At 35.6% G+C, this 102,098-nt stretch overlaps 1 protein-coding gene across 3 annotated transcripts; it reads right to left on the reverse strand.

The window, feature by feature from the left end:
- Window positions 1-7,965: 7,965 nt before the first annotated feature.
- TFEC (transcription factor EC) lies at window positions 7,966-84,720 on the reverse strand. Of its 3 annotated transcripts, XM_029233763.1 has the most exons (8): window positions 84,589-84,720; window positions 59,715-59,966; window positions 41,375-41,461; window positions 21,476-21,590; window positions 19,445-19,501; window positions 15,812-15,887; window positions 9,834-9,981; window positions 7,999-8,950 (listed from the first exon to the last, which is right to left on the reverse strand). In XM_029233763.1, exons 2-8 carry the CDS (start codon window positions 59,892-59,894, stop codon window positions 8,570-8,572), a joined length of 1,044 nt encoding a protein of 347 aa, XP_029089596.1. In that variant the 5' UTR covers window positions 59,895-59,966; window positions 84,589-84,720; the 3' UTR covers window positions 7,999-8,569. The 3 variants fall into 3 exon arrangements, with proteins under 3 accessions (XP_029089597.1, XP_029089596.1, XP_029089598.1); XM_029233764.1 differs by lacking the exon at window positions 41,375-41,461 and having other exon boundaries at window positions 7,966-8,950; window positions 84,589-84,714; XM_029233765.1 differs by lacking the exons at window positions 41,375-41,461; window positions 59,715-59,966; window positions 84,589-84,720 and adding an exon at window positions 32,346-32,556 and having other exon boundaries at window positions 8,059-8,950.
- Between the last annotated feature and the right edge of the window lie 17,378 nt (window positions 84,721-102,098).

Raw genomic sequence — 102,098 nt, forward strand, 5'->3', positions numbered from 1 at the left:
ACACACACACACACACACACACACACACACACACACACACACACACACAAGTACTTTCTTACTCTGGGCCTAGGAGAAGGGACACAAAGGTCCTCTGACCTAGTACCTGAATAACTTGGGTCTTATGTGATAAAGAATTGAGAAGATTTTAAGGCTAATTACTCCAAAAACGTCTAAATTTTCTGACCCCAAAGAGTTACATTCCCTATACCAAAAGCACTCATGAGCCTCCTGAATTAGTCATAGTAATCTGATTGTCTCTATTTAAGGAACCCTTCCCCTTCTCTTTCTCACCTCCCCTTCTTGAAACAGGCTAGCCCTCATATTGCCTTTAGGTCTCAGTTTCCCTGAGATTGGTCCAGATGCCCTGACCTGTGCTTCCCTAGCACACTTAATCATGCCAGCATAGCACATACTACACTTTACTGAAATATCATCTTTTATATTCCCCTCATCAACAATCACTGTTCTTTGGGGGATGCTTATTAAAGAAACAGTGAATGAATTAAAGGATGAATTCTAGAGTAGAAGATTTCTCTATATCCATTGTTGCAGCATTTAGATATTATTTTCACTTCGGACCTCACCTTTTAGATAAACCAAAAGAAGACACAAATGCTTATCTCACTGCAATTGAAAGAACTGACAAAGAGAGACTGGAAGAGATTCATTTCAATGAATGGTCACAGCCTTGAGTGATCACCATTTCATTATCTGAAGAATCTTACACTTGCACACTTCCCTCACCTATAATTAACAATCACTTAATCATTTATTAATAAAATAGCATGTTAAGCAAGACACTGTGTTAAATAATGTGAGATATAGAGAAAGCTAATTTTTGCTTCCAGTGCTCATCCATCTACTGAAGGTATGCATGGCTATGAAAAACAGCAATACAAAGATAGATTTTAAGTGGCAGCTAGCTGCTATAGCCATAAAGGACCATGACAATGATAACCGTTGATTAAGGTAGTGAGAAAAATCCTCAAAGTTGGAAAATCTTTAAGTGGTCTTAGATTAAAGAACAGAAGGCCAGACTAGAATGGAAGCTGGAAGAACTATCTTTATTGATTTGAGGACCTAGGTAGAAAAGGTGACTCATCTATTCAATAAAAAAAATTTTTTAAAGAAAAGGTAATTCATCTATATCCGAAACCTACTTTTTATATTTACCAATGAATAAATAGAAATTTAATGTCAGAATAAAGTCTCAGGGATCCCCTCTTCCTGTCCTTAGGAATATTACAATGGGTTTTATACAACTACATACTGCTTCTAACATAGTTAGAGTGATTTTAAAGTCTTGAAGGACTTAGAAACCTACTTGTTCTATGTAATTACATGAAATAAGTATTTTTGAAGAGACAACCATATAACTCAAACACTTTTTCTCCACGGAAACACACAGCATCACCTTTCACTTGTGTAAGCAAATAAATTATAATCTTGACTACGGTATTGTTTGCAGCAATTTAATTTTTTCTGAACATAGCTCTTATTCTATTATAATGCTTGAATGATTCACATGCAATGTTTCCAATCTACTTTTCTTGGCTTGTGAAACTTTTTAACAAAATGTTAGCATTTGCAGGCACCAGATGTTTTGACACAAGGAGAAGCAAAATGTAAATTTTAATCCATGCTAGGAACAATAGGCTGCAGGCACCTTTTTCTTATTACATGAATTATATTTAACCACATTGTGGTCAGTCCTATCAAAATCATCACCATCTAGAATGCTGTACTCTTGTCTTATGGTTGCCAACTAATGAAATTGATATATATTTAACATGATGGGTATCCAGTCCTTAACCCATAAACCTTATTGTGTTTTACCACTTAACCACCCCACAGCTAGAACTCTGCAGGCGATAATAATAATAACAATTTTTTAGGTGGGTTTCAATATTCCTTTTGGTGGTCAATAAAATCAATGTTTGTAATATATTTAAAAGGTTTATAGCTGCAAACATCACTTGTTTTAACAAAAACATTAAAACTTGTTACAACTTTCTTCATTTTTTCCATCTTTTTGACTCAACTCAGAGTAAGGGGTGTGTGTATGTGTGTGTGTGTGTGTGTGAGTGTGTGTGTGTTTCTAGCAGAAGGGATTTGCGGATAGCTTCAAATGTTGCCTACATGTAGGTTCCAATAAAAAAATAACATAAGAATAGCATATTCTTATATGTGGAGTCTTTCCTAGTATCAAGAGATTAGAAGACTTTTTTATAAGCTCCCACATAGGCAGACATGTGTCTGTATCCAAATACACCACATATGTACATACACATACAATAAACAATCAAGTATAGAACCCATTCAGTCATCCTTTTTTCAGTCTATGTAGTGTCAAGAAAATCATCCTGACTTACCTGTACCTTATTAGAGTGGTTATTCCTTTCTACACAGAAATTATTGTATTGATCAGTATTTTGGCATTGATAATGCATTAAGAAAAAAATTTATCTGATATAACATTTTTTTAAAATCAATGAACCTATATTTGAACACAGAATAGCATCTTTTTATAGTCAACTCAGAGCCATCCTTTTTATTATTTCTGAGGCAGGTGTGTAGAAAAAAATTCACAAACATGGTATTAAATATTAGAAAGTCTTAACATTTAACTGAAATTCTTATTAATTTCATTATCAAGGGATAGGTCTAGTCAATACCAATTAGCAGCTTTAAAATGTTTTACATATTAAAATACAGTATTCTGTTTATCCTAGATTGTCTGGGGACTATCTAGTATATTAAAAGATTTTGCAGAGTTTCTTAGTGATTTCATTGCTACAAGAATGCCTGTTAGCAATTTTGCAACATTTTGATGAACATTTTCCATAAATCAAAATCATAACAGCTTAAGAAGCAGATGGCAGGAGACTATATTTTAAAATGTAACAATTACTTTCATTAATAAGGAAATACTGGATTACTGTTTTCAGCATGGACTATGAAGTAAGCAGTTGTCAGTTGTGAAGTCTCATGGCTGTTAAGTATCCTTTCAGATGATTAACCCACATTCTATATTTTCCAGTGCAATCTATACACAAAGGCAGAACAAAAAGTATGTTAAAGCATTTAATGATTCTATGCTTTCATTTTATACATATGCAAAGAAAATTTTGGTACATTTTTTAAGTATGTGTATAAGCATTCATTTATGTGTTAGAGAACACCAGTGCTCTCTATTTTCTTAGAAAATAGACATGACTTTGTTATTAAAAATGAAAAATAGCAATAGTTACAAATTCTACAGTCTTATTATACTAACAATGTTTTCTTGATCTAACCAATGTTAGATTAAAATTATAGGAATATTACTTCAGCTATTCATATATATAAAATGCTATTAAAGTCAAAGATTTTTAACTACATTGTTGTTATTAAGATTAAATAGCTGAATTAATTGTAGCCTTGTATGCCATAAGCAACTGCAGTGCTTTTAGATGAGATCCTTGAATTTAGTTAGCTTTTATACTTCAGTAGTCATGTAGTAAAGAATAATATAATATGTAACTTCCTGATTGCATATAATTCTTTCAGCATATTTCCTATTTTGTTTGTTATATATAATCACCAACTTTAAACGATATACAAATAAAATTTATTTCTGTGGCAAAAGCAAAGTTGAAAATACAGAACTTTTGAAATAAAATGGTAGTGCAGGAATAGGAGAGGTAGAATTGGAAACACAAAAGTCTTTGACTTTATTCTTGAAGCATGTTGGATAAATGTAGGACAAAAGATATATTATTGAAGATTTCATCAGTAGAAAACACAATAGAAATCATTTGGATATGTAGAAATACATACACAGATCCCTTTACAAGAAAAAGATTAAAAGTTCCCTTTTATGTATAAAGCAGCAGATAGCAGTATTTCATCATTAAATTGGTTGAATCCAGTGGGAGGTGTTTTTAATCAAAATAATTATTTTCTGATGATCTCCTATATACTAAAATTCTCTATGACTCTCACAGAAAACAAATGTAGCACAGAAAAATTTTAAGAAAACTATTTTTATCATTTTGAATACTTTGTTTACAAATTAGAAATCATACAAATGATAAGATATTGGTGTACACAATGAATAATGATTACAGAAAGGTCATAAGATGCATTAGATCAGCAACACTCTAAATGTATTAAGTATTTATTAAGTAAATGAAATGAAATCTCTGTATATGTAACTTACACTAACTCAAATTGACATCTTGTATTTATCAACAAGCAGGGCACCAGAAGGGCAAAGGATGTAATTCCATGTAGCAGATATAGGCTGTGCCATTATCAATACTGAAGCAAAATTCAATCCTTCAGGTATTTTCAAGAAACCCAGATGGTTGATCTAGTGTTGATAACATAGCAAAAGATTAATTGATTCCAGTTTTCATCTACATCTTAGATATTATAAGGTCGATAAATATCAGCCTAGAGATATTGTAAAAACATTGGAACATTTAGTTATGCCATTTATTTAAATATCAAAATTCCATGATACCAGAGCAGCAAAAAATATTTTCATGATACTTTGAAGTATAAGAAAATTCAAGCATGGCTCAATCTATCAAAACAAAGAAAAAAATAAATTCTTTTTTACCTTGTGTAATCTAACTTCTCCCCTGACAATGAAGGTAAATGAGCACACCAATCAAGAAACTCATTATGTCTATTTTTTTTTTAAGTAAGAGCTATTAACTATTTTATTTACAGTCATATGAGTGGAAAAGAATGAGTTTAAAAAGGAGGAGAAAGGCTATTTCTCAATGTCCCCAGCTCATCGGGCTATTTATTATTTAGAGCTCTTGTACCCACATCTAGAAAAATATAGTCACTGACTTCACATCTGTAAACTGAGAAAATATGATCTGTACATATATTCTCCAGTTATGGGGAAAATTCAATAAGAAAGGACACTAAGAAGAAAAAAATATGAAAAGCTACATCTACTCGTAAGAGGCCCTTGTTATTTTAAGACAACTGGGATTTGGAAAGGTTGTTTAGTGTGAGTCCACGAAAAGGAAGCCAATATTGTAGAGAAAAAAGAGTGCATGCGACCTTATCTTGAAAAGATAACTAAAAATAATTTTTAAATTGTTTTATTTAATTTTTAACAAAGTTTTTATTATTATAGAAATTATGTAATAATTATTTGAATGAACAAGGCTCGGTTAATTGTGTATTAATAGTTCAGTGGTAGCTGATATTTTCTGTGACAAAATTATTTGGTAAACAATATGCCTCTTTTACTGTTGTAAGTCTCATTTCTGAAAACATATTGTAGGCATCAATTTTCCCAAGGATCACTCTTGATTCTTAGATATTCAAATAATTTGCCTGTGAATTTACATTATTTCTACATATATATATATATATATATATAAAGTTATATAGATATATAAAGTTATATATATCTATATAACTTTAAAATGTTATTGTCAGATGGTTACAACATCTATGTATCATAGAGAAACTGACCCATAAATGTATAAGCATATAACAGAGGCATATATATAACAGGGGATGTTAGAAAGGGGCTACTTTATAAGTGAACAACTTCTTTAGTGAATAGTTTAGTGTTTGGTACACTTTCACTGACCTATGCAACCTTATCATTTCTGGGGCTGGGATAATGATATTCAGATAACTAGGGCTCCCTCCTCCATCATTACATATGACATTAACTGTACACTTAGCTCTTGATAGATACACAGCTACTATGCTATCAATTGAGCAACAGACCTGATGTGGGAGTTCTTCATCTGTGATCCAAGGAGATATTCAGGAGATCCCCCACACCTCTTAACACATACAAATTTTGGGCTATATATATATATATATATATATATATATATATATATATATACACATATATTCCGTATTTTTCCAGGGAGAAAGTCTATAACTTTCAATAGATTATCAAGGCCTTAAAAGTTAAGAACTAATGACTAAAATTAATTTTTTAATCTACTTCAGTTGACTGTGACACAACACTACTCTTCACTGTGTCTTTAAAAATCCATTACCTGTTTTACAATCCGCTGATAGTTATTATAATCTGTAAGTAGTAGCAAATATTATTACCCTTTCCAGATCTCCTTCATCCAGACTCTACCATCCTGTGTCAAACCATTCACTAGCTAAGATTATGAGAAATGGCTTTCAAGGCTGAGTAGTAGTATTTGAGCAGAATGGAAAATGATGACAGAGTAAAGAAATCCTCAGTGTAAGTTTTCTCAGAATATGAAGAAATTAGAATAATGTATAAAATGAGAACAGAAATTAGCCTCTATCTAGAATGATGTGTTTTCCATTGACTTCAAGATATATTCCTTCTCTATGATTTGCAATGTTAACTTATCAACTCGGATAATAAAGTGGAATTTTGTCATAAAGTATAAAATGTTCTCTTGAAAATTCTTGAGGAAATGTATCTTATGGCTCTCTTCCACGTGATCTATTTCAGATGAATTTATCTATCTGGCTTTGACAACTATTCCTATAAATTAAGAGTTTTTTCATGTCAAAAAATGAAAATTATTTTAATTCTCCAAACTCTGAGCTAATTGTAAGCTAAGCCTGAGATAATAAGCACACCATAAAGATCTAATATTTTCCACTTTCATTAGCATTAAAATCTCAAATTTTGTGATGACGTATTTTTCATGTAATACCTGAAGCACCCTTTCAAAAGTTTATCCCAAAGTTAATATTCATGAAAGATTACATGTCAATCACATTAGTAACATACAGTAGCATTTTAGTTTTTAGGCTTCTTCCTCTTAATAAAAAAATCTATTCCTGCTACATCATTTCATCTTGGTTTTCAAGGGCTTTCATAACTTGTTGCCAGTATTTTTCAGGACTCCGAACAGACGTCTTCTAGGGTGGTCAGATCTTTCTAATGAATGTATCATGAAGACACTTCCCCAACTTATTCTTGCTTTTATCATTTGGTTGATATTATTCACCTGTATAGCCTCCCCTCCACCAAATGTATGCTTTTTAAAAGAAGTTAAATTCTGCTATGCCCACACATTTTTGTGATTCTCCAATCTTCATTTTTAGTTTTTCTGACCTCCTGTATTTGCAGCTTATGCTGCACCATGTAGGCTTTAATTTTAAATGTCTTCTATCTTTTGTTGTGGTTTCTCATGCAGACATTTTAACTCCCTGAGGAATAAGACCATATTTTGCTCATCTGTTCTATATTTTCACAGAACTTACTGCCATTTTGAGTATCCCTCCATAAATACTCATTGATCAGATGATCATTCATGCAGGTCTAGCACAGAGTAACATCCTTGGTAAGTCAATTCCCAATGCTTTGAAGAAGCTCAAGAGAGAATAATTTGAGTGAAGCACCATAGATATAAATAATAAATGCTAACAAGGCTAACAGAGATCGTAGGGTACTCTAAGTACTCACAGGAATAGAACTTTATCCTCTGCTCAGAGCTGAATGTAATAAGAAAGATTTTTTGTTTTACTAATTATTTTGTCAGTTGGCAATACAGTTTTCAGTATTTCATCAATTTGGAGAAAAATTGTATCAACTAATTAATTTAAATCCAATTTTGGAAACAGTGATAAGTTTTATTTAACAAATTAACAAATTGTCCTAGTAGGGGGGCTTTCGAGATTTTATTTGCTGAAACTGATTATCCAATATCTCTTCTTGATAAAGTAAAAAGGATTTGGAGTGTAATTTCAGATGCTGATTAGAAAATCAGAAGAATGAAGGGGGAAAAAAAGAACATGTATTATCTGCATTGTGTACCTGTTTGGGGGGGCGGTGGGTATGCTTGTGTGAAGCGATAACCATTCTAGCCAGTATTCTTGAGGACAGCATTCAATGTGTTCTTTTTCTGAACTGAGCATGTCTCCATAAATATGCAAAGATGCTTTTAGAGTTAGTGTGATTGAACTGACCAAGGGAATTAGAGTCTAATTTTAGAATCCTAAGTTTTTATAAATTTTCTGTATTTTATTGTGGAAAATTCTAATGTTTATTGTAGATTCACTTTTCAATTATAAGTGGTAGATAATCTATTTTTTAATTAGTTCCCCTATAAGGCTTGAACTTTAGACAACTATCCCCCAGACAGTGGAAAAAAGGCAATGAACAACCAGATCTGTCGATCTTGATTCTTGAAAATTAACATTGTCAGAGCTGAACAGGAAGGAGATGGAAGTAAGAAAATGTATATTTCAGAAGGTCTATTCTTTGCAGTCTGTTAGTTCCAATAGTACACCACCAAGTCACTACTTTTAAAATATCAGTAGAGAGCTTTTTCTTATGTTGTGCCTCTTTCCAGGAAAACAAAATTTAAGTAGATTTGGACTCAAAGAGAAAAAAAATCTTTTTTGCTCTTAATAATTCTTCGACACTGTGCTTCTTCTTCCTGTGAATTCTGTTGTTTCTAACCAATCAGTTTTTCATGAACAATATATTCCTTTCAGAAAAATTGAGCCAAAGCAATATATGAAACACAGAACTTCATTGCATAGCACCAGCATAGAATTGATTCCCAGTTGATGAATTGAGCCTGTTTATTTCTTATAAGTCATTACCATCATCTGAGCTAAAGCTACTTCTCCTACTGCTCTCTTTGGAAACTGCAGGGGAAGTGGCAGATAGCAGAGGATCTGTTCCAAATGGAGATATTGTGTCATCCAGTAGCATGTCATCCAATCTTTGTTCCTCCTTCAAAGCCGCACTAAATGATAAATCTGTGAAGTGTGACAAAGGATCAGAGAAGGCCATAGCTTGATCACAGAGCTCAGGGCTTGTCCCCTGAGACAGAACCAATTGTTGGCAATAGTCTACTGAATTCTGCTCAAGATGGGCCTGTTGCTTGGTGATGTGAGCACCTAAATCAACTGTGCCAAGTGAAGCCAGGGTTGGCAGACCATGAGCACGAGCCTGTATTTCTAGTTCCTGCAATTTCAAACAAGAATAATTAAATAACGACTTTGAAAGTAAACTCAACTCTATAGAATAAGCCACAAATAGATTTAAAATATTAACAAGCACTCAAAATGAAGACTAATACATATTATAAATATTCTTTGCAAATAACAGAGTGTGGTATATTTCTAATGCCTGAAAAATAACCCTGAGGAAAATACTCAGATTTTTAAAAACTACTCAGATTGTTCGTTAAAGGAATACATGACATATAATGGTCCCATAGTGGCTTAGGCTACAGTACAACTATTTGGAGATAGTGGAAATCTTCCAGTCATTCTTCCTGATTAATTTCTCTCTATAGGTCCATTTCATGGAAACAGGAGTGTTTTACCTGGCAGTAAGCTTGCTCACATATTAAAGAAAAAATCTTGAGGCTTATGAAAACCTATATTCTGAGATTTTGTGTCACATGAACAGATGAGGAGTAACAATATAAACTGGCATAATATGCCTTAAGGCAATGAAATCCATAGCAATGTTACTATAGAAATAAAAGGGGGAGAGGAGAACTTAATGTCCAATATTATCCAGAGAAACAAAGGTTCTGCTTATTATTATTTTTTGACTGGGATAATATTTGTGTGTTTATAAAATTGATTCTATTTTCTGCATTTTTGCAATTAGTTATTGTCATTCATTATATACTTTTAAAGCCAACTTGATCCTAGATTTCTAATCAAAACCTAATTGAATCAATCTAATTCATGAACTTCTAAAAGGCAATAAAATTATCCTTGGGAAGAAAAAATAATTGTTAATGAGAAAAAAATAAATGAGACCAATGAATAAAACTGATGATGGATAAGTCATATGTAAGCTACATGGTTCATGGCAACGTTCTTATAAAAACCTGAATCCGGAGTAGAAGGCGCCTGTTAGCCTGCTCTAATTTCTTCTGTCTGTGTTCTAATTCTCGAGCTCTCTGTTGTTCTTTTTGTAGCCACTTGATGTACTCCACTGATGCTTTTAGAATGGTTCCTTTGTTCCAGCGCATATCACTGTAGAAAGGAGAGATAACCTTTTCACAATTGTGCATGTCAGCAGAATTCATAAGAACTTACAAAATCTTTCACATTAATATGAAATAATGATTTACATGACTATTATTCACTCTTAGATATTATTGCTTCTGAATAGAAATTTTAATAGAATAGTTAAGAAGCCCTTATATAGTAAAATTAATCCCAGAATGAAAATAAGTGTCAAAAGAAAGTAATAAAGTGACTTTTTGTGGGAGAGCTAAATGCAATATCATGATTCTACCATTACAGTTTTTATATTTTTAGTGAAAATTGCTTTTATTATTAACTCTGAGATTAAAATCTATGTGCAGTATTTCTGCATTAATGAACGAGGAAATGTACATTACTGAGGACTTAAGCCTAAATTTTTTAAGATCATTCCAAATGCACCAATCTTTTAACCTACTTTCTATAAGGTTGCTTTTATGCTTCTAGGAAAAGAAAAATAAAGTCCCTCCTGAATGGTGATCCTGAGTAATTGTGAAACAAATTGGAGTTTGGCAACATCACTTTATGCAATAGAGCAAAACTTTCTAGAATCATTAGGCAAATTTTTCTGCACAAAAAGCATCAACATTTTTTTTAAAAAGCTGGATATCTATTTTTAACTATACAATAAGTTAATACAGTTGAACATTGCCAATAATCTTCAGACTGTAGCATAGAAAAAATATTTTATTAAAACTTATTTTTAGACAGGAGAGATGATAAATTTGGAACTACAGGCAGGCTACTGAGTTTAATATCTAAAAACATACATCAATATATTTAATACTATCTGACAATTCATAATATGTATGGAGAATAGGGCCAAACTGATTGCTAAAAGTTAATCAGAGCTGTTGAAAAATCTGGATGTATTTTCCATTTAGAATCATGAGATTTCTTTTAATACAACAGAAAGTAAACTTGTAGGGAAAATTTTAAAAGACATTACACTGCCTGTATTTTTGGTTTACGTGATCTACATGAAATACATGGAACTTAATATGTATTTATTAAATGTTCAGAAGTGGGAAAATGTAGTTTATGAACCTGACTGGCATGTGCCTCATTGGAAGTTCAGGTTAGACGACAATTCCATTAGCTGTAACAAATTAAAGGAAGAGACATTATTCTACCACAGGTGAAAATGCTTATTAGGTGAGAATGCTGGAATAAGCCATCTTCTACTGAAAAGCACCAAACCATTGCCACGTCTGTCTCAAGCTTGAAAATGCTTTGTCAGTTCTCTGGGGCCACTACAGCTGTTAATATCTTTCCAAGCACAGTGAATTATCTAGTGGTGGGAAGGGTAGGGGGAAAAGAGGCTACTTTTGTCATTAAACCAAGAAGTTATCTGTCACTGAAAAGTGTAGTGAACTCCTGAGTTAAAACTCTAAGCAGCAACAGGAGCCTAAAGGCCCTAATTTTGTTTTATTTCTTCTCATGGGAAGAAAAACTTGAAGGACAGAAGGAATAGGATGAAAACAATAACCCTAGTCAACTTTGAAGTTTAAGGTACTGTTTATTTAGATCTAAAATAAACCTTCAAAGTTGTGGTAGATCCATCCACCTCACTACAAATAACTCAATTTCATTTCTTTTCATGGCTGAGTAATATTCCATTGTATATATGTCCCACATCTTCTTTATCCATTCATCTGTCGATGGACACTTAGGTTGCTTCCATGTCCTGGCTATTGTAAATAGAGCTGCAATGAACATTGTGGTACATGACTCTTTTTGAAGTATGGTCTTTCTCATACAGAATGAAGTCAGTCAGAAAAAGAAAAACAAATACCATATGCTAACACGTATATATGGAACCTAAAAAAAAAAATGGTTCTGAAGAACCTCGGCCAGGACAGGAATAAAGACGTAGACATAGAGAATGGACTTGAGGACACGGGGAGGGGGAAGGGTAAGCCGGGACGAAGTGAGAGAGTGGCATGGACATATATACACTACCAAATGTAAAACTGATAGCTAGTGGGAAGCAGCCACATAGCACAGGGAGATCAGCTCAGTGCTTTGTGACCACCTAGAGGGGTGGGATAGCGAGGGTGGGAGGGAGACGCAAGAGGGAGGAGATATGGGGATATATATATATGTATGGCTGATTCACTTTGTTATAAAACAGAAACTAACACACCATTGTAGAGCAATTATACTCCAATAAAGATGTTAAAAAAAAAAGTTGTGGTAGAAAACACACAATGGGTTTTGCTACAATATCTACTTGATGTCATTTCACTAAATGTTTAAAAGTTCACTCTATTTAAAGCCATTTTAATATATGAGGTTTCTTCTGAAAATATTTCAAGTTTTCCAAATATATTAAAGAGATGTTTACCTCTCTCCCAAGATAATTTCATGCAGTTAGGCATTAAAAAACATTATATATGACATTATACTATAAACACTAACACATACAAAGACATACCTAAGGAGCGAATGTTGATACTGGCTTTTCATTTTCTACAAAATAATTTTCTTTGAAGAACTTACATCGTTGAGAAAGTTAAAAGCTTGAATGTATATAGGGCTAAAGCAGGTAACAGAAATATGTAAGTTGGAGTAAGAATGCTGCCAGGCAAAACTATGGAAAATGTACAATCTGTTGTCATCTTAGGAGTGCCCATTCACTTAGAAGCATTAAAAAAATAAAAAAGAAAGAAAACACCAAGACACGTCTGATTCTTCTGGCTTTGATCAACATTTTATAACTTCTGATTTAGAAAGTCTTGTTAGGTCTCATTTACTACCTCAACTGCCATTCTTACACAAAGGCCAGAGAAAGTTCTGACTGTAGAAGATAAAAAAAATCAATACAAAAATACCTTAATTTTATATATAAAAAAGTAGAAAGAAAAGAATAATTTGATAGCACAACTAGAATAATTCATGCTCTGTTGGCATTTTTATATCTACCAATATGATTTTTTTGTAAATATGATTAAAAGCACATATGAAGTAAATCACTACCACACGTCTGTAGAAATGCTTCACTTTTTGTATTTGCTAGTTTTGTTTGGTTTTATTTTTCACTGACGGTTAAGAGACTGTGTGCTTTCCATTTCATTTTCTCAACATACATACCTCAACAATAGCTCTTTACTATATTTTTTCCCTTCTGACCATACTATTTTGACCCAGCAAAGAAGAAAGAAGTACAAATTTCTGAATGTTTTTCATACACAAAAATGGCAACTTCATAGAATTCAAAATGCTTTCAGGTATTAGCTTTCATTTGCTAAGCCAAACCGTAAGTTTATTCTAGCCATGAGCTGGAAAGGTCCTCAGAGCCTTTTTATAACCAAAGCTTCAGAGTTCCTGCTACTTGCCCAAGAGCATGCGGTGTTTAGAAGATGAGTCCTAGGTCTCCTCTCTCAGTTCAGTGCTGTATCTGCAAATCTGTGGCTTTCCCACTTTTTCAAATGCATCTGCCATAAGAAATGTGTTTTCTATTGTGACCCAGTGCGCTCCTTGTACTTATAACAGCAACAAAGGTTTCATGAGGTATTACTATCCTTCTAACGTGTAATATGTAATACTCTGATGTTTTCAGTGCCTACATATAATATAATAGAATTAAAACAATTAATAATTCCTCTTTCTGAAATCCACAAAGAAGAGAAAGTCCCTTAAGAATACTTAAAATGAAGCTTTCCCAATTATGGTCCCTTTCAGATGTGATTCTGTGATAAATTGATTTTCCATATTCTAGATCAGGGGTAGACAAACTATAGCCTGCAACCTGTTTTTGTCAATAAAGTTTCATTGGATGCAGTCATGCTCTTTCATATATATATTGTCTATGTCTGCTTTCATGCTACAATGGTGGAGTTGAATAATTTTGAGAGACTTTATGCTCACAAAGCTTGAAATAATTACTATCTGGCCCTTTAGAGGAAAAGTTTTCCATCCCCTGTTCTGGACAATGAATTAGAACCAGAAAGGAGCCATTTTATAACCAAAGCTTCTATAAAAATGTAGAGTAAGAATTATCCCTCACACAAGCTTTATAATTTTTAAGATATTCTCATACATATTACTTGATTTTATTTTTATAAAAACCCAGCCATATAGTTGGTGCTTTACAGGCATGGTGACATCTAAAGATGTTCAGTCAGGCTTCAGAGTCCAATTTTAGAGTCTCATCTGTTTTCTGCATATAACCTGGGCCTGGCACTACCTGGGTTAGCTCTACCGGTTACAAGGGAAGCTCTCTTAACTGACCTTATCTAATCACTTTCAGGATTAATTAATGTTCTCCATTCCCTTTGTGATACTCACTGACTGTTGACAGAACAAAGTAGACACTAGGCTACTCTCTGAGACACGCAGGTACTTCTGTTATCCTTGTGGTGACATGTGCTTACTGACAGGCTGTTAAATGAATGCCCATTGTACTTATTATTGTGATAGTATAATTAAATTATGTGTATGTTAACTAATGAAATACGAATGCAAAAGAAGAAAAAGCATTTATAAAGATAGCTATTGTTCTTAGGAAAAGTATATTAAAAGCTTTGGAAAAACTCAAGTAAAATGTCAGTAGAGATAGGTTGCTAAAAAATATGCTGTAAGAAATTAGAGTGCAAACATTAAAAAATATCCATCTACACTTAGGTGGTTGGCCCTTAGCTTTTGTTTTATCTTTAAGAAATTGAAATAGACTATACATTTTTGTGCAGTTTATGTAAGAAAGAAAAATTGAAACACATTCAAACTAAAAGGTCTTGGTCTTACATCAAATGTTTGGTGAATAAATGTGCATTTATATTTTAAGTGTTAAAAAAAGTCTTATCTGGAAAATGGATGTTCCCTTCTGCTAACAGAAAGAGTTGCATGCTTAGAGACTTCAAAAGATTTGAAAATTATTGGTAGGACCTACACCAAGATTGAGTTCTTCAGACTTTCTGTCCAGTGCTCTTTCTGCCATTCTACTGGAGATGCCTTCACTATCTACTATGCCCATAAGAATAAATATGGCATTCCCTTCTATTATAAATGGATGAATTGTCCAAGTGAACTAGCACATTTACATTTAGGGAAAGAATACTTTCAAATTTCACAAATATCACTTTATCAAACATCATCATTTCTGAATAATGGATTTTTGCCAGTATCTGGAGAGTCCAGTTCTCAGTCTGAACAAAACATTTTTTTCTAGTCATTATTAATGCTACAATGTTTTCATGTTTTTAGAGAAACACTTAACATGCTAAATTGATATTTTGTTTTATCAACTATTTCTTGAAATTTACAACCTCAATCATCTTGTTTAACTGACTTTGTGACTGTGTGACACCATAACCTAGCTGAAAATTTAATTGCAATAACCGATTATTGACTGGCATCAATAAGCCTGTTTTTACAATTCTATTTTTTCTGCTTGCATATCGCCAGAATTTTGGAACCTCTGAAAATTCAACATTCCAATTTTCACGTACACATAAATCTTAAATTGGAAGGAGTGCTATAATCATAAATTGAGGATGCCAGTCAGTATCATGAAAGCATTTGGTACTACCACTAAATTTGCAAATATTGGTGCCATACAGAAAAATCCACTAAATACTGAGAAGAAATAATTTACTTATTTCCTATAGCTCAATAGGACAAGTGTTAGAAACAACGTTGATGCTTAATAACCATCAGCCTTGAATAGATATTAAAAAATGAGACCAGCAGTAGCCTTATCTTTACCACAGCTGGTTAGTTTCCTAGTCTTTGGTTCTCCCCTCCCCCTCTCTCCCACCCATTTTTTTTGGGGGGGTGATTGAAACCATAACATTATTAAAATGATTGGTGAACTCACGGATCATTAGACTTTGGAATGAGAGTGCCAAGCTCCTTGATTCGGTAATTAATATTATACCTTCTTCTTCTTTCAACTATTAAAAAAGAAATATTATTGATTATTCTCATTAAAGCATAATTCATTTTTGGTCAGCTGTAAACTTTCTTAACAATCTTTGAAAAACAATGAGCAAAAAAGTTTCATTTAGTGAAAAGCGTACTTCTCAAAAATAAAAAATTCAAACACATTTTATTCTAAAAGTAAAAATAACAATATTAGAATTGTGAGTCTACTATTCACAATTATTTTAAAACATTTTCTCTCAAAAACAACATTTTTATCATTCTTTGAAATGCAATAATATTCACTCATACTGATATATATATATATATTTATATACTCTCCTTTCTCATACACGTCACTGAAAGGCTAACACAAAGTTTGCTACATGGTAGGTATGTGTGCCCAAATAGACTATGACCTCTTTGAGGGCAGGGGCCATTTCTTTTGTATCTCCAGAGGCCTTGGCATGTAAAAGGTGCTAAATAAATGTACGTTGATTAGACTATAAATATAGTTTTCTAATTTAACAACTTTCAATAATACATAGAGCAGTGATTCTTAAACTCTGGCATGCATCAGACACACCTGGAGGGACAGTTAAAATAAATTTGTACCCCGCACCTAGAGATTCTGATTTTAGTAGGACTGGGTTGGGACCCAAGAATTTGCATTTGTAACAAGTTCCCAGGTGATGCCGATGCTGCTTGTCTAGGGCTTACACTTTGAGAACTACTGATGTAGGTTTTTATTCAGAGACTGTTTTCTCTGTTTGCATTTCTATGCATCCATTGCTTATGGAAATTTTGTGCATCTAGTAAATGTTCAATAAATGTCAAATATACAAATAAGTAGAGTTTTCTATATTGACCCTTACCTAAGAACAGTCTTATAGAGCACAGAGTAGTCCTATATTCCCAGTGCTCTATATTTCCAGTATCAGGAACCACAACTTATGCATAATATTGTTTAAGTAGATAACATTTTTAAAGCTTTTTAGGGAAATGAAGGAAGTAAAATGTCATGAAGAAGAAGAAAACTATGTCAAAAACATTAAACCATACGTGCTTCAAAAATAAGATCTGCTACTAGAAACAAGGAAAGTCATGAAAAAAATATCAATTGTCTTGGTGAACCTACTCTACAAAGCAATTTACCATGAATGAACTTGACCTTCAAAAATAATACATTGGGATTCCTCTGAAATTAGGATATAATTGATTCTTGGGAGAGTTTATTTTCCCTCTTTACCAATCCTGTTTTCCTATGCATGTGATTCAAAAAACTGACACCATATAAAAAACTGAAAAGAAAATAAACAAAGATAATGCTGATAGAAATACATTTATATTTTACAGTGAGAATTTATTAGTAAGTCTATGTTCACACATACTCACTCCTATATTATAAAACAGACTTTTAAATATAAGATGAAGAGCAGCTAGGAAGGATGTTCACAGTTTTATCTCAAAATAGGAGACTGGTTTAGTCCTATAATGTTTTATCAAAATCTATTATTTAGATGCACCTTACGTAAAATATCAGAAATTCCTACCCAGCTCTTCTTAGATTGTGCCCAGTAAAACTTTTAATGGCTAATTATGATGAGAAGTTTGGTTCCTCAATGTTTTCATCTCCAGTACTAGTTGTCTGTAAAGGAGTCAAGTTTTAAGAAATTACTAAACTATTTCATGCTACACGTGATTTCACTCATCACCAAGTTTTTGATATATTCACTCATTCCTGTCCTTAGATCCAAGCAAAAGGGGCCTCTCTTCTCAGACCCCATACTGATGAGGAGCCCCCTTTGCCTTTTCTTACCACACCCATCCACACTGAGCAAGGCAGCCACAGGACAAAGAGATCCCCCTTCTAAACTACATTCCGGGTAATTTGCAACAGGAATATCTTCCCAAACACCCTGAGCCTGTTCAGGCTGCTTCCCAGGTCCATCCTCTTGAGGGAGGATCAGGACACCAAGGTGCTTACCCTAGTCCCAAGATGCAGACAAAGGGCAGCTGTTTGCAGAGATATGTATAGAACTTGAATATACAAAATGAGGGGTTCCCGCTCGTGTTTGAGGCCACTTGCAGCATAGAAATGCAAGTGGCCTCTAGGGGGTAGACAGAGAAGTGAGATGGGCTGCTGGCTAAAGGATGGCATTGCCCCACCCTGACATTCCTACTCAGAATTCCAAGGATCTGAGAATTCTTATTTCACACCTGGCCTTCCAATCTTCAGGAAGGATAGAACATACTTAATTTAGCATTTCTAGCTTGAGTTATAGCTTTTAAGTATTTAGACATCTGGTAAGTGGGACTTTATTTGTCCTCCAGCCATGATCCTCACAAATGTTAAGGGATATCCTAGATTCATATATAAAATGTGATATTAATTTTTTGTAACATTGATATCTCCAAAAAGGAAGATCCCTAAGTAAGAGAATCCAAATTAGAAAACTCTTTGATAATGGTCATACCAGGCACCTATCATACTTTACATTAAATGACCTGTTATTTAAAGTGCAAATATAGAGGAGAGAAGAAAGGAGCAAGGAAGGTAATAGTTAGCAGGCTTAAAACTAAGAGAGAAGCCTTTATCTCCTTGATGTATTATTAATTCCTTCTGGCAACAACTAGCTCTGTCTTTCAGGTTCTACTTGTCTCATAAACTGCACCAACACTTATCTGCTCTGCCACTAAGTGATCAGAATCAAATCATTTCCCTCTCCACAATTACTCCAAGGACCGTTATAACCACAGGTCAGCCCTCTCCTCACACAGTCAACCTACTCTGTGACGTAGGCAGATGCTTGATGAACAGATATATGCAGGTTTCACGGGTACATGTAGAATCAATTTCAACTAACCACATGTAAGGAAATTCCTGGTTTGTTTTAGGGCTTTAAAGTTTTTATTTAATTCTATTCTATTCTATTTTTTTCTCATTTTTTGATTTGGCTCCCAGAACAAAAAAGCTTCACACCCAATTAGTCAAGCTCACTTAAGACAGTTAAGCATTTGAGACATGACAAAGCACTCTAAAGCTCAACTTGCCCCTCAACAACTTCCCTGGACTGCATTTACCCATCTCATGTGACCCATTATCAGAGTCAAATTGACCCCCAGGAAGGCGTAAGAGGCCTTATCATTAGGAAGGGAGGAGCAGATTGACACAGAAAGATAAGAACCTGGAGTCACATTTCTTGCTATTTAAATGGTGTATATTTTCTAAAGTCACTTTTATCTCTTTAAACCTTGGAGTCATGAGTCACAACTGAGTTCAGACATAACTCAATGCTCACATGCAGTCTTCGAGAGAGAGAGAGAGAGAGAGAGAGAGAGAGAGAGAGAGAGGGAGAGAATGATCAAGGAGAGAACTTGAGGTGCTGAACTTCATAAAAATGTCTAGCTTTTCTGAGAGTTCGCATTGTTTAAATTTCCCAACATAGCTCTACCAGTGAGCATGTACACTTCTGGTCATCTGACCTCAAAATATTTATGGGGCAACAATAAAACATCACACATTTTAAATTCTGCATTTCCTCTTGCATTAATTAATTTTGTTTTGAAAAAAGGAAAATATACTCACTGAGGTTGTGGTTGTCCTTTTTTTGTCTCTCTTTTGCCAAAGCTCGAGTATCAGTTTCTGATCGAAAGGAAGACAATTGAAACAGTACTTATTTCTACTTTACAATCCTTCCAGTCAACATAATTCAGAAATACTAGTGAAAATACAATATTACTTGCTCCAAGTGGTAAAATATATATACATATTTTTTGCAAATATTCAGAAATTTGGAACAGAGTGCTCTTTAGTAAGAAGGCAGTGACAAAACCTATGCACTTTCAGCAGTAAAACCTGGATTTGTATTCTGGCCCTCCATTTAATAGCCTTGTGAACTGTTACCTAAGTTCTCTGTGTCTCAGGCTTCTTATCTGTAAAACTGATATAATATAATACCTGATAATCACTGTGATGATTAAAATGGGTACAGCACACAAAAAATATTAAACTGCTTAATCATTTTTATTAGTATTGTTCTCAGAATTTTAAGATTATTCAAAATTATTACAACCTAAATTTTTTATAAAAAATTATGATTTCTACATCCCAAGAATTGGAACTAAATACATTTCTCAGATATTCCTATTGGACAACTCCATACTTTCAGTAAGTGACACTTCATGTGCTATGTAGTTGTGAGCATTTGTGATAGTCAGTCTCCAATATGGCCCACGATGATTCTCACTCATGATATTCACACCTTTGTTAGTGCCCTTCCACACTGAATAAAGCTGACCCGTGAAACCAACAGAATTTTGTGGGAATGATTAGTGTGGCTTCCCAGACTACATCATAAAAGACATTTTCAGCTTCCCACTTTGGTGTCCCTTGAATTGCTAGTTGTCATGTCATGTGGACACCTGAGCAGTCCTGTGGAGAGGTCAATGTGGTAAAGAACCAAGGCCACTTGCCAACAAGCAGCGCCGACTTGGAACACCTGTGAGTGAACCACCTTGGGAGTGCATCCTCTCGCCCGTCAAGTGGCAAATGTCTGTACCTCTGGCCAACATCTTGACTGCAACCTTATGAGAGACTCTGAGCCAAAACCAGTTTTACAGGTCGCCCCCGGAATTTCCGAACCATAGGGATTGTATGAGATAATGTTTATTATTTCAAGCTGTTAAATTTTGAGTAATTTGTTATATAGCAATAGATAATTAATACAATGTTCTTTGAATTATTCTAGTTTTAAAATAGAAATACATTTATTTAAATTTAGTTAAGGCTACATTCATTAATTTTAGTCTAAATAATTTGAATGCATAGATATTTTTGAGTTATTGGTTAGACTCCAAGAATGGATATATTGCATTTATTAAAAATGTTTATATTAACTATATAAAAATATTTAAAGACCAGTGTTTGAGCTCAAAACTAAAAATTTGTTATAGAAATTTCGACTGAGTTTTATTTTATTCTTATGGAGAAACTAACACTGGTCTTGTAAGCCATGAAATCCTTATTTTGATCCACTTCTGCTTCTAATCAGCTGTATGACTTTGGGAAAATAACTCCTCTGACTCTTGATTCCCACATCAACATATTGGAGGAACTTGACAGTGCCCCTATAATTCCTTTGAGTTGTAACAATTTTGAGATTTACTATTGAAAACTGAGGGTTTTTTACCCACATGAGAAAGTTAAATGTGAATCATGAAATCCATAAAACAAGCTAAAAAGGGGAAAATCTAATTTTCCTTAATCTATTAATCTGTTCTTTTGCAATCATGTTAATAAATTACATCTATTCAATATCAAAATGAACCTATGTTAAGTGAAGAACTTAGTCAAACTGTCATATACATATGAATAGAAGCTATGTGTATATTCACCCAGTTCCTAAAATAATTAATTAATTCAATTGAACTGTAAGTTATGCTAACTTGCTGTTTGGTTGTCATAAAGGAAAAAAAGATGGATTTACTCTCTAAATGTCTTCCATTTTAACTAACTATTTTAATAATATTTTTAAAATCCTCTTTAGCTTGGAAATATGTCACTCATGTCTTATGTAGTTGATTTTTAAAAAGGATAAAACTATAAAAGCAATGTTACCTGTAATTTCTCTTTTCATTGGTAGACTATTTGGACAAGAAGCACTTGTAAGGCCCATATTAACTGGTGAAATTCCCTGCTCACCACTATACACATCCAAAATACTTCCAGAAAGCTTTAGAGGAAAAAGGAAGAAAAGATCAATCAAATCTTTATTGGATATTGACAAAGTATTTAGATGTTCATTTTAAATTTACCACTTTATTAATAGTAATTTGTAATATATAGCATTTTAATTTTAAACAAAAGTGAGTATGCCTTAACTTTGTAAAATCATTGTGGCATGCTTATGGATAAGTTATATTGAAAAAAGCTATTTGTATTTAAGCAAAAGGAGAAATTAGTTCACTCACGAAGAAAAATTTTGATTAATATTTACAAAGTTATGGGAATTTGATCCAGCACATTACCTGGTTATAAATGAAAAACATTGAAAATATCATTTTTGACAAAAATCAATATACATATTAGCAAAGCTGGAAAGTTCATTGCATATCATAAATTAGGTATAATGGTTGAACATTTTGGAAGCCGTCTTAATACCATCAGTGCTACCAGCAACTCACAGTCAAGAGGTGTTCTACACTGTTAATTAAGTGAAAATTTTTCTTTCCTTCCTGGAAGGCATACTTTTCTCAATGTACATTTAATGTTCTAGATTATTATAAATATCCTAGCTGGTAACCATAAGTAGTCTAAAACTGCTTTTACCTCTAGTGGATATAGGGTATGTCTAATTATAGCAACACTGCAATTCTTAAAGTGCTTCTTGGGAACAATTTTTCAGAAAGCTAAGATACTTTATACACAATTTAAAATCGTACCAATTTTTAGTTAAAATGTGCTTATTGATTTGATCTCCCAAGAAAAAAATTTAAATAATATTTGTAACTCAAGTTAATATTCATTATTCCAGAACAAGCTACATTTAAAATATAAGATTTGAATGTTTAAAATATTTCCATTCTAAGTATCTTTATTTCATTTCTGGGAAGTCAACCAAGAGCTGAATAAGCAGTATCTTTTTTCTTTCCTAAAGAACTAAAAATAATACAAGTAACCAAGCGAAGCTATAGCCAGATTATTATGGAGACTCTAACATCTTATTCCCACTTTTTGTAAAACTCCAGTTCAAACTGAGGGAAATTTTTTAATACTTATAAAATCAGACTGAAAATAAATGTGAAGAAAGACCAAAATTAGTTTCTGACATAATAATCTATTAAACTATATAATAATATTGTATATTTCTGAGGGAAAAAAATCATTGAAAATACAGTGGAAATCAGGCTAATATTTAAGTGTATGTGCATATCAATAAGGACATTATAGATTGCATATGGTATTCTGATGTATATTTTCATATATTGGTTCTTCTCATTATTTACTCTATTTGGACTCCTCATCTTTATTTTATATAAATTCATTGTTTTAAAATGTATTTTTGCTTCTGGGACCTTAGATGGGAGTGCCTTAAGTGGGATATTTATTCCCTCTCAATTTCCTCATCTGAAAAGTAGGGACAGGGACAAAGTTGACCAAATTGGATAGATGATGAGTATTAGTATCAGTACAACACAATTAGGAAGAAATCCTAAAGGCAGATATTTCCCTAACATGTGAGTCATTTAGTTATATTGGTAAAATTTAAAATTTTCCGAAATCTTTTTTTGAAAACCCTGTTGGTTATAAGCTGGGGCATCACCAACCTGAATTGTTCATTTCCACTGTGCCTTTGAGAAACATAATGGACATGCTGAACAAAAAGACAGGGAGTGAGGGAGAAGGAAGGGGGAAAGAACTAGGGAAAGGGCACTTTTCTCTGAAGAGTTTGAATTCCGATGGATTTCAATGCAGCAGTGGCAAATAGCAGAAATGTTTGAGAAGAAAAGGAGCCATATTACATATACACTGCAACAATAAAGTGATAGATTCCTAACTATAGCATCTCACTGGGTCCATATTACCTCGTCAGACGGTACCCAATGCATTTTTCCTTAGAAATGGGTCTGGAATTCTGAAAATGAATCTAATCCTGCTTAACTGTGGGTATATTACATCCTCTCCTGACCTTGGTTATTGTCAATTTATGCCCTGAAGCACAATGATTAATATCCTATTTAATTTTATGCTGTAGGTACTACTCTATTTCATGTAAATAGCTAATCACTTTTTGAATATCATTAAACAATTGGTTTCAATTTCAAAGTATGTAATACATCTCACATAATCTAAAGAGCCTTTTCTCCATTAAAAGATATAAGGGTACAGTGTTAGTGAAAATTTAAAGATTACATAGACATTGGAAAAGGCTTACAAAGCAAAATTATAACTACTTTTTTTAAAGGTATAAGTTACTTAGGTATTAAGGTCTAAGTCTTAGCTTTATTTTATAGAGTAGTAGGCAACAGGATAGATATTTTATGAAGAAGTATTTATTATTCTGGTTAAAACACAGGTTACTTTTTCAGAAAAGCAAAATCATTGACATAACAATAGGGAAATATTATTATTAGAAATAAACTCACAAATTTTAAAGACATCTAATAAAGAATTAATTATAAATATTTTCAACAAGGTAAAAAACATACTCCTCAAGACAATTCTTCTTTCCAGTAGAAAAAAGTGAACTCCTGATCTAAGAAGTTGCTTTGAAGTGAGAAGTGATTGGCAGTGGTTCCTGATGTCCAAGATTCTCTACCCTAGATTTTAGTCACATCTCATTACTAAGATCATAGAGACTTAAGTGGACTGAGCACTGGCCTTTCCACACATATGCTACCTTTCAGAGTAGCCAATATTCCCTAAAGAAAATTAGCTCACAGGTCAATATATCAAAACGTTAGAGGAAAATGACTATTTTAAAAGTTAAACAATATGGAGTGTTAGAAATAACATCAAAAGCAAAAATTTTAGAAATAAGAAGTAAAAGATCACATGAAACCAAGTTTTTAAAATTGACCTAGTGTACATTCTAAAAGAAATAAAGATATTTATAATATCTTTTTAATATAACTTGTAATAATTTATAATATAAAATAATAACAAGAAAGCATAAAATGGCTGAAGTGATGAAGCAGAAATAGGAGCCATGAAAATATAATACTTGAACAAAATAAAACTATGGGAAAACAGCATAATGCATATACTTAGAAAGAAATAAAGGAATTACCAAATTAAAGTAATCTCTCAGGAGGGTGATGAAAAGAACCAAGAAACAAAGCATATGAAAGAAAATCTAATTAGTATGTAGGATAGAATTATTAGAACTAAAATACAGACAGGTATTAGGACTCTCAGAGAAAAAGAATAAATAAAACTGGAAGGAAGAAAAAATTTTAAGAAATAATGGAGATGCATTTCCTAGAATTAACAATAAATAAAAGACCAAAAAGTCTTTTATTTTATCTCATCTTATTTTATCATTGTTTTATTTTGATTTAAAAATCAAAGGGCCTATAGAATATCAAAGAAGAAAAATGTACACCCAGACACATTATAGTGAAATTTAAGAGTATACAATGACAAAGAGAAAGATCGAAAAGCTTAAAGAGAAAAAGAGAAGATTATGCTCAAAGGAATAAGAATCTGATTAACATAAAAATTTTTCAATAGCAAAATGGATGAAAGAAGAAAGTGAATCAGTATTTTTCAAATGTTTAAAGAAAAGGACTTAAAATACAGAGTTTTATAACCAGCCCAAATATCATCCACATATGAGGTCATGATGAAAAATATTCTTAGAGGTATAAAATGCTTAAGAATATTTTCCCTCAAAGACTAACACTGAAAACAGTTTTGCATGAAGTAAATATGATAATAAAATATGTCATAAAAGATAATCAAATATCTTGGTAAAGTGGTTGTAGTCTAAAAAAGAAGAAGGGAATCAAAATCAAAGATAAAATGAAATGTATAGGGCTTCCCTGGTGGTGCAGTGGTTGGGAGTCTGCCTGCCGATGCAGGGGACACAGGTTCGTGCCCCGGTCCGGGAAGATCCCACATGCCGCGGAGTGGTTGGGCCTGTGAGCCATGGCCGCTGAGCCTGCACGTCTGGAGCCTGTGCTCCGCAACGGGAGAGGCCACAACAGTGAGAGGCCCACGTACCGCAAAAAAAAAATGAAATGTATAACCATATAAGTCAGTATTAAAGTCTAGATAATATCAGTATGATTGGATTGGAGTAGTAAAAAAGCCAATGGATGTGAAAGTGGTAAAAAAAAAAATTACTAAAGAAAAACATATTAAAATATAGGACTCACTTAAATAATAAAATAAGATGAGAGGAACAGATGAAAATATATCAATAAGAATAATCAATGTAAATAGGTCAAACTCCTCAGCTAAAAGGTTGACAGTTTGGTTAAAAAGACAGTATTTAGATCTATGTAGCTTACAAGAGACACCACTACATTGCAAAAGGACACAAAAGATTGAAAATTAAAAGATGGGAAAAGATATGTCCAGCAAATTATAACCATAGGAAACCAGTGAACTATATTAATATCAGAGAAAATAGGCTTTAAAATTAGAAAAATTAGGGCTAGAGAGAGTCACTATCTAATAATAAAGAATTCAATACTCCAAAAAGGCACAGCAATTATGAGCAGGCTTGTATCTAATAGAATAACCTCAAAATATGAAACAAAATGTTTGTAGCTACAAGGAGAAATTAATAAATCCATCAACATATTGGGAGATTTCAACACATTTCTCCCTGTTTTTTGAAAAGTCAAGTAGACAAAAATAATCAGTAATGTTCTAGATGTGAACAATAAAAGTAAAGTCTTGGCCTAATACATGTATATAGTTCTACATCTACAAATTAGAGGACACACAGTTTTCCAAGTACGTATGGAACGTACATAAATATTGATCATGTACTCAGAAAAAATACTAAAACCAACTCCTCCCCCCAAAAAAATTTCAAACATTTCATAGAGTCCTTGATTTCCTATATATTTAGAAATTCTTAAGTGACTCAAGAGTAAAGACCAAATCATACTGTAATTTAAAAATAAATGAAAGATACTGAAAACACACATAAAGAAACTTCTGGAATATGGCAAAATAATGCTTTGAAGGGAATTTATGCCCTTAAATATGAGAAAAATAGATAAAAATTTGAAATTTGATAAACTAAGTAAATTTCTCAAGAAGTTAGAAGAATAACCAAATAAACCCAAAGCAAGTAAAATAGATAGTAATATAAGATCATAAATCAGTGAAAAACAAAACAATGCAAAAGACAAGTTTTATTTTGTTTTTTCAATTAACAAACTTGACATGCCTCTTACAAGACTGATTAAAAAGAATGAAGACTAAACAAATGATATCTTAAATGAAAGGAGGATATAACCACAGTACAAGTTGAGATTTATAAGTTTTTTCCTCAAGGATCAGGAACAAAGGAGACTGGGACACCACCCACTTTCTTTCGCCACTTCTTTTTAACTTAGTGTTGGAAGTCCTAGCCAGAGCAATTAGGCATGGAAAAGAAAGTCATTCAAATTGGAAAAGAGTAAGTAAAATGATTTTGTTCACAGATGATATGATCCTATATTTAGAAAATCATGAGGCTACACACACACACACACACACACACACAAGTATGAAAGCTAATAACTGAATTCAAAGTTGCAGGATACAAAATCAACATGCAAAATATGTTGCATCTTTACACACTAACAAAGAACAATCTGAAAAGGATATTAAGAAGTCAACTCCATTCACAATAACATCAAAAAGAATAAAATATTTGGTAATAAATTTACCCAAGTAGGAAAAGACTTAGACACTGAAAACTAAAAAACATTGTTTAAAGAAATTAAAGAAGATATAAATAAATGGAAAGATATCCCATGTTTTTTGATGAGAAGACTTAATATTGTTAAGATGATAGTTCTACCCAGAGCAATCTACAGATGCAATCCAAACCCTATTAAAATCCTAACAGTGGTTTTTGCAGAAATAGAAAAACCCATATTAAAACTCATATGGAATCTCAAAGGACCCTGAATAGCAAAAACAATCTTGAAAGAGAACGAAGTTGGAGGACTCAAATTTCCATATTTCAAAGCTCACTACAAAGCAACAATAATCAAAACAGTGTGGTACTGACATGAAGACAGACATAGAGAGTGGAATAGAGAGCCCAGAAATTAGTCCTCAAATATATGGTCAAATGAGTTTTGACAAGAGTGCCAAGACCAAGACAGTTTTTTCAACAAACAATCTTGAGAAACTAGATAGCCATATGCAGAAGGTGAGGTTGGATTCTTACACCATAAACAAAAATTTCTCAAAATGGATCAATGACTTAAACATAAGAGTTAAGGCTATAACACTCCTAGAAGAAAAGATGAGGGAAAATCTTCATGATATTGGGTTTGGTGATGATTTTTTGGATATGATAGCAAAATTACAGGCAACAACAACAACCAAAACAGATAAATTGGACTTCATCAAAATTTAAAACTTTTGTACATCAAAGGACACTATCAAGTGAGTGAAAGGACAACTCACAAAATGGGAGAAATTACTTGCAAATCACATATCTGTTCAGAGATTAATATCTAGACTACATAAAATAAACTCATATGACTCACAAAAACAACAAAAACAATCCAACTTAAAAAATGAGCAAAGAACTTGAATAGACGTTTCTCTGAAAAAGATACACAAATGACCAATAAGGACATTGAAAGATACTCAACATCATTAGTCATTAGGGAAATATAAATCAATACCACAATGTTTTACAACTTCACACTCATTAAGATGACTATTATTAAAAGAAAGGAGGGCTTCCCTGGTGGCACAGTGGTTGAGAGTCTGCCTGCCGATGCAGGGGACACGGGTTCGTGCCCCGGTCCGGAAAGATCCCACATGCCGCGGAGCGGCTAGGCCCGTGAGCCATGACCGCTGAGCCTGCGCGTCCGGAGTCTTTGCTCCGCAAAGGGAGAGGTCACAACAGTGAGAGGCCCGCGTACCACAAAAAAAAAAAAAAAAGAAAGAAAGAAAGGAAAACATGTTGGTGAGGCTATGGAAAAAATATTACCCTTGTTCATTGCCACTGAGAATGTGAAATGATGCAGCCACTGTGGAAAACAGTATGACAGTTCTTCAAAAGTTAAACATAAAATTAGCATATGACCAACAATTTCTCACCTCTAGGTATATACCAGTAAGAGTTGAAAGCAAATACTCAAACAGATATTTGCACACCTATGTCCATAGAAGCATTAAAGAGCCAAAGGGTAGAAACAATCCAAATGCCCATCAATAGATGAATGGATAAATAAAACGTGGTATATACATATAATGGGATATTATTCAGCCATAAAAGGTAATGAAGTACGGATACATGTTACAACATGTATGAATGTTATGCTAAGTGAAATAAGCCGATAGAAAAGGATAAATATTGTATGATTCCACTTACATGAGGTACCTAGAATAGTCAAATTTATGCAGGAAGAAAGGAGAATAGAGGTTACTAAGGGCTGGAGGTAAGGGAAAATGGGGAGTTATTGTTTAATGGGTTCAGGGTTTCTGTTTGGAAGAATGAAAAAGCTCTGGGAATGTATAGCAGTAATGGTTGCACAACAATGTGAATTTATGTTATGCCACTGAATTGTACACTTTAAAATGTTTATAATAGCAAATTTTATGTTATACACGTTTTACCACAATAAAAAAGATAATAACAGAGATTACCTATAATAATTTTCCAATGACTGTGAATGCTTAGGAAAAATACATAAATTTCTAGAAAAGTATTATTTGGTAGAACTTACTACACAAATAATTAATAGTCTTGAATAGTCGTATGATTACTGAAGAAATCAAAACAAGCTTTAAACATATTACACAAGAAAATATCTGGACTAGACAGTTTTATGGGCAAAACTGTCACATTTTCAAGAAACATACCATCTCAATTTTGTACAAACATTTCCAGACAATAGAGACAAGAGAAAATATGTTCCAATTCATTGAGACTGAAACCATATGAAAACATTATGAGAAACAAATATTATAGACCCATTTCATTCATTCTATAAATCTTAAGCAAAATATTATTAGTAATTTTAATTCAAGAGAATATAAAAAAGGTAACTTACCATAATGAAGTTGGATTTCCCATAAATATATCTTATAACGTTAAAAAAGAAAAAGAAACTCTATGATCATCTCAATAGATTTTTTAAAAGTATCTGATAAAATTCAATCCCACTTATTATAAAATTCTTAGTTTGTGAGAGGACAATAACTTTCAATAATAGAAAATATAGCTTTGCCTGTGTTTAAAATCAGTGTTTCCCTATGAGAAAATAAAATCTGGGTCCAAAATTATTGTACAAATATTCATATAACCATTTACTCTCGGGCCAAATACAGTAAAGGGCAGCATGAATGATCTGACCTAAATTCCACATATGTATTTTTCTGTTTTGGCCTCTTCCCTCTCCATGTACTAGGTCCAATCTATTACCCAGTTATGACATTTTTTTCTTTTAAATCATTGGTCAGTTTAAATTTTCTTCCCTATCCTCGTATCTCAAGATCCTCAGGGCCTTCAGCCTAAGATATGTCCCTCCCTCCAGTAGTCCTCCATCCCTCTCAGTTAATTTCCAACTGCTCCTCTCAAACCAACTCATGTTTTAAAAAATACAACTTTCTTCTGATCTCTCTCAGCTCAAAAACCTAAAATTTAAACCTCTCCCCTTTAACTCATATATTAAGTTCAAACCCTTGTGTCCAGCTTTCAAAATCTCATTAAATGGCCCCACATTATCTGGTCAACATTATTTCCCACTACTCTCAAGTTCTGAAAGATTTCTCATCACCACATACACATATGTAGACTATGTCACAGCTTGTAAAAATAGATCTCCCACTCCAGTGGGAGGGAAGAGGCAAGAGGATAGAATGTTGCCAAACGGAACCTATGAATCCGCATATGGAGAATTTTTAAAAGATAATAAAATACAAGCAATATCATAATATATATATGCAACGTCATAGATAGTTGAGTATTTATTATACACCAGATATTCAGATAAGCATGTTTCATAGTAATAACAAAAAACAGCTTCTCAGGTAATCTATATAATAACTTTGTGAGTGAAGTCTCATAGTTCCCATTTTAAATATAAATAATTAAAACTCTGAAAACTTAAGTACTTATCTCCAGGTCATACAGTTGTAATAAATAAAAGACTTGAGATTAAAACCTAGGTCCGTCTAACACAGAGGCTGGATTCTTTACTACCTATCCTATTGTGGAAGGGCTCTTGCCTTAACACTTTTAATGGTAAGAAGTGTTTTGAAAACTCAAAAAAGTTGGAGCCCATTGGAGAATATTTTTCTCAGTTTTATTCTTTCCCACTGCTATTTTCTGCACCTCAAATGTCCTCACGCTTTCTTTAAGTATCAAACTACAACCTACTCTCTAAGGCTCAACATAAGGTCCAAACCATCTCCAACATTCTCCCTACAGCAACCTGGCTTAATTTTTTTCTTCACCAAAACGCTATAGTATGAGGAAACTTGACCACAAATTCAATAATTTAATTCATTTTTATTGTTTTACCGCTCTTCGTTTATATTCACTCAGCAAGAGAGAGGGTACTATAGTACCCAGGAACACTCATCATGTTTCTGAAAACTGATTATGTAAAACCCTGACAATTTCCTGGAGATACATGTGCATTTGTGTATATGCATACATACATATAATATGCATATATGTATGTTACATATGGGTGTGTGTGGTGTGTGTGTGATGTATCTATCCCCCAGATAATCTCATTATAAATACAAAAAAGGAAATAAAATCATATATATATATACATATATTTCCAGACAATTTTTCAGTATAGAGGCTAAATGAAGAAAAACTTCTAAACTCATACATAGATGTGTATGTGTGATATCTATATATCTATATCTATATCAAATATTTAGTGTGAGTTTCATGGGAAAGTGAGGGGATTTTGAGTTGTTTGGACCCTCTATTTTGCTTTTCTCTGAAGACATTTACTGTGAATGCAAAATGGCAAAATTGAGCTTGAGACTGTTAGATAGAATAATTGTAGGCATAGAAAGAAGATAAACTTCAGGAATAAAGAGTGAACACTGTAGGAGAGCATATATTGCACAATGTAAGCATATATAAAAACTGGCATTTAAGAGAATATTTTCTTTCCTTTTGTGTATTTATTCTTTCCTCTAGTTTACCTTTAAAAATAGTAAACTAGATTTTTCCAGTTTTAGGACATGTACAGTTGATCCCCCCCTAACTTTATTTTATTTGCTGAAGCAGGGCTATGAGGTTTGAATGATAAACATTGAAAAGAGAAATCCCACTGAGTTATTTTTTTTTCATTCTATTATAAGTGAATAAAAATAATCTGTTGGGCGGGAGTGGGAGATTCCTGTCCTTGACCAGCTGGTTCATAAAGCAAATAGAAAAGATAAAATACAAAACAGAGAATGGTAACATAATAAATGCTTTTGCATCATACACTTTATATATATATAATCTGTTTAGTACCAAATGTAAACGCTGCAACAAATAATTAGTAGAACCTTCACTTTTTGATAAAAAGGTCACAATATAACATTATTTTTAACAATTGTTTAACTAAATAGACTATAAAAATATTTTTACTGTAGCCAAAGCATTAAAAACTATCTTCTAAGTAAATAAGCTTGTCAGTACAGCAGATTATATGTTACACTTTTCAATGCTCAACTTCTACATACCTTATTTTATTGGCTATTAGTTTATAAAGTTTAAATTCAGTATTTAAGGTGGTTTCATCTCCAAACATTGAAAGAATTCCAAAATGCACTTGCTCACCAGTTTTAACTTTGAAGTGTCTATAACCTTCACAATAGCAATGGTTTTCTCTTTCTCCTTCATCATTTTCTTTTCCTTACACTTGCAAGCAATAACTGGGAGAGCTGTGCAGAAACTTCTAAGGTGAACTTTGGTTCTTCCTTGGACTTTAAGTCTAATCTGCTCTAGATTGTGATTGACAAAAGCTTGCTTGTTGGTGTTATGTAGTCCTTTCAAGTTCCAACCAAGCACAGGGGGTTGTTAATATTTACTCAGTCCTTGTCTCTGAAATAGTCTTGAACTATAACAGTATACTGAGATTGTCAAACGCCACCAGCATTTACAGACACTTGATTGAAAAATACTCATCTATGATAAAAGAAATGAGTTACTGTGCACAACCACATCTCTGAAAGGGAGAGGTGAAACTAAGACTAAAGGGTAGAAATTATAGGGAGACAGATTTAAACTCAGAGGCTAAACAATCCTTTGGCTGGAATGTGACAGAGGATCGGATCAGTCTAAGGTCCCTTCAGAGTCTAAGATTCTACAATTCTATGAAATGGCTTCCTTCTGAGGCTGCTAGCACAGCAGAGTGGGTAAGATTGTGCATTTGGTGTCATACAAGATTGGATTCAAACCCCTCTCTTGCCATTCACTAACTATATGAACTTGAGTGAGTTACTGAACTTCTCTAAGCCTCTTTCCTCATTTGTAAAATGATAATCCATAATAATAGTCTCTATCTCATGTTTCTTGTGGTGATTAAATTTTCATGAAAAGTGTTTTGCACAATCCTTGTCACATAGCAAGTACCCAAGGCATAGTAGCTATTATTATTGTTGTTATCCTTATTGCTGCTGATTTTTAGCCATTAAAAATTTTCCTAAATGGTAATGTATAATGGGAACAATTTTTTAAAATATTGTGTGTGAATTTTAAAGTATTTATTTCATATGCATTTGCTGAGCACCTATGATGTGTTAGACATTTGTGCTGGGTACTGAGAATAAAATAATGAACAGGTCACTCTTTTAGGCTTTAGGGACACAGCAGTGAACAAGACAGACAAGATTACCAGCTTCCAGGAGTTTACATTTTAAGGGTGGGAGCACACAATAAATAGGTAAATAAAATTAAAAAAACAAGATAATTTTTGTAACTCTAATCCTAAGTGTCCCAGGGAATTAAATAAGATATTGATTTAGGAAGTGTGGGATGGGGTCTTCCAAATAGGGTGATTGTGGAAGACCTCTCTGACAAGCTGATATGGAATAAAGATCTGAGGCATAAAGAGATAGTCATGCAAAGATTTGGGACAAAATCATTCCAAGCCCAAAAAAGGAAATTCCATGGTCCTAAAATGATAATATGCATGTCATATTCAAGGAGTAGGAAGAAGGCTATCAAGACCAGAGCCTAAAGTTAAAGGGAAGTGCTGACTATGGTAAAGGGTCCTGGTTATATTCTGAGGATTTTAGGAAGTTAACAGAATGCTCAGCAGTCAGAGAAACAGGATCTGAGTTTTGCTATGTGAAGATCATTCTGGCTGCTGTGTGATCAACAGCCGTAAGGGGGAAAGAAGTAGCAGAGAGCTTAGTTCTGAAGTTCAAGTGAGAGACGATCATAGCCTGGAAAAGGGTTTTAGTAGAGGAGCTGATAAGCTGTGAGATTCAGGAAATCTGGGATGCTGAGTAGGAGGGCATACTGATAAATGTGGTTGTGTGGAAGTAAGAGAGAGAAGAAGAATTACTTTTTTTGGAGGGTGTTGGTTCTAGATGGATAAGGAGGGGGACAAAAACTTCTTTTCAGTCAGATTAGGTTTGAGATGTCTGTTGGAAGCACAAAAGATGTTAGGGTAGCAGTAAGACATACGAATCTAGCATTAGGGGAGACAGCTAGGCTGGAGAAGGGTTGAGATCACCAACAGAATGTATAGATATGTGAGAAAAGAGGACTGAAGTCTAAGCCTGGGAGCACTTTAGCATGTAGATGTCTATTAGAAGAGAAAGAACCAGTAAGATGGGTGAAAAGCCAAAAACTGTGGCGCTACAGAATCCCAGATAATACTTCAAGAAGGAGGGAGTCGTCAACCATGGCTACTGCCACAGAGAAACCAAGCCTGGTGAGAATGGAGAATTTACCATTGGCTTCGGTATTAGTTGGTTTTAAGAGCTCTTTTAGAATTGTAAGGGCAACAGCTGTATTGGAGAGTAGAGGATGGGAGGTAAGGAAATGGAAGCATAGTGAGTTCTGAGGGGTAGGGAGTCAGGAAATGGTGTGGTAGCTGGAGAGGAACTGCATTCAAAGGGAGTTGTTTGATTTGGTTTTATTTGGGGGGAATCTTAGTAAAGACAAGTGTAATGCTGATATTTATAATTCAATACATCAGAATAGGCTGATGATATAGGAGGAGTTGCTATTTAGAGAGGGAAAGTGCTTGAGAAGATAAGAATTTGTGAGATCTAGGACACAAGTAGTTGGGCTGGCTTCAGATTATGAGCTGGGACAATTCTATTCTAACAGAAGGGATGGCAGAGAAAATCAAAACAGATGCAGGTGGTCTTATAGAATTTGTGATGCAAAGCTAACAAGTAAGTTCTAATCTGATTGCATATATTTTCTCTCTGAAGTATGTTGTGAAAGAGAAATCAGCTAGAAAATGGAGAATGGATAGGGAGTGGTGGAGATTTGAGAAGAGAAGAGAAAGTATAATGTTGTCTTAATTAATGAGAATTTTCACCAAGGAATAGCTGTAGTATTGTCTGGTAGTAGTGAAAGCCCCTATGAAATTTTGGTGATGTATTGGAGGTGAGTACTACGAGCAATGTGGTAAAATTTTATCCATTCAGCTACTCAGGTGAAGATGTGTAGTAAGATGAAAAATAAGTTTAATCAGGGTTGGGCTTTTGTTAGGAGAATAAAATGAAGAAAAATGGGTATATGCTAAGAGTGTTTGCAAGAGAAATGGTTATAGTACTTGACCAAGAATAGGTTAAGAAAGAAATTGTCAAAATGTCATGAGTGAGGGGCCGGGGCAGCCCACCCCACCCCCTGCCCCCACTGCCCACGAGGGCCAGCGTGGGCTCTGGGTGAGTGTGGCCATGGAGGGTTCTCCGGAATCAGGGCCCAGAGGTCCACGGGACCCAATCCCGGGCTTTGAAAAGAGCACAGCACAGCTGGCACTGACCTGGAGCACCACGCCACGCTTCCCCCAGGGTCAGCTGGAGGACCCAGAGTACAGCCAGTTGGAGTACAAAGGTGAGCAGGGTGGGGCTGTATGCTGGGCACCACAGGGTGACCCACAGAGGCTGGTATTCAGCCCGAACCAAAGGCTGGCCTCAGACAACCCATCTGGTGGACTGCAGTTTGCTAACACATAATGAAGAAAAGATTGGTTCAAAGAGGGAAAAGGCTGACGGGACTCCCAACCCCACATGACCACACCCCCGGCCACAGATGGTAGAGCAAATTACGCCCTGGATGGAGGGGCAGACGAACAGCGATCCATCTCATCAAGCTGAGCTCTATGCAACCCTGGCCTTGTCCTGCCCTTCCTGGAGGTCTCAGAGAGATAGAGACAGAGGAAGGAGAAGGGGGCCAGTTATTGCATACACTGCCACTTTCATTTTCCAAGGTGGAGGAAATCCTCACCATATTAATGGCATGGAAAAAAGAAAGAAGAGGTATCCAAAGGCAGAGGAAAGAGTCCAATGGACCTGATTCTCTGCACAGAGAATGCTGAAGGTGACCCCCTCCGCCCCCAAAAGAAAACAGAACAAAACAGAACAAAACTCGTCAGGAAACTCAGTTCGATTGCAGGATAGAAACTTCATCGACACTACAGAAATCGGTTGCCTTTCTGTACACTCACAACAAACTATCTGAATGAGGAAGGAAGAAGAGAACCCTGTGGACAATGACGGTAACAACACAAAAAAAATACCTAGGAGTCCATCTAACCCATGACCTACAAGACCCGTAACTCAGAAAACTGGACGACAGACATACCAATGAAAGAAAATGAAAACGATACACACAAAACATGGAAAGATAGGTGGTGCTCATGGATCGGAAAAGTCCGTCTTGTGGAAATGATTCCACACCCCCAAGGCAATCCAGAGATGTAATGCCATTCCTCTCAAAATACCCACGGATTTTCTCAGACAAGTACAACCAAGAATTCCAAAATGCGTCTGGAAACACAAAAGAACCTAGAGAGTGTCAATACTCTCTTCAGACAGCAGCACAGACTTCGGACTTCCCACACTGCCTGATTTCCAACTAGCCTGCCAACCTGCCATCATCAAGACATCATGGTATAGGCACACAAGACATCCACATAGATCCATGGAGGAGAAAGGAGAGCCCAGAAAGAAAGCCACGCTTGTGTGTCTATTCGTCTCTGACAAAGGAGGTGAGAAGGTCCCGTGGGGATATGATAGTCTGTGCAATGAATGGTGTTGGGGAGACAGGACCGCTCCATGCACAAGCATCACAATGGATTCCTTTCTCGTGCCACCTACAACAAGAAACTCACACCAAATCGACTACTGCAACGTAAAACCTGAAGCCAGGCCAGGCCTAGAAGAAACCCATAGGTACTGCGTTCTTGGACCTCAGTCTTAGAACCATGTCTGTGGATTGGTGTCCCCAAGCAAGGGAAAGAGAAGCACAATAAAGCCAGTTGGGGCTCCAGGTGACTGAAAAGGTTTTCAACAGCACAGGCAAGCGTATGCATGACGAAAGAGGCAGTGGACCGAATGTGAGAAAACACTGATTTGCAAATGTTGTATCTGAGAATGGCAATCATCTGGAAAACAGACTGAGAAGTCACACAACACAAGCCTGTGAGACACAAAAACCCTAACCTGACGCTTAACCCTAATAATGTGTGTGTGTAATTATTTGCACTGATAGTTATTTTATACTCAACATACCTAGATTATGTATAATAAACATATTCTATATCAAAAAAGATGTCATGAGTGAGAAATAATAGCTATTGAAAACAGTGGTAGAGTCAATTGATTTGGAGTCTCCACAAGCTTGAGCAATTGGTGAAGTAAGAACATTAGAGTAGGTGCACTGAAAAACAGAATGTAATGGTCAAAAAGTATGAAATAAAAATGTTATAGTATAGAGAAATACATAATAACAAGATCTAAGATATCATCATGTGAAGGGATGGCTGGATAGGAAGGAGAAAAATACCATTGACACCAAGGTGACTGAGAAACTGAGAGGTTAAGGTATTGATGAAAACACAGCTGATTTCACTGAATGTTTCTTGCACTTCGGGTCTTTTCAGTCCAATTTACAAAATTGTTGCAGTAAGAACGAATTGACAGTTGCCTAGTTCTCTTGGTCAAATAGAAATTGAGAGGTAACTTCTGCTCAATTATTCTGAGTCTAGTCACTAATCACTCAATATTCATTTCTGGGTCAGAAATACCTGGGCTAAATTGATCGGTGAAAACCTTGAACTATTCCACTCAACCTGGGGAAATGTGAAGGACCACCACAAGTGGTGCAAGCTACCCCTTAGCAGCTTCCAAGCTTTCCACCAACAGAAGTTAGAACATGATTTTTAATTAAGCCTATATGCAGTGGTCCTGGGATAAATCTACACTCAAGGTTTTCTGCTTAAGTCACAGCAAAAGAACCCCAAAGTGACTAACAGCACAATCAGTAGATTGCCCCTAAGACTTTGCAATTTCTGTGAGAACTAGAGAAAATATGTAAAATACTCAGCAACGTGCCTGTGACATAGTAGGTGAGACAGTAAGAAAAATTATTATTATTGATAAATATCCTCACTTTTGAAGCTTACCATTATGGGCATCTGTTGTTTTAGCCTCTCTAGAATTCATTTACATTTATTTTGGTAACAACTCCTGCTCTCCTGGTTCTCACTCTTAACCTAGATAATTTGTTTTGTGGAGCTGCTTGATTCACAGCTCTAGCATGGGCCCAAGACCCAGAAAAATTGGCTGACAGTTAGATATATGACAGAAATTGCTCCACAAGGAATTAGCCCAGAGATTGAACTGGAACTAAGCGGGAAAGGAAGCTCTCCTCTTAAGTTTTTAAGCTTGACTTAATGTATCCACCAGGATGCATTTGGTTATGACAATCAGAAAATCCTGACACAATTAGCTTATAAAATAAAAGAAAAAAATCTTACTTAATGTGTGAGATCCATAGGTAAAGAATTCTCCAGGGGCATATAAGCAGTATTTCTTTGCATTCCGCTTGGATTTTCCTCTCCCTTTGTTTCTTTAGTTTTTCCTCAGTTTATTTGCCTTCTGGGCAATAAAATGACTACATAAGTCACATTGTCTTACAACATCATGGAGAGGCAAAACCTTCTCTTTCTTGGGTCTCCTTTAAAGTTTGAAGTAAATTCTAGAAGACCCCAGGAACCTGCTCAACTTGCCAGAATTGCAACACAAGCCCATTCTTAAAACAATCTCTGGCCAGGGAAACGGGGCCACCAGGGTTGGCTTAAATTAATCAGAAACTTCCTCTTCCTTGTGAAGGAGTGGATGTCTGAAAAAAAAAACTGGGTTAGCAAGGAAGAATTGTGTGCATAGATAGGAATAAGCTGTGATAGTGTCTGCTCAACAGCTGAGAATAAGGCCAGTACAGAACAAAGGCAAACTTATGGAGGGATGTTCACATACAGTATTACTTAGGAATTTGTGGATGACATGAGCCAACAAATTCCTTTCATACTTAAGCCCCATATAAGCCAGGTTCTATCATCTACAACCAAAAGTTCACTAGCTAAAATGCTTACTCAAAGCATTCCTCTGAATCTAACAGGTCTTTATTTTTATCCACATGAACTATAAATATCCTTCAGAATTTCCTATCTCTGTTCTACCACCTATTCTTATACATTCTTTTTTTCTGACTTCTTGCCTTTTCTTATGTTGTTCTCTCAACTTGTTATACTTTGCTGCCTTCATGTCTACCTCTTAAAATCTTAACCTTCCTTTATAACTATATCTCAAATATCATCTTTTCCTAAAGCATTCCAAAAATATCTCAATTTCGCATGGTTTCTACTTTAGTCAAACTCCAGGGCAACTCTCTGACTAGCATTTAAAAAAATTATATATATATATATATATATATATATATATATATATATATATATATATGCCATCTACCAAGATTTAATATAAAAATAGCTTTGGCAATAAATATTTTCAATTATTCTCATAATGCAGAAGAAGAAAGTGAAATAAAGAGAAGTGACTTGCACAGTACCTAGCTGACAACTTGGGTTAATACCAAGATCCATATTCTTTCCCTCCCTGCCTCTCAGGTGTGCCTCACTGCACTGCCTCACTATCATGTTGCCTCTTGATATGTGAATTGTGTCTCACTCAACTTTTAGTTTCCTATAGTGCACGTATTGTGCTTTGCATATAATAACTATTGAATAAATATTTGGTCAGTTGAACTGCTTGGGGTTATATCTTGATCTTGATTTATCAATGATTGTTGATTGGCCAACAGCAGATACTTCTTTATATAAGTACAAATAGGCCAGTAGTATCTATCTTTTACATTCTGTATATCAAAAGCAAATTCCCAATAGTCACTGTCACCAGTTTGCATGGAATAAGCAATCTATGCAACCTCTACAAAACAAGTAAGATAATTTGACAAAGAGAATGTTTCAATATACAATTTCAATGAAATAAGTACCACATACAAGGAAGAGAAGATTGCAGGAAATTAATATCATTTCCTCAAACCCAGAAGTTGAATACTAGTTAAGAAAATAGTAACCTCATGCTGTGGAATTAGATGGGGAAACTTAGCATTAATAACATTTATATAGATAATTTGTTAGATTTCCTATAAATATGCTGCTTGAACCCTGAAGAGAGAAGAGGTAGAAAGAATTGTCACTTCATTCTAAAAAACGAACGAACAAACAGCCAAAAAACAAACAAAAAAATCCACCAAAAAAACCTTCAAAAAAAACCTATATTTTAAACCTCATTTGATCTTTGTCTAATAGTGGTATTAATGACTTGTTATAAAGTGGAGGTCCTTTGAACGAGAGAAAAGGAGGAAAGAGATAATTCTCCTTTTTGTAGTCTATTTGGGAATTAATAAAGAAAAGAGGGATGCTTTGTCTAATTTTTTTCTTAAAGTTTTAAATTTAAAATGTCCATTGTTAATATTAATACAACTTAGCCCACTGATTTACTGATGAACAGTATCTAGTCAGAATTCACTTTCTTTAAATGAAATGTTTAACAATTAAATCACAATCTTTCATATTTTTTCTCATGTTTTCTAAAAGGTCTAAAACCATAAACAAACCAACAACAACCCTTCAAACTGTATAGAAAGAGCTTGCACACCCTTTACAGATTCGTTTCTAGAGATTAATAAATGAACAATGAGAAGGCAACAGTAATCAAATAGGAGATAAGATAACTCTTCACTGCATATTATTCCAGGAATTTGTGATTTCAACACAGAAATCTGTCTACATGCCTTAAAGTAGTGTGAGGCTCTTCTACCTTTCTTCAGTTCATCTTTAACCTTTGGTTATTGGCTCAGAAGTAAAGTTATATTTTTGTTGTTATAATTTTTTTCTTTCCTCTATAAGGTGTAGAGCCTCTGAATCTGACAGCTGTTAGCCATGGTAAAATAGTTAAAATTTAGCCATGAACTTATGAGGGTATTATGATATGTTGTGCTTCAAAGGGAAATCTGAAGATTTCACAGAAAATGCTATAGCAGACTAGATATATAATTAGATGGTGTTTATAGAGATTAGGTAGGTAAGTAGATAGATAGATTGACAGAATAGTACATGTCCTATTATCTTCCTCAATAAAATTATGTATCTTTTTTCTGCCCCAATAAATATTTTTTTCATATTTATCTATCTTGTACCTGTTTCAAAAGTGCAGAAGAAAACACCACTTATTAATCAAATGAAATTTCTTGTTTTATCATCATATGCTATTATTGATTTTAATCTCATTGACCTCCTCAGGTCTGGAAACACTTACTGTTCTTTGCATTAGCAGAGGAGAGTCTGTTCCTTCCTCTTTAAAACTTGATTCCGTACCGATTATATCCTCAATAACGTCCTCCATCTAGCAAAATATAATATATTTAGAATATTGTGCATAATGATAAAAGTTGCACGTCAGTCTGAGTTCAGAGGGAAAAATTTTAGCAATCTTTAAAAGTTTTTTTAGAATATTTAGATTATATGTGTATCAAAACGCAGAATATTTTAGAACTTAAAATGAAGTAATCCTGACACTCTGATCTGTGTTGCTTTTCCTTGCATTAGCTTACGCCAGCTGGCAGGTGATGGCTGGGCAAATCACCCTGGGTTAGTCCTTTGGAAATTAGTATCTGCATAAATAGAGTGATTATCATGAATACCTTGAGCCAGAGCTCATATACTTAGCTTGTAGAGAGATGACTTCCTACAAATTTTATTTTTCTTTTAAAATGTTTTGATAGGGGGCTTCCCTGGTGGCGCAGTCATTGAGAGTCCGCCTGCCGATGCAGGGGACATGGGTTCGTGCCCCGGTCCGGGAAGATCCCACATGCCGTGGAGTGGCTGGGCCCATGAGCCATGGCCGCTGAGCCTGCGCGTCTGGAGCCTGTGCTCCACAACGGGAGAGGCCACAACAGTGGGAGGCCCGCGTACCACACACACACAAACACACACACACACACACACACATACACACACACGTGGCCATTGGGTACCATATTCCAGAGTGTGGCTCTAGGCCCTGTTCTGGGCTTTAGATGTTATTCCATGTGCACTGAGAGATCTCTAAAGGATCTAGGGAAATAAATATACTTGTTTTCTTTCTTTTGGTTAGTCCACTTTCTGAAAGTTTTCAAGTATATTATTGATTGTTACCAAACTCAAATTTTAATTTCATGACATTTTTCTTATTACTACTCCACCATTAAATGACAACAAATTTGTATTGAACAGATGTGAAGAAAACCTGAGGGAAGAAGGATGCTAAACACAATTCATGGTAAATGGTTTACTTTGGAGTATTTCTGATAGTTTCAATAAAAATTACACATGTCATTTGTCCCTTTTCTTTCTGGAAGCTTACATCATAAATTACTCAGTCTCCTGCATCTCTCATTTTTTCCTTTTACCTATAAACATACTCAGGTTTCTTCTATTCCAGAAGGAAACCCTTCTTTCCTACATGTCAAAGTTCATCCTCCTTGGAGACTCTACTTTTGCCTCTAACACTTCTATCCATAATTTCTGTCATCCACCTACATGACTATCTTTTCCCCTAATTTGTTGGAGTTGCTGTCTCTTCCATTATTCTAAATTGACTTTAAAATCTAAACCAAAACTTTGCTTCACAGCTTCCAGGAATCTTCATAATTAATCACCTTGGAATCCAGTTGCTACTTTAAGAAAGACAACAAACACATCATTTTATATCAGATGAAACAGAATGAACAGATTAGACAAAAGAAGAATTACAAATCAGCAGAATAAGTGTCCTCAAAGTGATAAATGAAGATGATGAAATACAAAGGAAGAACACAATATTTTGACTAAAATAAAAATGGAAATAAAAGTTATGGAAAGAATGAGGCTCAAGGACAAAGGAAAAGATTATAAGAAAAGGTCTACAAAAGACTAAGAATCAAGCTTTTCAACAACCCTGGGTGCAAGAAAACAATGGGATAACATTTGAAGTGTTAAAGGTAAAGAATTTTGAAACTAGACATTTATAACCAATAAAATATCCTTTAAGTATGTGCATGAAATAAAGCTTTTCTTAGACATAAAAACTCAGAAGTTTTAGAGCAAAAAGACCTTCGGAAAACACTCTTTCAGGAAATACACTAGTCAGATAATAAATAAAACTATGAAATCAATACAAAATAGAAGAATGAGGAAGTAACAGTAAAATGTTTGTGGTCTAAATAAGAAGAATATATGTGTGTGTATTCATTCTAAAAATATCAATTCAGAAAGATAGGTGAGAACAAGAAGGAGAAGACCATACTCAGATAGACTTTTACTTAAGGGTATGACATAGATATTGTTAAACAATGACATAGATAAAGAAGAAATATAGCTATGTGTCTTAAGTTAGGTGTAACCAAAAAGAGAGAGAGAGAAATTTAACCTATCCAATAGAGGATGGAAAAAAAGATGGCAAATAAGGAAACAGAAAGCATAGTAATTAAAAAAAAAACGTGAAAAAAGGTAAGTATTAAATCCTAATGGTAAAGTAATTACAAGAATGTAAATGAGTTAACATAGTGCTCAAGAAATTATCATTCAAATTGGATTTTTCAAAGGTATTGTAATACTTTGTCTATAAGGGACACATTTAAAATAAAACAATAGAGAAAGCAGAAAATAAAGTGCAAAGATGTACCACAAAAATGACCAAAAGGAAAGCAACAGTAGCAATGTTAATATTAGACCATATAAAATTCAAGATCAAATGTTAAAGGAAAAATAATTAAAAAATAATACCAAATGACCATGAAACCTAAAAAACCTAAAAAAAAAAAACCTAAAAACCTCTGTAGCAACAGCTGTCAGAAATCTATGAAAAATAAATTCAATTGTAGTTGAATATTTTAGCTCACCACTCTCAAAGTCATAAATCTGAATTTAGCCTTCTCTTCACCTATTCTCTAGGCCATGCCTGGGTCCTATCACCTTCTAGTCTATACCACTCCATTTCTGAAATTTTAAATTCAATTATCTCACTCATCAAATGCAATATTCCATTTAGATCCAATTTAGACCCCCTATGGCAAATCAACTGAACAATTTTCATTATGACTCTCTATGCTTTTACCCTATTATCTTTCTGCCCAACCACCCCTAACTCCCCAGGAGTTCTATCTCTCTACTTCCTGTTAACTCTGAATTCAAAGTAGAATGGTTCTTGCTCACCATCTTACTGAAATTCCTTTTGTTGCTATTTTCTTTGACTGCTTGACTGATAAATTCAATAGATATTTATCAGCCCTTATTTTACTAGACTCAGTCACTACATTTGAGTGTGTGGGTCATTTCCTCCTTCTTTAAACCGGTTCCTTCAGTGGCACCACACTAGTTATCTTTTTACTTTACCTTTACAGTCCTTTTCCTCTGACCACCCCTTAAATGTGGGTGATCTCCTCAATCCCACCCTTGGTTTCCTACTCTCCTCATTGTTTTCATGTTCTTCAGGAGCTTTCTTCCTCATTCAAATTTTCAAGTACTACCCATAGGCTGACAACTCTTAAATCTCTTCCTCCAGTCTAGATTACTCCTCCTCAAGACAAACTTGGATATCTAGCTGTCACCAGCATCTCCACGTGGTGGTCTCACAGATACCTCAGTTCTAACATGTTCTAATATAAGGCCTCATCATCTCTCATTGTACTACAGAAATAACCTCCCCACTGGTCGCTCCCTCCCTCCAGGTTTCTTCTTCTACATAGTTGACAGAGTGATATTAAAGTCAAATCTGATTATGTCACCCTAGCCCTTACATTTAAGCCTTTCAAGGATTTGAAATTACTTAACATGGAGCACCAGCCTTTCTGTGATTTGTCTATTACCTGCTTCTCTAGTGTGACCTTTTGTCATCACCTCATGCTGTTTCCTATTCTTTGCTCGTGTTATCTTACTTGGCTAAATTGCCCCACTAGCCATTTTCCTCTAAGTCTACTTGACATACTTCTGAAGCAGAACAGCACTTCTGCACTTCTACATATACCATAGCCTTTTCTACATAATAGTATAAGTATTTGCTTCCTTTTTTTTCTCTTCCCTTCAACTTAGAGTTCTTGTAGAGTACAGAGGATAAGAAAAACAAGACAAGGAATAATTAAAATATAGCATGTGCTGTAAAAATGCTATGATAAGAGCAATTTTTATCCACATGATATAGGTGTTACTATGAAAACTCAGAGAATAGGCACCTAATCCACACAGAATACCCCCAGGGAAAGAAGAAACCTGAGATGAATTTTGAAGAGTCAGTCAGAATTATCCAGATAAATGGAGATTGAATGAGTAGTTGGTAAAGAAAGGATATAAGGAAGAACCTGGCCACTGTGAAAATCACTAGTGAACCATATGGCTGAAGAACACAGTACCATGCAGATGTGTAATGATAAGTCTGGGTAGGGTAGCAAGGGTTAAGTGTGGAAGAGTCCTGCGTGCCATGAGTCCAAATTTGAATTTTATCTTGGAAAGACCCATGCTATAAAATGCTTATTTGACTTTATATCTGATTGTCTTGGAGCGCTTTAATCACCTAGTTACTCCTAATTCCAACCCCCAAACCCTAAATCTATGGATGCTCTCATAGATTTCTTCTGTGGTAGCTATGATTTCTGGGGTCTTTGAATTAATGAAATGTTCCGTGATGTCACAGGAGGACAAGCATAAAAGAAAGAAACACAAAAATATGGCAACAGCCACCAAATCCTGAGCAATCTCACTGCCCTTGTGTTAGAAACTTCAAAAAATGTAAGCATCAGAGTGACATCACCAAGATGGCAACATAGTTAGCTCCTGAATTCACTCACCATCATGAGAAGAACAATTAACACCTATTCAGAAACAAGACACCACTAAGAGAATCCTAGAGAACGGAGGTGAGGCTGAAATACCCACTGAACCTCAGAGATCAAGGCAGACTGCATCAGAAGGTGAGGGAAGCAGCTACACGTTGACCACATTGACCCTCCCCTGGGACAGTGCAACACTATGCAGAGAGGTCTTCTCTGAGCCACTGGTTCGTCCAGAGGGAAAAGAGAACCCAGGGCGGACAACCAATCTCCTTCAACATTGTGGGCTGCTCTGTGGGAGCCCCTACTTTGATCTCACACTATGGTAATTGCAGAGGAATCTATGGGGCCCAGCCACTGGGAATCTGTGACAGAGAAGCAGGGAGGGGCTTGCAACAATCAACACACAGATCTCGGCAGACAGTTCATATCTGCAGTGCCTGCGTAGTAAATCCAACCAGCGACATCGTTGGTCTGCAGAACCAAATCAGGGGTACACTTTGACCAGGTAACTTGGGGGGAGGGGGTCTGACTGATTCAGATCCTCAAGGAGTTTTATCAGCCCTAGATCCCATTTGTCCACACCCAGTCAAGGTGCTGAGTCATGGCCCCACCCACAGTGAAAAGTACTTTCCAGCCCCATCTGAACAGAAGAGCTAGTGACAACTCCTGGAAGTTGTGTGGCACAGTGGGGCTTGAGTCAAGAGGCAGGTGGACAGGCAGAGCAGATCACCCACAGAGCAAAGCCAGTACCGGTCATGGGGTCTTCCCATGCTATGCACAGGCAGGAAGATTAATTCATAGCGAAGGGTAGCTCTTGGCATCTCTCAAACTGAGAACCTCCTTGGAAAATTGAGAATAGTCTGGAAGGCTATTCCTCTGGCCCCAACTGATCAGAAGGGCTAGCAAAAATACCTGAAAGTTTTGCAGCACAGCAGCACTCAAGCTGAGCAAAGGGCAGACAGAACTGATAGTCTGGAGAGCAAAGCCAGCAGCCCTGTTCAGCCAAGGAACTTGGGTGTGGGTCAGCTTGAGTTAAGACAACAAAGAGCTTTACTTGTTTTAGAGCAGCTTCTGCAACTGTGTCTGGGCAGAAAATCTAATTCATAGTCTTGCTCATCATTGAATACAGCCGTCAGCCCATCCAACAAGGAAACCTAACCAGAACACATGGGAAGTTGCATAGCCCATTCAACAGTCCCACATACAGTGGCACTTGAACAGAGAGCACAGCCATGGCTTCCCCTATCTGCAGAGCAAAATCAGTGGCCTCATCTGACCAGGGTATTCAGTGCATACTCAGGCCTTATTCAGGCCTCCAAACAATGAACTGCACAGGCCCTGGGCCCTGACCTACTTCCCTGCTAGGACAGGGAAGCTAATTCATAGCCCCACCTGCTACATCCAGTCCCAACCATCTAGTAAGCCTGATCAGAGAATTCAGGCAACTGTGGAGCCCATTCTACAGCCTCACTTGAGTAAGAAACAAAGCCAACAGTCCTATCCAACTGCTCTCAGCTAGTGGCACAACCCCCAATCCCTGTCTTCAGAGTTCTAACAGTTGCCTCACCCAAATATATCATAATATCAGGCTCCACCTGCCCAAAGGCATTAGTGGCAGACACACCCAGAAACCCAAAATGAGCAGACTGATGAAGAACTGTATCTGACAAAGCAAACCTGTAAAGTCTGCAAGAGGAGCCCTATTACTCAAATGCACAGATACCAACATAAGGAATTAAGGATCATAAAAAATCAGGTAAATATGACACCACCAAAGGAAACTAATTAAACTCCAATAACTGACCCTAAAGAAATGGAGATCTATGAACTGTCAGATAAAGAATTCAGAATAATCTTTTTAATGAAGTTTAGTGACCTACATGAAAACATAGACAGATAACTAAACAAAATTAAGAAATAGAATAATCTATTATTAATAACCCAATATTAAAAAAAAGTATAAATTTTAACAGCAATAACCTAAAGTGTGATGGGGAGAAGAAGTAAAAGTGTAAAGAATACAAATTCTATTGAAGTTAACTTGCTATCAATTTAAAATAGGGTGTTATAAGTTTAAGTTATTTTATGTAAGCCTCATGATAACCACAGGAAAATCTTATAGTATTGTAATTACGCAAAAGAACTCAATAAAGAAGTCAAAGCATATTGATACCAAAAGGCAGAATACAAAAAATGATAGCAGGATAAGAAACAAGGAATGATGGAGCTACAAAATAACCAGAAAACAACTAAAAACATTTTATTGTAGTGAGCCCTTATCTATCAGTAATTACTTTAAATATAAATGAATTAAATTCTCCAATTCAAAGACACAGTATGGATGAATGGATTAAAAATAGAAGATCCAAAATGTGCTGTCTACAGGAGACTCACTTTCACCTTAAAGACACAAATAGACTGAGAGTGAAGGGATGGAAAAAGACATTTCAAGCAGTGGTAACCAAAAGAAAGCAGGGGTAGACAGCTTATATTGCTTACATCAGACAAAACAGACTAAACTAAAAATGGTAAAATGAGACAAAGAAGGTCATTATATAATGATACAGGGGTCAATGCATCAAAAAGATGTAACTATTTATGAGTCCAACATCACAGCACCTAAGTATATAAAGAAAAAACTAACAGAGCTAAAGAGAAAAATAAAGGGTATAGTTACTATAAACAATAATAGTTGAAGACTTTTTTACCCCACTCTCAACAATGGATAGATCATCCACACAAAGAATCAATAAGGAAACAGTGGATTTGATCAACACTATAGATTTCCTGTACCTAAAAGATACATAAAGAACATTCTATCCATTGACAGCAGAATACACATGTGTACTCTCAAGTATACATGTGACATTTTCTAGGATAGACCATATGTTAGACCACAAAACAAGTCTTAACAAATTCAAGAAGAATGGAATAATACTAAGTGTCTTTGCTAATCACAATGGCATGAAACTAGAAATCAATAAGAGGAAACTAGAAAATTCACAAACACATTGAAATTACACAACACTCTCCTGAACATTCAATGGATCAAAGAGGAAATTAAAAGGGAAATAAAAAAGTTTATTAAGACAAACAAAAATAGAGACACGACAAACCAGAACTTACGGGATACAGCAAAAGCAGGCCTTGAAGGCATTATGCTAAGTGAAGGAAGTCAGACAAAGAAAGACAAATACTGCATGATCTCACTTATATGTGGAAACTAAAGCAAAAACAAAAACAAAAAAAAACCTCGTAGAAAAAGAGATCAGAGGGGCTTCCTTGGTGGCGCAGTGGTTGAGAGTCCGCCTGCCAATGCAGGGGACGGGGGTTTGTGCCCTGGTCCGGGAAGATCCCACATGCCGCGGAGCAGCTAGGCCCGTGAGCCATGGCTGCTGAGCCTGCGCGTCCGGAGCCTGTGCTCCGCAACGGGAGAGGCCACAACAGTGAGAGGCCCGCATACCGCAAAAAAAAAAAGAGATCAGAGGACCTTCAAGATGGCGGAAGAGTAAGACTCGGAGATCACCTTCCCATAAATACATCAGAAATACATCTACACGTGGAAAAACTCCCACAGAACACCTACTGAACAATGGCAGAAGACCTCAGACCTCACAAAAGGCAAGAAACTCCCCACGTACCTGGGTAGGGCAAAAGAAAAAAGAAAAAACAGAGACAAAAGAACAGGGACGGGACCTGCACCGGGGGAGGGAGCTGTGAAGGAGGAAAGGTTTCCACACACTAGGAAGCCCCTTCACGGGCAGAGACTGCGGGGGGGCGGAGCGGGGAAGCTTCAGAGCCACGGAGGAGAGCGCAGCCACCGGGGTGCGGAGGGCAAAGTGGAGAGATTCCCGCACAGAGATCGGAGCCGACCAGCACTCACCAGCCCGAGAGGCTTGTCTGCGCATGAGACACTCAGGCTGCTGCTGCCGCCACCAAGAAGCCTGTGTGCAAGCACAGGTCACTATCCCCACCTCCCCTCCCGGGAACCTCTGCAGCCCGCCACTGCCAGGATCCAGTGATCCAGGGACAACTTCCCTGGGAGAACGTTCACACAGCGCGCCTCAGGCCGGTGCAACATCCTGCCGGCCTCTGCCGCCGCAGGCTCGCCCCGTACTCCGTACCCCTCCCTCCCCCCGGCTTGAGTGAGCCAGAGCCCCCGAATCAGCGGTTCCTTTAACCCCGTCCTGTCTGAGTGACGAACAGACGCCCTCAGGCGAAATACACGCAGAGGCAGGCCCAAATCCAAAGCTGAAACCTGGGAGCTGTGAGAACAAAGAAAAGAAAGGGAAATTTCACCCAGCAGCCTCAGAAGCAGTGGATTAAATCTCCACAATCAACTTGATGTACCCTGCATCTGTGGAATACATGAATAGACAACGAATCATCACAAATTGAGGAGGGGGACTTAGGGAGCAATGATATATATATATGTATATTTCCCTTTTTCTCTTTTTGTGAGTACGTCTGTGCTTTTGTGTGTGATTTTTTTCTGTATAGCTTTGCTTTTACCATTTGTCCTAGGGTTCTGTCTTGCCATTTTTTTTTTTTTTACTGCTTAAAAATTTTTTTCTCTAAATAATTATTTTTTATTTTAATACGTTTATTTTATTTTATTTTACTTTATCTTCTTCTTTCTTTCTTTCTTTCTTTTCTCCCTTTTATTCTGAGCCGTGTGGATGAAAGGCTCTTGGTGCTCCAAACAGGCATCAGGACTCTGCCACTGAGATGGGAGAGCCAAGTTCAGGACACTGGTCCACAACAGACCTCCCAGCTCCATGTAATATCAAACAGTGAAAATCTCCCAGAGATCCCCATCTCAATGCCAAGACCCAACTCCAGTCAACGACCAGCAAGCTGGAGTGCAGGACACCCTATGCCAAACAACTAGCAAGAAAGGAACACAACCCCACCCATTAGCACAGAGGCTGCCTAAAATCATAATAAGGCCACAGATACCCCAAAACACACCACCAGACATGGACCTGCCTACCAGAAAAACAAGATCCAGCCTCATCCCCCAGAACACAGGCATTAGTCCCCTCCACCACGAAGCCTACACAACCCACTGAACCAACCTTAGCCACTGGGGACAGATACCAAAAACAATGGAAACTACAAACATGCAGCCTGCGATAAGGAGACCCCAAACACAGTAAGTTAAGCCAAATGAGAAGACAGAGAAACACACAGCAGATGAAGGAGCAAGGCAAAAACCCACCAGACCGAAAAAATGAAGAGGAAATAGGCAGTCTACATGAAAAAGAATTCAGAATAATGATAGTAAAGATAATCCAAAATCTAGGAAATAGAATGTAGAAAATACAAGAAACGTTTAACAAGGAACTAGAAGAACTAAAGAGCAAACAAACAGTGATGAACGACACAATAAATGAAATTAAAAATTCTCTAGAAGGGATCAATACCAGAATAACTGAGGCAGAAGAACAGATAAGTGACCTGGAAGATAAAATAGTGGAAATAACTACTGTAGAGAGGAATAAAGAAAAAAGAATGAAAAGAATTGAAGACAGTCTCAGAGACCTCTGGGACAACATTAAACACACCAACATTCGAATTATAGGAGTCCCAGAAGAAGAAGAAAAAAAGAAAGGGACTGAGAAAATATTTGAAGAGATTATAGTTGAAAACTTCCTAATATGGAAAAGGAAATAGTTAATCAAGTCCAGGAAGCACAGAGAGTCCCATGCAGGATAAATCCAAGGAGAAACACGCCAAGACACATATTAATCAAACTATCAAAAATTAAATACAAAAAATAAATATTAAAACCAGCAGGGGAAAAACAACAAGTAACACATGAGGGAATCCCCATAAGGTTAACAGCTGATCTTTCAGCAGGAGCTCTGCAAGCCAGAAGGGACTGGCAGGTCATATTTAAAGTGATGAAAGAGAAAAACCTACAACCAAGATTACTCTACCCAGCAAGGGTCTCATTCAGATTTGATGGAGGAATTAAAAGCTTTACAGACAAGCAAAAGCTAAGAGAATTCAGCAGCACCAAATAAGCTCTACAACAAGTGCTAAAGGAACTTCTCTAAGTGGGAAACACAAGAGAAGAAAAGGACCTACAAAAAAACACCCCAAACAATTAAGAAAATGGTAATAGGAACATACATATCCATAATTACTGTAAACGTGAATGGATTAAATGTTCCAACAAAAGACACAGCCTTGCTGAATGGAAACAAAAACAAGACCCATATATATGCTGTCTACAAGAGACCCACTTCAGACCTAGGGACACATACAGACTGAAAGTGAGGGGATGGAAAAAGATATTCCATGCAAATGGAAATCAAAAGACAGCTGGAGTAGCAATTCTCATATCAGACAAAATAGACTTTAAAACAAAGACTATTACGAGAGGCAAAGAAGGACACTACATAATGATCAAGGGATCAATCCAAGAAGAAGATAAAACAATTGTAAATATTTATGCACCCAACAGAGGAGCACCTCAATACATAAGGAAATTACTAACAGCCTAAAAGGGGAAATTGACAGTAACACAATCATAGTAGGGGACTTTAACACCCCACTTTGACCAATGGACAGATCATCCAAAATGAAAATAAATAAGGAAACACAAGCTTTAAATGATACATCAAACAAGATGGACTTAATTGATATTTATAGGACATTCCATCCAAAAACAACAGAATACACATTCTTCTCAAGTGCTCATGGAACATTCTCCAGGATAGATCATATCATGGGTCACAAATAAAGCCTTGGTAAATTTAAGAAAATTGAAACCGTATCAAGTATCTTTTCTGACCACAACGCTATGAGACTAGATATCAATTACAGGAAAAAATTTGTAACAAATACAAACACATGGAGGGTAAACAACACACTACTTAATAACCAAGAGATCACTGAAGAAATCAAGAAGAAATGAAAAAATACCTAGAAGCAAATGACAATAAATAGAGGGAACTTAACTCAACATAACAAAGGCCATATATGACAAACGCACAGCTAACATTGTACTCAATGGTGAAAAACTGAAACCATTTCCAGTAAGATCAGGAACAAGACAAGGTTGCCTACTCTCACCACTATTATTCACCATAGTTTTTGAAGTTTTAGCCACAGCAATCAGAGAAGAAAAAGAAATAAAAGGAATCCAAATTGGAAAAGAAGAAGTAAAGCTGTCACTGTTTGCAAATGACATGATACTATACATAGAGAATCCTAAAGATGCGACCAGAAAACTACTAGAGCTAATCAATGAATTTGGTAAAGTAGCAGGATACACAATGAATGTACAGAAATCTCTTGCATGCCTCTACACTAATGATGAAAAATCTGAAAGAGAAATTAAGGAAATACTCCTATTTACCATTGCAACATGAAGAATAAAATACTTAAGAATAAACCTACTTAAGAAGACAAAAAACCTGTATGCAGAAAACTATAAGACACTGATGCAAGAAATTAAAGATGATACAAACGGATGGAGAGATATACCATGTTCTTGGATTGGAAGAATCAACATTGTGAAATGACTCTAGTACCCAAAGCAACCTACAGATTCATTGCAATCCCTATCAAACTACCACTGGCATTTTTCACAGAACTAGAACCAAAAATTTCACAATTTGTATGGAAACACAAAAGACCACGAGTAGCCAAAGCAATCCTGTGAAAGAAAAATGGAGCTGGAAGAATCAGGCTCCCTGGTTTCAGACTATACTACAAAGCTACAGTAATCAAGACAGTATGGTACTGGCACAAAAACAGAAAGATAGATCAATGGAACAGGATAGAAAGCCCAGAGATAAACCCACGCACATATGGTCACCTTATCTTTGATAAAGGAGGCAAGAATATATAGTGGATAAAAGACAGCCTCTTCAATAGGTGGTGCTGGGAAAACTGGACAGCTACATGTAATACAATGAAATTAGAACTCTCCCTAACACCATACACAAAATTAAACTCAAAATGGATTAAAGACCTAAATGTAAGGCCAGACACCATCAAACTCTTAGAGGAAAACATAGGCAGAACACTCTATGACATAAATCACAGCAAGATCCTTTTGACCCACCTCCTAGAGAAATGGAAATAAAAACAAAAATAAACAAATGGGACCTAATGAAACTTAAAGCTTTTGCACAGCAAAGGAAACCATAAACAATATGAATAGACAATGCTCAGAATGGGAGAAAATATTTGCAGATGAAGCAACTGACAAACGATTAATCTCTGAAACATACAAGCAACACATGCAGCTCAATATCAAAAAAACAAACAACCCAATCCAAAAAGCGGCAGAAGTCCTAAATAGACACTTCTCCAAAGAAGATATACAGATTGACAACAAACATGTGAAAGAATGCTCAACATCATTAATCATTAGAGAAATGCAAATCAAAACTACAATGAGATATCATCTCATACTGGTCAGAATGGACATCATCAAAAAATCTACAAACAATAAACGCTGGAGAGGGTGTGGAGAAAAGGGAACACTCTTGCACTGTTGGTGGGAATGTAATACAGCCACTATAGAGAACAGTATGGAGGTTCCTTAAGAAACTAAAAATAGAACTAGCATACGACCCAGCAATCCCACTACTGGGCATATACCCTGAGAAAACCATAATTCAAAAAGAGTCGTATACCAAAATGTTCATTGCAGTTCTATTTACAATAGCCAGGACATGGAAGCAACCTAAGTGTCCATCAACAGATGAATGGATAAAGAAGATGTGGCACATATATACAATGGAATATTACTCAGCCATAAAAAGGAATGAAACTGAGTTATTTGTAGTGAGGTGGATGGACCTAGAGACTGTCATACAGAGTGAAGTAAGTCAGAAAGAGAAAAACAAATACCATATGCTAACACATATATATGGAATCTAAAAGAAAAGAATAAAAGAAAAAACAATATTCAGAAGAACCTAGGGGCAAGACAGGAATAAAGATGCAGACCTACTAGAGAATGGACTTGAGGATACGGGGAGGGGGAAGGGTAAGCTGGGACAAAGTGAGAGAGTGACATGGACATATATACACTACCAAATGTAAAATAGATAGCTATTGGGAAGCAGCCGCATAGCACAGGGAGATCAGCTTGGTGCTTTGCGACCACCTAGAGGGGTGGGATAGGGAGGTTGGGAGGGAGGGAGATGCAAGAGGGAAGAGATATTGGGACATATGTATATGTATAACTGATACACTTTGTTATAGAGCAGAAACTAACACACCATTGTAAAGCAATTATACTCCAATAAAGATGTTAAAAAACAAACAAAAATAGAGACCAGACTTGTGGCTACCAGAAGTTGGCGGTCGGAGTGATGAGGAATTGGAGGAAGGTGGTGAAAAGGTACAAACTTCAGTACTAAGATAAATAAGTACCCTAGTACTTATATAAGTACTACAACTAGTACTTATATAATATAATGTACTACAATGTGATGACTATATTTAACAATGTTGTATGACATACAGGAAAGTTGTTAAGAGGAAATTTTTTTTCTTTTCTTCTTTCTGTTTTTTTTACTGTATCTATATGATAAGATGGATGTTAGCTGAACCTATTGTGGTAATCATGTCACAGTACGTGTAAATTAAATCATCATGCTGTATTCCTCAAACATATATAATGATTATGTCAATTATCTCACAATCAAGCTGAAAAAATAAAATAATGTTAAAATAATTATAAAAATAAAAGTTGACAGAAGCTCCCCCAGCCCACCTGGAAATGTAAGCATCAAAACAACTCTTCAAGGAATTCCTTGGTGGTGCAGTGGTTAGGAATCCGCCTGCCAATGTAGAGGACACAGGTTCGAGCCCTGGTCCAGGAAGATCCCCCATGTCGTGGAGCAACAAAGCTCGTGTGCCATAACTACTGAGCCTGCACTCTAGAGCCCGCGAGCCACAAGTACTGAGCCCACATACAACAACTACTGAAGCCCGTGTGCCTAGAGCCCGTGCTCCACAACAAGAGAAGCCACTGCAATGAGAAGCCCACACACCACAATGAAGAGTAGCCCCCACTTGCCGCAATGAAGACCCAACACAGTCAAAAATAAAATGTAAATAAATATATAAATTTATATATAAGACAACTCTTCAAACCATAGAAATGTTGGTGAGAGATTAAGGATTGGTTGGTTAAGGATTGAGACCACACAACAACTAAGTGGTGGTGCTAATCTCATGGTGCCTGACTCTGAAGACTCTGAAGACTCCAAACTTTCTGCTTTGTGACAATGACTCTTAGCACCAATCAAAGAATATTAGGATGTTGAGGCAAGTTCCCTCTATGCCTACTTTCTGGAGAGTTTTTTATCATAAATCGGTGTTGAATTTTGTCAAAAGCTTTTTCTGCATCTGTTGAGATGATTATATGGGTTTTATCCTTCCGTTTGTTAATATGGCGTATCACATTGATTGATTTGTGAATATTGAAGAATCCTTGTATTCCTGGGATAAACTCCACTTGATGGTGGTGTGTGATCCTTTTAATGTGCTGTTGGATTCTGTTTGCTAGTAGTTTGTTGAGGATTTTGCATCTATGTTTATCAGTGATATTGGTCTGTAGTTTTCTTTTTTTGTGACATCTTTGTCGGGTTTTGGTATCAGGGTGATGGTGGCCTCGTAGATTGAGTTTGGGAGTGTTCCTCCCTCTGCTATATTTTGGAAGAGTTTGAGAAGGATAGGTGTTAGCTCTTCTCTAAATGTTTGATAGAATTCGCCTGTGAAGCCATCTGGTCCTGGGCTTTGTTTGTTGGAAGATTTTTAATCACAGTTCAGATAAACAAGTGGGACCTAATGAAACTTAAAAGCTTTTGCACAGCAAAGGAAACCATAAACAAGATGAAAAGACAATGCTCAGAAAGGGAGAAAATATTTGCAAATGAAACAACCGACAAAGGATTAACCTCCAAAATATACAAGGAGCTCATGCAGCTCAATATCAAAAATACAAACAACCCAATCCAAAACTGGGCAGAAGATCTAAATAGACATTTCTCCAGAGAAGATATACAGATTGCCAACAAACATATGAAAGGATGCTCAACATCACAAATTATTAGAGAAATGCAAATCAAAGCTACAATGAGGTATCACCTTACACCAGACAGAATGGCCAGCATCAAAAAATCTACAAACAATAAATGCTGGAGAGGGGTGGAGAAAAGGGAACCCTCTTGCACTGTCGGTGGGAATGTGAATTGATACAGCCACTATGGAGAACAGTATGGAGATTCCCTAAAAAACTAAAACTAGAACTACCATATGACCCAGCAATCCCACTACTGGGCATATACCCTGAGAAAACCATAATTCAAAAAGAGTCATGTACCACATGTTCATTGCAGCATTATTCTCAATAGCTGGAACATGGAAGCAACCTAGGTGTCCACTCACAGATGAATGGATGAAGAAGATGTGGCACATATATACAATAGAATATTACTGACTCATAAAAAGAAACGAAACTGAGTTATTTGTATTGAGGTGGATGGACCTAGAGTCTGTCATACAGAGTGAAGTAAGTCAGAAAAAGAAAAACAAATACCGCATGCTAACACATATATATGGAGTCTAAAAAAAAAAAAAATGTTTCTGATGAACCTAGGGGAAGGACAGGAATAAAGACGCAGATGTAGAGCATTGACTTGAGGACACAGGGAGGGGGAAGGGTGAGCTGGGACGAAGTGAGAGAGTAGCATTGACATATATACACTACCAAATGTAAAATAGATAGCTAGTGGGAAGCAGCTGCATGGCACAGGGATGTCAGTTTGGTGCTTTGTGCCCACCTAGAGGGGTGGGATAGGGAGGGTGTGAGGGAGACGTAACAGGGAGGGGATATTGGGATATATGTATACATATAGCTGATTCACTTTGTTATACAGCAGAAACTAACGCAACATTGTAAAGCAATTATACTCCAATAAAGATGTTTGAAAAAAAAAAAGAATATTAGGAAATGGCAACAAGGTAGGATACATCTTAGCTACTAAAGATAGCAAGACTGGAATTGATGGCACTATGTGAAAATGTGTACACGATAAGTCAAATTCAAAGAAAACACACATTAAAACTATAACAGATGGAATAAAATTGTGATTGACATTAATGGTTGAAGAGACTTATATACACAGTTTAAAGAACAATGGTTAAAAAAATAGAAAGTGTTTGTCTGCAGCCAATGTGCATGTTGTCCCTAGACCACTGCACTTAATGAGGCTTTCAACCCTTCCCAGCCATGCAACTCCTTTTGACTGACACCACCTAAAGGTCCACTAAGATCAGGTAAATTTCTCTTATACAAACTTATTATAAAATAAAAGGTAATCTGTGTGCCTAAGGAATAAAAATGTTATCTAAGAAAAACCGAGAAGACTGATATATGTTACTTATCCTTTCTCATCTTTTAGAAGACATATTTCATAAGACACATAATAAGATCATTGTCTGGGTTTTGCCTAGAATTGACTGGCATATGCATATCCTTTGCGATTTGTTTTTTCCTTTGGGAATCACTCTTCCACACAAGGAAATGAACTTGGGAAGAAGGTGGTTGTAAGAAAAGTTGTATTGGGTGAGTTCTAATATTTACTGTACAGATGATTTTCAACCTACATATATTTTTATTATCTTCATAGAGTGAATAGAGAACCTAGTTCTACATTTTTTTTTGAAAATTCTTTGTATATCCACTACTGAAAAGTTTAAGTAAATATACATGTAGAGATCTATGTTTAGTTTTGGATTTCAACTAGTCCTGTTTTGTGGTTGTTTTATATTTTATTAAACAATCTACCAGGTCCTTATTCTTTTCTCTTTTCTAGATTAACATAAAATTTGCAAAAGAAAATCTTCCTCTATCATTTGGAATTCAAATAATGATATACTGAGCATCTATTTTGTACCTGGAGGCTACAGACTTAGCTAAAAAGCAGTGACCTGAAATCAGTAATAATCACCAGGAATGTAGATTGGGAGATTAAATCTGGGAGATCATAGAACCATGTCTCCATCTAAAAATCAAATGGAAAAAAAGAAAAAGAAAAGAATAGAAAGCTCAGTTACTGATGCAGTTTTTCTACATTGAGATATTAAAGGAACTCTTTTTCCCAGTTCTAGTTTTCTAGTTCTAGTTTTCTCCCACTTCTACTCATTCTTCAGTATTTTTTGAAGGTTCATTTACAAGCAAGTCACAATAATTATGAACTCCACGAAGCGAGACACTCATTAATTTTGTATCCTCAGCACCTCTAATTTCCTCTTATTTAGTAAATGGTAGGCAAGTATTTGTTGAAAATAGAAATGAATGGATAATCAATAGTAATAAATTCCGACATAATTCTACAAAATATTAAGTGCAAGAAGATTATTAGTCTCATTCTGATAAACATTTCTAGAGCACATGTTTACTGTTATTTATTCTTTTGCTTGTTTTATCTTAATGGGTACTTCAGATAATGTAACTGTTGATAAATGTTTTAACTAAAGTTATCAGAAAACCATTACAATTAAAGCTAAATCTTAACATATTACTATTAGAACCTGCTTTGACTCACATTGATACAAAACTGAAATGAGTGTTAAAAAATGAATTGTTATATTTTATGCATAACAATTCTTATGGGCATAACTAATTATTACAAATTAATAAATTAAGACATCCTTTTGTTAAATAAATTTGCATATGGAATGTTTACTATAAAAATTTGACTTCAATTTCTTGAGGTATTTTTTTTCCCAAGAAACTGATGATATATTTTCATAAGCAGCCATTAGACATACATGCCATTCCACATTGTCATCTTCTTTCCCAAGAGTTAGCAGCTTGGTGAGTGGATTTCCAGTGGGTCCAGTGTTACTCTCGGGAGACTGGTGTCCATGCTGTACCAGAAGTGCACTGCTTGGCGTTGGAGGGTGTGACCGTTTAAGAGTCTGGTGGACGATCTGGTGGTCAAGGGTCATGAAAGGTTTTACTTGCTGTCTCTGAACTTTCTGTAGCTGAGTCCTAGCAGAGCTTTCCAGGTGTGCTGGGACCTACCAAATAAAAACCAAACAAATGCAATGTGTAGCATCATCTGGTAAATGAGTTCCACTTTCAACAATTGGATTATGACAATAAACACTATAACATCTAGTTTGTTTCTAATTTATTTCTATGCTTCTGTCATAATTTACATAAGATATTAATGGACTATAGTTTTTGAGAAGTCATTTAAACTTTACTAAAATATTTTAAATGCTAACCAAGTGTTTAAGAATAGCTCTTAAAATAATATGCAACTGAAACCAACTTGGAATAAATATAAAAGCAGCAAAACTTTTTGAGGGTCTGAAAAAGAATGACTAAAATAATAAAAGGAAAACACAGTTGATCTACTATTATTAGTGATTTTTATATAACATATATCTCTTGTATTCCTTTATATTACATATAAATATTCCATTGGCTATAATCTCTATTTTTAATTAAAGATTTTAAAAAATTATCCATGAGGGAGCAGAGACTAGAAATATATATATTAAATATTGTCTGATACTTTATGGGTGGTGAAAATCTAGGTGATTTTTTTCAGTTTTCTGTATTTTCCAGTGTTTCTATACTGAGTTTATTTTAATTTTTTAAAAATATTAATTTTAAACTCTTCCATATTCTCACTTTATAATAACAATACTTTGGTAGAATCATTATGAATTGACAGAAAGAAGCATTCAGAGAAAAATCTAAACAGTGTCATGTGCCAACTAAGCAACTATCCAGTATATTGAAATCCCTTTTTCAAAACATAGACTTAAAATTCTGGGCATCTTCAGTGTAGCTATCATAGTTAATGATATACCATTATTTGTATAAGGACAATTTTAAGTATTTCAAGCTTTCCCTTTAAAAACCTCTGAAAATAGTATTGCCTGCCAGTTCCCTTTATATTTACTATGCTGAGATGTGACTTCTAATACATTTTCCTCAAGTGGCCTATATATAAACCTATTTAATATTTCCCTCGTGTTAAACAATAGTAAAGATTGCTGTACAGTGCTTATTTTTCCTTTTATTTCAGCTACACAAACTACTCCTTAAATCCCTTAACATGCATTAGCTCAGATAAATAGCCTTTACAAAGTATTTTGCATTTAAATTAGCTGGTTTGGGGTACAATATTGTAGTAGTTACTTTAGTTTAATTCTGTTATGCTGACATTTTTAGCATTATTTTAATTGTACTACCATAAAATAATTTTTCAGTCATATAAAAAAGATTAAGATTGGTAATAAAGATTACACATATTACTAATTATATTGCTGTGAGCTTTAAAGTTGTAAAACAACATTTCATTAAAATGCCTGTGGTAATTTTTGGGGAGTAGCTATTTAGATTATCCTACAGTTTTAAATTAATCCTTAATCCATATACATTTACAAAATATACACTATAAACAGCATTTTCAGATTCACAAATCTGAATGACTTTCACACAATGTAACTGAATGCTAAAGAACATTGTATATTATTTTAAGAAAAGTATGTTGAATCAGAATTTACAACATTCATTAACTAATTCATTTTTCACTTTTCATCTATGGATGCCAGAAGCATCATTATAGTACTTATTGTGTTTTGTGTTACATCAGGAGTCCAAGGGAAGTCATAAATGTGATCCTAGGGCTCTAGGAATTTACAATATACTTGGGCAATATTAATATCAACTACAGCAAAAATGATGATGATGATAAAAATAATAATATGCAGCAAGTATCAGGCACTGTGCCAAGCATTTTACACACATTGTTTCATTTAATCCTTGTTACAACCTTAGGAGATAGGTATCAATAGCACCCCCATTGCACCATATAATTGAAGCCACTGAGACTTAGAGAGGTTAAATGGTGTGGCTGTTATCACTCTGCTAGTAAGAGATGGAACTGGAATGCAGGGCCTGGCTTCCTAAACACTACATGATATTGGCTCCTGATTGAAATGACTGGAATACAAAGCAAAAGCTCAGTAATGTATACAATGAATTTAGAATGCCACAAGAAGCAGTGGTTTTAAAAAACTAATTGAAAGAGAAAATGGTTATAAATCAGGTGTTGAAAGGAGATGGTCCTGGGATAGGGGACAGAAAGAAGGAAAACTCAAATGTAAAAGATCAAAATGAAAGAAGAAAAGAAGTTGGGAGACAGTCACAAATATTAGTCATGAAAAGGAATTCACATGAATACTTTTCCTTTCTCAAAGCAAAACTACCATCTCATTAGATCACTCTATACAGAGACACAATAAAAAATATGAAATTCTAATTCTGCCTAAATTATTGGTTATTTATAGGGAATTACAAGGGTTTAGCAGGCAAAAGTGAAGACTCTCTTGGATCCTACATCTATATACAACATCTGTATACAACATCTATAAACTAAGCATGAGAATCTGAAAGATCAGTGGAGCCAGGGAAGATTAAATGGAATGCAATGAAATTACTCCCCAGTAAACCTCCGTCTTTTCCAAGCATGGACTGATATCAGAACAATGAGACAACTAACTGTAAAACATCAGTTAAACCATGTGCAGTCAATTTTAAAATACTTTTAAGTTGCCTGGGATCTGAAGACACAACTATAAAACTATCTATTGGATTGGTTTCACTGAAGGTCTTGGTAGTTGGTGAGATGAAGTAAATGAAACTATATGTTGCCATTGTTCATTTATTCATTTATTTAAGAAATATTTTTGAGTGTCAAGTGTGTGTGCACTGAGTCGTGCATTGAAGGTAAAAGGGGGATAACCACAGTATCTGCCTTCAAAGAGCTCGTAGTCTAGTCAGGGAAGAAAAATAAGAGATCTCCAAGGGCAAGGGCTGCATTTATCTTGCTGGCTGCTGGACTGCCATACTTCCTATACATAACCCAGAGAGGGGCACACAGCAGGCACTTAAAAATATGTGTTCACATGTGTTCAATGAGTGATTTTATGAATGAATCATTAAAGTACAGTGTGTGAATAACTATGGGTGACTGCAGAGAGCTTTGGGAACCCAATAGAGGAAGCAGGTAAACCATAATCAGAATACCAAGGTCTTCACCTAGAAGGCTAGAGCAGCTGTAGATTGTGATTTTGTTCTTTGGACTATCAAAGAGATTAAGACCACCCAGATGTAGGGAAGTTTTGCTATTGAGAGTAATAAGTAAAACATCATCTCCTAACTGTGAATTATGTCTCAGCATTATCTCTCTGGCATGCTGTTATTGCAAACTAAAAATAATGATGGTCAGCTTAAGTCCAAGGTTTTGTCTATGTGCAGAGATCTGTTTTATTTCAAATTAAAAGAATTTATTTACTTATATTCTCCCTCTTTTCCAAAACATTATAAATAAATATGAGGCATAAATGTGGTGAGAGGTATTTATACCAGAAAATGTAGGCTGAAGATTAATATTGCAATTGAGTACAAAATTTACCCATGAGCATCCTGACAGCCAAGGAAAAAGGAAAATTTTAAAAACATATTAGGTGGAGCCTTGTGAAATTGTAGATATTTGAAAATTTTTGATATACGAATTGTCCCTTCTGTATAGTTCAACCTAATATATATTTCTTAATAAGTAATTAAATCATGCCAGCTCTGAGGAAAGACAAATATTTTTCAGAATAATATCTGAGAATTTATAAACTAGATATTTTCATGGAAGACTTGAATGATATCTTGAACAAAATTCCAACTTTCAAAATAGGCAGTGAAGTTCTTTATATGCCCATATTTAAAAATAAATATTTATTGTCTTCAATTGAGTTAGCTGGGAAACATAATCTGAAACTTGCCTGTAGGATGTTTATTGGGGGGTGCTCTCAGAATCGGCGCTGCAGTAAGGTGAGGGAAACAGGATCAGGTGGAGGCAAGAGTGGTTCAGTCATGAAGGGGATAATGTTGGCCATGCACCGTAACATCCACTACATTTATTCTTGATCAAAGGCCCAAAGCATAATATGAATCAGCTCAAGTGAAAGCCCAAACATATAACTTTATAGTGATCTGACTTGACCCTTAGATACCTTAGACAGCACTTAGAGCACGCAGAGCAATGTTTTCCAAATCAATTTATATTTCAGACTCCATATTTAAATACACTAACCTAGAGGATCACCTGGTTAGACCATTAACCCAATATCAATTATCTCAACCTAGGCTTTCAATAGAAATTATGTTGTTTTTTTTCAAAAAGTTCCATTATTTGGAGTTACAAAAATGAAACTTAGCTTAAAACATCCAATTATTTTTTTAAATATGTTTCAAATGTAGTTAAGTTCTCATATTCTAATAAAGGGATGTGAGTATTTTTAAAAATTAGAAATGCATGTATTGATGAGCTTTAAAAAATGCTTAGATTCATTAATAAGAGAACCAGAGCAATGTGCTTAATGGGTCAATTGAAGTATTTTTTTTTAAATTAGAAATACATAAATTCCTGCAAGTACAACAAGCTAATGGGAAGAAATTGGTCAGGGAGAAAAAAGCATTCTGGTTGTAGAAAATATAATCACTGGGGAATCACAATCACAAATACAAAATGTATGTATCTAATTCAAAAAGAGTCATGTACCACAATGTTCATTGCAGCTCTATTTACAATAGCCAGGACATGGAAGCAACCTAAGTGTCCATCGACAGATGAATGGATAAAGAAGATGTGGCACATATATACAATGGAATATTACTCAGCCATAAAAAGAAAAAAATTTGAGTTATTTGTAGTGAGGTGGATGGACCTAGAAACTCATACAGAGTGAAGTAACGAGGAACGAGGAAAACAAATACCGTATGCTAACACCTATATATGGAATCTAAAAAAAAAAAAGTTCTGAAGAACCTGGGGTCAGGACAGGAGTAAAGACGCAGACATAGAGAATGGACTTGAGGACATGGGGAGGGGGAAGGGTAAGCTAGGACGAAGTGATAGAGTAGCACTGACATATATACACTACCAAATGTAAAATAGATAGCTAGTGGGAAGCAGCTGCACGGCACAGGGAGATCACCTCTGTGCTTTGTGTCTACCTAGAGGGGTGGGATAGGTAGGGTGGGAGGGAGACGCAAGAGAGAGGAGATACGGGGATATATGTATAACTGATTCACTTTGTTATATAGCAGAAACAAACACACCATTGTAAAGCAATTATACTCCAATAAAGATGTTAAAAAAATTTATGTATCTGTAGGGTTTTTTTTCCTACTCCTATTTTTAGACTAGAATAGATGCAGGAATCCTGACTGTTGAGAGCATTGATGGAAATTCATGAGCCAGCAGCCCAATGCCATAGAAAAAGGTCAGATCTCATTCTCTGACACAACAGAAGATGATTTAGGGTATCTGATACCTGAAGGGTTTTTTTGTTTGTCTTGTTTTTTAATTCCAGAGTTTAGATCCAGTCTTGGGAGGTTTCAACTCTGTAAATCAGCAAATATTTAATTAGAAATTAAGGCTAACAAAATGTTATGTGGCCCTATATGCATTTGTATTTAAAATCTCCTGGTAGGTAGAAGAGCTATGGAGTAATGCGGGCCAGGCAAGCAGTGCTGGCTAGAAGGAGGCATTCTTATTTTCACAGAGTGGTTTTCAAATTATGCTCCTAAATACATGAATTAATTCTCCCAATTTACGTTTCATTGTTCCACACTGTAGTCTTTTGATTTAGTTCTCATATGGGTTTCAGTCCTATCCAATAGATAAACAACAAGGAGAGTTGTTTTTTGTTTTTTGGTTTTTTTTTTGCGGTACGCGGGCCTCTCACTGTTGTGGCCTCTCCCGTTACAGAGCACAGGCTCCGGACGCGCAGGCTCAGTGGCCATGGCTCACGGGCCCAGCCGCTCCGCGGCATGTGGGATCTTCCCTGCCTGGGGAACGAACCCGTGTCCCCTGCATCGGCAGGCGCACAAGCAGAGTATTTTGAATGAGGAAATTTTAGAAACAATTGGGTGGGTAGTTGTACAAAAAAACAAAAACAAAAAACAACTTTGAAGGAGTTCACCAACACTGTGATTCTCTGTCTATAATATTGTCTACTTGTATCATATCTTCTTAAATATTGCTACAAATCATATAAATACTTTTAAACATAATTCATATGTATGCCTATATATGATAGCCTCTTTAAAAAGTTACCTTTTTATAGAGAAACCATAAGATAATCATAAAAGCCCTCAGCTAATTCTTTTAACATTCACTCAGCAAACATTTAATAAGAGTTTGTTCTTTGTTAACGCCAGTCCCAAAGGAAAGTCACTCCTCTCCAGAAAGCAGGTCTATGATCCATGTGTCACCATCCACCTGGAGATCACTTATCTAAACTGAGGGCACAGAACCTGGGAGGAGATGAAACACCCTCTGGGTACTGGCCTTTTGAAATTCAAAACTAAAAAGTCGTGGCAAACATCACACGAGCAATCATCTGAATAACAAGACATTTTATCACCATTAATTTGACTAGCCAAACAAATCAATCAGGCAAATATGGGCACCTACTTAATGAGTGTGTTTAGACTATCTGCAAAAACAGAAACAGAAATATTTTCAGCAAGAAAAATATGTATTCTATACATATTTACTATGTAGTGATAGTAAATAAAAACACATGCACTACCGCTAAACACACACACACACACATACAGGCAGGTGTATACACACAGCCCCATCAAAAAGCAAGACAGACAATCCCATTCACTACAACATGACAACCCTCATTTAATTTTGTTAATTTTGTACTAAGGTTGAAATTAATAAATGAAGTAAAAGCTTGGACTTCACAAGTGAGTAATAGGTAACTATTAATTATGTTCCTAGTAGCAGAGGTATATAAGAAGAAATCTATTTTGGGGGGCTTATGAATCTACTACCTCATAGATACCTATTCATAAAAGCCACATGACGTTTGTTAATATTCTGCAGCAAAGATTAATAACTCGTTTCTTCAAATCTTACTTTCTTCACAGCAGTCTTTGGATATGATATACCCATAAATCTCATCCTGACTAAACCTAAAATTATACAGTCGAGCTTGTCTGATTGAGATATAACTACTGAACAAAGTAGGGCCGGGTTCATCAAAAGTTTTACTTAGGTTTCTGAATAACTGTCAGCATATTTCAGCTGAGCATTATATAATCCAAAGCTATTTAATGGATAATAATATAAAGTGTGATTGGAACATATTCCTTCAGTCCCTATCACTTGAATTTGGATAATTCCAATGGTGTGTCTTTAGAAGAGGTCCACACTTAAGAGACTTTAAAGAGGCATGAATATTATTAAGCATAGTTTTCCTAATTCAATAGTGTTCTAGCAGTAAAAATGCTTGCACTCTATGAGCGCTTATATTATTACTGTAAAGACTAAGCTTCCCTTACAACTCCATCTATCTCCATTTATAATTGCATTGATTTGCTTTGTTTATGTTAGTATCTCAGGAAAATTACCATTTTATATCTTTAAAAGAATTAGAACTAATGCCAGAAATAACTGTGGTTTATTTAGTCTGATCTGTTTTATAAGTGTATGTGTATATAGAAATTTAGAGCCATAAATATCAACTAAGAATCACAGCAGACACTGACCACTTCCCACTGGCTTCAAAATTACACAGCAGCCATGTACACACTAAAGTCAACTGGCAATATCATCAATAACGAAAATAAGTTAATATGAAAAATGCAGATAACTTAAGCCATAATACTTTAAAATATATTTGACAATGCATTCTCAGGCTTAGTATTCATTAATTCTATAAATATTTTTGAGTGCCACTACACATCAGGTTTTATGCAACTGTGATAAGCTCTGGGGATATAATTATGAACAAAATAGACATAACCCAGTCTTCAAAGAGTTCACAGTCTACTAGGAGAAATAGATAATTAAAATATAATTATAACACAATGTGATAAACCCTGTGAAAGTAAAAGGTGTCACAAAATCAAGCAGGAAGACCTAGATAAAATGGGAAAGAGTCATTCAAATGACAGTTTCTGCTATTAATTTCACTGATTCATTCACTTAATAGATATGTGTGTGCCTATATATACATACTGGCTACTATATATAGTAGTAGCCAGTTGTGTGGGTAACAATGATGAATAAAGTGAAACATGGTCCCTCTCCCCATGCAGCTTATGGACAGGTGGAAGAGACAGATTTTAATCTAATAATCACACAAATGACTGGAAATTTTCAAGTGTAACAAGTGATAGGCAGGAGAGATACGCATGACTATGAGCCTGTAGAAAAAGATGATCTAGACAGAAGTTAAGGACAACTTTCCTAGAGAAGGGATGATAGGGCTGGATCTGGAGGATGAGTAGGAAATAAAGAGAGGAAGAGTAGAAAAAAACATTTAGAGAGATAAAGCAGCATATGTGAAGACCCTGGTGGGAAGAAACAAGATGAAAAGAATGCACTGAAAGGAGATGATAGGACTAGAGCAGAGTGTGGTATGAGGCTGGAGAGGCCAGTAGGGCCAATTCATGCCATCTTTTCGGTATAGAAACATGTCTTATTTTCTTTATCATAAGAAAAGGGGCAGTAGCAGTTCAGTGGGATGAATTTTAGAGAGGTAAAATGAGAGAGTCTAGGAAAGAAAAAAGGGCTGCTTGAACTAGGGTCATGTGATAAGGGTTGCATAGTCACATGGAAACAAGTAGATGATTCAAGAGATGTTTAGAAATGGATTAAGAAATGACACCTGAGGTTTCTGGCTTAATTGACTAAATAGATAGTGATGGCTTTCACAGAGAAGACTAGGTTTTTTGAGGGGGACATAGAATTATAAGGTCAGTTTTGAACACGTTGAGTTTGTGATGTTTTGAAAGTGTCCAAGAAGGTATGTGAAGTAGGCAGCTGCATTTATGGGTATGGAATTCAGAGGTAAGGTATGGACTCTGGATAAAATTTACATAACATCTACACTGAGGTGATAACTGAGATGATCATTGGAGGATGTACAGAATAGAAGATGAGAGGACCTAGTGCCAAAGATGGTTAACTCCCATGTTCTAACTACACGTAGGGAAATCTATTCCGATTCTAAACTTTATTTTTCCCTTTGGTTCCATTGATTTTTTTCTCACATTTTGCAAAATGCTTATTTGAAGTTTGTGTGTGTTACATTGTCAGGTAAATCTTCCTTAATAAAGTTAGTTTGCCCTATTTCTAAAATTATGCATTCAACCTTTTGATGTAGATACAGTCCTATTTTCCTAGTCCAATTGCATTACAATTCTATCAGTCCTCTACCTCTTAACTGCAATTCCAAAATCCAAAAAGCTCTGAAAGTAGGAGTTTTCTTTTTTTTTTTATGTTTGACACAAACCCAATTGGTGGCAAAATCAAACCTGAAATGAAGTAAGGTTAGTTAAAGTCTTTCTTTATCCTACTTACAGTAGATATTCACATGTACTGTTGCAGGTATATTAATGTGTTTGATTATGGGACGCTGTCTTGGACACTGCAGGGTATCAAGGAATATGTACCATATTACCTTTCAAAATTTAAAGTATTGATAATTTTGAAACACATCTAGCCCTAGGTTTTTAAATAATAGATTTTGTACCTTTTCTTGTTTATTGGGTGAACAGCCTATAGAAAGGACTATGCTATATACTTTGCATATATTATCTTATTTAATCTTACAATATCATAAATAAATACTCAATTGGGCCTCCACAATTATTTTCTAAAACTTCAGTACAATATTTAACTGCATTTAGTTTTCAGAAATTATAGTGTATCAAAAATTAAATTAAAATTGAGTGTATTCTCTCTTGGAGAAATAACGAGATGAGGAAATGTCCTTTCCAATTCAACAAACCAGTTGAATGAATGAATGATGTATTCTTCCTTTAATAAGAAAGAATTGTCCAGTTGTAACATTATATTTTGATATTATTAGACATATTTATGTTTAGTGCTTTGGCTGTATTTAAGTTAATACTACAGTTTATATTCTTTTTAGAAGCTTCTCATACAATTAAATTGTTTCCTGTAAATGTGGAAATATACAAGTTAATTATTTAAGCTAGATTCAGTAAAAAGTCTTAACTTCTTTAAAAAAATATTTATCTAATGGCATTAAGACTTAAACATTAATATTTATTAATAAGACTTTTATAAAACAAAAGACATTTTGCTTCAGAAATCAACAATTGTGTTTAAATGATGATTTATACTTCACAGTTACTTTCAACTTAAAACAAAGCTCTCATGTAATGCTTAAATGTACTATTTTTCATCTTCCATATAGTGACTTTTTGATATCATTTTCATTATGAAGTTGTGAATGCTCTTTCAAGGATGCAGAGAATAAAGGAGAAACAACACTGACTTCTTCAAAAGGTCATATTTCAAATATCTTGGAAAGTCATCAATGTTTTTTTAAAAAAATGTTTACACGTTCTAAAATAGATCCAAATCCATAAATAGGAATATCTGGGACAAACTTCCATATGATACTTGTCATCTCTTGTATCATTATGCTGCAAATACATTACATTTTTAATTTTTAGTATATCTTAATGGTAAGATTTGGGATAACATCAATATATTGCCGACTTATGCAGACCTTATAAAAGAAATTCATAGGCCGCTTAATGCAGGTAAATTTATAACAAATTTATGTATTTTGTAAGAATAAAAGGATCATAAAAAAAAGAAAATCTAAACAATTCAAATTGGTTTATATTATCTTAGACTTGAAAACTTTTTATATCCCTTATCTACTTTATGAGTTGATATATGGTCATCAATTAATGAAGTCATTTTTATCATAATAAAATGTCATCATTAGAACTGCAGTATTATAGTGTAACCATTTTCTAAAAAATATGATTGGGGCATTTTAGGTAGTTAAATATTAAAATAATCTAATTGAAAATGAGACTTTAAAATTATTCATTTTGATTGGCAAACGGCAGAAAATGGCTTTGTTTCATAAGTACATTTTATCACTCAATTTTCGTAGATATTACTAGTTTTTCTGGAGAAAAAAAAAAGTAAAATTTATCTTGTCTTTGTTTTACCTAACTAGTACATATAATTACTTTTGGTTCTCTATGTTTTAAAGGCACCTGTTACTACATTTACAGAAATCAAACTCCTCAAGTAATTGTGCCCTCATGTACGAAAGGCCTTCAGTTACAAAGATGCAGTTTTACTTTCCACTTATCCCTGAAGAATAATGTTCCTTTAGAATCAAAAAAATATACTTCCGTTTTAATTTTTTTATGGTTATGGAAAGTATATAGCCATGAAACATCAATTTGTTGAGAAGATTGATCACAGGACCTCAGGGACTAGTTCAAAGCCCCAGAATGCAAGATAATAGTAGCCACCGTCACAAGTTGAATCAAACACTCCAACGATTTAAGTAAAGACTTTTATCCTCATTTTATAGACGAAGAAACTGAAGCTCAAACAGGTTATCAGACTCGCTTACAATCACACAGGCAGAAAAGTGAATTTGACTTCTTGTCTTTTGAGTACAAGGAGGGTATTCTTTCAATTGCAAGTTATTTATTATCAGCGCACAAGAATAGTAAAACTCCAGGCCCTGCAATTAGAAAAAAATATGTCCCATATCTGTATACAAATATGAATCAATTGACTCTACTCTGTAGCGGAAAAACCTTTGGGGTTGCTTCCCCATTATTAGTTGAGTTTGGCTGGATTCACTTTTGATTTTGTATTATTTTGTGTTTCACTTCATCTATATTGTAACCACCTTATGGTGCAAGACCTGGGTTTTCCATACAAGTGAGGTAATGCTATAATTGAAAGCTACCATCAGAAAATATGAACTCTAGATAAGTGTTTCCTTTATTTAAGATGCTTTCTCCACTTTAGTCTCTAGATCTATGTATTAAATATACACTATTCTGAAGAGTATTAGCCTCCTTACCCAGGAGAAATTTTATTTCCCTTATATCATTTTACTGCTACCTTTCCCAAAAACCTTTCACTCTTTTTCACAAGGGTGGATGGGAAGGCAGCAGGTGGAAAGAGCAGAAAATAATATTAATTTCAGCTTGGCTTATTCTAAATAAATATCACGACTATTCTATTCAGTATCTTTAAACTTCCTGCTCTCGGGGATAAATTTAAGAAATGAATAACTGCGTATAAAAAGTTGGTAAGAGTTGAAATAATAAAGAAGTTCTTTGTAAGAGCTTTCTTTTGTGTCAATTACTTTTGAGAAATAAAGAAAAATCAAAGTGCTGGTTAATATTATAGCTTTGGAATATATGGAAAATATTCTTACTGAAACTTCATATATGAGGATACAGGATTCTATTTTCCACACTAAGTTGAGCAGACAAACTAAGTAAAACAAAACTTTTTCATTGAAAACAAAAATATATTTGAACATATTTGTTTTAGCCTTTTTAAACTTTTTCCATTTATTTTCAATTATTCTGTGGTAGGTGAAATAATGCCTCCTTCACCAAAGATGTCCACATCTTAATCCCCAGAACCTGTGGATATCTGACCTTACACTATAAAAGGAACTTTGTAGCTGTGATTAAATTAAGGATCTTGAGATGGGGAAATTATCCTGGATTATCTGGATAGGTCCAATGTAATCTCAAGGGAGGGTCCTTGTAAAAGAGAGACAGGAGTGTCAGAATTAGACAAAGGAGAGAGATATGACTATGGAAGCAGATGACACAGTGATGAGAATTAAGCCAAAGAATGTTGGCAGCCTCTAGAAGCTAGAAAAGGCAAGGAAACAGATTTTCCCTTAGAAGTTCCAGAAACAAACTAAACCCTGGTGACACTTTGATTTTAGCCCTGTTTAAATGATTTCAGACGCCTATCCTCTAGAATTGTAAGATAATAAATGTGTATTGTTTTAAATCACTAAGTTTGTGGTAATTTTGTTACAGCAGCAATAGGAAACTAATAGGTACTCCTTTTAAATTCTGAGTTTCTCATTCTTGTAGCATTAAGAATCTTGATGATGGCTTCTAGGAAACACCCTGCCTGGAAATTCTGGTGCTATGGGATTTCCTCATCATAGCTGAAGTCATTTGAGGAAAATCCTACAGAGTTCAGTTCCCCAAATCTAATGTCTTTAATTAAGCTCTCAATGTTATTAAAATGCTCCAATAGCAGAAGTTATAAAGACAAAATGTTCTTTCTTACCCCCTTCTTCCCTTCCTTTCTTCCCTTCTTTCTTCCTCAGTATGATCTGAATAAAGTGTAGGTGAGGACAAACGAAAATAGAAAACTAGGCAGAAGCCAGCTCATAAAGAGAAATAAATACAACCTTAAGCTTTGTGCTTATAGCCCTAATGTGCCATATAAGACTTTTAGCAGGACAGTAATATGATCAACTATTATTTCAGAAATATCCCTTAGGCAACAATATGGAAACTGAATTATTGAAAGACCAGGGCACAAAGAGAACAATTAGGAGTTTTTAGTAATATTCCAGGAGAGAAGAATAGAGGGCCCAAGCTAAGGCCCTCTATTTGATATTAAATATTTGATATTAAAAAGTATTTGATATTAAAAAGATAGGTTAAATATTACCCATAATATAGAGGATAAAAATTTTAAAATATGTACAGGATTTCTGATTCGTTTATATGTGTGATGAAGGGGAAGATTCACATATGATGAAGTGGTGGAGAAGATGGCATTTATCAAAATAAAGAATAAAAGTGGAGGCAAAAGATTAGAAGGAAAGATGATAACTTCAGTATTGGACATAATGAAATCAGAGTGGCTGTGAAACATCCAACAGGGATGCCTAGTAAACAGCTAGATGTGTGGATTTAGAGAAACAGATATGGTGACCAGCTTAGAACAAATCACTGAATCAGGGTTTTAGTTTAAATCACACAGGACAAAGAACTAGAATTAAAAAGACAAAATCCAGGTAAAGAACTCTGAGGAATATCAACATGTAATGGGCAGAAAAGACTAAAGAAATCTCAAGGAAGTATAATGAAAATTAGGACAGAATGATATAACAAAGCCAAAGTAGGATAGTATTTCAAGGAAAAAGTGGTTAACAGAGTCAAATAGCACAGGGATGAGGAAATAGAAAGAGCAGGAGATATTGCTGGCAGATTGGGAAATAACTGGGTCACTGGTGACCCTCAGGAGAATGATCTCAGGGACATAGTGAGAATAGAAGTCAGCCTGCAGGGACAGGAGGGACATGGCAAATTGTAAATGAGGAGACCTCGGGGCTCAGCACTAGGCACTTCTCTCTCTCCACACTCTCCCCAAAGAGGGTCTCATCTGTTCCCCTGGCTTTAAATACCACCAATATGCTAATGATACCCAAATTTGCAATTCTCTTCCAGAACTCTCTATGAAATGGAAACTGGAATGCAGTAACTTGAAAAGTGAATTGGAGATGACACAGGACTCAGCACCAGACACCTCTTTTTCATGTATGTGGATGATATCACCTATTCCCTCAGTTACAAATACCAGTTACACACTAACAAAACATAAATCCCAAAGTTTCTCTCTGGGAGGCCGAGGTTTATGTATATTAGATAAATAGATATCTCACAAATATCGCAAAATTTAAAATTTGCATGTCCAACCACTTGTGATAATCCTCCCCAAAGCCTGTTTCTCTTCATTCTTCTCCAAATCAGTTAATGGTATAATTATTCATCCAATTTCTCAACTCAGAAACTGAGCAGTCTTCCTTTTGTCCTTCATTTTCCTTTACCCTCATATATAATCCACCCCATCCATTCTAACTCACAAATGGACCTCAAATATAGTCATCTCTATCTCTAACTACCAGAGCTCTAGTACAAGCCACTATCATCCCTTACTGTGAATCTCTCATTACTCATCTCCCAGCCCCCTCCTTTGCTCTCTTCAACCATTCTTCATACACCCTTCAGAATGGACTTTTTAAATCATAAAATGGATTAACCTCTCTCCTGATTAAAAATCTTTCAGCTGCTTCCCATTTCATCTAGAATAAAGTTCAGTTTCCTTATCGTGGCCTATGGATAGGTTGTCCCCCACCTACCTATTCAACTTCATTTTTCATTTGATCCCTTATGATTATGATCCCTTATTTGACCCATTTTTTTGATAAGCTAATTAAGGCTCATGTTAAGCATGTTAACAAAGCAGCACGCAGAGTTAAAATCAATCGAAGTCTGCTCATCTCTATGCTGGTGTTCTCCAGAAAGTGAAAAAGTGTGTTAATAATCATAATGATAATAATGACATACATTGCTGGTAAGTATAGAAAGTTTGCTTTGTGTCAGGCACAGAGCACGGAGTGCTACCCACCATGTCTCATACAATCCTCGCAGAAAGCTGTGAGGTGAGTAGCCTTTCTCCGCACTTTCATGAGAAAGTGGAGATAAAGGATAGGTTGAGGAGCTGTGAAGCAAAGCCTGAGTTCAAAGCCTCACTGGTCTCACTACTGAGTCTTTGTTCCTCATCAGAATTGATTATTAAAATGAAGCTGTTTTCCTTTCAAATTAACAAATATTTTTAAATGATAATACCTAGGGCTGAGGAGGGAACAATGCAATAGGCATCTGTGTGAGTTGCTGCCGGGGAAGTAAATTCGTACATTTGCATAGCTTAAGGAAATAATCCTAGGTGTGTAAAAGGTTTGAAGCATCAAGATGATCATTGAAACATTATTAACAATGATTCTATAATGTAGAGAACATACACAATTTAAATATATACCCCAGTGGACTCTCTATAGCATTCTTCAAACAGTGAGATTTAATTTATTTCTCTCTTTTACTCAGGTCAAAGAGCTTTACTGCTAAAGCCTCTTAATCGTAAAATGACTAGAAAGCATAAACTTTGAAAGCAAAGTTAAAGTAAGTTTCCTTTCTCTCTATTAATCACAAAATTTTAAAAATAGAATTATATATCAAGTGACTCTAACACAAGAGAAAATATGACTATTAAGCAAGCTATTTTAAGAAAAGTATCATTATTTTAGTCATTACTAACACTCTGGCTTTAAGTTCTATCTAGCCTTACCACTGAACTTTAATAGAAGTACATGAGATAGCATCTAAGTCCTGAACATTTACAAAACATTTCCATGGGAAAAGTTAGAATTTTAGGAGTGTTGAAGAGCAGCACATGAATGTCTTTCAAACAGTAACAGGATATTTCAAAATCTCAACATAAATGTATTAGGATGTTCAACCAGCATAAACCAGACCTTATAAAAATGTGCTTACAGCAGACAATAACCTCATTATGTTCTCCCCATAAAATCAACACTATAATGTGAGAATAAATCATTCTTTCCATCCTTATAGTGTTGTTTATGTCTTGCCCAAAGCTGGAGCTCATTTCAAAGTAAATTTCCTAAAGGAACATAAGGATAGATAGATAGGTATATAGATAGATAGATAGATAGATAGATAGATAGATATAAAGGGGCTTGCTTTGAAAAAGCAGCTCAAATAATAATGTCAACCAGATTCTTTTGCCTCTCATCAAAGGTTTTGTTTTGTTTTTCTTTCTCTCATAAATTCTTCTTAGAAGGACTACTCTCAGTGGCAAGGTCAACTTTGCCTTACCCCAAGTCACTAATGACTGAATTGGTAACCTGATATCTGAGAAGTCATTTGCTGTCATAAGTCTATCACCAACCCTTCAGAAGAGTAAGAGAATATAATGCCTTACATTAGGACTTGGCCAAGTTAAGGTAGAGTTTCAATTTTATTGAACTCTATATGTGCATGGGGTGAAATGTGATTGTTTTGTAGCCTATAAATATATTGCCAGTGCTAGCAAGTGGCAAGACATCTATCTCACTCTAGAAAGTCAAATGCTGCAATGTGTCACTTTCAAACTTCTCTCACTGGTCCTAGGAAAATATGTACAGATTTCGAATAAAGATATTTAAAGTAGATTCTGGTATACACATACTCCAAAGTTAAATTTTCCAGTTAGACTGTCTCCAGTCAATCTGACCACTTCAAGCTGAAGCCGGTCAAATAAGCAGTCACCGTGGGCCAAAAATCTGTCAGAATGGTTTGCTTCACTGGTGATTACTTTTTGACTGACTTGTGCAGTCAAGTTAATCAAAACAGTCAAACCAGCTTTTCCCATGTGTACTTAGCTCTTCCTGTGTTAGTAGCTGTGCCCTGCTTAAGTATTTGAAAGAGTTTTATTAAGTTACATTGTTTAAGAGAAACAAGTCAAAAAAGTTATGAGCAACTAGTTTGACAATTAGGGCTCCCCTCAGAGCTGGACCTCAGCTTCAGCACTGGGGAGAAAAGGCTCATGGGGCCTGGGAGGCAAGGGCAGGGGCAGACAAGGGAAAAGCACCATGGGAGCAGGAAGAAACCATATGCCCAGCTCCTAACATTTCTTGGTTATAGAGGACTGATATGTGTTCTGACAAGGGCTGGTTGTACCTTTTGAAATTAAATAGAAACACTTAGAAAGAATCCAAGGAAGGGTTTGGTGACATAGATATCACTGTTAACAATGGTTTTTGATTCTTGGTGCGAAGAGCCATTTCTGTCAGACAAAAGATAAGCTTTAAGAATCCCCTTAATTTAAAAATGAGGGTGAGGGCTATTTAATTTCTCAGCTTGCACAAATGACAACCTTGAACTGCAGTCTGATGTTTCCAAAGCAGTGTTAGAGGAGCAGTTAGGATTATAGGGTTTGGAATCAGCCCACCTGGCTTCAAAGCTGGGCTCCTCACTGACAAGCTGTATGACTTTGGACCACATGTTTCCCTCCCCGTATGTAAACACTCTTACCTGTTCACTGAGCACAATAATACTGCTTAATTTCCAGAACTGTTCGATTACTAAATGACTTAATGTGAGTAAAGCACTTTTATTGGGGAAGGTAAGGAGGACTTGCTGTAGTGAGGCATCTGACCAGAAGATGGTCCACCTCAAGTTCACCATAACTGTGAGAGTATCTTATTCAAAGGAAGGATTTTTATAAAGTACTAGACTTCTTTTATACTAAGGTTTTATGTTTTAAGTCATGCCCCAATTAATAGTTTTACCATTTAATATCTTTATCATTTCTAATAATGATGTTAATAGATATATGGCTGATAAGTATATGTGGACATTGAGCTGGGTGCTTTACCTTTACTTTCTTATTTAATATGAAACCCAATGAGGTATACCAGGTTTACACATGAAGAAATGAGTTTACACATGAGTTTCAATCAAATTACATGACCTGTCTGGGATCAAACAGGTGATTATGACAGAGCTGGTTTTGAAACCTAAGTGCCTTGCTTTAAAACCTATGCTCATTCTAATACACCATGTTTCTAAGAACCTACAATGTAATAAATATCTAACTAATAATAACATATTTCTGGTTCTTCCAGCAAAGAAGAGTAGCTGATATTGCAGGTTTGGGACTTCCTAAAGAGCAACATTTGTCTATTGGGCCTCCAAAGGTATTACAAGTAAATCAGAGGAGCCAGGAAGATTGAACGCTGACCTGGCATATCCAGACCCCATGTTCTTCCCACTCTCTACACTGCCACTTTGGGTTCCAAAAAAGTACAAAATTTCTGGACAACAAAACTCACAGATTCCAAAGGATTTAGAGCTATAAAGGATTTTAAAGACTGGTTAATTAAGAAAATACAGGTAGAATATCTCATTAATTGAAGATGGCTCAAGAATCAATTAATAGCCTGAAAACTAAGTAATTCTTGTGACATCAAAACTATTTCATGCCAATTTCTTGGGTGATTTTTCTGCCATTGATAGAGGTAGTAATCTCAGAGAGTAATGTACAAAAAGTCTAGACTCTGAAGGAGTATGAATGAATGATACCTCTGGGAAGTGCCCAGCCTTCCAGCTAAAACTCAACATAGAGGGTGTAATCCAACATAGAGGTTTAACATCTCAGGAGATTTGCCCTAGGTCAGTTCATCTCTCTGTGATGCCTTACCCTCTAGATGGAAATAAAAGCAGTGAACTCTCTTAAATGTGCCCTATGGTCTGATTAAAGATTGAAAAGGTCTCTAAAAATCCACAGCACTCCCAGGGAAAAATGCTAAATATCATTATCATTATTACACCAAATGCCATAATTTGGTCTCCTCAGATTCCCTTTTTATGTAGATTCCATCAAACTCTGACTTTTGACTTTTTGCCTCTCTGACCAAATCTCCAATGACAAAGCACAGGGAAATGTTGAGGCAATTAGTGGGAAATGGAAGCAATTAATTCCCTTTTTTAGTGGAGACCTGGCCTCTGTGAACCAGTTTAACCAAAAATAATCAATGACCTTTCTCTGACCAAACTGAAGCAAATCTGCTTGATATTTGTCACTGGTTATCCATCTACTGCTTCAACATTAATGAGTCTCTTCACTTTGCCCCTTTCTTTTATGAAATAGAGCCATCTATTCTGGTCCCTTGTTACCTCTGCAACTGCCATTTTTGCAAATTTAATGTAGTCAAAGACCTCGTTATCCATGTATAAGCCTAGGAACCACTTTTAGCAGAGCTGTGATTTCTGATTTCCCCCAACCCGTCTCCCTTGAACTGTTTCCCCTTCTCTGCTATAAAGATGGGATAAAGTAGAACATTTGTTCACAATGAATAAAGTAGAACAACAAAGATACAGTTTAAGTTTAAAAGTTCCCCAGAAAAGACTACGGAGTTTACTTAGGTCTAAGACCCTTACAGACCTAGATCCAGGTCGCTGCTCCATCACTTCCCCACTGGTCACCTTGGAAAAGTTACCTATCCTTCAAAAGCCTCACTTTTCTCAACAATGGCAATAGCGGACTTGCCTCAAGGGCATGTCAGGCTCAAATGAGGTGATAAAGTCTTTAGTACATGATGAGAGCCCAATGGGTGTTAACTATTATCAACTGTGGAAGAGAAAAGACTATTTCATGTACAATATCTGATTTTGATACTGGTTAAAACTCCTTCTAAGATTACTGCTATCAAGCAGAAGTAATTAACATTCACTGTCTCTCTTTCATCCCTCAGTAGAGGACTTAATATTTCAGCTTATGCATTTATTTTATAAATTCTTTCCTTCTCCTAACATATTATAGGATATTTTTGCTTGCTATTTTGTCACTGTTGCTGCTTGTTTTGTCTTTAGACAAATACATCTTAAGCAACTGGTTGTGTTACATATTTCACGTGGTGTGTTCAGTGGGGCTGAATCTAAATGAATTCATACTACTTTGTTTCCTATTGAAACAAACAGAAATGAGAATGAACTGGCAATGCAGTTTTAGAAAACATGGAAAAGTAGATGTGACCTATGAAGAAAAGGCAAATTATGCAAAGAGTTGCTTCATTCTCTACTTCATTTTGCTCTGAGAGCTCTGTCCTAAGGCAGAGTCCTCCAAGGCTATTTTCATAGGAGAGAATATATGAGACAGTAGCCCCTGGTTATGTTCGGTGCTCTAGAAATCTGTCAGAAATGTGAGATCAGGGATCCCATAGGGAGAAGCAGAGAAGTCCTCCCTTTGGGTTGTGACCTTTATTTCCAATCTTAGAGCTCCCATGACCAATCTAAATTTGATATCCTAGGAGCAAATTCAGAACTACTCTTCAAGCACAGGAGACTTTAACACAACCAGACCCCTCTTCCTTCACACTCAGGCCCAGCCCCAGCCGTTCATTCACTCTCCACGCTAGGTATTAATTCAATATAAAATATTCAGCTAACACTCGCACACATACACACACAGACTTATTTAAAGTCACATGGCAAGTTAGTAGCAAGCTACAAATGCTTAACTTCTGACTTCCTATTTTACAGTGTGTTCTGTCAGCACTAAACAAAGCAACCACTGAATCACTTGCAGATATTTCCTTGGCCCACTGGTTTGGGAGCTAATCCATGTTCAGTTTAAGCGGTTATTTTTACAGTGGAAAATGACACGGTCCACCACCTTTGATTTTCTTATGAAGTAGGTTCTACAATATTTTTAGTAAAGAACTTGCCTTCTGTTGTTGCCAGAGGTACAACCACTTTGCAAAGTATTATCCAGAGACACATAATTGTCTTTGCTGTCTTAAAGCAGATACAGGAGCACCCTATAAACAAAATCTAAAACTTATGACTCTGGTCTTTCATCCCACCAATCTGTGTTCCAAATGGCCAGAGATATCCTGCTAAAACACAATCAGAACAAGGTACTCTTGTTAAAACTGTACAACCCTTAAAAGCATAGTTCTTATGGTCTGCCCCCACCTTAACTCTCCAGCTCTTCTTTATGTTATTCCCCACAATGATTCCAAGCTATAATCAAAGACCCCTGAATGTGCCATGCTTTTCACATCTCTGCTCTGATGGAAAGAGCAAATCATCCATCATGTGAAAAGTGCCTTACATATGTGTAGGACAATCATAAGCTAAAGAAGAGGAAAAGTGATTGATTAAATGGAGAGAAACATTTGAGAGATGCCTCTTAGCCTAAGACTAATTAAAGAGAAGCCTAAAAGTTTACCAAACCTTAGAGTCTGATGGTAAAAATGCTACTGACAAAACTTCTGTTACAGACCTCAATAGTTCAGTAGGTTCAAATCTATTTGAATTTGCACAGGATCAAAGGGAGCAGAGAATGTAAACATCCTAGCTGCTGAGGAATTCCCTGCAGACACTAGCTGACAGCATTACCTGTCTATAGAGAGATTTTCAAGGCAAATAGGTACTGGTCTAGATTTTTGGGGAGTGTGGAAAGATGTCTAATAGAATGACTTTTCACCAATGGAGAAAAAAAGGGATACAGTGAAATGTCTGACTGAACACATAACCCTGGCTCAAATGCTTTTCTGGATGGAAATCCACACAAGGAAGCTAAATACCTTTCAGAACTTAATCGTTCATGTGCATAGAACTTTTGTATTGGAAACATGTTCACAAAACAAGGAATAAAGAAAGGAACAAAGGGAGGGATAGAAGGATTCTCTGGCCCAGTGGAAGAAGCTAGAAAGTGAATCACAATCTGTTCCAGTACACAGGCTGAGGAGGAGTGTTTCAGGAAAGGCAAGAAATGATTTGGAAACACTCTTCCATGGTAACTCTTGGGAATAAACGTAAGGGGATATGGAAATTCGTATTAAACCTCAATCTCTTTCCTAGACTCATTCCTTTCAATTGCCTTTTTTAGTTCTATTTTTGAATTTCACATGTTCTTTCAAATGTGAAGTGATAAAAAGAAAAACAGCAACCTAATGGGCTTTCAGATCATTAGGCTCAACCTCCTGCTGTATTCTGAGAACAATTACAAAATTAGAACCTAGGGTTTTCTGTCCTTAACCAATCTGTTCTTAAAATTGTCACCTAAGGAAATTCCACAACCTGTCTTACTATCTCACTTTTCAATAATACAGATCCCCCCAATTTTCCTAATGTTTAACATAAACTACCTGTAATACATTCCCATATCATTCTTTTTTGCTGATGAGCAATTGGCCAAGACGTCCATGCTCCAATAGCTACAATTTAATGGAATCACAAAATTATCAACTAAGTTCTCACAAGCAAAATAATGTCTGACCAATTTTGGTGTATCTCCAAACACCTATACCCTGACCTACAGATTCCTGAACAGGCTGGTAATTCACAACTCTAGAAAATAAGGGATATTTTTGTATGTTAATTTATTGATACTCATTTTTCCATAAGACTACTGTTAAGCTCTCCCCTCATAGGTTATGTTTTTGAAAACACTTGTGATTCTTACTGTTTTCCTCATACATCCTCTGCTCTATGCCTCACTGACTCTTCTTCCTAATCTTAGTAAATATAATCAGTAAAACCTGAGCAAGAACTATATTTTGCACTATACATTTGTTTTGGGTTTTTTTGCCAAATAGTATAAATTTTGCAATCTGCTATTTGTAAACATCGCTTCTCTGGATCTGCTATCACTCCATTGCTTAATCCAATATTTTTTACTATAAAGAGTTAATTAAATTTTCCTCCATGAATAATCTGGTATGTCTAGTGAATTTCATTTTATACAATGATTTGTACAACAATAAAATTGACTTCTATTTATAATTGATTAATAAAGAATTGATGATTATACATCCACTTGTATATTTATTACTTTATCAGTATCCATCATTATTCCTTTGAATCATATTTCACTAGTTTATTTGAAACTATCATGTAAGAATATTTTATTTCTTTCAGTTTCTCCTTTCTAACTATTCAAACCACTGTTTTCAAAATTATTTTCCATTTTCACTGTGTTAATTACCACAATTTCTGAAAATGTCACTAATGCTAGACATTTCCATCAGATTTAAATACCTCATAATTATTTTGGCTATCTAAAACTTATAATAAACACTTGTGTCACAGTCATTAAAATTAAGCTGATTTTTAAGGAACTTTTTTCAGTTTGTTTCATTTTTGACATCAGCTCCAACTTCCAGTTCAATAAAATTACTCATACATTGAACTATTCTACTGCTTTGTAATGAAATAGAAATTTTTTAAAAAGTAATGATAATCAAACCAAAGAAATAGACAACATGAAAATTATCTCTATTCCATTTGTTTTATAGCTAAAAAAAGTTTTCATTCTCAAAATGGAGATTACAAAGTTTGGCCTATTTAAGGTAGCTTCCACCAAAAAAAGTAAAAGATTTAGTATTAATTCAAAAGTTACTTGAAAGTGTAAAGCTACACTCAGATTCATCTAAAATAGAAGTGAAGCAGAATTGTCTGAATAATCTTGATAATGAACTCTATATTCTGTTTCACTTTGCTTTGTTGACACAGTCTCTGAACAGGGAAGAACTGTGAAAGTTATTTTAAATTCTCTTAACTTTAAATGAAGTTTCTAGTAAATAAGTTACTAAAAAGCTACCCAAAATGAATTAAAGATTACCTGAGGTTTATTTTCTTCTCAAAATGTGTATTCCCAATGAAACATTTTAAGATGATACCGAAAGCATGGGATTATAATTCATATAAACAAATATATATAAAATATATTTTTTATGTACATATATATATAAACAAATATATATATAATCTTCCAGTCCCTACTACAACTCTGCTAATTATTACAGTTGAAAACTATTACTAATAAACTAATTGAAAACTATTATAATAAAAAGTTATTGCTTTGGGATTTTGACATCTCCTACACAAATTTTTCAGATTCAAATCTCCATAAAAAACAGAATAACTTTTAATGCTGGAAAAATAATATATGCTAAAATACTATCTGGTGTTATTTCTGCTATGAATAGTATGCATATTTTCTTACCTTTAATAGCCAATAAAATATATATTGCTAAAAGTAGAAATTAACATTTACTCATAAAATAACATAAAAGATGCAATAAAATGTTAAATCATGTTCCAATTTAGTAAACATCCAGGAATATTAAACTGGAAGAAGAAATTCCTTTGGTTATCATGAAATAAAACAGTGATTTCTATATCTTGATTAAAATAAGACATTAATAGATTGAGTTTTAGATATATTTTACCCAAATTACAGCAAATCATAGCTCAACTACTCTAATATCCTGATATCCAGTGATCATGCAAGATGAAACTATAATTATCAGCAAGCCACACATATCAAAGTAAAATAGGTATTGATTAGACTTGTCTTTCACAGTTTAAAGTACAGAAAATTAACTTGCCAGTTTAGTTACCTACCAGCAATGACTGGATTCTATCAGTGTTATCACCTTTACAAACAGCACCAAATTATAATCCCTCTTCCCATAACATAAGCACCATGCCACAGGAGACAACCAAAGCAAACGTCCTGATCATGAATAATGAATAGTTTGGACTGGTTGGAATCCACTTAGTTGAGGAAAGAGAAAAGAGAAGTGGCTCATTAGGGCATTTCCTGAACCTTGGTTGGAATTTCAGTTAAGGAAGAAGAAATGACACAGCAGTTTCATGTACGGGGACTTCCTTTCTTTATGTGAAATATGCTACCAATTTGAGAAATAGCACTCCAACAAAAGTACTCCACAGTAATGTGACCACAGTAAAAGCTCTAGTTGATCCCATTATTGCCCCATAATCAACATTTCTTCCCAGAATAAACACAAGCAGTAAATGGTTGTTATCAAAATGGACTAAGGTCCCACGTTTATTGCGACGTGTCAAGTCTCACACTTAACGTTTCTTCAAAAAGCTGACCTGCACCAATTTTCAGTTTTTAAGAATTGCAGTTTTGTTAAGAGTGTTAACAGATTTTGAGTTTTTGCTTTAGGCCATTAAATTTCCCATATTTCATATAATCACATTTTCCTTACATATGATTTTGCTCTCAAATTCCAGGATAATTTTCATCTTGTCCAGGAATATTTTATTTTCCTATGTAGTTGGAAGATATATATTTCAACTTACAAGATTTCTAATTTTTATTATTATTTTTCATATCCCAGTGTGACATATTTTTAAGGGACATGAGTACTGGTTACTCACTACCTTTATAAATGAAACATCTAAAGAGGTCTCATTTTATATATTAGTTACCTGCATGAAAGTAAAAACCTAAAGATACAACTTTGTTCCCACACTATAATTTGTGCTGTGAAAATTTGCATTTACTTTATAACAGTTACATCATTACATATAACATAATTACTAAAGTTTCATGCAAAGGTTACATTCAAATTCCTCTCTTTGTGTTTTATAAAATCATGCAATTGGGCTTCCCTGGTGGCACAGTGGTTGAGAATCTGCCTGCCAATGCAGGGGACACGGGTTCGAGCCCTGGTCTGGGAAGATCCCATATGCTGCGAAGCAACTAGGCCCGTGAGCCACAATTACTGAGCCTGCGTGTCTGAAGCCTGTGCTCCGCAACAAGAGAGGCCGCGATAGTGAGAGGCCCCGCACACCGCGATGAAGAGTGGCCCCCACTTGCCGCAACTGGAGAAAGCCCTCGCACAGAAATGAAGACCCAACACAGCCATAAATAAATAAATAAATAAATAAATAAATATAAAATCATGCAATTAAATTGACATTGATGTTTGTCAAGGAGTGAGGTTTATGTGAAAATGTCTCAGCACTTTGTGTCTCCTCTGAAGAACTGCAAAACTATTAAGTAAAAATTTTAAAAGTTCTCTCATTATCAATAACTAATTTTTGAGTCACCTTACATTTTCTTATGATGTTATCACACATTTAAATCTCCTAAGGTGATGGGAAGGAGTAAGTACTTAATTTAGAGCAAAGGTGATTGATTTAAGCTAATTTTAGAAATAAAGAAAACAAGATTAATAAGAAACATTGTTAAGAAAGAGAAACATATGGGATTTTAACTCATATTAGAAACTACTTCAGATAGAATTATAATTTAAAACACATTTGTGTGACTCAGAAGGTAAGTTTTGAAGCTCTGTTATTATAAGGGCATACATTTTGGTTTTTGAAAAGTTGGAAATGCACACGTGGACACACACACCTGAAGCAAAAGGCACCAATGTGTTAACAGTGCTTATATCTTAATGGTGGTCTAGAGGAGCACTTAAGATATTTTAAAAGTTTTGTGTACCTATAGCTTCTATATTTTATATAATAAACATGTTTGTAATTTGTATTAAAATATAGTTTTGATTTTAAAAATAGTTTGTACACCAAAACATTTAAGGATAGTATACTACTTTGTGTGATACTGTGATATAATAAGAAATAAATATTTGGTCTTCATCCTTGGTTCCTGGTTCACGGTTCTTAATAGGGGTGAGAAGAGCATCTTTTGTTAATCATGTAAGCCCATTTCAACTAGTACATGAGTTTATGTTGAAGAGGTGACTTCTTTGGCCCCAAAATAGTTTCCGGATGAGGGCTGGTTGTCAGAGGAAACAACTACGTGATTAGAGCGTTGTTTTTCTAAATCACAGATTTGATAATTTTATTCTCCTTACTTGTAACCATCAGAAGATTCCTACTGCCTAAACTGATTCCCATTACTCTAGAATAACATATAAAAGTCCTCACAACCAAATCTAAGTCTGGATTTCAAGCTTCATCATAAACATCCTTCCTTCCTTCTGCTTAGAATGTCCTGATGCAAGACTCTCCCTTTTTCAAAGTCTAGATTGTGTCTGACCTCCTGTCTGTAGGTTTTTCTTGAAAGATAAGAATTAAATGCTCTTGTGTGTGTGAACAAACGGAACTTTACATATCTTTCTACTATAAGTATTAATGTCAGTATATTTTAATCCCAAATAAATTTGTAAATTCAATATAATATCCATCAAAATTCTAGTTACAGTCTATTGGTGTTTCTATTATTATTTACTAAGAAGAATAAATGAAAAACATAGCCAAAATATTTTGAAATTAAAAAATAGTGAAGAAGGACTTGACTAATGAGATACTGGACATACTGTAAAACTACACTAATCAAAACAGCTTACTGATGGCATACAGTAGACAGAAAACTCAAACATGCATTTTTAGAAATTTAGTATATGTTGAAGGTTGTATTTCACATCAGTAGGAAATAGATATATTTCTCAATAAATACTTTGAGGGCAAATAGCTAACAATTTGTTGGGAGAGAGGGAGAGAGGAAGGGAGAAGTAGAGAGAGAGCCATACTTCTACTATACCAAAAACTCAATTTCAAAATCTTAAAGATGCAAATATAAAATTTTCAAAATCACCCCCCAAAATGTGACTATTTTGTAATTCATAAAGTAGAGAAAAATATCAAGAAAGTCTAACGTATTTGACCACATACAGATTAAAATCTCTCTAAGAAAAATACTTTTTAATGACTAAAAAAAATCTTGGGAAATGCTTTTATTCCTTAGCTTTAAATCATATAACATGTAGGTAATCGTTACACTGTATTATAAAGGTTTGATTGTCTTCTTATCTAAAGATGTACTTATTGCTGGATTGGACCATAACTTTTTCTTCTTTGTATTGGTAATTCTTAGTTTCATGACACTGGAAATTATGTAAAATGCTTATATTTATTTATTCCAGGCAGGGAACAAAGGACCTGGGATATTTAGACCCCCCCCTAAAATCCATCAGCCACTGGTTTCAGGCTGCCTCCAAGGGAACATTAACACCCAAGAATATCCTGCCCAAGCTGCAGCTGGGCAAAGTGGAATCTGTTCTGCTGAGGGCAGCCTTCTGACAAAACTTCCATTGCAGGCAATTGGAAGACAAGCCTGAGATGGTAAGTGGTATATGGAAGTATAGACAGAACATGGACAGCATATGCTCCAAGTACTTATAATTAGTCCTGTCACACAATAGACAGTGTATATTAAATACTAAGCCTTATGTTCTTCACAGTAGCTTCTCCATCAAAACCAGTATTTTATCTATTATTAATTAATCAGCTTCTACTGAATGTCTACCATGTATCAGGCAGTAGGATACAAAGACAAGCTGTTGTGATCCTTACCCTCAAGGAGATTAAAATCTAATAGAATTTGGAAGATAAATTACCTATGGTTTAAGTTAGTTAAAGGCGGAGAAACAGTAATTTAGTAGATGAATATATGAAATAGCAAACAAAAATGATGCAAGGAATAAGTGGATTGTTTTCTTACATCTGATTTTGTGAAGGACTGGGATATTGAAATGAGAAATGCCACAAAAGTAGAGGCTGCTTCGTTTCTAAAGTCAAACATATTTGGGGGCACTAAGGTAACAATCAGTAATAGATAATGTCTATGATAAATACTGTTTAAGTTAAAAACATATGAACAGACCATAGAAGAAAAAATTTCTGTTTGCCAAATGGCAGCTAATGCACTTTTGGAAATGGACTCAAAAAACATTCCTACAAGTAAGTAGAAAGCAGACAAGAAGATTGCATACCAGCTCTTCAAAAAAGAAAAACAATGCATTCATTGTAACTTCAGACTGTATTCATAGAAGTCTCAAAGATTATTGGTAAAGAATCCTTTTAATGGCAATTGATTTTGTACATATATACCTGGATGTTGAGGGTCATTATGCCCATAAGTATGCCTTTTTTCTTACCAACAAGTAGCCTAGTTTAAGATAATCATTAATTTTTTAAAAACTTCCAACCTGATAAAAACTGAAGAAATCTAACTTCTCTTTTAAAAAGCTAAATTCAAGGAAAAGATACAACTCTCCTAAGAAGTTTGGAGAAAAAGTCCAGAATCAATATTACCATAGAAAACAAACAAAATCAGATGTGAGTATATAGAACTGGAGTTTATATGTCCCTCAGGGATAGAAATTATCCTTTTACAGAGAGACTAATATTACCATTAAGTCATTTGGCAAAAAATTCACATTGATTATTCAAAAGTCTGATTTCATTACCAGAAGTGCATAAGTTAGAAAGTGAATGTTCCCTGTTTGTATGTGATTACTCTACACTTTGCCTGAATAGCACTTTAAGATAAACACTAAATATCAAATCTGATCTTAAATTCCAATATCATTTAAGAATTACAGAACATCAAACATATAGGAGTTCATCCCACTAAAATACTAACACTGAAACTTATCTAGATTTCTACTATTTCACTAGCACATTAGCAAGTGTAGTATTTGCAAACTTTCAATATATCTTTTAAAACTGCATTTAGGTTTTATTCCATCAAAGTTATTATGTCCTTAAGAAGCGTACTAGGCAGGAGAGCTGTGGAACACGTGTAGATCAGTATAAATATACAATTGCAATAGTAGTACTTTTTCAGTTCTAAAATGCTCTCATCTACTTCAATGAACTTCACAAACATCAACTCATCAATCCACAGTGTCAGCAGAAGTGCATGACTTAACATTGCTCTGTGAGAAATGGAGAATCAAATGACTTTTGCAAGTTTTTCTGTCCCCAACAAATCAGTTTTGAAGAGCACGAAGTCTCTACAAACCTGTAAGGCATTAATATAATTTAATTCTTCTATGATGCCAAGGGCTTTAAGAATTCTCTAGAGTTTATGTTTAATCTCGGCATACACCAGAGAATTAAACAAAGAATCAGCTCTTCTGAAAATTATGAAGTAGGCAAAATTTGTCTTTAACATGCAATCTCTATGTCTTTTTCCCTTTTGCCAGACAGGTGCCATGATCCCTTATCATCTCCCCACTTTGCCACTATCTAAAACTATTTTTAGGAAACTCTCTAATTAATTCATTATGTACTTTATTCGCCAAGGTATAAATGCCTAATAAGACTTAAAATATTCTCCTTCCCCAAAGCATTTGCATTTGGAAGGTAATAAATCCTTAAGGTAAAGACAAGATATATTTAAAATTGGGAAGGGAAAATTATATATAAAATTCCAGAAATCAGAAATATTCCATGGAGGCTACCATCTAACCTATACTCAGACGAGACAATGTATTTATTATCCGTAAAATAAGTAAAAGTATAAAGCTTCTTCCTTTGTAATATTAGGAAGTTCCAAATGAGAAGGCATCTCCCATGATTGACACTGCAGCTCCCTAGAGATTGGGAAAATTATAATTCTTTTGCAGTCTGCCAAAATTGTACAGTTGTTCTCTGCTAGACAGGGGAGGACAGGATATGCTGTGGTAACAAAAACCTTCAAAAAAATACAGAGTGTTAAAAACAAAACGTTATTTTATACTCTATAAGTCCAGTGTGGATTGCGGGGGTGGGGGGGAGGGAGGCTGTGTTCCACACAGTTACTCAAGAACCCAGGATAATGGAGGCTCCATCTCCATATATGCTTTCAACACCACTGAGGCAGGCAAACAGGATGCAATGAACCATATGCAGGTTCTTAAAGCTTCTGTAGGAAGTGACACTTGTCACTTCTGTTTGTCATTCATTGGCCAAAGCTGTCAATGATCATGTCTACTTCAAAGGAAATTAACCTGCATAATCCTTCCATATATTGAGAGAACTGGGATATTTGTCATTAGGATCAATGACTATAAAACTCTCCTAATAGCCTTTAACTTATCAACATTTCCCAAGGGAATCGCTCTTTAGTAAAGTTTAGTTCTCCTGTATTGTCACCTAAGAAACAAATTCAGTCCATGCAATAGTAAGTTATGAACTTTATTCTGAAACTCATTATAAATACAAATAGGAAGAGAGAGTAGGTACAGGAATAAGGGAGGGAGTAGACTGACAGAGAGATGACGATGATAATTTTGATTACCATGATTTGGGGAGATAAAAACTAAAATAAAAGAAAAGCTCTCTGTATGAGTATATATGTGTTTATCAGTATTGTTATTTTTGTTCTTAAGATCTATGCCAAAATGCTTTCCGGAATCCGCAAGGAGGGAATTGCCATCTTTCAAAGAAGTATAAAAATATGAGACACTTCACAAATTCATAGTTTGCTATAAGCAAACATGAAGTTTCCCTGAGTAAACTATAATAATTATAACAGTATAATAATTTTTACAGGAATACAATCTGGAAAGGTAATAAGATCAGAGATAGAAAAAGGATAAGTGTAGAAAGTGTTTCCTATTTCCATTTTGAGGGTTTTTAAAATTCCTTTAGAGGTTTAAAAAAATTCCCATGCACACCAAAGAATCATCAAAGTATACTTCTTGGGGGCTTCCCTGGTGACGCAGTGGTTGAGAGTCCGCCTGCCGATGCAGGGGACACGGGTTCGTGCCCCGGTCCGGGAAGATCCCACATGCCGCAGAGAGGCTGGGCCCTCCCGTGAGCCATGGCCGCTGAGCCTGCGCATCCAGAGCCCATGCTCCGCAACGGGAGAGGCCACAACAGTGAGAGGCCAGCATACCGCAAAAAAAAAAAAAAAGTATACCTCTTGTTTTAATCTATAATTTTTGGTTGACATTTTTAACTACGATAAAACTACACTCTGACAAAGTAAAATAAGAAGAAATAGAAGGGGGAAGAGGGGAGTAAGATTGTCTTGTTCCTCAAGTAAGATAGGAAGTAATATGCAATAATCTACAAAGTCTAGGTGTGACCTAGACAAAGAGAGTAGAATAAAGCAAGGTATAAATGTTCTGCTGGGGATAATTCATACACTTGGTGACAAGAAATGCTAGTGGTATTTAAATTTACTTTGGTCAGTAGGTGCATCATGATGTGGGAAGACAACAAAGGAAAATGGGGCTCATAGGACTTCAATAAAGGTGTCAACAAATGCCAGGAAAATGATGGCACTGGCAGGAATAGTCTTTGTTTAATTGATAATGTTTTAGTAATTAGCCAACATGATTTGTTCTTATTCCCTAATTTTTTAAAAAAATGTATACAGATAGTCCCCAACTTACAATGGTTCAACTTATGATTTTCGACTTTACAATGGTGCAAAAGCAATACGAATTCAGCAGAAATCATGCATCAAATTTTGAATTTGGATCTTTTCCTAGGCTAGTCATATGTGGTAAGATGGTCTCTCCCCATGCTGGCAGCATCAGTGAGCCGCAGAGCCGTCAGCCACATGATCACAAGGATAAACAATAGATACACTCACAACCATTCTGTTTTTCACTTTCAGTGCAGTATTCAATAAATAACATGAGATATTCAAACTTTATTATAAAATAGGCTTTGAGTTAGGTGATCTTGCCTAACTATAGGCTAATATAAGTGTTCTGAGCACATTTAAGGTAGGCTAGGCTAGGCTATGATGTCTGGTAAGTTAGGTGTATTAAATACATTTTCGACTTACAATATTTTCTACAATGGGTTTATTGGGACGTAATCCCATCGTCAGTTGAGGAAGACATGTACATACAGAGAGAGAAAGAGAGAAAGAGCATTAATATTTTCTATTAATAAGATTTTTCACCTCATTTGGGCTCAGAAGAGAGAGGCCAAACTAAATTCACAAATTAGATTTGGAAATATCTTTTCATTTCAATTTTTACAGGGCACATTAAATAGAAATTACAAATAGAAAGACCTGATATTTTAATATTATTTTTGTTTTACAATTGCATTTTAAGTACTCCATTTTTATTTATTTTCTTTCCCCATATTAGGAATCTATTGTAATGCTTAAATTGCACAGTGTCGTGATGATCAGCTTTGAGTTCCTGGGTTAATGACATCAAACCTGGCAAGCACAAATGTGCAGCCACATATTCACGACACAGAGCCACTAACATCATGGCCAATGAAAACCATCCTACACTTTCTAAATCACATTCCCATCCCCACCTTTGCCATTTGGGACTTATCTGATATGGGTTAACCCAGATTCGCCAGAATCCATGAATGGTTCTTGCATTTGTAGGAACTGTGATTCTTATGCCAGATATTAAAGAATTAACATTGGATTATTCACTTTCATTTTGTCAGAGTTCAAATGTTAGGATAAATTAAATACACTGCCATGGCTTAGGAAATTTAAAATGGAACACATTCTTTTAGGTAGAGGTTTCCCTCAAGGGAACGTTAAGACTTAATTTCCCAGGATACTTAGTTAATGTAACTTGAATATCGTAACTTGAGTATCTATCTCCTGTTGTGACACTGAAATGAGAAGGATCTGTCAAATATACTGAAATATTTCTTGAAACATAAATAACTGGGTGTATCTAGACTAGCATGTAAGCATACTAATTACACTGGGTGTAAGCTATGTGAATTGCCTTATCTTTCAATATAACATTTGTATTTATTGCATTTCCCATATGGTAATGCTTCCTTTCATTTTGCTATCAACTAATGAGGGAAAAGTAGAAAAAAAATATATATATATATACATATCCAACTAAACTGCTAGAGAAGGTCAGCCAAGTATTACAAAATATAAGCACAACTCTATTCAGATATCAGTTCTAGATTCAAGTAACTTGGGGCATGTGTGTCATGTGCCAGGAGCTGTGCTAGGTGCTTTCACTTGAATATGAAATGCAGTGATTTAAAAGTTTTAAAAAAGGTAACATATTTCAGAAATTATAAAGTTGAATATTGGAAAATTCAACCCGTTGAAAACTTCCTATGTTAAATAAGAGAAAAAGAGAGCTGGTAAGTGGCAGTGACCAGAGCTGGTATATCTGAAAATCTATAACAAGTAATAGTGTGCTCAGAAGTGATTCTTTTCTCATGTGTATGGATCTTGCTAATCATGAAGAAAACTATACTTCATTTTCTGGTTTTAACTCAAAGCAGGCAGAGCTGAGTTTTGAAAAACCCAGGGATTTCAGAGGTTCTATGCTCCCTGTGTTGGATGACAGGTCTGAAACAAAGAAAACACACACACACACACACACACACACACACACACTCACACACACAAAAATAATACGGCAAAGCTTCACAATCAGCCAGTTCCTGAAACAAGGGGCAAAAGATGCATCTCTCACACCATATATAGACCTACAACTGTTCACCTTCTGCTTGCAAGCTGATATAAAGCTACAGATCAGTTATTAGAGAAAAACAACTGTGACATGGGAAAAACAATAGTGAAAGTGGTGTCTAGTAAGCTTCATTTTAAAGAAAAGGAAATACAGGTAAAAGTATCAGAGGCAATAGTTAGATTTTAGATGTCTATACTATCAAGTCACAGAATATAGGTAGCAAAGTGAAAAATGACATTTTAGCACAACGAGATGAACGCAAACCCACAGGTACCACTGATAGTTGGTAGAATGGCATTCTTTTCTAGAATAGAGTCACAGAAGAACATGCTTGGCTTTAAAAAAAAGTATGATATACATATACATTGTGGAATGATCACCATGATCAAAATAATTAACATATCCATCACCTCACTTAGTTAACTCTTTTTTTAAATGCTGAGAACACTTTTCTACTCTCAGCAAATTTCAAGTATGTAACACCATATTATTAACTATAGTCTAGTTGAAAGCAGAACTTTGTAGTTAAAATGGACAAACTTAAGTTCGTTATTAATTTGTTAGTATTTCATCCTTATAGGAATATTAAACCTAATTATGGATGTAATAAGTAATCCAGAATGGCTTTTTATTAAATGAAATTGCTGCAAAAAGATTTGGAAGCTAGAACTAAACATTAAAAAGAAAATTATCCATGCCTGAATCCAACAGAATGCAGGACTCATTCAGGAGTCAGGCAGGGATGATGGGGAAAAATGAATAAGTCAATATCTAGGTCAATATGCCTCTTCTCCTTCTAAATTCCATTAATAAATCTCATGAATTCAACATGGAAATAACTGAATAAAGCTCAAAATTATAAAGTTGAATAACATATTTGGGCTTCTCTTAAACCTAAAGGCTCAAATTTTCCAGAAATAGAAAATAAACTTCCCTTACATTGAGAGAGAGGGCTATAATATGTGATTACAAATATATGTACTTTTGTTGCAAAAACTTGAATCTTTTTACCGGTTAACTCAAACTGCCTTGACTTCTCATGTTTATGCAAAACAGATTTTTTGGAGAAAAAAAAGAAAGGTACTGTAACATCAGAGGAAATCATCAAAGAACTAGTGGCAACATCTTAAGGCTTTTATCAAAGTAGTGAGGGAATGCATTAAAGCAACAATATCTGAAGCTTACATGTGATGGGACTACTAAATTTAATAGTGTATCTTATGAACATATGTGGATATAATGATTTTTTTGTTAGAATACCTCATTCTGAAGGACTTTCTTCTGAGTAAGAGAACATTATTCTCTCAAGACAATTCAGAAAAAAAAATCCACCAATATTTCATTAATAATAGATATCTCACACTCTACAAACAGAGGACCAAAGTTTTTGAAAACTATATGCACTATAAGTGAAGGTTATACAAAGGGGAATAAGCTTATGAATGGAAAAAATCATTTAAAAATCCTTCATCAAATTCCTACGGGAAGATGGTGGGCTAAAACATGAATTGTTAAAACTGTCATAGTATCAATCAATATGTAAGGGTTTAAGTAAAAATAAGGGGCTCTCACCTAGCAAATCTTGCTGAACAAACTATGATTAAATTTGAGATTTCTATTTACATTTATCAAAATCTGTTAAAAATAAACCATTTCTTATTTTTCAAAGAAAAAGTATCAAAAACAGTATATAGTTTTACCTGCAAATAATAGTTAAGAACAAAAAGGAAAGGAAACCCATATGAAAATGCATGTTTTAGTATTTAACAGAGTATGACTATTTGAGATGCTTTACCTAAAAATGTCATGAGAGGTCACCAATGGGTTCACTCATACCCTGACAAATCCAAGGTCAACCTCTTATGCATATCCAGTCTATGTAGGGCTCAAAATGAACTAAACACTACTGAATTCTTTGATTAATGAAGTAGAATATATGGGTGGGAATCGTGACACTATGAAAGAAAACTCTTCTGGGTGCTAAATGTTGCCTTCCTGTGAATGTGAACTACAAAACGACTAGTAACCAATTTCGGGACCCTCAGCTGCCAAATAATGCTTAGTTATTTTCTCAAAAATAAAAAGGTAATCTACAATCTCTAAAAGTATATCACTTAAATTTACGGCAGAATTAGAATCTAAGTTTTCCAATGTGAACGATGTTAAATTTTACTCAGAAGTTGTAAACTTGGGCCTCTGAACATTAAACAAAGAAGTGATTTGCCCCAAAGAAGACAGGAGTAGGATTCATTAAGTATTCTAAAGTCCTTCTATGCACATTCTCCATCATGGTCAGAACAAGTCTTATGGGATATCATGCAGTAGGATAATGTTACTGTCTTCTAACTGATATTTTAAGGTATTTGTACACCATCTATTTAATGAGAATAGGCATTTGCTCTTAATTAGTACTAATCGTGTAGCTCTTATATTCAAAATAAGAGATTTATTACATGCTCTGAACATAAAATTTAAATTATTTAGAATATATTTTCCTTTCACAGTGTTATAGTTACCAAGAATAGATTAACTGACCTACACTTACTTTGTTATAAAATCTTATTAGAGGGGCTTCCCTGGTGGCACAGTGGTTAAGAACCTGCCTGCCAATGCAGGGGACACGGGTTCGAGCCCTGGTCTGGGAAGATCCCACATGCCATGGAGCTACTAAGCCCGTGCGCCACAACTACTGAGCCTGCGCTCTAGAGCATGAGAGCCACAACTACTGAGCCCACATGCTGCAACTACTGAAGCCCGCACGGCCTACAGCCCGTACTCCGCAACAAGTCACCACAATGAGAAGCCTACGCACCGCAACAACGAAGAGTAGCCCCCGCTCACCACAACTAGAGAAAGCCCCGCACAGTAACGAAGACCCAATGCAACCAAATATAACTAATAAATTAATTAATAAAAAAAAAATCTTATTAGAATGTAAGTTTATTTTCCTCTGGCTACTGTATCAGCAAAATGTCCTTCAAATCCTTTAGTGTTTGTTTCCTCGGTTTTTTTGAGCAACCACTTGGGAAGCATATTTAAGGGTCTAAATGTTAGGTAATAAAATGAATCACTGGTTCCTGGTAAAGAGCCAGACACTGAATGTTATCCTCTTCTTCAGTATTTTGACTGCCTATACCTGCTGATTCCAGGAAACTGACAGCTTCCCAGCCTCAGGCTCTGAGGCATGATCTGTAGTTCTACCTGGAACCTGCCTGTGTAAGATCTAAAATACTTGACTGTGACAAGCAGCACCCGTGAAGAAGTTTCTCTTTTCCAAATTTGTTTACACTGAGCAGCACTGTCTACTTCAGTGGAAGGGAGACCAAATTCAATTTTTCCAGTTATGTAAGGAATTGCGTGGGCAAAACCTGAGCAAACTAGCACACCAGATCCAAAGAACCCCAGTGTTGTTGCAGTGCTGCCTAAAAATTGGCACCATGTGATGCTACAAAGTTGGCCAGATCCTTAATCCAACACAACTAGCAAAAAGAAAAGAAATAGGGTTATACTTATTTATGTGAAAAATATCTTTTCCTTGTTTCATACCATAAGTTCAAAGAGGGCAAAAGCTTTTTCAGTTTAATCACCATTGTACCCCACTACAAAACTTTGTGCACAATATATATACTAGTGTTTAATAGCTCTCTGTGGAATGCATGAAATTGACAGACATTTGGTATTGATTATACTCCCTATAATTTAAATGCAGCCAAAGTCATCCATTTTTGTTTCAGAAACATGTATGTCAAAAAAACAAAAACAAAAAAAACGGGGCTTCCCTGGTGGCGCAGTGGTTGAGAGTCCGCCTGCCGATGCAGGGGACACAGCTTCATGCCCCGGTCCGGGAAAATCCCACATGCCGCGGAGCGGCTAGGCCCGTGAGCCATGGCCGCTGAGCCTGCGAGTCCGGAGCCTGTGCTCCACAGCAGGAGAGGCCACAACAGTGAGAGGCCTGCGTACCGCAAAAAAAACGGCAAAGCATCTGGGGCAAAATCACACTGTACTTTACATTTCTGAAGTTGTGAAAAACTATACTCATATACATAGACCATAATACCTGCAAGAGAAATGAGCTAGAATACAATCCTTTGAATTCATGCCTTGGAAGCTTATGAAGAAGACCCCTTCTTAGAAACAAAAATAAAATAGAAACAAAAGTGGTGAACACTTATAATATCTCAGTAACCACACTAAAACTGCACAAATATGAAAAACAGTGGAACAATCCTATGAGGAGGTACTATTATAATCCCCGTACTACAGATGAGAAAACTGAGGCATAGAGTTCAAATAAGTGACCAAAGTCATACTAGAGGCAACATACAAACTCAGGAAGTCTGGCTCCAGTTGAATTTTTACATTATACAACATCATTACTAAACGATGAGATTCTTCGGGTATCTCAAACTAAATTCATATAAGCAGTCCAAAAGGAATTACTTTTCTACAAAACTGGGGCAAATAGTATATTTTGTATTAATACACGTCTAATGATGTTTAAGCCCATAGCATTTTATATTCAGCTGCATGTGTTTGTATATTTACCTACATTAGCATAGTCTGGAGGAGGAGAAACAGAAAAAGGAGTAGTATGAATAATAGTAAAAATAGCTACAAACATTTATTGAATATTTACTATACACCAGACACAGCGGCCAGCACTTTCCAGGCATTATTGGTTGAATTCTCTCCCAAAATTTTGATAGATGATACTATTTGTTTCATCTACTTTTCCAAATTATAAAACTAAAGACTGGATAAAATAACTTTTGGGTACATCAGGTGCTGTTCAGAGCCTCACGCAAAGGATGTGGGGTGTGAGAGGAATAGAGAAGCCAAGTGCTTTGTCCTGAGGAACTGTGAGGCTGGAGCTGCCATTTCCTGAGATGAGATAATCTGCTGGAAAATTTAGCAGTGCGGTTTTGGATGTGTTAACTCTGAGGTGTCTATTAGACATCCATCCAAATGCAAACATCCAGGAGGGGAGGAGATGCAGTGCACAAATGGGGGGACTGGTCAAGGTAGGGTCATGGAGGGTCCATTCAGAGTGAAAGGAGGGAAGCCAAAGGGTGGACAGACTCCAAGAGGCTGGGAAACATGGCTGTGAGTTTTTGGAAGTTCTTTTCTGACAGTTCACACTTCCTCAGTGAAGTACAATGTAAGAATGAGGAGAGGCATTCAAGGTTGGTGAGAAAGGAGACATGTGAAACAGAGAAAGAATGAATCTTGGACATGTAACTGGATTTCTGGGGAGCAGTAAGGGACAATTTGAAGTTCACAATTATTAATTTAAAGTGAAACCAGACAGCCTGTTTGCTTTGCAATTTTTCCCTCTACTTTCTATGTTCATGTACAGAGTACAGTTGGATTTGAATAGGATTTAGGTTTTGCCAGACAAGAAAAGTGAAGGAAGAGATGGACAAAGGATTTAAGAGTGTGAATTAGGGCATTTTGATGTTGCCAATGGTAATAATGTTAATGATGATAATGATAACAAAAGCTAAATTTATAGTGCAAACTTTGTACCAGGAGGGAACTGTTCAAAACACATTACATAAATTATTTATTCTTCACCATAGCCTTATGTGGCATGTTTAACTATTAGTATTGCCATTTTATAGATGAGTAAACTGAGGCAGAATGACTAAGTAAATTGTTGAAAGTTATAGATAGTGAATGGTGAAGGCAGGATTTAAGTCCTTTAATTCTAGGTAGTCTGGATCCATATAATAATAATTCCATACTGCCATGAACAACTGTGGAATCTATCAAATAAGGAGTGAATTAAGAACATGAAGAATGAAATGGTAGAAGGATCAGTGGACTGTAGGTTCCAGTGGAGTAAAAAAGAACAAATACTACAGCTGTGGATTTTCAATGATGTACAATAAAAAAATCAGAAGTGTTAGCTGGAGAGTGGAATTCTTGGAATTAAATATTATGAGGGAAGTGCATATATTTGGAATGGTGAGGTCTAGAATATAATAATTAATGTAGAAGGGTGGTTAACATAATAGAGAAAGATCACTGGAGGAAAAGAGGTTAAGGAAGTAAGAGACCAAAGTACTGGAGGCATTATCTGCAGAAAAATTGATATCACCAAGACAGAACAATTTGAAGGGAGAATGACATAGATCCAGGGGCTAAAATGTTGAGGGAATAAGGAGATTGTCATTAAAATGGTGACTGATGGACAGGGTTACCAGATTTAGTAAATAAAAATATAAGATGCACAGATATATTTTAATTTCAGATAAGAAAAATAAATTTCCTTTGAGTATGTCCAAATATTGTATGGGACATATACATACCAAATAATAATGTGTTGTTCACCTGAAACTCAAATGTAGACCTGGGGGGGGGGAAATCAGGAAGATGGCAGAAGAGTAAGAAGCGGAGATCACCTTCCTCCCCACAGATACACCAGAAATACATCTACACGTGGAACAACTCCTACAGAACACCTACTGAACGCTGGCAGAAGACCTCAGACCTCCCAACAGGCAAGAAACTCCCCACGTACCTGGGTAGGGCAAAAGAAAAAAGAATAAACAGAGACAAAAGGATAGGGACGGGCCCTGCACCAGTGGGAGGGAGCTGTGAAGGAGGGAAGGTTTCCACACACTAGGAAGTCCCTTGGCAGGCAGAGACTGCGAGTGGCGGAGGGGGGAAGCTTCGGGGCCACCGAGGAGAGCGCAGCAAGAGGGGTGCGGAGGGCAAAGCGGAGAGATTCTCGCACAGAGGATCAAGGCCGACCGGCACTCACCAGCCTGAGAGGCTTGTCTGCTCACCCGCTGGGGCGGGTGGGGGCTGGGAGCTGAGGATCGGGCTTCGGTCGGAGCGCAGGGATAGGACTGGGGTTGGCGGCGTGAACACAGCCTGCAGGGGGTTAGTGCACCACGGCTAGCCGGGAGGGAGTCCCGGGAAAAGTCTGGACCTGCCGAAGAGGCAAGAGACTTTTTCTTCCCTCTTAGTTTCCTGGTGCGCGAGGAGAGGGATTCAGAGCGCCGCTTAAAGGAGCTCCGGAGACGGGCGCGAGCCGCGGCTAACAGCACAGACCCCAGAGGCGGGCATGAGACGCTAAGGCTGCTGCTGCTGCCACCAAGAAGCCTGTGTGCGAGCACAGGTCACTATCCACACCTCCCTTCCAGGGAGCCTGTGCAGCCCGCCACTGCCAGGGTCCCGGGATCCAGGGAAAACTTCCCCGGGAGAACGCACGGCGCGCCGCCGCCTGGTGCAACGTCCCCCAGGCCTCTGCTGCCGCAGGCTCGCCCCGCATCCGCACCCCTCCGGCCCGAGTGAGCCAGAGTCCCCGAAGCAACTGCTCCTTTAACCCAGTCCTGTCTGAGCAAGAACAGAAGCCCTCCGGCAACCTACACGCAGAGGCGGGACCAAATCCAAAGCTGAGCCCCGGGAGCTGTGTGAACAAAGAAGAGAAAGGGAAATCTCCCCCAGCAGCCTCAGAAGCAGCGGATTAAAGCTCCACAATCAACTTGATGTACCCTGCATCTGTGGAATACTTGAATAGACAACGAATCATCCCAAATTGAGGAGGTGGACTTTGAGAGCAAGATTTATGATTTTTTCCCCTTTTCCTCTTTTTGTGAGTGTGTATGTGTATGCTTCTGTGTGAGATTTTGTCTGTATAGCTTTGCTGTCACCATTTGTCCTAGGGTTCTATCCGTCCGTTTTTTTGTTGCTGTTTTCTTTAAACATTTTTTTTCTTAATAATTATTTTTTATTTTAATAACTTTATTTTATTTTATCCTCTTTCCTCTTTCTTTCTTTCTTCCTTCCTTCCCTCCTTCCTTCCCTCCTTCCTTTCTTTTATTTCTTTCTTTCTTTCTTTCCCTTTCTTTCTTTCTTTCTTTCTTTCTTTCTTTCTTTCTTTCTTTCTTTCTTTCTTTCTTTCTTTCTTTC

This window comes from Monodon monoceros, unplaced genomic scaffold, assembly GCF_005190385.1.
Source record: "Monodon monoceros isolate NGI ecotype Baffin Bay Population unplaced genomic scaffold, NGI_Narwhal_1 Super_Scaffold_2, whole genome shotgun sequence".
Classification (NCBI taxonomy): Eukaryota; Metazoa; Chordata; class Mammalia; order Artiodactyla; family Monodontidae; genus Monodon; species Monodon monoceros.

What these genes read in the sequence shown, in the direction of transcription:
- TFEC (XM_029233763.1), bottom strand. Translation starts at nt 59,894, where the DNA reads ATGACCCTTGACCACCAGATCGTCCACCAGACTCTTAAACGGTCACAC. An exon ending in CTCTGCTAATGCAAAGAACA is followed by an intron (nt 21,591 to 41,374) that starts GTAAGTGTTTCC and finishes TTTCCTCTAAAG; the next exon opens with CTTTCTGGAAGTATTTTGGA. An exon ending in AAAGGACAACCACAACCTCA is followed by an intron (nt 15,888 to 19,444) that starts GTGAGTATATTT and finishes CTTTTTTAATAG; the next exon opens with TTGAAAGAAGAAGAAGGTAT.